The sequence below is a fragment of the Syngnathus typhle genome, linkage group LG11 (genome assembly GCF_033458585.1).
Source record: "Syngnathus typhle isolate RoL2023-S1 ecotype Sweden linkage group LG11, RoL_Styp_1.0, whole genome shotgun sequence".
NCBI lineage: Eukaryota > Metazoa > Chordata > Actinopteri > Syngnathiformes > Syngnathidae > Syngnathus > Syngnathus typhle.
In genome coordinates, this window is record NC_083748.1 from 8,431,117 (window position 1) to 8,572,065 (window position 140,949).

General features: G+C 42.7%; 8 protein-coding genes and 1 long non-coding RNA gene across 16 annotated transcripts in view; 4 read left to right on the forward strand and 5 right to left on the reverse strand.

Moving 5' to 3' along the window:
- The first annotated feature begins 16,092 nt into the window (after nt 1-16,092).
- Nucleotides 16,093-47,780, forward strand: adamts9 (ADAM metallopeptidase with thrombospondin type 1 motif, 9). Its single transcript, XM_061291670.1, has 39 exons — nt 16,093-16,529; nt 16,732-17,099; nt 18,658-18,820; nt 20,280-20,617; nt 21,545-21,628; nt 21,710-21,834; nt 21,915-21,955; nt 22,082-22,187; nt 22,692-22,838; nt 23,262-23,403; nt 23,499-23,603; nt 24,229-24,374; nt 24,781-24,962; nt 25,052-25,188; nt 25,591-25,708; nt 25,833-25,928; nt 26,524-26,690; nt 26,848-26,977; nt 27,402-27,528; nt 27,632-27,842; nt 27,936-28,100; nt 28,580-28,741; nt 29,472-29,591; nt 30,657-30,764; nt 30,843-31,010; nt 31,453-31,701; nt 32,176-32,337; nt 32,578-32,754; nt 36,673-36,843; nt 42,824-43,000; nt 44,059-44,229; nt 44,304-44,498; nt 44,603-44,732; nt 44,856-44,950; nt 45,242-45,336; nt 45,442-45,575; nt 46,053-46,144; nt 46,289-46,393; nt 46,530-47,780. The coding sequence occupies exons 1-39, from the start codon at nt 16,433-16,435 to the stop codon at nt 46,617-46,619; spliced, it is 5,796 nt and encodes a 1,931-aa protein (XP_061147654.1). The 5' UTR covers nt 16,093-16,432; the 3' UTR covers nt 46,620-47,780.
- LOC133162463 (uncharacterized) lies at nt 38,734-41,775 on the reverse strand. The gene is made up of 3 exons (XR_009716228.1): nt 41,597-41,775; nt 39,501-41,171; nt 38,734-39,022 (listed from the first exon to the last, which is right to left on the reverse strand). It is a non-coding gene; the product is annotated as an uncharacterized LOC133162463 (long non-coding RNA).
- An 857-nt stretch (nt 47,781-48,637) lies between the features above and the next one.
- Nucleotides 48,638-92,270, forward strand: prickle2b (prickle homolog 2b). Of its 6 annotated transcripts, XM_061291331.1 has the most exons (9): nt 48,638-48,764; nt 49,194-49,279; nt 84,445-84,628; nt 87,130-87,243; nt 87,431-87,568; nt 87,644-87,847; nt 88,787-88,973; nt 89,370-90,245; nt 90,314-92,270. In XM_061291331.1, exons 1-9 carry the CDS (start codon nt 48,723-48,725, stop codon nt 91,231-91,233), a joined length of 2,751 nt encoding a protein of 916 aa, XP_061147315.1. In that variant the 5' UTR covers nt 48,638-48,722; the 3' UTR covers nt 91,234-92,270. The 6 variants fall into 6 exon arrangements, with proteins under 6 accessions (XP_061147315.1, XP_061147319.1, XP_061147318.1 ...); XM_061291335.1 differs by lacking the exons at nt 48,638-48,764; nt 49,194-49,279 and adding an exon at nt 63,463-63,823; XM_061291334.1 differs by lacking the exons at nt 48,638-48,764; nt 49,194-49,279 and adding an exon at nt 78,528-78,993.
- Nucleotides 92,271-98,120: 5,850 nt separating this feature from the next.
- slc2a9l1 (solute carrier family 2 member 9, like 1) lies at nt 98,121-101,459 on the reverse strand. The gene is made up of 12 exons (XM_061291539.1): nt 101,445-101,459; nt 100,949-101,044; nt 100,699-100,859; nt 100,516-100,640; nt 100,218-100,347; nt 99,775-99,914; nt 99,519-99,706; nt 99,335-99,445; nt 99,050-99,151; nt 98,889-98,964; nt 98,683-98,810; nt 98,121-98,601 (listed from the first exon to the last, which is right to left on the reverse strand). The coding sequence occupies exons 1-12, from the start codon at nt 101,457-101,459 to the stop codon at nt 98,416-98,418; spliced, it is 1,458 nt and encodes a 485-aa protein (XP_061147523.1). The 3' UTR covers nt 98,121-98,415.
- A 1,508-nt stretch (nt 101,460-102,967) lies between these two features.
- psmd6 (proteasome 26S subunit, non-ATPase 6) lies at nt 102,968-105,291 on the forward strand. The gene is made up of 8 exons (XM_061291857.1): nt 102,968-103,262; nt 103,473-103,678; nt 103,863-104,008; nt 104,072-104,291; nt 104,415-104,523; nt 104,635-104,803; nt 104,926-105,003; nt 105,087-105,291. The coding sequence occupies exons 1-8, from the start codon at nt 103,118-103,120 to the stop codon at nt 105,181-105,183; spliced, it is 1,170 nt and encodes a 389-aa protein (XP_061147841.1). The 5' UTR covers nt 102,968-103,117; the 3' UTR covers nt 105,184-105,291.
- A 520-nt stretch (nt 105,292-105,811) lies between these two features.
- Nucleotides 105,812-122,633, reverse strand: LOC133162574 (ataxin-7). The gene is made up of 13 exons (XM_061291854.1): nt 122,478-122,633; nt 121,522-121,616; nt 118,788-119,003; nt 118,540-118,608; nt 115,181-115,285; nt 112,384-112,687; nt 111,688-112,043; nt 111,433-111,515; nt 110,947-111,221; nt 110,597-110,786; nt 110,385-110,506; nt 109,036-110,146; nt 105,812-108,909 (listed from the first exon to the last, which is right to left on the reverse strand). The coding sequence occupies exons 3-13, from the start codon at nt 118,993-118,995 to the stop codon at nt 108,892-108,894; spliced, it is 2,841 nt and encodes a 946-aa protein (XP_061147838.1). The 5' UTR covers nt 118,996-119,003; nt 121,522-121,616; nt 122,478-122,633; the 3' UTR covers nt 105,812-108,891.
- A 62-nt stretch (nt 122,634-122,695) lies between these two features.
- thoc7 (THO complex 7) lies at nt 122,696-124,919 on the forward strand. 2 transcript variants are annotated; one of them, XM_061291862.1, is made up of 8 exons: nt 122,696-122,841; nt 123,549-123,669; nt 123,752-123,879; nt 123,981-124,067; nt 124,180-124,237; nt 124,451-124,517; nt 124,594-124,663; nt 124,774-124,919. In XM_061291862.1, the coding sequence occupies exons 3-8, from the start codon at nt 123,771-123,773 to the stop codon at nt 124,833-124,835; spliced, it is 453 nt and encodes a 150-aa protein (XP_061147846.1). In that variant the 5' UTR covers nt 122,696-122,841; nt 123,549-123,669; nt 123,752-123,770; the 3' UTR covers nt 124,836-124,919. The 2 variants fall into 2 exon arrangements, with proteins under 2 accessions (XP_061147846.1, XP_061147845.1); XM_061291861.1 differs by lacking the exon at nt 122,696-122,841 and adding an exon at nt 123,224-123,331.
- Nucleotides 124,920-124,961: 42 nt separating this feature from the next.
- Nucleotides 124,962-130,155, reverse strand: synpra (synaptoporin a). Its single transcript, XM_061291859.1, has 5 exons — nt 129,900-130,155; nt 126,928-127,052; nt 126,385-126,583; nt 126,098-126,289; nt 124,962-126,036 (listed from the first exon to the last, which is right to left on the reverse strand). The coding sequence occupies exons 2-5, from the start codon at nt 126,981-126,983 to the stop codon at nt 125,785-125,787; spliced, it is 699 nt and encodes a 232-aa protein (XP_061147843.1). The 5' UTR covers nt 126,984-127,052; nt 129,900-130,155; the 3' UTR covers nt 124,962-125,784.
- A 6,144-nt stretch (nt 130,156-136,299) lies between these two features.
- Nucleotides 136,300-140,949, reverse strand: part of zbtb49 (zinc finger and BTB domain containing 49) — a 5,852-nt gene continuing 1,202 nt past the window's right edge. For both annotated transcript variants that reach the window (XM_061291855.1, XM_061291856.1), the window contains 8 exons: nt 140,147-140,949; nt 140,040-140,086; nt 139,892-139,965; nt 139,672-139,754; nt 139,423-139,584; nt 137,182-139,214; nt 136,873-136,928; nt 136,300-136,763 (listed from right to left, as the gene is read on the reverse strand). The exon at nt 140,147-140,949 is cut by the window's right edge and continues 285 nt beyond it. In XM_061291855.1, the coding sequence (XP_061147839.1) occupies nt 138,514-139,214; nt 139,423-139,584; nt 139,672-139,754; nt 139,892-139,965; nt 140,040-140,086; nt 140,147-140,949 (1,870 nt within the window). In that variant the 3' untranslated portion in view covers nt 136,300-136,763; nt 136,873-136,928; nt 137,182-138,513. The remainder of the gene's footprint in view (nt 136,764-136,872; nt 136,929-137,181; nt 139,215-139,422; nt 139,585-139,671; nt 139,755-139,891; nt 139,966-140,039; nt 140,087-140,146) is intronic.

Sequence of the window (140,949 nt, forward strand, 5' to 3'; positions counted from 1 at the left end):
ATTTTCAATTGTGCAAATCATTTCTTTCTATCTCTTTTCACACAAACACACAAAGACCTAAATAATGGATGTAGTACTCGGACGAAAAAACACTCTCCTCCCTTCTCTTTAAATCTCTCCCTCCCTCTTGATCAGAACGTACTCTGCCCCTCTTCATCATCAAATGCAGACACCTATTTTTTATTACTCGTTCGACTCCAGAAATGATTAACAACCAGAATCTGGTGACAATTTATCACCAGGGCATCTGGCAGGAGCCAGAAACTCTAATGAAATACCTGCTAGCAACAAAATTCCGACCCCGAAGAGGCGCCGGCCCGTCGGGTTAAGCTTCCATTTTCCTCTCGGCTCGGCTCCAGGTGCTCTCGCGCCGACCTTGGAGACACTTGTGCTGCCATGGAAACGCCGATGCGGCAGGGTCGTTTTTCAGAGGGGCAGAGCGGAGTTGCAGATGTTTAAACGGGGACAGAGAGAGGAAAGCAAAAAAAAAAAAAAAGAAGGCGTACGTGATGGTAATGTTAAGGCTTCAAATCACGTTCGACGACCACCTTCATGCTGCAGTCACCACCAGAGAGGATTGGGGGCCAGGGGTCAAGTGTCAACAATACTAACAAACCACAATGATATAACAATATATACAGTAATATTTATGTATCAAGATTTAGATTCAACAACAGGTGGAATGCAGTTATTGTGGCTTTTCTCATTCCTGTTCTGGATGGCAGAAGTGTGAGCAGTGCGTGGTACGTGAGTGCGCTCCTTTAATTATTCTGTGTCCTCCTCGTGACCTGCAGAAATGTTCGGCAGTGGCGGGAATGGGAAGCCTTTTCCGCAGATGGATTGTGTCGTTTTGATAATATGTTGGTTGTTCCTCATCCAGATGCAGTAACGGCTGGCACACGAGCCACATGGGACTGGCACGTGTTATGCAGCAGCCAATTGGTCCGAGGCAACATTAAATGATGGAGGGGGCTGTTAGTATCCTGCCTCCTATTGTTTCCATTGGTCTATAAAAATCATGTTGCAAAAGGAAGCACACAGGAGGTGAGTGTTAATGAAAGTCAAGTTGTTTGAAATTGGCTTTGTTTAGTCTTGAAGGAGGTTTGTGCGCAAAGTGACGAGCAGGCAGACGCCTGACAACCGTAGAAGGCTGTTTGGCGCCTTGAGAGATTAAAAGAAATGGAACAAAATTGACTGAGTCTGACATGCGTCAAGTGGTCGGAAACAAAAGAGTAAATAAGTGTTAACATTAGTTAAGTGTTTGTTGTGTTCTGCTACCACGTGGCTCAAGGATCAATAATGCCTTCTCTTGGACAATGTGTGGTAATTATTTCCAAGCACTCAAGTATAAAACAAAAACGGGAGGGGATTGGCAATCCAGCTCAGCAGTCTTGCCTTTAAAGAAATTAGTCTTGTTCCTTTTTCGACATCCACAGATGTATTTTAAGCATTGACCCAGAAGTGCTTGAGAGGTTTATTCACCACCCTTCTGTTGAAATATAGAACTGATCCCTTCCTTGTCCAAAATGCATAACCTTAGCAGGGTCAGCTTCTTATCTTGGCTGCTCTTGGTATCGTCAACTCCTGAGTCGAAACGATGTTTTTCGAAAAGTGACTTGTGCTCTCTTAGAGAAGAAATAGCCTTTTTAAAAGCCGTCTTAGTGCAGCGGGCCAGTGAAATAGTAATAGCCAAAGGAAGGAAGGAATGAATGCTTGCAGAAATGTCCGCTTCCTTTTTTTTTTTTCTGTGGCAACGTTGAATGATTCATTTCCAACCGGTCATGGTGTGTCCTTGGGAAGACCTGATCTCTCAACCGCCTGCAACCATGTTTCACTAGGGGAAAAAAAAACACTGCATGGATAAATGTTAACTGCATTAACTGCTTCCTCTCTTCTGGGAAGACTTTCTAGTGAGCCCATATTTTTGTCTTTATAGTATTTTATGTGTGTATTCAGAATGAAAAATCGATTAATGATGATCGACATTGATTGATTTAATAGGTTTGACATGTTTAACCAAAGTCGAATAGAAAATAGATAAGAAATAAGAGGGAGAACATACACACTAATTAGTTGTGTGTGTCAAATTCTGGGTGAGCATCAGTCGAACGTTAGGTTAGGAAGCAAACAGTCTTCTTTGTCAGCAGCGTTTCTTTTTTTAGATATGCCAGTGTCAAGTTAAATATTGATGCTCTGAAGTTGCTCAAAGGAGGCAAGGAAAGCAGACTGGCTGAGGCTTTTATTTTTTAACAACAAACGAGAACATTGACACTAAATATAGGGCAGTAAGTATCTATCAAAACAATTCCATTTTGTTACAGTGCAGTACAAAAGCTCCAATTTTGACGGAAACAATTCCCAGTTAAAGAATGTGAAATGTTTCCAATGTGTTGCCTCCCTCAGGTTGCAAAATGCAAAAATACACCTTAAGGTGTAAATGTATATAAACTGTCCTTACATAAAAAAATAGTCACCTTGAATAGCTGTGCCTATAATCCAAGTTATCAGTAGTAAACAGCCTCTTGAATGAATCTGCTTTTGATAAGATGCCGCCATTTTCCATCACCTATCTGACAAGAATGTGGCCAAGGATTAAATATAGTGTAAAAATCAATATCACATTCACCTGAAGCCTTTATGCATGATGATACAGTGTATGCCTGGAATGTTTTCAGGGCTACTCATTGATATATATTTTTTTATTTGAAAAGCAAAGATGTATTTGTCATTCTTAAAGAGTAGAAAATGGACACGGAATAAATGTCATCGAAGTGTTTGCTGGACTTAATTAATTAATTCTTGTTTTGTATTATTATATTATTATTTATATATATAATTATGAATGTTCATTCCACCAAAGTCACCGAAACATTTGACTTCCAGAAATATACCGTCTGTACCTCTGACAGCCTTCATAAAGGCAGACTATTTGATGAAATCAGATCTATGCTTGAGTCATCCCTAGCAGCAGCGTCATGTCCCACAGTGCCGTCCAGTGGTGAGTCGTAGCCACGGCCCCCTCCCTTCCTCTCCCAGCCCTCAAATCCGCCGTGTGACAGAATGCAATGGCCTTGAAGCTGTGAGTCATCTTACTCTTTCCTCTGTCACACCTTATGTCACGTCCCAGTGATAAGTCACAGCCAAGAGAGTGAGTGATGCTACTAAATGAGAAGCCAGAGTGTCAAATAAGGCCAAGGAGTCAGGATCAATATGCCAAATGATGGGAATGTGTGCAGTGGTCTGTCTGTGTGTTTTGGGGGGTCGTGCTCAGGGTCATTTCGGAATGATAGCCACTGGTTCCTTTGTTTAACATATTGATTGAGTCCACCTAAGCTGTAGCTGATGTCACATTGTAGGCAGTGCAGGTCAGTGTGCTCAAGCTTTGTTTGAATGTACATAGCTGCTTTGAAACAAAAATCCTCTATCTATATGTATGACAAAGATTAACAGTAAAGTGAGCCCATATTGTCTTTTAGGAAGTTATGCCTAACTCATTCAAATTTTTTCGACGTGAATAAAGTAAGAATATTTCCCTGTTTTAGTAGTTTGAATATTCTGTAGCTGTGTCCGATAATTACTGCCTAGGAAGAACTACTTGTTCGTACAAAAGGACTGGAATATAACTGGAAGTGGGGCGGGACTGAGCGTAAATTGTGCGCAAGCTTCCTCAGTTGGGAACATTAGAACCTATCGTACATGTGCAAGAACAGGAAGAACAACCGGTAGCATTACCTGCTTTAGTTTGTGCCAAGAGTTGATTTGTAACTTTTCTTGAGCAATATAGCTAACCAAGCGCTGTGGTGAGTAGTAGGCGTGTGTGTGTGTTCCTTCCATGAATTCTTCACGACATCCTCTTGAGAGGCACAATGAGGAAGCATGTGAGGGAGAATGCGATCAAACTTTTGACTAAATTGCTAATGAAGGGTGTGAACGCGTGGGTGCGCAAGTTGCCTCAGAGCGGAAAGGTGACCCCCATCCTGAGGAGGACAATGCAGAGCTCGTATGCGGGTGGAGACGATAGGCTGGGTTCGGATATTACCGAAAAAGGGTGGGGTGAAATGTGACACATTTTGCACTTCCACATGACTATTTCGCACCATTGTGTAGGATGGATGGATGGATGGATGGATGGATGGATGGATGGATGGATGGATGGATGGATGGATGGATGATGGATGGATGGATGGATGGATGGATGGATGGATGGATGGATGGATGGATGGATGGATGGATGGATGGATGGATGGATGGATGGATGGATGGATGGATGGATGGATGGATGGATGGATGGATGGATGGATGAATGAATGAATGGATGAGCAACAACCTCTCAAATGTCTCTCCTTTCTTCTCACCAGATTTCCTCTTTAGTATTCTTCCCTGATAGCAAATTAGATTTGCAGTAGCCAGGGCAATCTCCTTTTTTTCCTTTTAGACAATTGCACCAAGTTGCACCAGCAGTCACATTCTTTTGCATCACTGAGTTCTGCGAGAGTCAGTTGCCAACGTTAATTTCCTCAAATTTGTCCAGTTAAATCTGGTTCAATCACGGTGGTTGGGAATCGCCAGCCTACGGGGTCAAACTAGTTTGCATGTCACTGGGACAACAGTTTGGGTCACACAGTACGAACATGAAGCTAACCACACCAGTTCTGTGGGAAAATGGCATTGAGCGTGCTCTGCGACCCCTGTGGCGTGCTCCAGGGAGGGACCCCAGAGGACCCTCTGCAGAAAATACTCCCTCTCATTTTGTTTGAAATTTGTACATGATTTAGGAGCGGATCACTTTGTGGCGTATGTTACGTGCCCTTTTCCAGTTTTTATGCAAGTAAGTCTTGTGGCATGAGAGCATTGTGTCCTGTACACGAGGAGTCATAAAGCTCCCGAGAAACTCGCCAAACTCCCCATATTGAATTGCATGTTGACAAAGTGCGCACAGGAGACTACGTCGGTGCGGCCTTTCCCGCTCGTGCTTCAATCTGCTGACGTGACCGACTTGCGGAGACGCTCAAGTGCGATGACGTCAGCCCAAGTGCACTCCGCGTATTGCTATTGTTATGGTTTTCAAATCAAGTCAAGTCACATGCGTGGAAAAACCAAAGCTCCCGTACTTGGTCGTATAACATGCATTAGCGTTCGTTCTTGTACACACAGTCGTCTCCCCGGCGCTGACCCGCCATCTGACCTTTCTTTAGTAATGTCAGACAGAGGTCGTCAAAGGTTATCACAACGCACAGCTTAAGCCTTGACCGAATGGGCGCCCCCATCAGACTGAGAGTAGTCAAATAAGCCGTCCCAGGCTGACTCAGCACCCCCCCACACACACACGCCTACACGGCTTGGACCAAGTCCCCCCCCCCTTGAGTACGAACAGACCCCTTACCTTCAGACTTAACTGTAATGTGATGTGTGTGCGTTTTGTGTGTGTTTTTGCTCCACAAGGCGTTTTCAGGTCACCTTTGACCTTGATGTCAGTCACTCCAGTGCAAAGGGCTTTTAGATGTAAGCCACAGTTTTGATGTTTGCCAGGAGCCCTCAGATGTTTTGGGAAAACCCCATCCGCCAACAAAAGTAGCTTACAGTATGCCACGCATAGCAGCGTGAAAAATAAAAGCTTGAGATAATTAGCTTTGAGGCGTTGTTATATTTTCTTGAATGACATGAAACGGAAATATGTCATTGGTCCATTGAAATATGCTTTTCATTTTTTTTTTTTAAATGCCTGTAAAACAAAACTAAAAACTAGACTCTAAATGACTATTTCTCCATCGGCGACTAGCTCACCTGAATAGTTTCTCGTCACACAATCTGCTTGAACTCCTTTTCAACCGACAAAGCTTCTTATCTGCCTCTCTGGTCCTCAGCCACGCCACCTGTTTCTTTTCTACCTCCCACCCCAGAAAAGATCTTTAGGAGATTTAATCAACGTAGAAGCTATATCTGATGGTGCGTAACCATCAGCTCATTTTTCTTTTTAAATCCTGATTGATTTGTTTGTTGTATTGCCTGCTTTCCAGTGTCATTTTTCATGAGTGACCTAACAAAATGATTTTGTGTTTAGTGTTAAATTTGCATAAGTGTTTTGCACCCGCTTCATCGCCCCACTCCATTAGAGGAACGTGTTGAGTGATGTGATGCAGACTCAAGGCGATGCTTTGTGAAGGCATTATTGTCCTGGTGCTGTAAGCTAGGGGTGTCAAACTCATTTTTGTTAGCTAAAGATTTCCCTCGTGGGTCTTTAATGACTTAAATAGAAAAGGATGGGGCACTCATATTATCACATAAAATATTCTACTTTGAAAGTGCAATTGTAACCAAAGAAATGTTGCAATATCTCACTGTTATTAAAAGGGGAGACAATTTAAATTTGGGGTATTTTAACAAGAAACATTGAGTTGACACACATGAGTTGCTATTGCGGGCCATATAAAATGATGTAGCGGGCCGGATCTGGCCCCCGGGCCTTGAGTTTGACCCCAGCCAACGTGAAGATGTCTGAGACTCTCTTTGAAATTTGGGCCTGCTGGCGGAGACAAAAAGCTTTGGCCTTCATTGGCTGCCGGCTGAGACACCACAGGCAGTAATTCTCCCCTGTCAGCCCCTGCTCATTACACCACTTACTGGGAAATCTCAGCACACAAATAAGACAATACCTTTGCGGAATGTAAAAGGACAAAAAAAAAATCAATAACAATACGCTGTGGGAATATTGCTTGAGGGCTGAGGGGGGGGGGCTTCCTGCAAGTTTTGAATCCAGCTTCGGAAAGCCAAACAACCTCGTCTGTTTTTTTTTGTTGTGTTTCGACAGCAATTGATCAAACGTGTGACCTAAATAAGCCAAAATTGCATGTTAAGCGGACAGTGGATGTAATAAGTCTTAAGGATTAAGCCACTTTAGAATTACTTTGAAAAGTATTCTAAATTCCTGAGAGCAACGTAGCGGGAAGACAAGGGCTCAACTTTGTTGACTCGTTATTGTCTTATCTGTCTCCATTTGCAGAACTTTGAAGCAGAATAGTGTGGAGTGAGCGATGATCTCCGATCTGTATTCCCTTCGTCATCCTCCAGGTTTTATTCTCCAGCTGCGCTGTAAGTACAGCTCCTGTCTCTCCTCACACTTCAGAGGTTTATCGTGGCCCTCTTATCAGCTCGTTACTCAAGGAACACGTCTTCCTCCTGTTGTGTCTGACAAGTTGTCAGCAGATAGGGAGAATAAAGTTAGGCTTGCATATAAGTGTCAGGTCTGATGATTAAGCTTAAATTCACTTTTTGAGAGAAATGTTACTAAACAGACTAGTCTATTAGTTTCAGAGCTGCCAGAGAAAGCACAGAATTCCTGGTGAGACGGATTCAAACGGATTCACTGGGGTGCATGTTTGTCTTCTTGTGTTTACTAATCCACTGTCAGTGCACATTTGTTTTCATGCCGTTCATTTGTTGACCAAATGGTCTTTTGACGTTTCTGTAATGGCAGAAATACTACTCATCTTTGTTTGGTTAAAACCTTTGGTTTTGGGAAGTTTAAACACAACCTTTTAACTGTGAGGCCAACTTTCTAACTTTTTCTTCATTCTTCACTTTCTGACAATAGTCTGCAAACCATAACCGAGAAATTGTGTTTAAGGGACCCGATAAGTGAGAAACTTTCCTCAAATTTTCCTCCCAAATATGCCCAATACATAGTTATTTCCTTTCAATGTGTAGTTTCTCTCTCATTGTTGTGAAAGGTGCTAGACATTATAATCCTGACAGAATAGTGTCATTCGTTCCCAATGCCGGCCAACACTTCCACAGCATCCTAAAAAATATATATGACACGTTGTCCCAGATGCATCCCATCATAAACATTGCAAATGACACCCATCTATCAGATTTATTCTCTGGAGATACACAAGCAAGGTGAAATTTCTCTTGCCTACTTTTCGCTCAAATTTGTAATGAAGTAATAAATAAGTGGAATATATCTTACAAAAAAAAAGCCACAGCAACCAATCTGGCCCTGTAAGGCAGATTTGAAATGTGTTTGCAAACAAGAACATTTTCATTTCACTCGCAGTTATTTACTATTGAATTTTGCTATCCTCATTTTCTTTTTTACTCCAACTGCATGCTTTCCCTGAGGCCTTTTTTTTTGTCATCACTCAAGACTTGTTTATCCACTCCCGGCTATTGTCTCACAAGCACAAAGGGCACACACAGCAAAATCCACAAAATGGAGTCAAGCTGCATACAAATATTTCAAGACACACAAGAAATATACCATCTCTCAAAATAAATGTATGAAACCTCAGTAAGAACACAGGATCTAAAAGCCTTTTAGGTTTCTTGTACATTGTGTGTCGACAGGATTCCAAGCCGAAGAATGACAGGAAAACATCTTTCAGGAAATGATGGTCTGAAGAGGCTTTCTTTTTTTAAACCACCAGTGCTCTGATGGTTGGTCAGGTTTGTTTGTTTTTTTGTTAGAGGAGAAAAAAAAGTCAACGATTTTGTTTTCTTATTCGGGAAAAAACATTTACTAGATATGCTTATGGGTGTGTTGTGGGTGTACATACCGAACGGGAATGTGCGCAGGAGATCCACAACTCTTCTGGGGGACAAGTTGTGCTGCGTGGAGGACACACTGCTGCTCCCACAAGAACTGTCCAAACTTGATGACACACATGGTTCATGCTTGTGACCTCATTAGCCCCTTTCACCCCTTTCTAAGAAACAAATGTGTTGGTAGAATGTGTCTTTTTTTTTTTTTTTTCCACACAGCTCCCATTTCAATGGCGTCATTAGTTAACTGCTAGTTTAGCTACTGCTTCTACGATGTTTTCGTAGACCTACGCAGGCCGTCCTAGATAAAAAGCGATTAAAATGCTTTTAAAATAAAACCAAAGGATTCATTTGGACTGTAAATGCCGAAGCATCATGGTTAGTTTTTCCTTTCTTTCCTTTGAGGTACCGTATTTTCCGGCCTATAAGGCGCACCGGACTATAAGGCGCACCTTCAATGAATGGCCCATTTTAAAACTTTATCCTTATATAAGGCGCACCGGACTATAAGGCGCACCATTAATGCATCATGTCAGATTTTGAATCCAAATCAAATCATTCTCCATTTTATCTTTTTTATTTCAACTTCAGACGAAACAAATTACTTTATAATCATAAAATAATGATTCATAGTCTTCAGCGGGCCACTTATGATTGATTTCATGACACAATACTTCGGGACAGTTTGAATTTAGGAATTTGGTCCATATATAAGGCGCACCGGACTATAAGGCGCACTGTTGGTTTTTGAGAAAATTTTAGGTTTTTAGGTGCGCCTTATAGGGCGGAAAATACGGTAGTTTGAGTTGAGTGACAGCACTCCTGATGTGTCTGAGATTTCTTTTGAGCAATTGTGCTTGATTTATTTGCTCAAGTGTGCTCATAGGCAGCAAATAACACTGAAAATGAAAGCCCATGTATCTTGTTGTTTATTGTCACAGGGAAAATGATAGCAGTCATTAAAGACAAGAAATGCTATTTGCTTGTGTACATCTTCACAGAGCACATCTGGTCCCCCCCTTCCCTGAGATTAAACATCCTGAATATGACCTGAGCTGGAAGCGATTTGTTCACCAGCAGTGCTGTCACTGCTGCCAAAAGGAACGGGGGTGGGATCATGGCGAGGGAGGTGATGATTCCTGTGGAAGGGTAGGCTGAGTGCATGGAGTTCATCTGGCTTTTAACATTGGCTGGTCCGTAGTAGTAGTCGACACGTTTGACTTTTCCCATCGATGACTGTATCCTTTTGTTATTTGCTGCTCACACATGCATCCATCCATTTCTACCCTGCTTGTACTCGGAGCTCAAATTTACCCCAGCTGACCTTTGGTGTGATGATGATGCTTCTTGGTTTGATGTCATTATTTGAGGACACATTGAATGACTCCACCGCTCAAACATTTGAGGCAATTTATTGTTACAATTAGTTTCTTTACAGCACAAAGTCGTTCAAAAAGCGATTTGTGTTTGTAAAATAAAAATTGAGCTTGTTGTGTAAGGCGTATGATAATCAAAACATGAGATGTGTGGTTACATCTGGCATCGTTTGTATTCTCCTGTTAATCGACGGAATACTATCAAAGTTGGGTCCCTTAAAAAGAAAGCCACAATACATCCATTCTTGAAGGCTATAATGGACACATATCAAAGAATTGCTCAGAATTTTAAATACTTCTGACAATGTTTATGATATGGTGGTCTGGTGGTTTTGCAGGGTCTCCTCTCACCAACATGGTTTTAGATTCTAATCGTAGCTTTTGAAGCCTTTCTGTTTCATTTGCACGTTCTCCTCGTGCTGGTGTGGTTTTCTCTGGGAACTGCGGCTCCTCACATTGTTCCCAAACATATGCTCTGCATGTAGAGCTTAACAAATGTATCAAACCACTACCTAATGTACCAAACTTCACATCTACGACAGCTGCCCTACATTAACCGCAGTTTCTCAAGCAACACCCAATTTTCACGCTATTTAACTGAAACGACACTTTAAGTGCCGTTATTAGTTATCCATTTCAAAAGTACGAGCGCAAATTGAAAGTGGCCTTCATAAAGCCTCGTCAAGATTCACTGTAATGCTGTTTGACTGCCACACAAGCTGACTGACTGATTTAGCTCTCAAAGGAAAAACAATAAAACTTTCTCGACTTGTGCCTCAGGATTTCTTTTGCCCTGCCGATATCTGTGATAATAATAATTGACATTTACGAGAGAACATGGCGTCTGTCCCTTCAAAAAGCTTCCCGAGAGGTTTTTGTCTTTTTTTTCCCCCTTTCTTTTCTTATGGTCACTCGACATAGTGTCACGTTTCCCTCAAATAGCATTGCTCAATAACCTCAATTTGGATCAACATCAGAAAAACTAAACAGACTTTTTTCATTCACTCCCGTCAAACAGATATGTGATGTCTAATCTTGGGTGGTGAGCCAGCTTTTAATGCCCTTAACTCTTACAGGGCACTTAGTTTGCTCTCCGAGCAGATAAAAAAACAGAAACTGAAGTTTTAAAAGCTCCGAACCGATGAGTAGGAAATGATGTAATTAGGTTCATCTGTGTTCTATCAGAAAGCCAAAATGTCTTGCACCCATTGGGGCCATGTGCTGCGTAATGCCTGCGGCGCTGTGATGCAAGTGACCTCAAATTATCCCGACTTACAGAATTTACACATTGTGGATATTATTTTTGAATTGTAACACCGAAACTGTCCCAATATAGCACGACTGACTTAGAAAAAAGAAACACACGATAGCTGTCTCTTCGGACGCCATTTTTCCCGTCATTTTAATAACGTGATAGAGGTCAATGTTGGCTTAGTGCAGTGCTTCTCAATTATTTTCTGTTACGCCCCCCCCTAGCAAGAAGAAAACTATTCGCGCCCCCCCTCCCCACCGTGACTATCCTAACTTGTCTTGTAAGTCGTAAAATGTTGCACTGTCGCAAACGTGACAGAAGTAACAATGAGAGCGCCACTGCCCCCTGCTGTAGTAAACGCGCAATTACACTTTATTCTAGTACTGCCAAAAAAAAAGCCTGTTCCCCAGGGTCACACGCGCCCCCCCAGGAATAGCACCGCGCCCCCCAAGGGGGGCGCGCCCCACTATTTGAGAAGCACTGGCTTAGTGGAAGACACTCGGATTTTTTTTCTTAATGCTGGATCAAGAATGGTGTTTTTACACCGCACGCATCTTATTGTGTGTTTTCTGCGGGTTCCAACAAAATCTCATTTTGAGCGGGACAAAATGACCGGATTTGCTTCACAATTCAAAGTATTCTCTTCAATAAACAACCATGCAATTTGACAGGCTCAAGGAATAAGAGTCGAATAGATTTGAAAGTCATTTAAAACCCAATCACACGAGCTACGCTGGGGATGCTTTTCGTTCTGCAATGCCCTGTGGGAGACTTGAAGACATATTTGTGCAATGCATTTCAAAAGACATGTCATAAGTGATGAAAGTAAATCTAAATGTGATCTTAAATCCACCAGCACGGTGTAGTTTGGTCAACTGATCTTCAAACTTTTTGTGAACCATAATCTAAGTGTTAGGAGATCATTCCTTGTCAGGCCTCCCGAAAAATCTAAAAAAAGACAAAAAGATGAGTTCAAGGTTTTTAATAGATTTGACCTTGGTCCGAACTACCAGGCTGAAGGGAAAAGAAAAGTCCAAATACAATCTTTTCTTTGTTGCGACCCATTGAGTTCATGATTACATTTCATTTGTCTCTCCTACTTTCCCCGGGCCATGTATAGCGAGCGGAGCAGTTGCAGATGGCTTGGTTGATGAAACCACGAGCCCAAAAGGGATCCCTCTCTGCTGTGCATTTAGTGTACAAACTACAAAGGCAGCCTGCGGTCAGCACACCCTTGTGAAAGGGGCTAAAATAGTGTCAGCAGGATGTCCAACAGACTGCGAGCGAGCGAGCAGTGGAGAGAGCATAACAGAGCGGCACGGATGGCCAGGAGAAGGAAACAAGCCGCCGAGTGGTTTGAAGTAGGCTCAATCGATTCAAGACTATTTTTTCCGTTGATAAACATTCCGATATATCAGCAATGTCTGAGCTAGGGAAATTCTGGTGTAAATATCAGAATTTCCCCAAACTAGAGGAATAAATCTGTTTGATTGCAACGTATTATATGTTTAGCAATCTAGTGTGCTGCATTACTGTAATGGAAATTTCACGCTTTCAGACTGAGCAGAAAATGCAATTATTGGCTAAAATTGGTTACAAATTTGTTAATTTTGTCAACTTTTTTTTTTTGTCTGGATGACTTTTTTATTTTTTATTAATAGTTCATTTTTTATTTCGTGAAAAGCTCAATTGAAACGTGACCACCATGGCTGCAATGTCCCAAAAAAAGATGATTATTATAATAATAATCATCATCATTGTCAACAATCATATTGGTAATACAGTTAGTAATATTTATGAATTAACGGTTAGGTGGATGATGGATTTGTTTTCTTTTCATCAATGTAGTATGTTTTGGCTTGAGGAGCCTCTCTTAGTTTGTTACCGCTGTGGCACAAAACTGTCCATTTCTTGTAGTTGTGCCCTCGAGTCTGCCAGCTGATTGAGTTTTTTGTTTGATGCTCGCAGCACGATCAGAATTGTTTTCCCAGGCCTTTTTTTTCCCCCTCCCAAAACACAATTCATTTTTGTTAAAAGAGGCAGCTGTTTAAGTTTACAGCTCTAAAGTGGGGTGGGCTGGGGTTTTCTCATTCAAATAAGCATTTCTGCTTCGTATTATTAAAGTCTGTTTGTAAGAACTTCAATTCACTGTCCGTGAGCTGCCAAAAACTCAATCCAGTTGTTTGTGACGAGCACATCTGCGTTGAGATCGACCAAAGGATTGTTCCTCGCTGATTAAAAGCGAGTCGGATTTGGAGTGGATTGCCGTCTTTGTAGCCTGCTGTAATATTGTTCAACATACCATAGTGACATGAGGGGTGAGACACCCGACAAAACCGGTTACTTTTTTACGGACTAATGTCAAAAACAGAGCCTCCCACAAAAATGTAGCTTTGTGCTGCTTCGGACGAATCACATGCTGCTTCTCACGTTTTAGCACTGCGTTTTGTGTCAAAGTTTGCATTCTTGTAATATTAAAACATTCTTGTACAGATGTTTTTCCAGTGCAATGCTGAAAGGGTGTGATTAACAATGAGGTACCACACATGGTTGTGATGAATTTTCATGTTAGTTAGCCACGGTTGCTTTGAAAGCGTGACTCGGCTCTGTCGCCGCAAAGACCCTTTCTTACTTGTTTATTTTCCCTGTTTTTCCAGAATTCAACAAGAGGAAGGAGGAACCATCTCAAAGTACAATGGCGTATGGTCAACAATGTAAAGTAAGTAGCCTGCCAGGTCCAAACGAGAGAATCTGTCTGGCCTCGGTCATATCAGTGAACCAAACGGGTTGACTTTCACCTCTAATGCACTCTCATCGTTGTAACCTAATCAGCTCGCCATTATCTTGCACTCAACGTCTATGTGTTATGAAGAAAGCCATGCCGTTTTACAAGTGAAGCCAATGACTCACTGAGCCTTTTACTGCTGTAAACAAAGTCGTTCTTGGAAATACCGAAGGGCTGCTGGAACTCCGGGATCAAGCGGCTCGTATGAGCGTCACATCCAAGCCGTGCCACGCTGCATCGTTGACGTTTTCTCTTGAGGCTGATTTGTTGGATGTCATTCACTATCTGCAGAAAGACATAAAGAATGTGGATAGTGTTCCGACATGGACGGGAGCCGCTGACAGCTGTTGTACCACTTGAGCAGTGTCCAGGGCCCTCTACAGTAATTGCTCTTCACGTGTCGAGCTATCCAAGGTCACCTTGAAGGCACGTTCAGAGAAGCGCCGGTTTCTCTACCCGAGCTCCGAAGCGCCGGCGGGCTCATTAAAACAGTGAGGACATGTGTCAGAGTTTGATGGCGGAACATGCCAGTACCCATCTGTATGTGTTTGACTGCGGTTGTACTGTGATGCCTGCAAGGTTTTTGGGGAGCCATATGTGTCTGTATCGCTGGGATTGAAACTAATTGCTGCCACGTTGAGATGAGATTTATTAAGTGAGCGGTCACGTTGCTAATGCTTTAACACACATGAACCTACAGCAGACAAGCACGCATGCTTGAGGCGGATAATAGAACTGTCTGCGACAGGGATGTGATGGTTTTGGCTAAAGTTTGTTGTTATTTAACTTTTTTTTTTAATTCGGTTAGTACTGGGGTGTTGGGTTTTATTTATTTATTTTTAAAAAAAGGTTTGTTATATATTACTCGTTGCACAGAGAGATTGACTTGTCCTAAGGACAAGTTCACTGGGGCAAGAGCGTCAGCTTGGGTGGGGCTGAGAGAGAGTAAAAAGAGATTTGGAGAGCTCCACAATTAAAGTGTATCTCTTTGAAATCCCAGTCCGGGCTTGGCCACTTCATTCAAGCTTTCCGTTCCCTGCGGACCGATTATCTGATCTGGAGGGGAAGTGAAGTTTACACTGCTGATAACTGCCCTGAATGATGTAGCCTGCACACAAGTGAGGGGGATGACTCTGATGACCTCGGTGACCACTGAGAACACACACACAACTGTAATGACTTCCCTATTGAGAAAGATGGAAGGAAGCCAGTGAACTGGAACGACTTTTAAAGTCCAAACATTTTCCTCGACATATCACTTCTAGAAAAACTTGCAATCCACGAGTAGATGAAAAATATTTACTCCTTGATAGAAGTCAAGCATGCAGTCAAAACCGTGGCATCTCAAATTAAACACCCATTTGGTGTCACTTCGGGTAGTATGCCCCAACAGATTTTTTTTTTTAACAACACAAAGGCACAATTGACCATGGAATAAATTTCACTTGTGAATGAAGATACCGCCTAGCCCGATAATAGACACTGCACCTGCATAGGGCTGTGAGTGGGGGGGCTGCATGAATGGTGCGGGAGAACCCACACTTTGATCTCCCAAATAACAAAGCACCTATGAAGGCATCCATACAGGCTGCATTGTCCCACCGAGGGGGTTACGGCTCATAAAGCCATTACCATGATCCCCTCTCAATCCCTTTTGCAGCACCTCCTTAATACCCTAAACCACTACTGTATATTGCTCTGCTGCTTGCCAGTTTGCATTTTCTCACTCTCATCAACTATTAAGTCTCCCTCCGTGCTAAGATTAAGTCACTAGTCGCCCAAGGGCAGGTACTTTTCTATTTGGGCCCCGACTTTACTGTCATGGTCACTGTTTTGCACCGCTGCAAATTCCCACTCTTAAAACCAGATTAACCCCAAACTTTTGAAAGAAGGTTATTAGCCCATAATTTGAATTTCTTATTAGAATTCCATACAGTGGGCCACTGTGATTATGGGGACCCCTGCATGGCTTGTGGTGATCAAAACACTCAGACGCGGTAGTGCAGCACGCTGGTACCTGAGAGCCAAAAAGGGACGGGCGACCACCAGTTGACGGGAGAAGCTTGTGCAAAAGTGTACCTTGGCTGTCTGAGCCCGCCCCTCGCCGGGGGAGAGAGCTGGTGCAGACTTTCAGTACGCGCGCGCGCGCGCTCACACGCTCACTCTGTAGCGGAGCAGACCTTTTTGGAGCAGCCCACCCCTCTGTGCAGTATGCATGTTGGCCTCGGAACTTGCGGAGCTCTCACGTCCCAGCAGCAGTGTATCTCGACGGCCAGAGAACATCCGTACTACGCGAGTCGAGGATAACGCACTGTGTTGGATGTGGCGTGGGGACCACAGACGGAAATGCTGGACTGCCCGGGGGAATAGATTATTTATCATAGTACTTATTATTATTGACATTCTTGGTGTTATTATTAGGACTAAGATTACAGGAGTAAGCTACAAGCTGCCGCTCTCCTCTGAACGTGGACAATCATGCATGTGCTCTTTTGGGGCTTGGGATTCCTGCTATTCCCTGATTTATTATCGGCAGACGCATCCACGGGGACACTGCTCTTGAATCCAAGCACAGGTAAGTATTTCTCAATAGGACTATAGTCTAAGTATACTTTACTTTGGCACAGTTGGGAGTCAATGAATGAATGAATGAATGAATGAATGAATGAATGAATGAATGAATGAATGAATGAATGAATGAATGAATGAATGAATGAAGGCAGCACTTTAGGTATTTTTTAGGGTAACATTCCTCAATGTTTTGTTTACACGTGCAGTAAAAGGGGACATTGGCCCCTATGAGATTGTCACACCGGTGCGAGTGGACGGAACCGGTGACAAGTTGCCGAGCAGCGCGCACTTCAAGAGGAAACGGCGAAGTTTGGACGAGAAGAGCGACAATATTACGGAGCACTGGGCGTCTCCAAATATCCATTACAGGATTTCTGCTTTCGGACAGAACTATCACCTCAACCTTACATTGGACTCGGAATTTATCGCCCCGCTATACACTGTGACAATACTTGGAGTACCTAGAGGAGATAACGTGGAGGAGGAGGACACAGAGTTGAGGCACTGCTTCTATAAAGGACAAGTAAATGCTAAATCAGAGCACGCCGCAATCATCAGTTTATGCTCCGGACTGGTGAGTTAATCATTATTATTATTATTATTATTATTATTATTATTATTATTATTATTATTATTATTATTATTATTATTATTATTATTATTATTATTATTATTATTATTGAGAGCACATGAATCATACACGTGTGTACTTTGAGCGACGTCTTAAAATCTGTCAAGTCTAACTTTCGTAAGCCATCTTTGCAAAGGCATGCGCACCAACATACACGATATAAAATCGTGATTTCTTTTTCTGTGCTGATATAACAGCACAATAAGTGTCAAGTCAGCAAATGGCTGTGCAGATACGTCACGTTTTTAATGTCAGATGCAAATTGCAAAGTGCGCCTTTTTTCCTGCCTATTTGGTTTGTGGTCAATAGTCGCGTTTACGCACGCCACTACGGCGCGAGTACGCGCGGTACTGACGTCACCACTGCTCAACCCCACTCCCAGACTTTCAAAAAAAGATTTAGAGTCAGGATTCCTCTGAAAGTTGTATTTATACATAGTAGCCAAGATGAAGTGACGATTAATGACCAATTCTGTCCCAAATGCCTACTCAACAATTTCAAGCATTTGCTGAGATTGGGTTGCTCCATTTCCTGACAGTTTGTTATTCATTGCCAAAGCTCTGAGGGCACATTATTTGAACATAGAATACCACGAGTGGCCACAACGATTTATTGTATGATACTTGTCATGGTCAATAAAATTATGATCACAAAGGACGTCTTGGAAAGAACACCCTCCCCTTGGGAAAAGCAAACCATGACCGAGCTGCAATGTTTCCAAATCTTAATAAAGCCAAAGCATAGAATTTACATGAGAAAAATGTACAGGCACCAGAGCATTGATTCTTCTGCTTGTCACTGCACGATACTGGCATATATAGATAAACAACGATACAAATACTGCACCAACTCACATTTACTTTATTAATCGATTAATCTGTCGAGGAGTTTGTTGATGTATCGATGAATCGGATGTAAAAAGCACCCCAGAATGTTCCCACATTTCAAAAACATGCAGTGGTGTGAATGTTTGTTGGTCTTTGTGTCCTTTGATTGACTGGTTCATGTGCCCTGCCTTTCACCCAAAGGCAGCAGATGGATGGATGGATGCATAGATGCACGGATGGATCTTGTCACACACAATTGCTTAATACTTGCTGAAGCATCAAGTCATTCGCACGTCAGTGAACACCACATGGAAAGTGCTCGTGTTGGCATGTACCTTATCGAGTGCACCGCAGGCCTCTATATTAAATGTGCCATGTGGAGTACTGTACATCGTGAAGTACTTTACGTTCGCTTGCCAAGAACACACAACAATACACAGTCTCTGATAGCCATCATGGGTTTCACTTTTGGGACCATTATTATGTGCATGCAAATTCCTCTCAAATGCTTTATGAACCCCATTCCACTGATGCTTACTAAAAATATTTTGAATGAAACGACAAAATCTTGATCATGGCAGGATTCAATTAAATACTTTTAAGGTAAACATTTGCTAAATACTATGTATGTATAAACAGCATAAATTAACCTTTGTACCCCACCCCCCCCTCAGTTTGGTACCTTCAGATCTCCAGAAGGGGAATATTTTGTCGAGCCCCTTCACAACTACCAAGGAAAACATTATGAAGAGGAACACACAAAACCTCATATTGTGTACAAGAAGAGTGCACCTGAAAAAGAGAAATCTGGGGACAGCTCAGCTTGTGACACTTCAGGTAAAGCCATTTGGTGTGCATGACGGCACTCGCAGTCGACTCTTGTGGAGTCAAGCATGTGTGTGTGTGCGCACGTGTGTGCGGGTCACGTCAGACCTTTAAGTGGGTTCCCACAGATGTCAGCAGCTGCGTCATTCCCAGAGTCCTCACAATCACTTGTATCAGGAAATGATTATACAATAGTAACTGAGTCTGTTGAGTTTTTGTAGCATAATCATAACATGCAAAACTTATCTGCTTAAAGAATTCCTGGAGAGCCAATATGAATAAGAAATGCGGATTTTCCACTTGGGTGTGGAATTGAAACGTCATTATGGTATCGAAATGACATGTTGTTCAGTTTCAAACAATGTGTGGGGCGATCATTATAGCCGACCCACAGAAGTGTGCAAGCTTGTCCCACACAGGAATTAAGACTCATTTGGAAGTTCTCCCTTGTATCATCTCATCTCAGTTTACTGTTTGAACTTCCTGTTGACTCGTGGGCTTCCTCTCACTTTATGATAAGGAAACTGGGCCGACCCACTACCATGAGGACGCAGTGTCGGTTTCGTGAAATCCACGCCAACTTGAAAGTGTCAAATCATCAAAAAGTTATGGACTCGTTTTAAATGAACACAAAGCCATTGTTGCTTGTAATGAGGAGCCTGTGACCTTTGCATTTGTTGCCATGGTGATTCGGAATCAGCTGTTGGAGTGGTCCAGACACCCAATTGTGTTGCATTAGGACTTGTCTGTGATAATTATTTGAAACCGTGATGTCAATACGTTAGCTATTAGCGTTTAACGATTGCATTCATGTTGTCGTCTTATTTTGTTTCCGCCCTTGAATAATGGCTGTCAGATTTCTGACTTTGGTTTTGCATGTGAGACAATGACAACACAATTAGGAGCAAGATATTCCCACAGCTGCTCCTATTTCAACTACTAGTTGAAATCTTTTCTTTGTTGTCTGCCAGATGTTTGGTGTCTCTCTCAGTAGCATTTGTTTCACAGAGGTAGCGCGTGAAAAATCATTCTTGTCCTGATTCTCAATTGTTGAGAAGTTATGACACCCCACGGAGTGAGCTGGTTTGGATTCAGCAATGCAAGCTGAGTATTCTGCAGTTCCGTTCCGGCGTGATGTTAAACTCATTTTCCAGTAGGATGAGAATGTCAAGTTTCTCACTTTATTGGAGTGGTCTTCTTTTGGTGTGTGCATTTCAGCTTGTGCTACTTTTTTTATGGCCTTCTGCCAGGTTTACCTAACCTGAACTCTTTGCCCTCTTCCGAGAGGGGGGGAAAAAAAGCACTGCAGGCGGCATTCAGCACAATTTGAGCTGAAATGAAGAAAAGTGAAAGAGACAGCAACATATCTGGACCATGACAGAAAGTTTTAGCATCTTTATTCTGAGGGCCTTATTCGTATAACCCGCCATGTCTATCTATTAACACATTTCTCACCCCCTGTTCTTTTTAGAACTCAAACACAGGCATAAGAGGCACAAGCTGAGAAGAAAGCCAACAGATGGGGCGGCCTTGGACAGAGTGTTTGTTCCCAGGACTGGAATATTGAGTGATGTGGAGTTACTAAGTGGGCGCCTGAACGGGGATGCCTTGCACAAATCACACAGCAGCAGCATTGTAGGCGCAAAAACTGCAAATGAAAGCAGCAGCGATGACTCGAAACCTCACAAGCGCTCCAAGCGCTTCCTCTCCTTCCCGCGCTTTGTTGAAGTCATGTTGGTGGCCGACAGCAAAATGGTGGACCATCACGGAGGCAACCTGCAGCACTACATCCTCACCTTAATGTCCATCGTAAGTGCCGCTCGTTCAAGCATGTTTTTGCAAAATATGAACAAGCTGGGGATCTGGGATGAATTTTGACTCCAGACAACGAGAGATTCTTGTCACACGTGCTCTGCAAACAGTACTTGCTAGAAATGTCTGCAGTTCCTTCAATTTAGCTTTTAGCCTGTTGGCAGATCTTTTGTTGGACATAATAAGCGCTCCGCAGACCACGGCTTGTGACCGCAAAAATGTCAGTGAAATGATACTATAGAAGATGATTTGGGAGCTTAAGATCAGGGGATGCTTTGAGAATAATTGTCAATTTCTGTCTATGTGAAGCCCTTTGAGACTGCTTGTGATTTAGGGCTATACAAATAAACTTGACTTGACTTGACTTGACTTGACTTGACATGACCTTCATGCAGGGTTAATCAAATGCATATTACTCTCCTTAAACTCGAGTTTGAATGTGATGGGTTCATTCTGAACATCGCCGATTTCAGTTCAATTCAGTTTTATTAGTTTAGATGATAATAACCTGACGTTTGAACAGGGGTGTGTAGACTTTTCCTCTCCACTGTATTTTGAACATTTCTTGTATCTACTCCCATAGTCTTTGACGTTTTGGGATCTGTGGGAGGGAAAGGGGAAGCTTTGGGCAGGGCTAAAAACAAATTACAAACAGCCAAGGGCAATTCGAAGCGGTACCTGTCAGGCAGCTTTGATAAATGCTGAAAAATATGTTTAGATATATCAGACACAGCATATATCACACATAGCAACTCAAGCGAATCCCATCTTTTGAAGGCGTCTGGAGCCGCCAAACCTCAAAGGGAAGTTGAAATGACTTAGCTATAAAGCACATGGTGGCCATCCCCCAAAAGAAAATAGTCTAATTTGAGCTATCTTGAATAATAAAACTGTTTCCCCCCCCCCCCCCCCCCCCCCCTTCAGGTGTCTTCCATCTACAAGGACCCCAGCATTGGCAATCTAATTAACATAGTGATTGTGAAGTTAGTCATTATAAACAACGAGCAGGTAAATAATCCTAATTAATATCCACAGAGCCAAAGAAGATACTGGGCATTTTCTGCATCAGTTTCTTTTTGTTTTTTTTAGGATGGTCCCCTTGTTTCATTTAACGCACAGACCACTTTGAAGAATTTCTGCATTTGGCAGCATGGCCAAAATGTCTTGGATGATAACCACCACTCACACCATGATACTGCCATTCTTATTACAAGGTGCACACCCAGATCTTTTTACAATAGGCTATTAATAGCGATCTTCCCTTTTATTCATATTTTCTCTTCTTTTTCCATAGACAAGACATCTGCAGAGCGAGGGACAAATGTGACACTTTAGGTAAGTAGCTATTTGAAAAAACAAGGACAAAATCTTTCTTCTTATCACTGGCAAAGTCAAAAGTGATCAAAACTTTCCAAAGCTGACATCCCTGGTGTACCTAATGAAGTGACTTAAACCTTGCAGGACTGGCAGAGTTGGGCACTGTGTGCGATCCGTACAGGAGCTGCAGCATTAGCGAAGACAACGGCCTGAGCACGGCGTTCACCATCGCTCATGAACTTGGCCACGTGTGAGTAGCGCATGTGAGAGGTTTCGTCAGCATTCCTCCACCACAGTATTGGTAGTCTAACACTTTTGAGGAAGTCACATGTGAAGGAGGAGACAGCTTTCTTTTTTTTTTCCTCAAGTGTTATTTTTGATGATTACCTTTGCCCACGTGCATAAACTCTTTTTTTTGGTCCAAAGTCTTGAGTCAGCCAGAGCACGGGCCTGTTAGCCCACGACACCGGAGACTGTTACGGACCCCATCATCTTTAACAAATGCTCTTTCGAAACACTAACAAACGGTGGGATTGTTGAATTCCGTTTTGATCCGCGTCAAGCGGCGACGACTTGCACAGCGACAGCTTAGCAGTGTTATATGGTACCTGTCAGAGGGAGGCTGTATAAAGTGTGTGTGTGTGTGTGTGTGTGTGTGTGCGTGTGTGCGTGGGGTGGGGGGGGGGGGGGGGGGGTCTACATGTATTTTCTTTTTAAAAGCAGAACTGAGTTGACACTGCATTCTGTCTTCCAGGTTCAACATGCCTCACGATGACAGCAATAAATGTAAGGAGGACGGCGTTAAGATCCAGCAACACGTAATGGCTCCCACACTCAACTACAACACAAATCCTTGGATGTGGTCCAAGTGCAGCAGGAAGTACATCACAGAGTTCCTTGAGTATGTCGCACTCTTTTCCTCACGACCGCTCCGAATGGTTTGAGATGGATTATGTTTTTGTTCTGATTTGGAGGAGCTGCTAAAGAACTCAAACAACTTGGGAGCGTAGTGTAGGGAACACTGACACACTTGATAACGCCTTGGCTCCTCAGAACAGTTTGTTTCTTCAAACAAAAACAAAAAAAGATCAGCTCTTTAGGAAATGTAAACAGAATAGTATCTGGCAACTGTCCGAAAATCTCTTACCCAACTCCCAACTATCTTATTCTACTCCCTTTAAAAACTGTGCTAATGAAATGGAATACAGCCAGAGATGTGTTTATAAACATGTGCTGTTCTTTTTTTTGTGTGTGTCTGTTTCTGTCTTTTGTTTTCCTTTTTTTTTTTTTTCTTTGAAGTCATTTTATTTTCATTTCTTAATAGCACAGGCTATGGCGAGTGCTTGCTCGACGAGCCCGTTTCTCGGCCATACGGTCTTTCGCAGCAGCTGCCTGGATGGGTATATAATGTCAACAAACAGTGTGAATTGATATTTGGGCCAGGAACACAGGTGTGCCCTTATATGGTAAGTCGATTGTTAAGAGCGATGTTGTCGAAACGAGGAGAAGATGCCAAGTATCTGACAGAATATTTAGTGGTGTTTATTGTGTGTGTTGTCAGACCCAATGTCGAAGGCTGTGGTGCACCAGCCCGGAGGGCGCCCAGAGGGGCTGCAGGACACAACACATGCCGTGGGCTGACGGCACTGATTGCTCCCCAGGAAAGGTAAATGGGATCAATAAATAATGGCAAATGTTCATTAAATCAGAAAAAAATATGGATTCGCCGAATTCAATTTCTTTAGGGAATTCATCTTATAGTCAGGTGCATAAACAGTCCGCATTAAAGAAGGAGGGTCGATTCGCGTTAGCCTGACTCACTTTAGCCGTGAAGACAATCTGTATGGGGAGTCGTTGCAAAATTCTCACCCAGCTTTAATGATCCACCTCACATCCTTCCATTAGTAATGAGAGGACATGAAGGAGGCATTTGGTCTAAATGTCCTAGACAAACACACGCATAGTTGAACTTATGCTGACCACACTAAATTCTTACACCACATTTGTCCTATCGTGCGTGATTATCCTGCGGTTATGAGCTGAGATGTTCATTGACTTGTTTGATATTTCTTCTAGTCGGACAGATGCAGAGATAAAATATTTCACTGTATAATTTCTTTCAGATTAGCATCAAAGAGCAGCCGAGCAGCTGTTTGGGCGATTCTAAGAAAATTATTTCATGTGTCTTTGCTTTCTCTGTCTTTGGTTTCCTCTAACGTTTTATTGCTGTTCTGTCCTCCCTCTTTATTTTTTCCTTTCCAAAACCTGTTTACCTTCCTCTCCTAATGCAGCACTGCAAACACGGGCTGTGTATAACCAAAGAGCATGACGCCACACCTGTGGAGGGCGCGTGGGGAGTTTGGAGCCCTTTCGGTACCTGCTCTCGGACGTGCGGCGGCGGCATCAAGATCGCCGAGCGCGAATGCAACCGACCCGTGTGAGCACTCGTCTTTGTAGTCACGCATGCCCGCTGGACCTTGTCTCCATCTTAGATGCCAAAGTCAATGTTCCATAGATCAATCCACCCTAAGGGAATTCTTGCCATAGCTAATGTTCAGCCACGCTTTTGCTAATGGCCAATTTTCAATTCCCGGTAAATACACAAATCAAACAGGAGTTGGACAAGGAAGGCGTGCAAAGAATTTTTGGAGGAATGGTCTTTTGAAAACCATGTTTGCTTTTATGCCAACTAGGCTGACATTGATCACTATTCTCAGTAGGTTGGATTATTTAATTTTTTTAATTTTTTACATTTTTCTGTTAAACACAAACGAGCCCTCCATTAGACACTGTTGAGACATTTTTTCGGTTTGTACTTACTCCTCTCGTGATGTCCCCACCAGGCCAAGGAATGGAGGGATGTACTGTGTCGGTCGCCGGATGAAGTTCCGTTCCTGTAACTCTGAGCCGTGCTCCAAGCAGAAGAAGGACTTCAGAGAGGAGCAGTGCGCCGCTTTTGACGGCAGGCATTTCAACATCAACGGTCTACCTCCTAATGTTCGCTGGGTGCCCAAATACAGTGGAAGTCAGTCTTGCCCCCGCCGAGATCTTTCTATTCAATAATGGTGTCCGACTAACTAAATCATATTTGTCTTCCTATTGTCTCGTGGCCAGTCCTGATGAAGGACAGATGTAAGCTGTTCTGCAGGGTAGCAGGTAGCACCGTCTACTATCAGCTCAGGGACCGGGTCACCGACGGCACGCCGTGCGGACCCGATACCAATGACATCTGCGTCCAAGGCTTGTGCAGGGTGAGGTTTCTTGCTTTATGGTTGCACTTCACGACAGCTGAAGAGGCCGAAGCTTCACACAATGTTTGGGTTAGCGGGCCGTTGACTGGATTTACTGGTCTTGCCAAGTGTTGTTTGATTGATCTCGTTTGACTTGGGCTAGACTATACATCCTTGTAGATATTAAAAATGTCTTGCTGAAACCACTTACATGTGGTTTAGCTTATGTGCCATCTCTTATGGTGTGTTACAAAGCAAATGGGAGATTGGAATAGGGGACGTATATCAAGGGGCACAGAAGTACAGTATCCGTAACTGACCTTGCGTAACGAAACGACAGTGACAATATTATACTGCACAGAATAACACATTTTAAAAAAAGTATTCTGTAACACATATCCTTGTCCTCTCATTGCTGAGCAGCAAGCTGGCTGTGACCACGTATTAAACTCCAAAGCCAGACGAGACAAGTGCGGTGTGTGTGGTGGTGACAATTCTTCTTGTAAAACTGTGGCAAACACTTTCAACATTGTACGCTATGGTGAGTGAGTTTTTTTTTCCAAAATGCAGTCCAGCTGTTATATACTATGTGGGTGGGTCCCCACATGTGCTTACAGTAGAATTAGCAATTAGCATGATGTATAATAATTTGCATTCATGCTCAGGCTACAATGAAGTTGTGCGGATACCCAGTGGTGCTACAAACATTGATGTTCGTCAACACAGCTACTCAGGGAAACCGGAGGATGACAATTACCTCGGTAAGAAATAAGTCTTTGCTCATCAAGGCAATAAGGTCAACATATTTATTACAGTGCTGGTAGTTTGCAGAAGTGTCACACGTGCAACTTTGTATAGATTAGATAAGATTGCATATTAACGAGAAGACTTTCTTCTGTACTGTCTGTGATATAATATGTGAATTTCAGCATTTTTTTTTCTTTTTACAAGTCAGCATTGGAATCCATGTTTCGTCTCTGCTTGCTCGAAAAATGACCGAAAGATGCTCCCTGAAAGAAGGGCATTCATATGAATATAATGTGTGAAATGGTCGGGAAATTAAAGGAAGGAAATCAAATCTATAATCGCATTAGGGTTAGTGAGTGCAGCAATCAGACTGCGACAGGACTGGACAAGCATAGATGGTACTTCTCGGGAATATAAGGAAATACTTTTCCGCTACCACACACTTTAGCAGATGCAATAATTCAAGTATTTGCTAGGTCAGCTCAAACTTGTGTATAACTATGACAGAGCGATATTATTTCTGGAGTTGTAGACATGTTAAGCAAAGCCAGTTTGAGCTCCTGTGGGATAAAGCAGCCCATGTGACCACTTCTCTCTGTGTCCCTGCAGCCATATCAAATAGTCGTGGAGAATTCCTGCTTAATGGAGAGTTTGTAGTCAGCATGTTTAAAAGGGAAATTAAAGTCGGAAACGCCGTCATCGAGTACAGTGGCTCTGACCATGTTATTGAGAGGATTAATTGTACCGAGCGCATCGAAGAGGAGATCGTCGTCCAGGTAAACTTCATTCCTTTCTACTAAGATAAGGAACAACTGCTTCCTATATGAAGTGAATTCAAAACCCCTCTGAGGTTAGAGCTGTGACTGTACGTGAGAACCTCAAGGTCGTAAATCCTGCATTCAATCTGTTTTACAATGTCTGTCTTCACGGTAGGTGCTGTCTGTGGGGAACCTTTACAACCCAGATGTCAGATATTCCTTCAACATCCCCATAGAGGATAGACCTCAGCAGTTCTTCTGGGATGCCTATGGTCCGTGGCAGGAGTGCAGCCGTCTGTGCCAAGGTGAGGCTTAAATCGGGTTAGCAGTCTTTGCAAGGGTGTTTGAATGATGTGGCGAGACTACAGATGGGAAGCAACAGAGAGGCACCTAACAAAAAGTGAGGTACGTATAGTGAAACTTGGCAACCTTCGGTGCAAAGATCTGGCTCATCTTCACAGGAAATTACTTTTCTGTTCCGTGTCTGCGCATATGTGAGCGAATATTTAGGTGCGCAGAGGTAAATGTGAATTCCTTCGACTCATGGCTCCAACACTTTGTCAGTCTCTTAATCACCTTTTTGAGTATGACCTGCCTGAACAAGCCACAGTGATTAGTGGTTTTTAATTTGTAGGGAAGGCCTGGAAAAACAGCAACTGGAGCGGCCTGATGGAGGATTGGCTGTTATTCCAATGCAGTTGACTGACTTGTTTGTTGGTGTTTTCTTAGGAGAGAGGAAGAGAAAAGTTCTCTGTAGCAGAGAGTCTGACAGGGTGGTGGTTTCAGACCAGAGGTGTCATGGTATACCAAGACCGATGGTCACGCCTGAGGCCTGCAACACTGAATGTGAACTGAGGTTTGTGTCACCACTTTAACCTACTATTTTCACGTTTTTGCTTAAAGCGAAATCAAATCATTCTTGTATTGATGATGCTCTCTTATTATCTTTGCAATGGTAGGTGGCATGTGGCTCGAAAGAGTGAATGCACTGCTCAGTGTGGTGTCGGATATCGCACTTTGGACATATTCTGTGCTAAAATCAGCCACCCAGACGGAAAGAACCAAAAAGTTGACGATCGCTATTGCAGCGGGCAGCGCAAACCTGACGACAAGGAAGCTTGTCATGGAGATTGTAATCCCGGAGGCTGGGAGTATTCGTCCTGGTCCGAGGTGAAACAGCTGAGCTGGTTATAATTCAAAAGGAATCAGACATTTGTTTTGACACACAATATGTTTCCTCTTGTTGATCTGTCTGGTATGCAGTGCTCAAAGAGTTGTGGTGGAGGCACCCGCCGAAGAGGGGCAGTGTGTCGAAAGGCAGCGGGGGCTGAGGGCGATGACAGCAAGTGCAGTCAACGAGACAAGATGGCCGTCCAACCCTGCAATGAATTCCTCTGTCCACAATGGAACACCGAAGACTGGTCGGAGGTTGGTCCAATCGTGATTCAGATTAGATTTGTGACACTGGACCCTCCTTGTGGTTCTGTCAAGTGTCCCCCCCCCCCCCCCCTGGCCGGTATCTCGCAGTGTCGCCTTGCCTCTTTACAAATGTTTACCCTCAATGCTTTCCTCAACTCTTGAACTATGGTCAGTGACTGGCACAGTTTACACATTGCAGACCAAGGAGCTTGAAAAGGTTTGGCTTGCATTCCAGAAATATTTGACATCTCCCATGTGGGTGCCTCCAAATACAAACAACCACACTGTACTATATGCCTCCCCCTGCACAGTATTTTTACATGCAGTCCACGTATCCTTTGTAGAGGAGAAAATATGCACTTGCTTGACATGTCATAAGTGTCGGATCCTCTATATGGCATCAAGAGGATTTTCCCATGAGCTGAATGACTGGGATGATGTTATTTCAGTATGTCTAGACTCTAATCATGAATGGATCTTGCTTACAGTGCCTTGTAACGTGCGGGAAAGGCTATAAGCACCGCCGGACGTGGTGTCAGTTTGGTGAGGACCGTCTAGATGACCGCTTCTGCGGTTCATCAAAGCCCGACTCGGTCCAGACGTGTCAGCAGCAGGAGTGTGCCTCTTGGCAAGTCGGACCTTGGGGACAGGTAAGACCCGGTCAATATTGTTCTTATCCTAAACACACACACAGATTAACGGAGCTCAGAATTCACGCTGCAATGCACAAGATTGCGTTCTTTGCGGTATCGCGATTCATCTCAAAGGTATGGTTGGGAGGTATGTGTAAAATGGCTGGGTAAGCATGTCGGGAGTGCATATATTCCAGATGCACAGGTCCGTTTTTAAAGCGTTTCATAATTAGTAATAAATCAGTCAGCATAAAAATAACATGGGTGGTAACGATTTAGATTTGCCACTTCCGATCACCAAATTTCTCAGTCAACAATATTTTCCAATATTGTGCGGAGTCTTACTTCTCGAATGCAATGTTTGTCACATATGACAAAGCGGACAAGCGGTGGCACATTTTGGATTTTTGACTTGATTTCCCTTGTAAGGTATATTTGAAGCTGTTTAATGAAGCATGGTCAAATGGTAGCTGAAGTGTCTGCCAAACAAATTTGACCCTATTTCATTGGAGCCACTGAGGCAGAAGCGGGTGCAAGGTAGAATCTCTGAGTTAGCTTTTGTAGAGGCTTCAATGAATATTAAGTCATGTTTTCAGATTTAGTGTTGTGTTGAGATTCTCATCTTGCATTTAACTTTAGATTCTTTCCCAGTGCTGACTCACTAAATTTTGTTATGAACTGATTTTACTGGCTCAGATGTCTTCCGCCTACCACCATCATTCATATCCCGTCTGTCTTTTGAACCCAGTGCACTACCTCATGTGGACTTGGGTACCAGATGCGAGCTGTGAAGTGTGTGGTTGGATCTTACGGTGCTGTCATGGAAGACACCGAATGTAATGCTGCCACCCGGCCCACTGACACCCAGGTAAGGGAGGGGGAATAAATTCTTCACTTTTTTCACCCTTTATTACTTTTCAGGATGGCATCTTGTGTAAAAATGCACAGACGCAAACATACTTTATCATTGCCACCCGGTTTCAATAAAGCTGTCTGATTGAGTGCAGGGAAATAATATACGTCACTGGCCCACATAGTCAAAGAGCTCCCAGACGAAATTCCCCCGTAAGAATGTTATTAAAAACTGTTCTGTGTTATGTAAGAAACAATAAGAGTATTGAATGCATGGTCTACATGCACATTTCCTATATGGTCATAATAAATTGGCAAAGCTGGACATGCAGACTCAGGATGTGCCTGCTTCCCTTTTAGTTGCAGCAGTTCTTCATTCCGGTGCCTGGGTTAGCTGAAGCAGTGACCCCGAATCAGTGGGCCCACCTTGTTGTGATTCTAGCCAGCCAGCCATAAAGTCGGCCATCAAGCTGCCAGTCCCAGCAGCAGCCAAGTAGGACTTAGGAAGAGCAGTGCAGATAGATTGATGGAGGTTTTCGTAAATGCAAGGTTAGAGAGGTTTATATTTTTGCCACTTAGTCGAGATGGTGTTTAGGAAAGCTGAGCATTTATTTGTGTCTGCTGGTCGCACGCCTGGAGCCGCTTTGAGTGTCGCCGTGAGTGTGGAATGTGGAGCCTGCGAGATCTGACTAAGGCTCTCATTCCTAAAGACTGGGGGTCAGAGGGCACAACAGGGCATGGGAGGGAAAAAGGGAAGAGGGCGGAAGGTTAGGGACTAGGGGATGGACAAGGGGTGGGGTTTTGAACCATGCCAGCATGGGCATTGGACCCCTGAATACCACTCCACTATGACCTGTTATGACAGGGATCAGTGCTTTATGCTGAGTGGCTTACTGCCACAATCCATAGTTTGAACTGATAGGGAGACGCAGCTCATGTTGTTTTGCTAAGCTAGTACGGGCTGATGGGAAACATAACCACTCTCAAGCAGCAGCCTACAGAACCACATACGTTATTCATGAGTGTTTTCAGGTCAAAGGATCCATCTTGTTCATATGTCTGCATGCTGGTTCTTTCTCAGGACTGTGAACTAGCCCAGTGTCCAAACAGCCAACCTGTTTCCCCAGGGACCAAAGTCCCGTCCCATCAAGGCCACAAAACCCAGTGGCGCTTTGGTTCGTGGACCCAGGTTGGTGATCGCGAGCCATCGATACGTAATGAATCATGTTTTGTATTTTGACCTTAGCTTTTCTCCTCTTTCGAATAGTGCAGCGCCAGCTGCGGCAAAGGGACCCGTATGCGTTATGTCAGTTGTCGTGACAACCACGGCGGTGTGGCAGATGAGTCGGCGTGTGCTCAACTCCCAAAACCTCCTGCCAGAGAAGTGTGCTCCGTCGTGGCATGTGGACAGTGGAAAGTTTTAGAGTGGACTTTGGTAAGAAAATAATGTGTATGTGTGTTGCTTTGTAAATGCATCTTTGTGTGTGCTAGAAGAGGAGGGGCATGCATTTTTTTTTATTTTATTTTAAATCCAAAGGCTGCACCGTTGCTCACAGATGGTTTTCATCAGCCCACTTATGTCACAATACTGGCCGACTGCAGTTCTGGTTGCCAAAAACAAATATATGCGCACCCAAGCTTGTGTAAACCCACAGCCCAAAGACATTCAATGACTTCCTCAATGTTCATCCTAAAGCTATGTTTACACTCTATTCCCGGTGTCCGTGGCAGCCCCATTTCAGGACCTTGTGGACAAGGATAAGCTCCGCCTCCCCTAAACATGAACAGTATTGGAAAAGGCTGGATTGACTGCAAATGTCCCCTTTGAACTGAAACCAGGGCATCCATTTGAATCTCTAATGTGAAACTCTTTGCAGTGTTCAGTAACCTGCGGTCAGGGGAAGACAACACGACAAGCGGTCTGTGTCAACTTCAGTGACCAAGAAGTCAACGCCAGCGAGTGCGACCCAGACGATCGGCCGAGCACAGAACAAGACTGCGCCATGTCTCAATGCACGTCCCACTCCAGTGATTCCAGACCTCTTCCATCCTCACCAAACAACAGGGCCAGGAACATCATTCCTCAAAGCCAATCCCACCAATGGCGGACTGGGCCCTGGGGCGCGGTGAGTGAGCAGTCTATGAGATCTTAAAATTAGATGCAAAAGTCCAGAGAAGCATTTAAGAGTGTGTAATGAGCCTTAGCGTACTGGTGTCAAACTCAAGGCCCGGGGGCCAGATACGGCCCGCCACTTCATTTTAAGTGGCCCGTGAATAGAAATTCTGCATCAAATTCATGTGTCTTTACTAAAATTGCAAATTGTCTTCACTTTTATAAAGCATCTTTTTTCTAAACTATTTGAACGGTTTTTACCCGTCTGATTTGAAAATGAGTTATTTGTCAGTTTGTTTTGTAGCTTATACTGTACATAATGAGGCGTTCATGCATTTATTTGGGTTGACAATCATAATGCAAACTATGAGTATGTGAAAAAATGAGTTCGACACCCCTGCCGTAGCATCAATGTCGGGCAGTGCCACATCCCTACTGGGTTTATTGCTTGACGGTAGTTCTCCTGGCTCTCTCTCTTTGACAACAGTGCTCCAGCACATGTGCGGGAGGTTTCCAGCGGCGGGTCGTAGTGTGCCAGGATGAGAACGGCTACCCTGCCAACAGCTGTGAGGATCGCAGCCGGCCCAGTGAGCAGCGATCCTGTGAGTCGGGGCCATGTCCGCAGTGGATCTATGGCAACTGGGGAGAGGTAAGGCAGACAGACACAGCTTTACTGGTGTTAAAAGGGCTAGTGGGAAAACCAAACTTTGGGATGCTTATGTTTGGATAATTACTTTGACTGTTTGGGAAGGTTGCATGAGAAAAAGGACATCGGAAAATACCTGAAGCTCAATTTCACATTCTTTGCGATTCCCACGGGGTAGCGGTGGTGTTTTGTTTGGTCTTTTCAACTGCTTTTTAACGGGACCTCTCTTCACGCTGTCCTCAGTGCAACAAACCATGCGGAGGCGGGATAAAGACGAGACTGGTGGTATGTCAACGTCCAAACGGTGAGCGTTTCAATGATCTGAGCTGCGAGATCCACGACAAGCCACCGGATCGGGAGCAGTGCAATACTCAGCCGTGCCCGTCTAGCCCTCACTGGAGCACAGACCCATGGAGCTCGGTACGCTCATAAAACAAAAAAAAACAAAAAATACTCTTTACCTTCTTTTTTTTCACCTCACATTTCGTCAGTAGTGATACCGAGTCACAATCGTACTGAAAGTGGCTTCCGTGGTGCTATTTGTGTTGGAGAAAAGAAATCCTCCTAAGACTTTTAAGTCCCCCTCTCTTCCGCTCCGGCACTGGTGCTTGCAACGTTTCCTCAAGACATTTGGAAAATCCATTTCTGTTGCACTTACATGGCAAAGATATGCTGTCCTGCAGTTTGCCAGAGACACTACATCACGACAAAACGCTTCAGTGACAGCTGTGACCAGAAGAACCTTCTTTTCTCTCGTAACTGTAGTTGGGCTGTGTGTTAGTACTCAAAGTCATCAGGATCACTTTGTATCACTACCAGAGTTAGTTTTGTAAAATATTCTTTTGAATACATAATTTATTGAGATATTTTTGGGCCTGTTTATCATTTGTACATAGCATTATCTTTCAAAGTGATTTATTTTGTCTTAGCTCTTTGTACTCGAACATTGCCAATTGTTCTTCATGTGCAAGTACTGATGAATGTTTTTGTATATCAGGAATATACGGTATGATGCCTTGTTCGTTATTATCCAAAGAATGCCCCGTATTCTCCATGTGCGGCGCTTTATTTGACATTCGGAGGTTCCCGTCTGCGCATTTAAAGAAAACAACTTAACGTGGGACTCCGTTTGTGCTGTGTGCTATATTTACTTTTTACCAAGTGTGCATATTTGAAATGGCTATTGTGTCGAGATTTGTCTTAAGGCCCACGTCGCGGTATCGCGGAGGGCCCTCACAGCTTTCCGTAGTCTAAACAAATCAATCGGTTGGTAAAACTCATGTCAGTGTTTGCTTCATCCAGTACTTGGACTTGCTCTTAATGCAATGTTCAACAATACCTCACTTGGAAACCAACACAAACTCAGCAAGTATGATAGATGACCTACAATGTTGCTCTGGCCAAACAAGGGAGATTTAAAATCCAAGTTTTATGGTCACAAATCATTGTGTTTCCAACGGGTAGGTGTTTTATTTTCATTTTTTTGCCGACTCCTCCTTTCATGAAGTGAGCACTTTGTGTCGATGAATGGAACATGCAAAGGGCGTCATAATGTTGTCGTGTCTTTGAATGTCACTCAAACAATGGCCTATTAAAACGTGTATTTGAAAATACGTGCTACGTGTGACCACAGGGGGAGTTTATATTGTTTTGTATCCAGAGCTCTCAACTCTGAGCCAACCTAGTGTGTCTACCTCAGTCTCTGTTATGATAGCCCCCCCCCCCCCCCTGCCACAGCTTTCTCTCCTCTTGCACTGCAGGGGGTTGTGGCTGGCTAAGACACAGCCTGACTTGCTGAGGCTAACCAGTGCAGCTGATGGCCCTGAACACAAATTCGGGTTGTGTCATTTCCCAACTTTTAATATATTTTTGCCCATCGCGGCCAGTGAGAGGTGATCTGATCTGTGGTTAGGGGCAGCTTTTATTTTATTTTTTTGCATGCAGCCCACCCAGTTGACTGCTTCTGGCCATAAATGTCTCAAGTGACCACACACCTTATTTTAAGGGCCTGTTATCACAGCAGTGGCTACATTTTGTACTGCACATCATCTTCTAATGAGAGCTGTTGCATGTAATGATTCCCACATGTGTGATTGCAGATGAGCGATTTGGTGGAGGTTGAACACAACGTTAGCATGCGTCGCTCAAATTATATTCCCTTTGCCGTACGGAATTTCCCAATCAATCGACTTTGTCTCACGTGCCGCAAATAGAAGCACTTCACTGTCAGCAAATCCACAGGCTCTTGAAATAAGCGTCTGGTTTTGTCTCTTATCCATAAATGGCAGTATTAGTCTTTGTTTTCAACAAGCGTTTTCTGTATATTTATGTAATTACTTGTATTTATTGTTACTTCATTATAATGTGTCAATATTTAATTTTTTATGGATTCATTGGATTTCTGTTCACTTCCATAACATTTCACAATTAAAGTGAAGCAGAGGTCACGTTTGAGGTCACATTCTTCTTCTTTTTGTCTTGTTCTTGTTGCGATGACATTGCCGTCGACGCGAGTGGTCAGAACTCACGCGACATGCAAGTGGAGGTGTGCTGGATTTCATGTATGGCTTTGGACAGAGGCTTTCAAATGAAATGCCGTTCAAATAGCTCCTCCCTAGCAGTCGACTGAATGGCATGTTTTTCCTGAATGAATCTGCACAAATCACTGAGCAATCTCACTGTTATTTTACGCGGTCAGGGCCTCTGCTGACCCCTCTGTGCGATCATGTTTTGACCGTCTATGGCGGGGGGGTTCAAAGCGCTTCCCATCAAGGTAAATCTTTGTCCTGCGTGACAATGCCTCAGTAAACCTCGCGGCTTATTTACTGTGCTTATTGACTTTAATGCCTTTTTGGGATGCCTGTGAGGCTGCCCGTGTCCTTTTCCCCTCGCTGTCAGGCCCACTCCACTCTGCTCTAATGCGGCTTGATGACGGTGTACAAACGTGGGGGCCGCTGACAGTGACTCGAATGGAGCGGGCCGTCAGCAAGACAATGCCATGGTGCATTGGCAGGGTCAAGGGTCACGTTTGATCTGGACAGGGGCCCCTTCCCGGTTCTCCTCATTACCATAGAAAGACTTCTGAGAAATTAGAGGCGGGATTTAGAGGGCGGGGGTCCTTCGATTGGCTCTGATTTTATTCTTAATCTTACATAAAGGATAAACTAAGACTTCTTTTAAATTAGCAAGTTGTGATTTGATTTCTGTTGTTTGCCTGTCGTGAGTTCATACTGTACACATGCACGGCTGTGTGTCCTGCTCCATATACTGTCATTACAGAACCCCAGAGAAGCTAATAAATCCTGCACAAGGGTGTTCATTTACTGTTATCACACATGATGTTTCAATTTGAGCCAGTGGTTGCGAGTCCCAGGGTATTCTGAGGGCACTTCAGCACGCAACAACAGCTAGAAAGACTTTGTGGAAAAAAAAAAGAAAAGCAGATGAAACTCGAGGAATGACCTAGATTGCAAAAACATTCTGCCTCGTCTCAGTGTGAGCCACACCATCTGAACTATTCAGAATCTGCTGTGCTTATATTGGCCATATTAAACTAATAAATACGGGCGGACACTTTTTTAAGTTTGTGGTTTTATGTGAAACAAACTGGGCCCGTAGTTTACCTTAATTATTACCCAAATCACTCAACACACATATATATATATTAAAAAGTCCTTATTTAGTTATTCCTTTCATTGATGAATGAGGTCTGAATGAGGTGAAAGGTCACATGGCGTTCCTGTCCAGTACATTATCTTGCTGCACGGGACAGCACTGCACGCTGGGCCACGCACCCATTCAACTCTGAGCCTGTCACTTTCCATCCATCCCCAAATACTGTACTATGCCCCCTGTGATTATCTGAGCTCAGTCCAGCCCCTCTCCACACCCCCTTCCCAGCCCTCAGTGAAACTGCACGATCTGTGTGAGTGTGTCCTATGCCTGTCACATCAAGTTAGTCTTGCAGTGACTCTGTGAACCTGGAAGTGAAAGAAAGTTCCGCCGGGGTTATCTGATGCATGCTGTTATTGGGTGCGCAAAAATCATGCAAATTCATAAAATAGGGAAAAGAGTGAATTTCACCTGCACATTTGTCACATTTTAAGTCCTTCTATAGATTTCACTCTAAAATCCTCTGATTTGATTTTCATTTAGTTTGTATTTGGGTGGTTTTTTTTGGTTCAGTGAGGTGACAGTTGAATTCTTCTCTTTACAATATGATGTTTCATTCTGTGCAATTGTATGAGTTGTGGTTATGTTTTTCATAATCTCGAATTCATGATAAATTATGGAAAAAATAATTTTTTTATTCAACTCGGTTTTCTTGATTTCTTGCAGTGCTCTGCCTCTTGTGGAAAAGGCTTCAAGTCCCGCAAGGTGCGCTGTTTGAACAGCTCAGGTCGCTCTGTTGAAGATGACAACTGCCAGCATTTGAGCCCCAAACCCCGAAACAAGAGGCGCTGCAGAGGCGGCCGCTGTCCGAAGTGGAAGACCGGCAGTTGGGAGGAGGTAGGCTTCTTTCACACACCCATAAAGCACTCCATTTTCATAATGTAACTATTATTATTTTTGCCTCCTTGTCAATTTAATGTATATCAATTTAGGCAACCATATTGTGTACTCTAATCTGTGCAAAGGTGTGATAGGTTAGGCGCATAGGCCATCATATTTATCTTATTTTTTTTAAAAGGAGGTTTGCGCTTTTGTGGGCGTGAACACAGCCCACTTCATTTGCTGCCAACTAAAGCAGCCTTTCTCATTCACTTTAAATTTAATTAAAATTAATTAGATAAATAAAACAATTAGTGCACCTCTTTATCTCTGTCCTGTACTTTTTGCTCTTTATTGTCTATACTTTGAATAGAAAGCGTACCGTATAATCGAAGAACATAAATGCCTTTCTATTCAAGCCAACTGTTTAGCTTCCTTTTCAACCTCTTGCATCAAGAGGCATCAAAGCACACAAACACATCTGTAGCTCATACATCAGATAGGATGTGCGTTTTTGCAGAACAGCTGCAGAGCAGGAATGAGACCAGAAGGAAATGATATTGGTGATAAGGCATGGTTGTACAGATTTGTACGTAGCAACACTGCCTCAACAGTTTTTTCTCCGGTTGGCATCAAATTTGAGTTACATATACTAGGTCCTTCAGACAAACTTGTCCAAAAGTTTTTGCGTATTTGCTGCAATGTTGGGCGGCACAGTGGGGCACTGGTTAGCATGTCTGTCTTACAATGGCGAGGTTGTGGGTTCGATCCCGGCCTTCCTGTGTGGAGTTTCGTGATTGTGTGGGTTTAATCCAATTTCCTCCCACATTCCAAAACCATGCATGGTAGACCGATCGAACACTCCAAATTGCCCGTGGGTGTGGTTGTGAATGGTTGTTTGTCAAAGCGTGCCTTGCGATTGGTTGGCGTCCAGTTCGGGGTGTCCACCGCCTACTGCCTGAAGTCAACTGGGACGGACGGGCTCCAGCATCCTGCTACAGTAATGTCACATGAGTGGTTATTTTCCTGGTGCAGTGGCACTGCAACATTTTTGGGGTTAGCATATATTGTTGGGAGAAGTCTCTGAAGAAACACTTTGAATGGAATGGGGCGAGTCAACGTGTTTACCACTTAACTGCGCTGATGAACTATTACATTGTGCTAATGGAATGCTATATGTTTGGGAAACATCTCAACCATCCAGTTGGTTCAATGGCCTTGTCATTTAACTTCATGCTTGATGTCAAATTAAGCTCTTATCGTGTGTGTGTGTGTGGGGGGTCTTTAAAATGCTTAATCTCAAAAAAGTATCTCTTTTTATATCTCCGAGCAGCTCAAGCTGTTTAAACTATGCAAGTATTTGCTAAAAAGGTCTTCTTTTGGTCTGTATGAAATGGTTTCCATGGGAGGGGTGAGGAAAACAAATATATCAACGGCCGATGTACAATAGTACGTTCGATTTGTTCGGCAGTATTTGTCAACAGACTCCTCCCAAAATGTTGAAATGTCAAGTTAATTTCTTTGGGTTTTTATGTATACTGAAGAGATTTGGGGTTTGCATTGAAAAAGTGAATGAGAGTCAAAAGTTGAAAATCCTTTTAGTTCATGGTTTTGAAATTTAAATGTGTTGAACAACTCAGGACGAAGCACCTTGTTGTGAAACTATCGACTGTTCGCGTGAGCAAAACTTTCGAGATGGGCATTATGAAAACAACTCATTGACGTCATCAGACGGTTGCATTCTTCACATGAAATGCTTTTCCAGACTTTTACTGCAGCCACTTTTAGTTCTAGTTTGTTTCTGGGGGGTTCTGCCTTCAGTTGCCTCTTCGGGAGGTAAAATGCATGCTCTTTTGGGTTAAGGTCGATTCATTGACTCGGACGTGTTATAAAGACACCTGGGACACCTTTTAAATTGTCAATGAAAAGTTTATTGTGAGATTTGAAACTCTTTCTGAGGATCTTCCTGACATAAAAATAGATTCCTATCTATAGATTGCTCTGTCGCGTCAAGCATGTCTGCCGTGTCTGGGGCGTCTTCCAGCGGTGGCCAAAATGTTTTGCAGCTGGCGCCTTGATCGAATGCCCTTTGGGGGCCCTAGACTCTGTGATCGGATGCCTCGTAGGTTTGAGTTCGCGAGCTGCTCTGATTGGAGGCTCGGTGAATATCCATTCTTGGGCAGCTCCATCTCTTCGACTGCAAAGAAAGTAACCCGAAACATTTCTCAAATGACTTTTCAAGACAACGTTTGATTACAGCCACTTTCTTTCAATGACTGCTATAAATCCTGTTTCTAAAGACCCGTCACTTGTGTTGATGTTCAGTTGTGTGTAGGCACGCCTCCAATCGTTCTCATTGGCTCTGACCTTTAAATCAATTCCGACAGTTATCTCAATTACATTTGACATTTGGTGCATATCAAAATTTCAACTCGTCATAAAGTCTCAAGAACCCACACCAGAAAACTTCCGTTTTGCTATCACACCGATATTTTATACATTTCCAGGGTCCCTCGTAGTCAAGGGAACTCGTTTTTTTTTTTTTAACAGTGTATCACATAACGGGGCAACTGGCCTGGTGATGACGCAAATCTCACGCATTGTTCTGTACATAGAATCTGTCCCGCATAAGAAATTCTGTCAGATTTCTGTCAAATGTCTCTAATAGTGCATACCTTCAGCAGCCATGACACAAGCAGATATGGCCAACAGCGCCAGGAGCAGGAGGACAACGAAGACCCTCATGATTGTTTCTTCTCAGTGTCGAAAAATGTGAGCTTGTTGTATGCCACCGATCTGAACAAGCGAATATATCTTACGGAGTGTGTTTGGGCGGATCTTAAGGTAACAAAAATTCATTATCTAATCAAGGACACACCTTGAAAATAGGAACTTGTTTAACTTAGCTTTACTGTGGTGGTGGTGGTGGAGGTGTGGACATAATTTTCAGTCATTCAAAATGCTCTAGCCAAGTTCATTGTGAGATTTGAAACACTTCCATGGATTTTTACACAAAATCATCTGTTGTTATCCGGGGCCACTTGGAGGCTATTACAGTCTTGCAAACTGTTGATCATGTAGATTGCGTTTTTATGGGATGCCTAATGGGAACGGCTCGTCGGCTCCTGTATCAGACTCTCCCTTTGTTTTCCCCATTGGAGCCTTATCTTGTTGAGTTCCAAAATGTGTTCTCGACAACCATGGCTTTTGAACAACTTTATTGTTATGCTGCTTTATATCTAGTCTATATTTAGTCTTTTAATTAACTGTTTTCACTGGAGTTTATATGTTTCGTGCCTGCGTGGGTTCAATCCAATTTCCTCCAACATCTCAAAAACATGTGGTTGTGAATGGTTGTTTGTCAATGCTTGCCTTGCGATTGGCTGGCGTCCAGTTCAGGGTGTCCACCGCCTACAGCCTGTAGTCAACTAGGATGGACTCCAGCATCCTGCTACAGTAATGTCACATGAGTCATACAAGCCAAATAGGTTATTTTCCTGGTGCAGTGGCACTGCAACATTTTTGGGGTTAGCATCTATTGTTGGGAGAAGTCTCTGAAAAAACACTTTGAATGGAGGAAAACAAATATATCAACGGCCGATGTACAATAGTACGTTCGATTTGTTCGGCAGTATTTGTCAACAGACTCCTCCCAAAATGTTGAAATGTCAAGTTAATTTCTTTGGGTTTTTATGTATACTGAAGAGATTTGGGGTTTGCATTGAAAAAGTGAATGAGAGTCAAAAGTTGAAAATCCTTCTTTTAGTTCATGGTTTTGAAATTTAAATGTGTTGAACAACTCAGGACGAAGCACCTTGTTGTGAAACTTCCGACTGTTCGCGTGAGCAAAACCTTCGAGATGGGCATTATGTAAACAACTCATTGACGTCATCAGACGGTTGCATTCTTCACATGAAATGCTTTTCCAGACTTTTACTGCAGCCACTTTTAGTTCTAGTTTGTTTCTGGGGGGTTCTGCCTTCAGTTGCCTCTTCGGGAGGTAAAATGCATGCTCTTTTGGGTTAAGGTCGATTCATTGACTCGGACGTGTTATAAAGACACCTGGGACAGCTTTTAAATTGTCATGGAAAAGTTTATTGTGAGATTTGAAACTCTTTCTGAGGATCTTCCTGACATAAAAATAGATTCCTATCTATAGATTGCTCTGTCGCGTCAAGCATGTCTTTCAGCGGTGGCCAAAATGTTTTGCAGTTGGCGCCTTGATCGGATGCCTCTTGGGGCGCCTCGACTCTTTGGTCGTCGGATGCCTCGTAGGTTTGAGTTTGCGAGCTGCTCTGATTGGAGGCTCGGTGGATATCCATTCTCGGGCAGCTCCATCTCTTCGACTGCAAAGAAAGTAACCCGAAACATTTCTCAAATGACTTTTCAAGACAACGTTTGATTACAGCCACTTTCTTTCAATGACTGCTATAAATCCTGTTTCTAAAGACCCGTCACTTGTGTTGATGTTGAGTTGTGTGTCTGGCGCGCCTCCAATCGTTCTCATTGGCTCTGACGTTTAAATCAATTCCGACAGTTATCTCAATTACATTTGACATTTGGTGCATATCACAATTTCAACTCATCATAAAGTCACAAGAACCCACACCAGAAAACTTCCGTTTTACTATCACACCGATATTTTATACATTCCCAGGGTCCCTCGTAGTCAAGGGAACTGGCCTGGTGATGACGCAAATCTCACGCATTGTTCTGTACATAGAATCTGTCCCGCATAAGAAATTTTGTCAGATTTCTGTCAAGTGCATACCTTCAGCAGCCATGACACAAGCAGTTATGGCCAACAGCGCCAGGAGCAGGAGGACAATGAAGACCCTCATGATTGTTTCTTCTCAGTGTCGGACAATGTGAGCTTGTTGTATGCCACCGATCTGAACAAGCGAATATATCTTACGGAGTGTGTTTGGGCGGATCTTAAGGTAACAAAAATGCATTATCTAATCAAGGACACACCTTGAAAATAGGAACTTGCTTAACTTAGCTTTACTGTGATGGTGGTGGAGGTGTGGACATAGTTTTCAGTCATTCAAAATGCTCAATCCAATTTGATTGTGAAATTTGAAACACTTCCAGCATCCTGTCACATGAGTCATACAAGAAAACCAGGTTGTTTCTTGGTGCAGTGCCACTGCAACATTTTTTGGGTTACCATCTATAGTTGGGAGAAGTTTTTGAAGAAACACTTTGAATGGAATGGGGCGAGACAACCACTTAACTGCGCTGAAGAACTGTTGCATTGTACCGATGGATGGAATAAATGCGAGAAGAAATGAATGTCAAATACAGTACGTCTATGTTGAGAGTTACACAATGTGGAATTGGGATCCCTAGTATTTTACAGAAATAAATTACACCTCTATAAAACATTTTTATATTTGAGCAGCTTCACTACCCTCATACAAAGCTATTTAGTTGAAAATTGCTACAAATGATCGACACAAAAATACACAAAAGAAATGGTGTGTGCAAGTGGGGTTAAAAAATTAAATGATCTATTTTATTTAACTGCTCGTTACCAATAAAAACGGTCCCACGCTTGACACGCTTGCGTTGAATTAAAAAAAAACAATAGAGTTAAAAAAAAAATTTAACTGTATTTTGCAACTACTGGACCAACTTTTCAACTTTTTAATTTGAACATTATAGTATGTGATATGCACATTTTGGTTTCGACTGCTGAAATGTCACGTGATAAATATGGGTGAAAATTAGAACCCGTTTACTGAAATCAAATATTTCTTCATCAATGCTCATTTTTTTATTGAGAGCCAAGATGATAAATAATTTGGCTAATTTGGCTTTACAACAGAGCTTTGATATATAATTGTAGAGGAAAGATAGAAATGACCATCCACAAGTGATGCAACACAAAAATGAAGGACATATTTGAATTTGTCATTCATCAGCCTCACGTGTTAATCTTACACACAGTCAAGTTACGATCCTGTATTGTTATGAAGCAGTACCTGTTCTTCAGTGCTCAGCATCCTGCGGTGACGGTATCCAGCGGCGGGAGGTGATGTGCCACACTGGTACCCGAAGGAGCCCGCTTGAGTCCGACTGCCCCGAGCGCTCCCGCCCGCCGTCCAGTCAAAGCTGTCACGTTGCTGAATGTCCCTCACGCTACCAGTGGAGAGAAGGAGACTGGCAGGCGGTAGGAAAATGGCTTTCTGGATGAAAATCTGTTTTGTGTCTGCTATTGGAGCTCGGAGAGAAATTTCTGATGAAGTTCTGAGTCAAAGCTGTTTGCTTGTCTGCTCGAGTAGCAAGAGCCGAGGAAAAGGAGGAGGGATACTCCTCGCTTCGTTCACTGATGGGAATCATATGCTTTTGTTTCTCCAGCAAAACATTTTTTTGCACGCTTTGCAAAGTGTCTAATTGGGCGAATCGGGACTATGGGTTGACCGCAACCCGGGCAAGGCAAATATTGACCTCCTTTAGAACTCTCTGAGCAACCTCAACCTGTCCAGCGCTAAAAATAGACATGGCAAGCCATGTTTTGATTTATAAAGATTTATTTATCTGGAATTTGCACATGTGCGTGTGGATGTGTTTTAACTTTCCTTTCGTGCCATCTTCGAGTGACTCACTTGGTCCTACCCTACCTTCCTGAGGAAAATTTGGCCTTTTAACTCTTTACTTCCCAGCGACGAGAAAATTCATCGTAGAAATTAATGACATCCCGTCGACGAATATTCTCGTCAACTTCTTTTTATTTTATGAATGGGCGGATGAGACTCTCGGGCAGCTCTCCCCTTAATTAAAGCTGAAACCATGTCATGGTCACATATTTTGGAAATATATCTATCGTCCCTTTCACCGACGTAGCCATAGGGTGATTGTTGTGACGGGTTAGCTCATTCGCATTGCTCAGAACAGCTGCACAGCTCAATAACATTTCCAGGTATTTCACTTGTTTGACATGAGTCCTGCGTAGGAAGTGATGAAGGCCAGCTGGAATCAGCTGCAGCTGTAAATATGACGCAAGTGGAGCTTACCCGGATCTTTTGTATAATGTCTGAAGAACAACGTCAATTCTTTCGTCTGTGCGAGGTCATGCAAGATCTTCAGTCGGGTCTTGGTCATGTCCACTCTTGTGTACTATTTCCATCAGTCAAAGTTCCAGTGTGTGCTAAGATGCTACATAGAAATCATGGACTGTAACCTCTATTTACTTGTTACCTACTTTCTCCCATCTTGTCTCCACTTCAGTGCAGTAAATCTTGTGGATCGGGCCACAGAAGACGAGACTTACAATGCGTGGACGAGCACAAGCGTGATGTCCATGAAATGTACTGTGTGAACCAAATCAAACCTCCAGATATCGAAAGCTGCAACGCACAAGCCTGTGAGTTTGTCTGGATCACAGGAGAATGGACTGAGGTGAGCCTCAGACAAGCCCGCATCATGTCCAGTGTCTACATGCTCACGCACAAAAATGTATTTTTATTTCCTAGTGTTCAGTCAGCTGTGGCCAGGGCTACCGCCAGCGTCTGATCTCCTGCAGTGAGGTACACATGGAGAAAGATAATTATGAGTATGGTCATCAGTCTCTTTCCAACTGTCCTGGGACGCCCCCTGAGAGGTACAAGCCTTGTCACCTGGAGTCTTGTGCACCTCTGCATGAGTGGAGGGTTGGAACATGGGGACCTGTGAGTAAACCCCAAACTAACATTGACCAGATGAAAGATCAGGGACAGAAATACACATAAGAGCTCATTTCGCCCACTTGCACGCTTCTCCACCTCCTTTGTAGTGCTCAGCAAGCTGTGGAGATGGAGTGATGGAGAGGGCCGTGCAGTGTGTGAAAGCAGATGGCCAGCGAAGTAAAAAATGCTCACTCGATGCCATGCCAGAAGCCAGGAAAGTCTGCAGAAACCTGAGCTGTGAGTCTTTTCTCATCAGAGACTGACAAGCAGATGTCCAACACTTAAATTTTTCATTTCACCTTATTTAGTAGCTTATCTAAAGTTGCATCCTTTTTTTTCTTCTTTTTTCTTCATCCCAAGGCCATTTGCCTACAAGCTGCCAGGATATCCAGCACATGAAAGGTGTTTTAACAGATGGTGACCATTTACTGAATATTCAAGGAAATACTCTCAAGGTAATTTTTTTTTTGTTTGTTTGTTCAGATGTATGAATAAATGAAGAAATAATTCACATAATAGAAAATACACAGAATTATTTTCATACTTGAACATTAGCATCTCTATAATCACATAAAAGTTGATTCGAATTCACTGTTGGCTGCACCATATTTGGCAACACTGTTGGAGGCAATTCCACAAAATACATTTTGCAGTTTATAAAATAAAGAATTGTGTTTATTTTGGCTTCTCGAGATCCTTTCATTTTTTTATCTTTGCCTACTTCTACTCTTCATTTTCCTCCTCAGGTCTACTGTGCAGGAATGCAGACAGAGAATCCACGGGAATATATCACCTTGACAACAGGAGAGGGGGAAAATTTTTCGGAGATCTTTGCCTTCAGGTAAACTGCAAGCGAACCGTGCCACAAAGCAAAAGCAGCCTGGAAATATAAAACACATCTAAGGCGTGTGTGTGTTTGTGTGTGTGTTTTGTTTTGTGTGTCCAGGCTCAATGACCCTTCCCAGTGTCCATCCAACCAGTCCAGAAGAGAAGACTGCGACTGTCGGAGGGACTACGCCGCTTCCGGCTTCACCACCTTCTCCAAGGTCCGCCTGGACCTGATCAAGATGAACATCATCAGTGAGTCACCCGTGCACATTTGCGCAGCTTCGCAGCTCTTAATGAGGGGGCCGCAAACAAAACAACATCCTGAGATAATTATGGGGATGTATACCATCACTCTCACTATATGTGATCCAAACTTTAAAGCATCCTGCCTTACTCTCAAATAAGCGCATCCCCTGCCATTTAATTACAGCCATGCTCACGAAGGGTTAATGGACTCAAGATGTCCTCAATGTTCATTTAAACAATTACACACAATTACAAGACTAGGGTGGCCAAGATCCTGTTCTACTCATATTGCAGACTTTAAAAATAGAAGTGCTGTCCGAAGTAAAGTTTTAGAGTAAATAACCTCTGCTTCATCCTTGTGGTATTAGGATTTTGCTAGTCCAGTGCACATGTGTGAATTCAACCTTACCTTCAGTGTGTGTTTGTTTTTCTGAAAATAGCCTGTCACATCATATTCTTCCCATTCTCAATCATTTACTATAGCTACAGATTGGCAATTTTCATTGACCCCTGAAGGCAACCGGGTTCCATTTGGCACAGCGGGGGACTGCTACAGCGCCTCCCAGTGCCCACAGGTGAGAACGACATAAACTGTTGAAAAGAGCCATCTACATCTGCAATAATGCATGTCTTATCTATGATACTTAAACATTACAGTTTTAAATACACCTATATGATATGATGATTTACTAATGGATGGATGTTTTTGGTACCTTCAGGGGCGCTTCAGCATTGACCTTTCCGGAACAGGTTTTAAAGTGGCTGCAGACACCTTGTGGACCTCCCAAGGCAATTATGCTGTGGCTGATATAAGGAAATCTCAGGTATCGTGTAACAGACCCGTGTCTCAAGGGGCAGATCCTTTTAAACTTTTAATAACTTTGTTTTTTATTCAAAACGTCAGTTATGTATCATACAGTCCAATACATAAAACTGGTGTCATTCCTTGTGTGCCCACAGGATGGCAGCAGAGTGTTAGGAACATGTGGAGGCTACTGTGGCAAATGTACTCCAGCATCATCTTCTCTTCTCCACATTACAGTGGCCTAGTGTCGGGAAACACGTATGCAAGATGTTGAATAATATTTATAATTCTCTGCCATGACTAAAAACCCGTGGCTGCTCTTGTGCGGCATTTCCTGCAAAAATGTTGTCATGCAAAGCTGCTTGTGATATTTTGTCAGTCAGGTGCTTCTCTTGTCAGAACATCCCTCCATTTCGGCGTGACGTGCTCCACATAGCGCAAATCCATCCATCGTGATCGTTTTGTATAGGGGGGGGTTAACCGTCTATCATTTAATTTTGTGTTGTTGCTGTAAAAGTATGTGCGTCTGTAATATATATCTTATTTATTGTAGACCTACTCCTCATTTAATACTTTTTTGTGATTTATTTTGTTGAGGGACCCAATGTCCCTTTGCCAGAATGTGCCTTTTATTTCTTAGATAATTATACATTTGATCTTTGATTTAGAGATTGTGCATGGTTCTGTGATTCATATATGCACATTCCTTCAAACACTGCATTTTAAAACCTCCATGTGAGGTAGCGTGACAAAAAAAAAAAAAACGGGCCTTGAGAGAACACAGGTTATCTTCACTGGTGAAGCTTGAGAGAAGGATTTTACCTCCGACCAATAAAACTCCACAAGATACCCTGCAGATGTTCTCCACAGTTCCGTCCATGGAGAGACCTCACAAGTAGTTTGTGCCGCATGTGAATGCTGTTAACTGTTACCTTCTGTACTTTATTCTACTTTATTGTGCGTGTCCAGCTTGTTCATTTGATGTTCTGCCGTTATCACCTGTCGCATGCTGCCCTTCATGAACCGATCAAGGTGCAATTTTTATATTTCCATACCTCTCAGTTGTATCCTTCAGACCAACAGGCCTTCAGATGACATCAAAAAAGGGATTATTCTAATCATGAAATGTATTTATCTTGTTTCTATGCAATTGCCACATTTTAATCAGGTATATTTGTAAACGTATCACAATGTGAAATATGCTTTATTAGAAATGCCAATATTTATTTTTAACTTGTCTTGTGAATGTATTTGTGTCTATGAATTTCAATGCAGTATCAAGAGATATGTTTATAGGCATTAAAATCTGTCACCTCTGCATCATTTGTAAACTCGTGTTTTGTATTTCAATATGTACTGGATGTCTTCCCAATGCAGTCTTCCCGGATATAAAATAAAAATATGTGCTGTACATACAGTAAGCTGACTTCCTTGTGCATGGCTATGTCTTGTTTTGGTGGACCTTCTCACAAGGATTAGAGCTGAGCTGCTTGAGTCTGTACAAGACATTCCCTACACAGTGTCACGTTGGATACCTTGCGGATTGCTGCTCTTTGAACTCAAAATGGCGCTGACAGACTTTTCTGGACTGCACGGGTGAGACGATGCGAGACACAGGTCTCATGGATGGATGGATGGATGGATGGATGGATGGATGGATGGATGCATGGATGGATGGATGGATGGATGGATGCATGGATGGATGGATGGATGGATGGATGGATGGATGGATGGATGGATGGATGGGTCGGGTCGGGTCGGGTCGGGTCGGGTTGGGATGGGTGGTTTTTTGGGTGGATGCATGGATGGAAGTCCGCTTTATTTTGGATTTAATGACGGGGACTTAATAAGTAGTGTGCCGGGTCAGACACTGTCATCGCTATTCCTCACATTAATCTTCAGAGACTTTATCAAGACTTGCTTGACAAATCTTGAAATGTCCAATTATAGATGGCTAATTTAACTTTTAATTACTTTTAATTTTGTGTACTATCCCATTATTTATGAATCTTTCAGTTTCACTTCTGCAAGAAGTTTGAAAAGTTTGAAGATGTTCAAATGCCTTTGAGATAAGAAAAGCTATTTGGAAATTCTACTTTTTACAACTTTAGTGATGGATTTTATTTCAATGAATTTAGAGAGTTTTTTTTTTTTTTTTCCGCCGGTCCTTGATTGGTCGTGTGCGGACCGGGTGGAGTTGTGACCCGGAACATTCCAAATGAAGGCTGTTCCTTGACAGCAATTCCCCCCCCCCCCCCCCTTGTCACAAGTTGCAAGTGAACAAGAACCCCGACTCTCCCCCTGTCCAAGTTTTGTCTGCTTTGCTGTCCTCCTGGAACCAGCTTGACATGTTTGGTCGCAGCTTGAAGAAAAGAGCGTCTTGCAGACCGGTATGTTGACAACTAGTTTTTCTCTGACACTGCGAGGCACTTTTCATAATTAAAAGATCTCGCTAATGATCTCGCATTTAACTCGTTAGTTTAATTTGATTTTGATTTAATTTATTCGTTTGCGTCCCGTTGCTATAGTAATGGTATCAAGTTACGTTTGGTCTCAATGGCACAATTAAGCCCAAATACAAATTGTTTGTATGATATCTATTTAAAATTACCTTGGGAGTACGTACGTCATTTTTTTCCCCAGTAATGATAAAGTTAGATACTTAAACTGCATTAATCCCATGGGATTTTTTTTTTTTTTTTGCAATCAGTTTTATGTTTAATAAATCGCGGCTTTCTTTTATCGTTTGCATTTAATGCTATTTTGCCTGCGGTATCTGTCGGACTGAAACTTGTTTTAAATTTTGTTTGTTTTCCAAGCTGAAGTCATCTGATGAGCCACAGAGAAGACTTCCTCTCTGTGCTTCCAAAGAGCAGTGTCCTGGCTTCTCTCTGCACAAATGGAGGTAATCTGCATGACTTTACCTTATTAGGACTCATCTTGCAAATAGGTGAAATTTGTGATGCCAATTTATGGTGGCAGGATGAGGAATGATTGCTGCCTTCAGTCCTGACACAAGCAAATGTTCAAATAATAAGTCATGTGACTGCACATTCATCCTAATGTCTTACACCACTCAGAGACAACCATTGTTTTTCTCCTTAATAGCTCCAGGAGGGAACATTAGAAAAGCATGCATTTACTTAGAGATACTCTAAAAGAACATCATCTTGCCTGGGAGCACAGGTGGTTCAGGTTAGTGTGTGAAAGAAAGTGTGACTAATGTGTGCAGTTCTGTTCTAGCAATGCAAAACGCAAAGCATCGCATTCGTTGATCGATATCAGCTGACTCCCATAACCCGCTGAGAATACCCACTTCTTGTTGTGGGAAGAAGATGTCGCAAGCTCTTCGAATGTTATCTGAAACTACCGTTTATGTAAACAACTAAACCCTAGAGTACAATGTGTACTGCTTGGAAATTCCTACTCGGTGTGATAGTTAAACAAGGAACTGGCAATTGTGTCCACAGAAGAAAGTGTACGGCGAGGCTGTGTATTGTGCTGTTGTGTTGTCGCCACGCCACTAAACAAGTAACAGCTAACCCAAAACTTTTGGAAATGGCAGCTGTGGGCTTGTCAAATCCACAATAGAACGGGACGGTCAGTCCTACTCCTTTGCTGTAAAATAAACTGTTGTAGGAGCAACAGCAGGCGCAGGAATGCTTCCTTTAATTGTCTGCCTTTGCTGGCTCACAATAAAATAAACTTCTTTCCCCTCCAGCAAACAGGGATCAACGTTGTCTGTGGACAGAGACTTTTGGAGGCTGCCTGGCTGTTTTACAACTCCAACAAGGTTTTGTCCAGGACAAAAAAAAAAAACAGCATCACAAGGAATTTACTACCTCACTTTCAGGCTAATATAAACTTGTTTTCCTATTTTTTTTTTCCGTTGTTGCAAGGTACTAGCGTAATTATGTGCCGTGGAATGTGGTGCACTTCATGTGACCTAGAAGAGGTTAGATATATGAGAGGCAAAGACAGCAGGCGAACTGTTGTCCATGATGTTAGTCTGTCTCGTCTGCTGATGAATGGGAATGCAATAGAATTAGACTGCTCCCAGTTCATTGCTAACTATTGAATGGTGGAGGTGTACACAGGCACCCTTGTTTGGATTGCTTTTCCCTATTTGCATTTTTTTCCTGTGGAATTTCACTGAGAAACTCACCTATGTGCATTTATGTGCTTATACTGAGCGGCCACAAGAGGGTGCTAGAGGCCTGTAAGTGAAAAACAAGCTTAACAAAAGAGTCTTCACCACATGGAATCTAAATTAAGTTGACACAAAAACAGAACACATTGCGAGTGTTCTGACAAGATTAAGACAGTGGCCGGCAACAAATGACTGTAATTGTCTTTTACAATCTGATCTGATCCAATGTTGTGCTGGAATAGAACCTTTTGTCCCAACAATTCTGTCTGAAGAATCTGAGACTCTTTCCCGGTTGCCTAAAGAATGTTCCTGCTGAATCAAGCAGCTGGCATCTGCAAGGTCTCATTCTGCCCGGCGGGAGTTTCCCTTTATTATAGTTTAGTGTGTCTGTTGAACGTAGCCAGATCTTGCATGGTGGGAATAATGTTATGATAGGCTAAGAATACTTTGCAAACTTTCTAAGCATGAATTCATAATGCAGTGTCTGTGATTAATGACGTATAAACAATGTGTCAAAAGTTGAGGAACAAAAAAGAATCATGTCATTTTGGTGCCTAAAACTACAAGCTGTTGAAAACGTGTCCTAGTGCTGATTTGTGCGAAAACTATACTACATTGTTACCGTTTCTCTCTAATCTCTAGAAATGGCCGTCTGTGAAAATGGAGGCATGATGTCACAACCAAAACAATAGTAGTGGAACATTGACTACACTGCTAATGTAGCCAACAAATTCACTTTTTTGACATGTTACGCATTCCAAACCTTTAAATTAAACTCTATACCTTAAAAGGTATTCAAAAAATGGTTTCAGATCAGTGCCAATCGCACAAGCATCGGTATGAAGCAGAATTTCTTCTACCATCTATCATTGCAATTTAGTAAGCTCACTTGGCTGCTTGAAGCGGGTAAGGAACAGGAGAAGTTTTTTCATCCAACAACACATTGCCTTTGCATTATTAATACTTACCTTAGCTAATGAGACTCCTTACCAGGTTTATTACAACGAGGCTTGTGGTAAATATGCTATGTGATACGACGCACTCGCAATGGGCTCTTCTCCAGGTTTCACTTGACCTGTTGGCAACACTTTGGTCGGTTCAACCATGAGTCAGACTACAAAGGAGAGTTAAGGCAGAGGGAGATTGTTGTTTGCATCCTTCATTTCCCATGCAGCACAGATGATAAAAATGTGCATAAAAAAAATGCAGGTTTACTTCGGATTGTGGATTTGTGAGTGAATGACACTGGAGGAAAAAGGATGGCTGCAGTAGCACAAGGAGGTTTGAGGTTGAGCTTTAACCCAAGGCTGAATGGCTTCCTGATGTCTGTCCCCTTGGTAACCCGGTGCGATCTCCATAACACAGCCCGGGCCCGCTATTCATTGTGTTAACAAGATGGCCCCGGCAAATAAAGCTGTCAGAGCGCCAAAGCATATGAATAGCTTTTAGGTATTTGGGCACAGAAAAACTAGAGTGAGTTCGAGGAGGTGGGGAGGTGGCTGAGGAGACCCAAGAAGCCGCTGGTGGTCGGCGCCACACAATAGATGCTTAGCAGATTTACAACTAAAGCTGTGTGTCTGTTGGCAAGGAGGCGCTAAGCTTTCTTGCGTCATCGTTTCTTTCTGGAACGGGGCAAAAACACCGCTGTGAGGAGCTCGAGTCCGAAAATGTGCATTTTGAAGTGATTTGGGTAGGAGTCCTTTCAACTATGGCTGATGATAAAACCAACGTCAAGCCGTGACTCATACTTTGACCTTTGGGCCTCCAAGTCAGTGATGGAATGAATTGTGCACCTTAGTAAAGGGATGACAGAGAATTTGTACTCTGAAAGCATGATGCATTGCTGCCATGGAAACAAGGTCAGGCTTAGATTTTGTGTCCCAATAGGTTGAGTCAGTCAGCTCCTGAATTCTAATCGTCACAATTCCAGAGCACATATTGAAATTATATTCATATTATGATCAAAAGTAATGTTTAGTTGTGAGCTTTAAAGTAAAGGAAATATTCCACACATAACTTATTCCATGTGTGTGAGTAAGTAGATGTGGACAAAATGGTGTCAGCTTGCTCTCTGGCATGACACAACCGAGGCCAGTGTCACCTTATCTAGCAATTTGTAACAGGAAACCCCTCAAAGTGTTTTGTTTCTGCACAACTGTGTGCTTGTAATTGCAGTCCATTAAGTCCACCATCGTTTTCCAAATTGTTAATCATCAAACTACTAGATTGCAACATTACGTTACTATACAGCAGCACATCTGCCGCTCAGGTTAGGTTGGGCTTGGTTAGCGACGTTACCTTCCAAAAACATGTAGCCAGCTGCTTTAGGCGTGACCTCACCTGAGAGAATAAATAGTACAGAAAATAATTTGAAATAATGATGACTTAATCCTTCACTCATAATGTTGTATCATCAAAAATGTCACACTAACCTGGTGGAGCAGAATAGAAATGGAGCTCAGGTTTCTGCTTTAAGTGACCAGCAGGAGGCAAAGTTGGCTAAGATATTCTAGCCTAAAGTTCAAATGCTGCTAAATCCAAACTGTAGAAAAGGAATTTGGATGTGATGGGGAAACCTATGCCAAAATCTGAAACCTAAGTATGTGTTTGCCATCCATTTTTTTTAATGTCTATTAAAAGAAACGCTTCGATGTGCATTGCGTTTCAGCTGCTTTGGCTATAAAAATGAGTTTCTACTCAGCTAAGCATATTTTCCTTCACACACTTGAGCTTTATTGTATCGGACAGCTGTGTAAAGCTCTCTAATGCCCTCTGGAAGCTCCTGCATTAATTCCAGTCACTTTGTCGCACATCTCTAGCATTTTTATTTCAAGGTCATCTCTAACAGGTGCTCATGCATTTGGATTAGAAGCGGGCGCCATCAAAACTGTTTTGGAGATGGAAGACAGCTGACGTGTTGGCTCTCATATAGTCTGCAAGAAACCTTTTATATACCAGAATCATGATTCATTTGGCTAGTGATGACCAGGAGACATTTGTAATCATCTCCAACGTGCATCTCAATATTCTATCATAATTACTATGCCCTTTGTTGCAGATTTTTTTTTTTTATACCCAGGATAACCACATTTACTCATCATTCCCCCAAGAGAGAGAATCACTTATTTGGTGTGAAGATCAAAGACTGCAATATTTACAAAAGGGCTCGGGGTGTAATTTGTTTCTCATTGCATTCTGCTGAAATTATTCCCAGCGTGCCCTTTCATTTATCAAGGACTTTATTTATTCATCTGCTCAAACCAAACCCCTTCTTCCTCATTATGGCTCCATTTTAACGTCCCAGCCGAGCAGACACTAAATGATATATAATGAGTGCTGTGCCGGCACTCGGAGTGAAATGTAAATTGTTTGCCTGCAGCCGCGTTGATGAAACAGGAGGGAGACTGAGTGGATAACCGAGCGGCGTACGGAAAGTCTTATCTCCTGTCATGTGGGAACGGAGATTTCGCCTTGCCTGCTTTCAAGCTTGCGTATTTTGAAGCCCCCCCATCTGGTTGTCTTCTAAAAGTGTTTCAAGGTCCTTTTCATCTTCTCTGATGACTTTTAAGACCACGCTTAATCCGCATCTGCTGTCGGTAAGGGAAGTGATGGGCCGCTTGGACCCTTAAATGGTGTTCAGCCAATCAAGTTGCTTCTCTTGTCTCTGTGATTGTCAAATGAGACGGAATGGCTTGTGATGTAAATAGGGGGCCATTGTTGATGTGGTTTGTGTAGGAGGTTCACACAGGTGGTGCATGTGCTCTAGTGTGTGTGTGTGTGTGTGTGCATGTGTGTGTGTGCATGAGGTGAGAGCATGGGAACAGGTGTTAGATGCAAAAGATTCATTGTTTAGCTCATTAGAAGCAGGTGCCCACGCAAAACCATATGTTTGTGTGTTTGTGTGTGTTGCCACGCGTGTTTTACCCGTGCCTGGTGAAGATGGCCCCAGCAGACTCGAAAGCTAAAATATTTAACGGCTTGACACCCGAAACGTAAAGCGTGCTTCAGTTCATCTTCAGTCTGTTGCTCAATAAAGACGACAATACAAGTTGCGGTGAAGAGTCAATTGATATGCCGCACGAGCGCATATGACGGACGTTGTGTCTTGAGGCTACTTGAACGTGACACTTTGACCTTCTTGTTCTCTGCATCGTGACCTTTAATTACCGAGCTTGCGGGAAATATTGATCTCCATGAGTCACTGGGTCATAGTGCCTTTGTAATAATTATTACAAGACACAATAACGGACACACAGATGCCAATTGCAAGTTTACTTGTAAGCTGGAGCAGAGAAAGTAACTTCAAGATGAAGAGGAGGCCAAGTTTGTTTTATTACAATAACCTCATGATGTCAACATCTAATCCCCTTGAAATGGCTGAGCTGGAAATTGTTTTCCAGAAAGGACAGAATGATATTGCTTATGACTTCTCAAACCTTTCTGGCAGCTTGCAAGGATCCACAGAAGGCTCTTTGCTGGATTTGGTAAAGCTATTGAAGCGTGAGCACAAGAGAGTTAAGTGACCCCACCTCCACCACACACACACAAACACTTGCTTGTATTGTCAGAGCTTGACATGATTGCACAATATGATTTAATGGAACGTTCTGTCAAATCAGCTCCGTTTAGAGAATTTAGCTCTCAATTCAAGCCATTATCAAATCTTGCTTGATTGATTTCATCTGTCTCGGAGGCCGACCGTGAGCGTTTGCAGTCATTGATCACTCGGGCTTTTATACTGATGACTATGTTTATTTTCACTGTCTGCTCCATGTCACAGTTGCATGTCATCGCTAGCTTTGGTAAATTTCCCACCGGAGTTGAGATTTTAATGGCGTGTGGCAGCAACGCGCTAATGCTCTACAAACAAATAAATGCGGATCGTCGTTTTGTGTACGTCGGCGTTTTACCTTCAGACCCTTCAGTTCATGAATTGTGACTACTTGATCTTATTTGAAATTTCAGAAATCTGAATCAGAACTATGAATAAAGCCTAACTTTTTTCTTTTTTATTAGCAGCATGTGATTGAGTGAAGACGGGGTGCTTAACTCAAAGTTGACTCCTGCACTAATCCTCTGGCTGCCATCTGTTGTTTGACCTCCTCCTAATTGTCACACACCCTGCCTGACTCCATGGCTTGTTTGTGTGTGTGTGTGTGCCCAATCATTTGCAGTGTTTGTTTGTGTGTCCATATCATGATAGTCAGCCCGCGTGGACCAGACAAGCAAAGGTGGGGGCGGTGGTGGGGTCATTAGCAAGGTCCAGTATGGCGCTTGTTTAGGGTTAATAAGGTCATACTCATGTCAGAAGAGCACATGTGGGATTTATTTCAGTCGAGAGGCGAGTTTGGATAGTTTGGGAGTCCACTTGCTCAGTGAGCATTTGTTGTGTTATTGAAACTTGGTAGTAAATCATGAAATCTTACCGAAGGAAAGAAGGAACAAAGAAACCCAATATTTCACTGGCATTGGCTCGCATCGCGCTGTGTGCAGCTGGCTTAACATGCATGTTTTGGGAATGCAGGGGGGGGGGGGGTAAAACTCCCACGTGTGCAACATGTAGACGGGAAAACCTGGGCTGAGATTCTAACCGACATTTGGACTGTGAGCCAGATGTGCCAACCACTAATCGATGGTGCTGCCTTCTTTTAACGATGCTATTCAGTCACTCCAGCATGTTTCTAAACTGTCCTCAATCATCGTTCTGCCGCATGAGGGACTCATTTAACTTCATTTCATTGTGAAATACATACTCTGGGTTGTTTTTAAGCTTTACTTGGATGAATACTTAGTTTTGCCTTCAAATGCGTTGTTGTGAGTGATTAGTGGGTGTTTGGAGATTGACTGTTGTTGAATTCAGTGTGGCTTTTATGAATATATATTTACCTCACAAGTTGAAGACAGATCTTGTATGCAAGATGTATGTAATAGTGCCTTCCACTTGAACTCCACCCAAAGCAGGAAAAGCATCCAAGGCCAGTCCAACTCAACACTCCTCAGTGATTTGTGCCTTATCTGATGTATTCTCCATATGCTTCAAGCACCCCCCCCCCCCCCCCCCCCCCCCCACACACACACACAGCCAGGGATACATTCATTATGTTTTGTTTCTCGCTCAACTCACACCGTCAACTCGCCAAGTCTTTCTTCCATCTCTTGTTTGTCAAGCCTTCCAATAAAAACTGCTCTCTGGCTCCGCTTGATGGAGTGTCGTTTTAAACGCAAGGTCCTGCTTGGCTGTCTTCGTCAACTAGCATTTATCTGCACGATTGGATGTAATGAGTCGCAAAGGATTCATCTGCTGTCAGGCCTGTTTGGAACTCGGAGCGCTTTATGGTTTCCTGGTTACAGTAGGAAAAATGTTTTAAGTGGGGAAACATGTCAACGTCTGCTGAGACGTTTGCGCTCTCCTTGCCAAAGCCACACACTGGGTTCGCTTTATTAGAGCATCATCTTGGATGAAACCACCTGAGAAGTTTGATGCTCCGTCCAACCTGAACAGTGCTTAGCGCTCCGACTTTGATATTGAGGAAATGAGTCCTGACTGGGAGACGCAAGGGAGGAGAGTAAACTTCATCACTTTTGGACTTTGAGAAGATGCAGAGGTAGATGTTTTTAGAGGAGTAAACCCTGGAGGGCTGTTTCCATCCAGTTCCATAAGAACGGAGAAGGCGGGAGGGAAATCCATGTCGAGTGTCAACGTGTGAGAATATTTGCCGCCTTTCCAGGTGGCTGCTGAGCTTTCGGGTATAAAAATGTTGACCCATCGTAGCACCTGAAGGAACGATTGCTTTTTTTTTTGTGCGGCAACACTTTGAAGTATTTTGAATTTCTGCTAATGAGTTTTTAATGCAAAAAGATAAAGATTTTGGAATGAGGGCAACCTCTGCCAGGTAGAAATTAGCAATTCAAGTCGGGTGGATGTTTTTACTTTACAATTTAGGGCAGCGAGGCTCTGGTGGAAGACTTTTGAAGATGCACTTTCTTCTACAATAACAACATGCAAGATGGCAAAAAAAAAAAGGATGTGAATCTAAACTTATTATAGTCGGACTGCAAAAATTTGGATGATCAAAGGCTTGTTTCTTGCAATGTGAATAATTATAACAACTGAGACTGAGTTGGGGTGAACGAGTTAGAAAAGGCGGAGAATAAACAGAGTGAAAGTTTTTCCACCATATTAAAATCAAGTATTTAGAACTGCTTTCAAAATGACTTTAGATCTATTTTTTCTACTTTTTTGTCTAAATTGTCAGCTACCAACCATAACAGTATTCTGAATGAGCATTTCATTGTATGTCCATTTTTCCCATTTCTGTGCCAAAGCTTGGCTATGATGAATTCGGTATAGTTGAAAGCCAATGATCCTTTTTAATGAGATTTTTTTTTTTGGTTATACCTCCACTCCCTATCTTGCTTCATGGCGCCACAAGGGACTCACTAAGGAAGCCAGAAGCCTTGAACCATGAAGAGTAAGCCTGGACACAGAAAAGACACCAGCACAGACAGACAGACAGGCAGGGGAGGATGAAGAGAGCGACAGAGGGGAGGATAAAAGAATGGATGGAAGGAAACAACGGGGGACTGAAATCGGGGGCGGGTGGGGGAGAAACAATGGGGACGATTATAATCACTGTCATAATTTGACAGACGTGCTCTCATACTCCTCTCTATACTTTTCTCTTTTCTGTTTGTCATTCTTTTAATAGTAATAGTTTGCTGACAACCATTTTCTCTACTCTTAGTATCTTTTTAAGGTGTGTGGTCGTTTGCTGTCGTTGCAGTTTTGCAAGACTTCCAGCAAAGTACGTTGAGCTTTTGTTAAAGTGCTTTTTTCTTGACACAAAAGTACTTCTTCTGTCATCCATGCTCCTTAAATCTGTCCCTACCATCGGCATTACTCCGTAAATGTGCATGTCGAAGTGTTCTGAAGCACTTTAAATGGTTTGAAGACCAGAGAAATGACATTCTAAATGCAGTCCGTTTAGCTTCCGTTGTGAGTAATGACTGGCGCTCAGCACCAACAAATCATAATGAGCCTCTCTGACGGGCTTTACGAGACATTTTAGACTGAGAGCAAAAAGCTGGTGGTGTTGGCTCTCAGTGGAAACATGAGTCTATTCACCACAAGTGATTTTTTATTTTCTGAGAGCATGATGAGACATCAGGAGGAGATAAGGCGAGATTGGGGGTGGGGGGGTGGGGGGTCAAGTGTTAGTTTAGACAATGCAGGTAATAATGATTTTTATTTTTGATTGAGTGTTTGCTAATATAAAATTTCATGGAGTGTGACTTTGAGCTGCCTTTCTAAAGGTCCCTGATGACTCCTTTGTTCCTCCCTTCTCCCTCCCATCCTGCCTCGTAGTGGGGCTTCCTCGGAGAGAGGCTGATATATGACATCTGCTTCCCTGGAATTGGATTGTGGACATCCCTTGTGATACACGATAAGACATTTGCTTTGTTTTCTTTGTGCATTTGGTTTTTTTTGAAAGGCTGGGTAGGAAAAAAAAAAAAAAGATCTATATGTGCCACTTAAATGTGAAAAAAAAATACACATTGAGGAATGGATGGAAAGCGTAAAGCCAGAATCAACCTTATTAAAATTCTTATTGGCTTGTTTCTATCCGACTGACAGACCAACTTGACTCTTCTTGCTCTTATAGCCCACTTAGAAGGTCCTGAAGACATTTTCACCCCCGCCCCCTGAATTTGACACCTAAGAAAATGATTTCCACCCTGAAGCAACGGACCCTCTTTAACAGTGTTTTGTATGGTAATGTTTCAAATTAAGTCCAAAGGTCACTCAAACATCACTAATGAGACAAGTTAAGTCTGGAATAATAGAGTTTTTAAAAATTTGTTCACACCATTTCATCCTTTCATTAAGTTGGCTCCCCCATTTTAGTTGTCTATTGATTTTGATGACTTGGTTACAAAGAACTCACAAACTCTTTTGAGTTCATCATAAATAACTGCGGTTTTCATACTGAAGTATCCACCCACAAGTTGGTGTTAGTAGCAATCATATTTTATTGCTGCATCAAATGTTCTCATGCAGTAAGAATTAGTGTGACTTGAATCACTTTTCCATTGATTGGACTCGCACATGACAGTTGACTCATCTTTTAAGCGCACGTGGCAATTGCTGTGGAATATAATCAAAGCAATTGGTTCCAAATAGTCATCTATTTTTGTTCAATTAAAGAAAAAAAAATCTCTAAAATCAACTTTTAGTGTGGCCGCTGATCATATGTGTGCAGATTGCCTGTGTATGTTTTGGTGCCATCTGATTTTTCATTTCCTTTCCACAGCCTGAGTCCTCCCTGCCCCCAGTGTTCATCCCTAAACACCACCTCCATTATTCATGGAGCAGAAAGTGTATCATTCCAGAATCTAGATGAAATATTCATGAGTCCTCGTGTCCCCAATCTTAACTCACCTGCACCCTCAAAGGAACGAATCACTTTGTGTTGTCTGATTGCGTTTGAATCAAAGGATTGCTCGAAATGGATTTTTGCACGTGCGAGTGTGCGTGCGTGCGTGCCTGTCTGTCTGTGTGTGTGACTTTCAGTATTCCTGATTCACAAGTTAGCAACGGTTTAAAAAGGGACACAGCTTGTCAGAGAGGATGGTAATGACATAGACTAGCCCAGGATAAAAGCATGAAAAGAAAAGAAAAACGATGTTCTCCCAATGGCCAGCAAAGATGGAATAAAAAGCAAACAAACCAAAACCAAAAAGGAGGGGCTTGTGGAGAGAGCGTAGGACAAAACCTCATCAAACAGACGGAGGCTCTTCTGGGAACTGTCAATAGATGCAATAGCTTCTGATTGATTGTGCCAGTGTAGCATGCAGAGCAGATTGTTGAAGAACGCGCGTGTATATTTGTGTGTCTCAATCTCAGCTGTTCTAAAATCTGGGGGCCACGCGCCTGTTTGGAAACACTCCACCAATGTTATATTTTACCAAGAGAGGGCCTCCATTATACATTGTCCTGATTTTTTATTTATGTTTTTCTTCTCTTCCACTTTGTTCTTAATTTATGATTTGTTTGGATGCATGACAAACTACAGAGTGAGGAGATGGTTATTGACTGAGACGAGAGACTCGGGCATGTGTTGTGTGAATGCTTTATTTGGAATTCTGCACTTGGAACTGTTCACTCACAAAGGGTTCCATCATTTCCCTGATTCATCCGAGATCTAAGTAAGGAGAAAGGACTCGTTTGAAATTTGTCCTGTTTTGGCTTCAACCGTGTGGCTTTGGTCAGACATAATTTTAGGGAACCAAACCCAGACACAGGTGAGCACACTACACAGATGGCAGACATGCAATCCTTTAAAGTTTGTACAAAAATGAAAAAAAATTGTTTAGGACTGTGTGGTGAGTTAATGAATAACAGTCAGACGAAGGGATGCTTACATCACTCGGACGCTCTGTTTTAGAATGTGGTGAATACGTGTGCATGACTAACACACACACACACACACACACACACACACTGTGACCCCACACATAGATAATCTAAACAAGGCAGGGCCCACTCAGGTCAAGATGTGCATGTATGTGTCAGAACGCAAGATAGCCTTGCTCTGTCTCTTTTGGGGATGTGTTTAATGCCCCCACGTGAAAAGCAGCTGCAGATGACTGTCTGTAAATCCAGACAGTGGGACATAAAGGGAGAACAATTTTAGATTTTACACCAGTTTTCTGGAATGGTCTTGAAATATTTAAATTTTACAGATGTTTTTATTGTCAGTGATATGTTTGCATGCTTGGTCTGACATTTGGACTCAAATATTCTCTCTCTCTCTGGTTGTCTTCTTTTTAAGACTTCTCCGTTTCCTTTTGGTTTTCCCCACATTTCAATTCCTCTCCGTCTGCCTGCTTGAAACACAAAGCGATCCGAAACAGCTGCAAAAATTATGCTAATCACTTCCGATGGCAGAACGTCGGTGAGCTGGATCGAGATGCCGCAATTTTGTCATTCGCAAAGGAATGCTTTGCCTAAAAAAATCTTTTTGAGGAAAGAATCACTGCCAGGCAAAAGAGAAGATTAGCGGTTACAAACCGCTTCATCTCATCCGAGCCCCCTCCACCGCATTTCAACCTGCCTGTCTTTGCTTCTGTTTTTCTTTGTCTATAATATAGAGAAAAAATATAGACTCTATATCATTCTTGGCTGAAGCTTAACTCGTGGTAGTCGGCCTGACCGCTCCTCTCATCACACTTTGCACAGGCAGCGAGAGGGAAAGGCAGCCAGGATTGATAAGCAGAGCCAACTAACCGTCCAAAACTGTGAGATGAGGAGTGAACAACCTGTACAGACAACTCAGGTTGGGAAGCAAAATCCAATCGAAACGATTCACGACTTAAGGACATCCTTTTTCAAATAGCTTTCTTGTGTTTATGCGGGATTTCGGCTATGTCCCCTTAGCTCCTCTCAGCCTGTAAGCTTGATTGATAACGTCTCTTTTCTTACTGCAACACGATGTCGAATACATTCTCTCTGCATGTGGCTGAAGGAACAAGTGGGCAATTTTGGTTCTCCCGTGGATGCACCTAAGGTCCTCTTCACACGTGTCTGCTTTTCAACACTGACAAATGGTCTGATTTATGAGAACATTAAAATAGTCGCTAGAAAAGCGATACCCATTTGTTATATTTTCTGCTCGACCATTGGGTCCGATTGTCCCCGGTACAGCTGGATGATTTTATTTGAAGTCAGACTGTAAATTGAAAGAAGTTATTATTAAAAACTGAGATTGAATTTAAGATACGTGCCTCAGTGGTCAGGCTTGGATTGAGTCTTCCTAAATGGGTTGCAGTCCCTCTTGGCCTCTGCAAATCTTTCAAGACTGCCAAATGCTTGTGAATGTGGTGGTCTCAGGGTGAAAAGCCCACAGAGGATGTGATCGCAATCGGCCCACACCACTCTCGTGAACGGCGCCAGAAAACTCAACCTTGTACCTAACGTGCGGTACTTTATCTCTCGCTCCACTTCTCAGCTCTAAGTGGAGTCGGCTATTTTGGACCGCATTTTTTTTCCTCTTCTCAGATTCAACAGCCGGAGACTCGTCACAAGGTCGAATGTAACTGATTTAAGTTATCTGCTTGAGTTTTTTGGAGCGCTCTAGCAGATGTTTCCATCGACCGCTGACCCTGCGGCTTGGAAGGCTAGAAAAAAAAAAAAAGACTGATTGACTGCTATGCAGGGAATACTGGGCGAGTAGCGTCCTTGATTTTCCGTCAGCTCAGATTTACTTCAACAGTTACATACTTTGACTCGAGCAACAATGGCTTCGAGATAAAATTTGCAGTGCGGAAAACACACAACACTGCATGAGTCACGTCACTGCATGTTTTGCAAAAATAAAATAAAAAACTATAGGCATTCATGTGGTCCTTCTAAATTTGAAAAAAAAATCACATTAGGTAATTATGGTTAAATCTCCCTCTGCAACCGCAACCGCTTTTTCTGTTGTCTTGTCCGCAACGTTGAAGATCTGTTGCTGTTGCACACACACACACGCGCACACTGTGATTATGGATCAAGTCAGAACCGTGTTAGTCATACACTTGCGTTTTGGGAAAACCAAAGTTTACAGCTAACATGTTAGTATTGCCTCAAGATGTAGGTTTTAATAATTTTTGTAGCTGATGTTTGCTTACACCTGACAATTGAAATAAAAATACAAAAATTACATAAATTAAATTGAAATAAAAAATTACAATTATTTACATGACAGATGCCATTTCTGTAACACAGCTAGTCCTGCAAAATAAAGCAAATTTAAGCTTGCCTTTATCACACTTTGTGTTTGCACTAAAACAAGTATTAAGATTTGTGGAAATCTTGCTGACTGTAAATAACGTTTTGGATACTCTGCATGCAAAAAAACTAGCCAAGACTTTTTTTTTAATGAGCTCAATGCATGAAAGGCCTACGGGCTTGACTGCAAAAGTGCTGACTCCACTCGGCCGGCTGTGGGAGGGGTCCACGTTGTGGGCTGTTTGCCCTCTCGGCAACCAACTTGGTGGTCGCATTCATCTGTTACAAAACTCTTGTCACGTCTTTTGGGTCCTGACGTGCTCCTCTCCTCTTCACCTCAACTCATGGCAATGGTTTCTTTTCCCTCTGCTCTCTTATTCTCACTGTTTGGAGACATGGAAACAGACTTTTTCAATTAGGGAAAGCCGTTGAAAGTGTTTGCTTGAGGCTGCCGCAGCGCTCCTGCGCTCTCTGCCCTCTCTTGTCCTCCTCATTCCTCGCACAGTCAGGGGGGGAAGCAAAAAGTGGTGAGTAACTTTTTTTGAACATTTTCATCCTTTTCATTTCACTACTGATTTGTGCTCGCTGGCTGCCGAAGATCATGATTGGTGAGGAGTTGTCGTTGGCTGGGGGCCAAGATTTATCCCCTGGGAGGTATAAAAGGAGCATTTTGGCACCTTCACCTTGGATAGATAATTGCTTTGGTGATTGATTGCTTTTCATTAGGACTATGTCCATATGTCTTCAAAATATGCTGTAGACTCATAAGGAATGTTTTTTTTTTTTTTATTCTGCCAACAAACGGTGTCTCGGATATTTGTTATTTTCTCAGTAAATTACAGAGAAGTGACAACTTGGTAATCGTGTGCATTGGTTAGCGCTCTGCTGCTTTGGTAGGCTGCAAATGGACATTTTTCGGTGTGAGTTGTTTCAGGGATGAAAAACGGAATGAAGGAGAAACAGAATTGTAATTGCATAAAAGTCTTCCAAGTAAGGATAAGAGTGAAAGGAGACTGACAGCACACATTTTTTTATTATTTTGAACCTCATTATATTAGGCGCCATCCAAACTATTCTTTAGGTTGGCATGTTGCAATCATAGCTAGCTACCGCGTGGATCAACCCATGCTTGCATATGTCAACTTTTATCTCAATGTGAAAGCAACTATAGGTGAGCTCCATTGTGGCACAAGTCATGTCAGATGTACTAAGTTTAGGAGCAGTTTACATGTGCGAGATCCAGCGCTGGCTCAGCAGTCTTTGTTGACGACGGCCTGTCTTTAAATTGCTATAGTGCATTCCACACAGACATGTTGCCAGCTTTGTTGATGGCACCCTTGTGTGAGAAGCTGGTAAAAGATTATTGAGGAACGGGCTGGGCCGGGTGGTGGGTTTAGTCCACAGCATGTCCATCTTGTTCCTGTGCCTGCGCCGGTGCCTCCCACCTGGACTGCCTGCAAGCTCACCCACGGCGGCTGCAATGAATGGCCTCTGCACTGACTGATTTACACAGCCTCAATGTGTTACTTGGATCCAAAGAGTGCTTTTACGAGCGCTGGAAAATCAAATCACGTCGAATTACTCGACAAAAGGTTTTGTCGACAGTTGTTGGAAAAACTGCCATGTCATCCGATTAGTACTTCCTCGCAGGCCTCGGGACAAACCTCCCACTCTTGCATCTCCCTCCAGGGAAAAGAGACTAAATTCTGCTGAGCTCCCCCTCAAGTCGAAAGTGTTTGATGTCAGGCCGAGAGGGGGAGAAAAAAGCCGAGGGAGGGATTGATGATGAATGCAAGTGGATCTTTAGTTGCTCCTCAGGCTGTGAGTGTGGCAATTGATTTGGTGAGTGGCCTTCTCATCCACTCAACCACTGTATTAATTCCTGCTGCCAAAGATCCTGCCTGCAGTCGACCGGCAACGCCAAAAAAAGCTGGATCACAGTTGGATATAAACTTTGACCTGCATTGGTTACTATTGATCTTAACCCAAAAGATGTTTCATCACTAAAAAAGGCCAGACTGGTCCATGTCATCTAAACCTCAAAACTTTTTTTTTTTTATTATTATCTTGAATATGTTTTTAAGGAAAATAGTGAACGATATAGCAAATACATTTGTAAGGTGGGACTTGGTGTTGAGGTCCTCACACATCTGCATTCTATGTAACACCAAGATAGAGCTCCAGAGACTACCCGCAGCGAAAAGTGCCTCTTGTAAAAGTAGGTTGCCACTCAGATGTTGCCTATCTTGGCCATGAGTGGCCGCGGGAGACGTCTGCACTCAGGGCCTGTCCGTCAAACATGAGAGCTTACTTCCCCCCCTCTTCACAAGAGAGCGATGGGAGTGATTAGTGAGGAGTGTGAGCAGAGAAGATGGAGAGGCAGGAAGACAGATATGGAGTGGTCTGGGAATAAGAGGATGGAAGCCATTGAATCGGGAGAAAGCAAAAAGGTCAGAGAGGGAAAAATAGACCATGCTGGATTGCAGCAATGGTTGAGAGATTGGCAAAATGCGGAAGAGAAATAATCTGTGAAGGTCATGCTTTTTGCTACGACATTTTGTTTACGACGAATATTTTGTCAGATAAGACAGACAAGAGTCTCCTTCTCCTTCTTTGCCAACCGCAATTTATCCCGCCCATTTCCTTTCCCAGCCGAAGTACAGAGATTAAAAAAACATATTGGAATTTTGTAAAAGTGGCACTTTGCCAAACAACCTTGACTTTTTAAAAAGCTATTTAGAGCGCAGGTGTCTTGACAAAGTGCTACAAGCCTCGCTATCCTCTCGTCTGGTTGAGCGTTTCCCCCAGGGAGGAAATTAGCCGTGGCCTGGGCTGCATATTCAAAAGCATCACCCCTGAACCATTTCAGTTCTCGATAACGCTCACAAAAATATGTTCAGGCTTACATTTAGCTTTTCTCTCCCACGACGGTTTGTCAATGATGAAAGAAAAGCTCCAGATGTTGCTTTCACCTATCTGCTTTCACCATCGTTTGACGTTGCGTTCATTTGACTGAGTGCGGCCGAATGCCCGAGCATTCATTACGCACGAGGAGATGGATTGGAGATTCATGTGAGGTGGAGCGGCCTTAGCTCTCCGGTGAGGGTTAATCAGGAAACGAGTGTGCAGCTGAGCCGTAGCATTAGTGGAAAAGCTCATTTGATTTGCTTCCCCACCTCCCATGTTTTCCATCATGTTTGATCAGACGCCTCTGTGGAAAATGTTTTTTTTTGGGGTGGGGGGCTTTGTTTTATGCAAATCTGACGCATGTGCCACGCGACTATTTTTGGGTCCATTGTAAGTGGCGGAAGTTGCATTTCCCACACAACTCATTAGAGTCCTGATTGTGGGTAATTATGAAGTGAAAAGAAGGGGTGGTATTTTAGTTTTGTGGGTTTCTGTCCTTTTTTGTATGGGTCTCATTTGGTTATTCTTTTTGGGTTTGGTTATTCAAGTAGAGTGAGGGTGGCTTCTCAACCACCAAACTTAGGTTTTATTGTTTTCATCTCTGAAGTTTTATCATTTTATCTAACCCACAAAGACAAATTGTGCATCAACATCATGTGTCAATACTAAGATTACAAATAGTCTTTTCTCCAGTTTTTATTACCATTCATCCTTTATTTTATAAATATTTGAACAGTTTTCACTCATCTCTGATTCCAAAACTAGTTATTCATCAGTTTGTTGTGTAGCCTATTCTGTATATAGAAGACGCTGACAGTCATAATGGCTCTCCGAAGGAAACGATAACTATGATGCGGCCCGCGATAACAATGAGTTTAACACCCCTGTCACCTAAGCACATTGCATAGATGAAAAAAAAGTGTGATTTGGAGTTTAATCTCTACTTGTGTGTGAGACAGGCGAGACAATGTGGTTCGCCACACAAACTAGTCATGTGGCAATAGTTATGTCAGACGATAGATTTTTCGACTGCAGTAAACATGTCGTGCCGTCGCGTGCTTTTCGCCGCTGTCACCAGCTGAGTCGAGTGTCAGCTTGACACTTTGGAACAATACGTCTTCAGTTTGGATAGAAGACAATTGTTCGCTGCAAATGGGGGCTGATGTGTTGCGAGCATGCAGTCAGAAAGCACGTCCATAAGCTCAGTGCTTAACTTTTAGTGGGGTCAACATGATTGAGAAACTCACCAAGACATTTGTGATTTTTGTTTTTTATTTACTGTTTGTTTTTGAGTGACCTGCCAGCCAGCAATCTCCCAAGCAACTTGTGACTCAGTCTTTTAAAGTGCAGACATCTGGCCGGTCGAGTCTTTCGCCAAGGCTGATGAGGCCAAACCGCAACTCTTGTGAAAAATCCAAGCACTATTGTTAGTGATGCACCAACATCTGTGTAAAATCACAAACAATTTGAGGCTTCTTGTGTCTTACATAGACGATCGAGAGCACTGACATTCAACAGCTTGGAAAAAAAAAAAAAGGTTTAAAATGTGGCTTTCCACAATGTAAAACATGCCATGTGGATTTTTTGAAGTCATTTGTCTTGATATTGACAAACTCTCACATTTCAAATGCGATTCCACTTTGTTTGAAAGCAAAAACTTCTGAGAAAATGTCTGAGATTGTGGCCTTGTGCACGCCAATGACCGGATTTGACTACCCATGTGTAGTGTAGCCAAACCATTCCACCGGATGCTGTGTCATTCATGACTAGATTTGTGTGGGGACACATGGCCAGGTAGGAATTAAAGGCCACAACTGTTTAAGTAACTGTCACCTACTGCAAGGCGTGCCGGCTGTTGGAGGTTATGTCTAAAAACGTCACCTCCTAATTAGGTCCCAAATTGGCCTTATAATTGGCGTGGATGTGTCAAATCTGCCCTTGTCTATAATTTCACTCAATTCAACTTTGCCCGTGACAATAATATTCTACTGTCATTATCATGCAGCATAAGATTATTTGTAGCCTTATATTTGAGGAAAATTTGGGAGATGATAGCTCAGATTTTTTTTTCTCCCCATTGACATCGGCAAGCATCACGCAAGAAGTTTGTTTTCATCACACGACTCTGTGAGATCTCATTTAAGTCCCAGCTATGATTTAGTAATCATAGCTTTGTCATGCCTTCTATTCATACATAAATACACAATTGTGAGCTAGTTTGTACAGAACTGAAGGATTGTTCATACTGTGAATAAATGAAGCACAAAAAGTTCTTCTCGTGTGCACAGCCATTGCTGAATGGCTTCAAGTCTTCTGGGAAGAGGTTAGGCTATGCATAGCTCAAGGAAAACTAAGCTTTGTAAATATGTAAACAGCTGAAAAGTCTCCGACAAACACCGAAGCGAATCGCTGACAGTCCTGCTTGTGTGTGTTTGCACAGGAGCCAAATGTTTTTTTTTTTTTCAAGTACATGTCTTATTTTGAAGTATGTTGCATTTCACCCGCTGTGCACTTAATGTTCACGTGTAACGATTCTTGGCACCTGCTGATGGAGCTGAATGCGTAAAAGCAAACGTAGCCAACTTTGCATTTTATTTCAGACAAACGACTTTAGGCTAAAGGCTAATACTACTACCGCTTGATAGAAAGACTGAAACAATTCCCGAGTGATATAAAAGTTATTTTGTCTTGGTTGTGCTCACATGACCCGGCAACAGCATTTGGGTTGAAGCATCTCAGTTTTGGGCCTACAAACACGGTTGCACTGTGCGTTGGTTTCAGTGGAGGTATTGTGTAGTGTGTACTTTGGCTTCACACGTCTTGCAGGGGTTGGTTTAGTTCCAAACAAGTTGTCTTTCCGGCACTGCAGCCTACGTACTGCTCTCTGACATCTCTATTTTTACAAACACTGCTTTTCCCTGCCATGTATCAGCCTCTTCTAGAGTTTTAGAAAAAAAAAATTCATCATTTACACTCTGATAGTAGTTCGGATGATTTCTGTAGAGCCAAGATAGCTGTCAAATCTACCAGCCATGATGGAAATCTGTCAGATAATTATTTTTAGTCATTCACGTGAGTTTCAGCAAGGTCACACAATGCAGCGCTTTCTTTTTTTCTGTTTGTTTTTTTCAGCTAATTAGAATTCCCCGTCTCATAAATCAGCGATATCGGTCTGGAAGGCTTCCTAATTATGAGTAGTGCTGTTGCTGTTGTTTTGGAGGACAGACTTGACTCTGTGTGCGTGTGTGTCTCTGTGTGTGCGTGTAAGCGTGTGTAACCCCAGCAGAGCATGTAACATTAATGAGTGGGCCTAAGACAGGGCTTATCACCAGCTCTGCAGTCCTGCTCAGACCATAATTGGCTCATAAATGCTTAGCGCAGACCTTGTTGAGACGGGGCAAATAGAGCCGTCTCTCAAACACACACACACACACACAGGTCATCATGTTGAAGTTGCTCTGTACTGTGTGTTTTCATTGGTGGGAAGAAAAACTAACAAATGAAAGGACATAAAAAATTAAATAATGCTGCAGATGCTGAAGGTTTGCTGGAATTTAGCATGTAAATAAACATTTACCGGCCACATTAGGTTTACCTCCACATAATGATTAAATACTTAAAAATAAATCACTTTATAATTAATGCCCATGTTGCTGAAACTGCAGCACATTAATAGACATTGTTAAATCATTATTTCTTCTGACCGTGTCTGTCGAAGGCCTCAATTTTTTATAAACTTGGGATCAAGTTCTGCATTTATATGTACATGTAAATACTTGTGACTCCCTGTGTGGAAAGTCCCAAATTTTCACACTACCACTGAATGTTCCCACAGTATTTAGATTAGATTCTGTAATTCCAGTCGCTGGCCATGGCGCTTATCTTTTTCCGCCCACTGTCCGGCCTTTTAAATCAAATGGGAAATATTATGTCTTCATACGTTCCCTCCATTCTGCTTGTCCTTCCACCTTTCTCACTTTTATCTGTTATTTTTGTAGCGGAACCTCCAACATATCCACTAACACCAATGCTGGTGACATTTAGGTGTAAAAGTGGTCACTAGTGCCAACCCCCAAAGCGCCGCCACCTCCAAGTCAGAAAGGCTCCTCTGTTTGCACTGGGTCAATGTTAGCTAGAGAGAAAGTTTGGCTTTCTCCTCTCGAGCACTTTCTTTGCCCAGCCCCCTTCTGGCCCTCCATCCATCATTCCATCCAGGCTGGTGCCTGTTGGTATCTCTATCGTAAAACTTTGTGTGGGTGCGTGGCGTGTGATGGGGGTGGGGTGGCGGCGGCGGCACGTCCTTTGAAGCTGGACAATGACCTCCAAATTGTTGCTGACTTTCTCTATCTTTATGCACTCACACACAATATCCCATTCACACAGACTTGACTTCCTGGATGCCGTCTGTGTGTTTACTGCGCGGTTGTCTCTGTGTGCTCAAGTGCATCCTGGGAGATTGTTTGGGCCTCTCCTTAAAATAGTGCTCCATCTGATGTCATGGCAGTAAACCGCAGCCCTGCGCAACGCTACATGCGGCGGACGACCCCCACCCACAAGCATGCATATGTCATGATAGGAAACAGATTCAGGCAATTCATTAATTGAATGTAATACAGTTCAGAATCCCTGGAGGCACGTTAACACACACACACACACTCATACATAGTTCGTCCTTCTCCAGACACAAAACTTTTACTAGCCTGTGTTACCTAAAGGGCTGCTGCAACTCATTAGGTCGGTGGAAATTTTGAGGAAAAAACAAAAAGTCAAGTTGAAAATATTATTTTATAATATGACATACTGGCACAAAACTTTCAAATGACCAACCCATTATTATTTTTTCTTTTTGTTGAATGGGAGGGGGCGGGGATGACTACATACGCCCTGCTGGTCATTTCACAAAATCTCTGAGGTTTAGCGGAAGTGTAGACCAAGGTGGAGCTGCGTGTGAGTCCAGGCAGACATGTGGCGGTCGAATCCCACAGATCTAACAAGTGGCTGTTTGGCCAGTAGCCTCACCACCACTGCCCGCATGGTTAGCGCTCTGCACAGAAAGCCATTTGGCATCGTTATGAGTCACGAGCAGACTGCTACTGCCCTTTGGGAGGGCTTCTTTTAGTGCTATTTCATAAATTCCCGTTATACTTTGTGTTTGCCTTTTAGGATTTATAACCCTAGTCATGGCTCAGTGTTTGATGCTGCCAGCTTTGGAGTCATGCTACTCATTATATGTGCTACTGAATGGTGTTATAAGGACAAAACAATATGTAATGAGAGTGAACATTTTTATTCAATTTACTTTACATTGTTATCAAGTTAAGCAGGATTCCGCTAGATGGTGATCAGTCCTCAGTCGACACAGGATCTCTAAAGTTTACTCACCCTGACGATCAAGAGAGTGACGAATTTCACCCCTCTGCTCTAAAAAAGTCAATTACCGCTGAGGATTTAAGCAGCATAATGCATGCTACTCATGAGAGCTGCAATGACCTTGTTGGATTACTTGTTAATGTATAAACCATTAGGTTCTCACTTTATTTATTTATTTTTTTTTTTTTTATTTAAAAAAATAAATAAATATTATTTATTTATTTATTTATTTATTTATTTATTTATTTATTTATTTATTTATTTATTTATTTATTTATTTATTCCGATCTATCTGCAGCACATAAATTGAATCACATGTCAGTTTGGTCTTTGTCTGCTCCTCTTCAAATTTATGACACTGACGCAACAACAGACCAGAAAATGGATAGTCTGTATCAACTCCCATCAACAGATTACAGACTTGAGTTTGACTCCTTCGACAAAAAAAAAATGTAATACATTGCACATGGCTGCTAAAATGCATCCCAGATGTGGAAGGATTCAAATGTTGCGGCCTGTACTGTCTACACCCTGAAATGTGTGTGCAGTGTCATCAGAAAATGTTTTTAAATACTGTATATCAATTTATTCATATATCCCCAGGGAAATTTTAGACATTAACTTAATTTTGTCATTTGTTTGCTTGGGGCTTGGTTTTCTGAGCCTTGCCGATTGGCATTGATCAAATATTGTTTAAGTTGAGTCTCTCTCTATCAGGATCAATTGATTTTCATGTGAAATCAATAGAGCCTCTTGATGTTAAATCTCACTGAACTCAGGGTCGCATACTTGGTCTTTGGGGGATTCAGATTGGCAGGTAGGGGCAAAGTATCACATCTGCTAAATGCAAAGTAAGACAAATCAATAAAGAATCAATGTGTACGTATGTAAAAGATGTAGCTTTGATGCCTTCATATAAATGTGCTGTTGTTGCAAGCTAGTTTTCAGTTAACATGACTATTGGGCAAAAATGTTCATTTATTATTAAACATATTATCCACATAGTATAAAAATGTATTGTAAGACAATCTTAAAATGCATATATGCATAAAATAAATTTGAAAGATTATTCAAATGTGGTTTGGAAGACTTCACTTGATGTTTCACCCTTTTTTTTTTTTTTCTTCCTCATTGTTTGCATATCATGTTTTGTCTCAAAAGGCCTGATTTTCACACACCCTTTTTATCTTTCCTTACCTTGCCAGTTCTTTGTGACTTTTATGAACAGTTTATAGGGCGTCTCCCCCCTCTCGCTCTCCCTGGTGGGTTGAATAGAGGCAATAGCAGTCTGACCGTCACTCTCCCATCAACCTTACGTCTCGTGATGAAAACACACGAGCACATAGGCCGTCCTGTGGAGAGTTTACTTTGCTCACCAGAACAAGCACCACACATACTAGGGCTGCGGTGCATATGATGAGATTAGACATGGCGGGTATCAGGAGTGCATTTTTACAGATTAGTGCGTCACTCTGTGTTACGTTACCCGTAGCTGACGGGTTTTCCGAGAACAGAAGTCTTTGAAAAAGACACTGGCATCGTTTTAACTTTGCACGACTGTGTCCATCTGAGCTCTTGGCATATGTGCACACTTGCATCATTGTTTGTTTGCACTGTTTCTGGGTGTTTCTATCCGACTCAAAAGTCTGTAGTTAAGTGCAGCCGCTAGCCGCAAAACATACACAGAGTTCAGCTAGAAAGGCGAAGCTTCGCTAAAATAATAATCGGTGCTGAGTCTTAAAAGTCAGTGACAGAAAAAATGCCTTGTCATTTAAAAATACTGGACATTTTTGAGCTGGCATGTGTCGTCAACATGGTATCTTTCCATCAACTCAAACTAGGTTAATGCTGTTTCTTTCTTTTTCATACTGGATTCAGCCTTGTGGCTGTTGAAAGTTTAAATCGCCCCGGTGAATGAAAAACATCGAACTTGAGCCATGAAAGCCTTTTGAGCATTTATTGAATATCCTTCAACTCCACCTGAAAGCACCACTGTGGTCACATGATCCATTTCTCACTAACAAGCTCGCTATAAATAAGGAAAAAAAAATTCCCCACATACCCGCTCTGTGCATGAACAGTAGATTAGGATTCGCATACGAGTGTGTTTATCTCCTCAGTATGTGTCCTCACCTCAGCGTTGGTTTGGTTTTGTAATCATTGACACGGATTCAGTCGCATGCATTCTTGCACATGTCTCCGTTTGGATTTGCCGATTCCAGTTCAACCTTATTGTTTGGATGAATAAGGGTGTGATGTCATGTGAGGGTCAGCAGAAGGACGTTATTGTGTCTGGAGAGCCACGGCGGGTGTGAGGAGGCTGTTTTTGAGTTGTGCAGCCTTGACTGGCCCACACAGAGGACCGTTTGTGGTTCGGAGAACCGGAGGAGCGCCGGGAGCCCGCAGGGCAAATGAATTCGCTGTGCAAAAGAAACTGGAGGCCCAGACACTGGGTTTTGTGTAGACTCTTGCTCGCTTGCTCTCTCTCTCTCTCTGCTCTGCTATACACACACTCTCTCTTTCTCTGTTTTGGACACACTTTTCCTTTCACACACACCGCACACGGAGGTTCACAGTTCAAATAAACAGCAGTCCAAGCAAGCCAGCCAGCCGGGTCTGTAAACAGCAATGGGCTTAGGTGATTTACTTTCTCCCGTCTTGCTCTCTTTCAGTGCCTCCTAATGGGCCATGCCTTAAAAAGGCAACTTTTGAGAAGCGACTGTAACGTTGTTGGAGATGGATTGCACTTCCATAAGAAGGCTCACATTCAAAGAGTCAGTTACTGTTAGACAAAATGTTGGAGTCCATTTTGTTCAACATGGAATCATTTTGACACTTAGCACCCACCTGACACTTCATTTTTCCGTTTATCACTGTCTGACAAGTACTGGATGAGTCATCCATCCTGAAGCAATTCAATCGAATCAGTTATGGTGCTAATCTCTGTCTGCTAATGCTGTTTATCCAAACAGCGTGACTGGAAACAAGCAATTTTCTCGCTAGAGCCAGTCCAGCCCTCACCGCCAGGGGTCTTCACAGGGTCTGTGCAGGTTAGGGATCGGAAGGCAAAGCTTTAACCTGACTGTTGCATGATGGCATGGAGTGATGTGACTGACTGCCGGTCGAAAGTAAGCTCTATTAGTTTATTTAATCACTGAATTTATTTACAGTCAAAACAAGAAACTAAACTCCTTCATGTATTAAAAAGAATGGTTCCCATTTGTTAAATTTAATAAAAACTAAAAAAATAAACAGGAACCGAGCCCAACTGACTTTGGCACCCACGAAGACAAACAACAGAGACTGAGAACACCAGAACCGAACACACAATGCCTGTACTGAAGTAAGGCGAATAAACCGCGACACGGTCAGTTACTTTGGGCCCCGGCTTTTGTTACCATGACAACCGAGGTTGGGGCTAGGGCATTGGTAAATGACGTGGTGAACAACTACTCATTCTCAAACAGTCTAAAGAGAAAAGGGGGTGTTCGAGTGAATGTGGACAATTTGCACTTTCCAAATATATAAAATTGTCACGTGACTACTAATTAATTTTCTTGAGATTTTGCTCAAGACAATGTTTCCAGATGTTTTTGAATCCTTACGGAGGTTTCTGTACGGTACCCATCATAGCCTCGAGCGGGGATTGCGTTATTGCCTTAAACAATACCAATCTACGCCATGTGGTTTCATGACATTCAATTTGGAACGTAATCACACAATAAGGAAAGAAGAAAAATATTTCACTGAATCCAAGCATGTTGGGAAGTTCTGCTGATATCTTTTTACTTGTTCAGTCGTCAAATCAAAAGCTAATGACAAATCTTTAAATCTATCGGGCTATTGACATGTCTTCGTCAATATGTACTAGTATGTGTAAATTCACTTGGACTTCAAAATGTTACCCCTTCAACAGTTATTTTTCTTTTCTTTTTTTTATATGGTTCTTATATTTTATATAAAAGCAAGAAAAGAACTTGTGACTCAGAGATTTGCCACCCACACCACATCATGATCACAACGGGAAGGTAAGAAATGTCAAGGAAGGCTGACTGAGTGGAATGAGTCAGATAAAAAGGTGGACAAGTGTGGGAGTTGTAATTCATTTATGATGCTGATGGAGAAAAGTCTCTTCTCATGTTTTTTAATTTATTTTATTTTAGATAACTTTTTCCACTTATTGTTCCAACCATTTTCCTTTTCTAAACAGAATGTGACCTCCTGTTGTTTTTTGGGGGGTTCCAAGGGAACTGTAGAACTCTGAAAAATTCAGTGACAAGGCAGAAGCAGTGGTTGGGCACAGCACGTTTGAAATTGAGCTTTGACGCCCAGGAGGGAGCTGTCTGCATTGGAGGTAGATGTTTCGATGGATGTACCGAGATGGAAGCTCCGTGGCTGTTTTTTTTCCTTCATGTGAGTGAGCCTTGAGGGCTCGAAATGGATCAAGTCCCCTTGAGTCAACATGCCACAAGGTCACCTCCTTGCACTGGCTCCTAATGCTGGAAACTAACCGTCCAGATTACTTCTTTCTTTCTCTCACATGTCCTTTTCCTCAAATTTTCCCACCGTGACTTAATGACTTGTGCAGGCCTCGGCACCGTCGCAAGACTCCGGTTTGTATTTTAGCCAACTCCATTAACTTCTTCCAATTGCTCTCCTCATTTCCTCGTTACTTCCCTCTCTTTTGATGAATATAATTTCATCCCTCTAGCCGTGCGGAATTAATCCAGTTAATGCTCAACATGGGTTGAATAATGGTCACTTATCTGCTTCGAACATGGTTCGAAAGAAGCTTAAATTGAGAGGGCGGTCGGCTGCTTCAATAAATCTGCTTTCTGTGTAGAGAAGTTGGACCATAGTACTAATAAGTTATGGCAACGGGAGAGTTAAGCTGTTTTTTTTTTCTAAAACCACGCCATCCAACCCCCAGAAAGGTCATTTTCCCAGCGTTACGGTTCTGTGTTTGGTGGAGAAATGGAATCACTTCAGCTGAGAATCATTTAACTATTAGGACTTCTATTCTTCCTCCGCCCTTAATTATTTTGGACAGTTCAGGTCGCTTTCGAATGTGACCCAGTTTGCTTGGTGGCACAACATTATGTTGCCATAAACGTCTTGGCTGCTTCTACTACCCTGAAGCAGATAGAACAAAATTGCAACCAGACCTGGATGAGATTTGGAGAAATGTAAATACTAAAATACTTTCCATGAGAAATCTTTCTTGGCATTGCAAGAAAAGCTGAGGACAGGACGTTCCTCCCTCTCAACATGTCTTGGCTATCAGCTGTTGGGGTTAGCCCCAGCTGCCTTGTATGTTGATTCTCGGGTGATAGCCATCAGCATTTGCCACATGAAAGCAAAGACTTGTGTTTCAAAAATATATTCAAGTCAGGGAGCCAATGTTGAAATGGTGGTGTCGTCTCAAATCAAGATAAAGTTACTGATTTATCAGAAGCGATTTTCAGATTGTATATATATATGGCTGCTTTTTTTTTACTTGAGTAATGTCAGTTGGATAAGACACAGCTTTCTTACATTCTTATGTTCAAGCATATTTATGATGTTGAACATCTTGCACTTTGATAGAGCCGATTATGATTTTGCTTGCTTCAGAAGGGAGTAACCCCGTTTGGCACGCTGTCTAAAATGACCAAGCAGAGGAGGCTCTTCAAACATGCCAGGAGTTCTTTTGCAGCCAATACTATCTGTAGTCCCTCAAGACTGTTCTAGTCTTTCTTTTTGTAAAATTTTAAATGTTTATTTGGGAAAATGGAATTACTCATTGGCAAAATGACTGACCGCAAGCTCTGTGGTTGCTTCACGCAAACGACACTGGTGCTTTGAGCTCCTTGGGCCTATGGAAAGGCTTGGAGGTTTGCCTAAACTGTAATTGAAGTTGTAGTATTTTTAAAGGGGCCACAATTATGAGGTGAGGGTAAGAGGATAGTTGAGTGTTGCCAGCCGTATAGAAGAGAGGATTCCAGAGCCGAAATCTTGGGTGGATTTCGCTGCTTAATTCATATTTTGCAAATCTAGTGAGGATACACCGAACATGCTAATGTAAATACATTTCTAAACCATCCAGCCCTAATTTTGGCTTGACATTTGTATTTTCATTGGTGGGTAAGCCTTTTGTCCTTTTTCCAGCTAAAATCTGTTTCTTATGTTAAACAGCTGTTTTGTTTACAGAAACTCGCCTCCTCATTCCCCCATGCAGGTCAAGCACCCTGTGGTTACCCTTACAACTCAAACTCTTTCCTTTTGCCTTGGGCCTCTTGATGCAGGAAAATAGTTGGATTCGCATGCAAATTTTTTCAGAGCTTACGCCGCTAATTTCACCAGTGTTTGGGACATGGACTTGCTGACATCACACCGGGATACTAGCCAGGAGGGAAAGTAAAATGTGCGTGTGCGCGAGCGTGTATAATGGGCGGATGTGTGTCAAGTTAACTATAGAACGTCCAGACTATTGCAGGAAATGTGCTACTATTGCCTAAAACGTCATAAAGAAAAAAATCCTCCTTCCATAGAGCTATTTCCTATTGCATTCGTCCTCAATAGGGTCGCAGGTGACCTGAAGCCTATCCCAATTGATTTGGGGTGAGAGCTGGTCACCAGCCATTTGCAGGGCACAAATAAAAAAGACAATCATTCACATTAATAATTATGGCCAATTTAGGGAATTCACTTAACAAGCATGTTTTTGGAATGTGGGAGAAAACCAAGACATGCATGAGGAGAAATTGCAATTCTTCATAAGAAAGACTGGATCCGAAATTGGAACCCTGATGCTCAAAATTAAAATGTAATTCTAAAAGTAGTATCAAAGAAAATTTAAAAGGCAACATTTTTTCTGTAAAAAAAATATCAATGAAAATGTTCACAATATAAGTTATAGTTGACATTTTTATTGTGAAGGTGCAAACAGGAAGTAACCGCGCCGTTTTATTTAGCTTGAGTTTGGTTGCCGATTAAAGGGCTGTTAAGCAGAGACGCTCCAGTGGCTGCGGTGCGCTTCCACGAACGGAGGCTTTGCGTGAATCGTCTCTCGGACCACGGACGCTGTTAAACCATACGCAGGATATTTTAGTTGCTTTTTTTTCCCCAGAAGTGGAAATTGCAAATGGGAATCTTTGCTCTTCTCTGGATTTGCTGCTCGCTGCAAATTAGGACTTTTTGACGCGCTCTAAATTGGCTCCTCCACTGGCTTCGTTGGCAGGAATCTCGAATGTGTTTGCAGAAGACGGCCGACTAAACTTTTTTTTTTTTTTGCACAGTGGATAGATGTAGTGGCACCACGCAGCGGGTGATAGTGGGGTTGTTGTGGCAAAGCCAGTTGGTGCGATGTGGCTGACGTGTTTGAAAGCATTCAGTGCCGAGGTCAGGACTCTGGGTTCACCCAGACGCACTTAGTAAGAAGGTAAGCACTTTTTCGTGTTTGAATTTGGGTGTGCGGAGGGAGAATTTGAAAGACGCTCCGAATTGAACACATCAGGATTCATGTTTTTATTCCTTGACAGTTTTGGAGACTTGTATTGATTTTGCATGCGTCAAGGATTTTCTTAATTCTAAAACATCCAAGCTCCAGCTTTCCCAGAGTAGACGTGTTTTCACTGGTTTATAATAACCCCCTTCTCACCCCACCCCACCCCATCCAATTTCATCCCCTCCCCCTGGAGCGCGCTGGTCAAGCCACCGTGCGCTTGCAGCCGCATCGTCTTTTGTTGTGCAGCCTCTGTGCCATATGGACTGGAGATGCTTGCTGGGTAAACAAGAACACTAACGGATTAAAATTCAATGTGCTTATTGTCTCCATCCATTTTATCTTATTTGGCTATTTTCGTTATATATGTAAATGACGTATCATGCCAATAACTATAAAATGAATTGTTAGGATTTAAATAGGTGCACGTGAAAGTATTGGCTGGAGTCGCACGATGTGGCTCGCTGCAGCCCCCAAATTCCTGCAACTGACAGGCAGAGGGAGGCTGCATTTCAACCGTAGTCATTGCATTTTCCCCCCCAACTGCGGACTGGAGTGGATATTCCGTGATATTTCCCTCCCAAGTGTTTCATTACTATATTGGACCCCACAGTCGGTGGCTTCTGTTTGATGCATCTGTTTCTGGCAGGCAGTTAGCAGGGAGTCTGAAGCCTGTTGTGGTGTGAGGTTTCCTTGGAAGCTGCTTCTGTGACTCCCTCTGTTCCCACCTCAAGTGTTCTCACTTTATCGAGCGAGTTGGCACTCAATGAATAAGTCATGGAGTTTGGGCTCAATGGTAATCTGTAGCCGTGACTAAAAAAAAAAAAAAAAGAATCGGAGTGAAAAGACATTACGATGCTGAGAGAATGAATTTTGCAGGATAAAAATATTATTTCTGTTATTACAATGCAGCCATACACATGCATGTTGTACGTAACTGCTGTGTTTTCATTATACAGTTGAATTTCCATTTTAACATGGAATTTGCAGTCTGCTAAAAGGGGCTCTAACAACCGGTCTCCCGGTCTCTAATTTGAAAATCTTAAACAATTTAGTTAATTTAGGAGCCTGCATTATGGAGTCCTTCAATTCTAATGCAACTGCAGTTTTTAGGACTAGTTTGAACGTGCGCTTTGGCGGACGGATGGCTGAATGAATTTTACAGTTGTAAAATGATTAACCCGTGATTCTAAATACATAAGGAACAACCACAGAACTGTATGTCCAAAGGGGGCACGTGAAATCTGGACATAAAATAGAGGCGAGTGCGTGATGAAATGGATGGTCCAGCTTAAAGCAGCGTCTTCATCTTTTACTTCGTGTCATGGAGCATAAATTTAGTTTTATAATGTTACAACGAATTAAAACCCCTTGATTGGCTTGGCTTTAAGAACTATGTATCTCTTGAGGTTGTTGCTCTGTCCTAAATGTCACGTTGTTAGCAATGGTGACTTTATTAGACGTTCTCGGTGACTGCAGCTGCCTTGACTGCAACCCGAGTCCGACCGAATGGCATGGTTCAACTCCAGTTCAGCACACGATGCCTCTTTCCTGAACCGGTTTACAACAATGTGTCTAAATGATGTGACACTCTTTTAGCTCAGTCTTGATTGTTAGTCTAATGAGCTCTACATCTGAAATACTAATTGAGGCTGGTTGTTTTGATTTGAAGTCGGAGGATCCTAAACTATCTTGTTTAGACTGTTGTCCCGGAGCTAGACTACTAATAAGAGGACGGAACTTTGTCCCTCAGTCGTGAGTTATGACGGGTAGATGGTAGAGTAATCACTGGCTTCGGGAACACGCTGCATCTGGCTCGCACTAATTGGCAGCTAATGGAAAACGTCGTCGTTGTCTAGACTGACTTTTGTCAGGAACACCTCCAGTCATGTTTAACCGTGACAAAATCAAGTGACGTCTCTTCGGACAGAAATGTTTACATAAAGATGTTAGGGGGAAGATTTGCTTTTCTTTTCACAAGTTTTATAGCAAAAACAAAAGCGGAGTGAAGTGAAAAGCCGTGGCTGCGGTGTGAATGTAGGTCATGTTCTCTCTCTTCTTCTCTTGTCATTGAGCACAAATCTGCCAGTTGAATCTGCAATTTTCATCTGATATGGAAAAAACAGCTTATGGGAGTTACTCGAGATTCGTTGTGAAAGAAGACACGATTCAAACTGGAGCCGGCACTTTTGAAAACTTGAGTTAAATAGGTCAAATCTTATTTTCCAAGGAAGAGCACTATAATGTGCATTTTGGGGGGGGGATATGCTCCTGGTTTTGTATTTTCCTATTTTTCTGCATCCTTGCACACTCACCAGATGAACCTGATGGAGTCACACAGAAAGATCACAACTTATCATTTTTAGGTTTTACTACGTTCCTACGTGGGCGCAACACAGACAGTATAAGATTGTTTTGGAGAGGACAGACCTTCGTCCGCATCTGGCAGAAAAAGGCCGCACAGCTGCGTGTTAATCTTTTTGACATCCATTAAATAGTTCAACAGAGAATAAGCCGTTTTCCGGTAGTTATTAGCAATTGAACCAAAATCAACATGGGCGCAGAGATTACTGACTCAACCCTTCCCACATCTTAAAAGTCCTCGTGAGACGTTTTTTTTTTTTAAACGGAACACCAAGCCACAGTCGTTGCTGTCTTTGCCATTCCTGAACTTCCGTTTTCATCGACTTGGGTTGTCTCTTTCTAGTGTCACTTGAGTGTTTTGGGAAAAGGTGCAGGTTGTTTGGAGAGCAGGCGGTCTCTTCAATGACTCCCTCTCATGAATGGTCATGTGTCAAGTGACCCCGTGTCACCTCTATGTCATGCTTGGTGTAAACAATCAGAGGATGAAGGCTTCCAAATGGCAAGTTTAAGGTCTGAGAATTGTGAGTCAAAGTGTAACACTGATTTGAAGTGCGATGAAATCTCTGTGAATGTCATCTACACTCCATAAATCCCAGGGTTGTATGCTTTAACATCTTCCCAGGGGGCAAATATTTTCCTTCATATTTAAAAGTGGAAACTTTTCACACTTTCCTGATTTTCACTTTATTCATTTATGCGACATCAGGGATGTGCTTGACTTATCCAAATCTTTGCTAATTGAAATCATGCAGATTACAAGAGGAAGTTCTGGTATCAAGTTTCCATGGAGGGGAAATCCCAGCATGTGCGTGAAGACTGTTGTAAATCACAAGGACAGACAGGGGAGGGCGGGGCTTTCGATGTGCCTCGGGAGGTTGACAGGATCTCTGCCAGAACTCATGTGGTGAAGAGATGTTTGCCAGGTGAAACATTGGAGGATGCTTATCAAACATCTGCACACGGAGGCGGGGTTAGCGGTAGGCGATTCGTGTATGGAGAAAGGTAACGTTATTTGTGCTAAGTGGGTTGATCTTGAGTCATCTATTTGTAATTATATTTTTTTAAATATATATTCAGAAGTTCTGGAAGAAACTTGGGGGGGGGGGGGCAGGAGGACACTGGTGTATGTGCTCCCAAGAAGGAATGCGGCGTGAAATGTTTGACTTCAGGTTCTTCAAGGCTATATTTGTATATAGGCCCAAAGCTGAGCCCAAGGCAGAAATAGAAACAGCTGACCACTTGCCATGCTGTCAGGCGGGCTGACTTGTTCTTTTGTCCTCACATTTGCTGCTTTATTTTGCCATTTGAAGCGCTCTTTTAGATCAGAGTTCTTTTTTCTGTTACGTGAAGCTGTGTTAAATTAGAAATGATGACAAAGAAGGAAAGTTGGGGTTGCTTTGAATTGTGCCGCTGTGATAACTTGGCAACGTTTTGTTTTGTCTTTTTATCACAGCCTGAAGTATTGACGGAAAGCGCAGCTGGCAATTTGGTGGTTTGTTGTTTTTTTTTGGTTTGCCCTTCCTTCTCCATGCTGTTGAGAAACTCCAACTTTTGACCTGTTTGTATGCTTCACGTGCCGTATGACAATTTGAGACATGTTACGGTGACGCTTTTATTCAAACTGACACCGAGGATAAAATAAAACCTCAAGATACAAATAAGTGAGGCTCAGGCAGCTGGGCGCAATGTGCCATCGACGCTTCAGGCACATCTTTGACCACCCGAGAGTCAGTTTGTTTCATACAGTGTGCCGAGTGTCTGTGAGCGCTTCCAGTCAGACAAGTAGGCGTCCGTCTGGGACGCTAATGAGATTGTCTCCCTGTTTTTGCTGCCTTAGGGGGGCCTCAAGGACAAAGGCAAGCTGTACAGTATACAACTCACCCCCCATTTTGCGTTAACAGTCAGTCAAGGTGGCTCATATGTTTTCTTTTTTTTTTGCAATCTCCCGATGAGCGATAGTTAAAAAGTCATCACTAATCGTAATGCAGTTCTTGGAAATAAGAAGTAATGCAGTTCTTGGAAATAAGAAGTTTGACAATGTCACTTGGGAGTCATGTCGTGACTTTTTTTGTTCCATTTTCGAGTTGCCAAAATACTTGCTCCATGAGTTTTCAACCAGCAATTTGCTTCACTTCTATTCTTTTGTGGTTTGTTTCCACAGCAAAGTGTCATGGGGTGCTCATAACTGCATTAGCTCTGTAAGTGGTGAGATAACGCAGCGGCTTGACAAGGGAAACTTGCCAATGAATGGAAGGAAAATAAACACAGCACATAGTTTTGCTACATGCTGACATTATTTGTTAACAGCACGGATAGTTCTCCTCTATTGACAGAGTCAGTATTTTATTTTATTTTTTTACATCATACTGACCCCCTTTTTTTAAGCTGCGAAATGCTAATCATGTACTTGCGTTCACAATTGTGCTTTCTATCGTGGCTGGCTTCATTCTGCTATTATTCCTTGTTCTTGTGCTCCTCAGAGAGTTGTTAAGCATTGTATGCATTGCCTCAACATTTTTACTGTGAGTGTACTGTGGGAGGCTTGACCTTTGACCTGAGAGGACTTTACACTCCTTGTGAGTAAAGACCCCATCTGGTTTTAAGAAAAAGTCAAAGGCTATTTACAGAATTATCAATGGGGCTTAGCTGCGCTTACGACCAAGTAGGTGGGATGATTAGATTTTCCTCACACTTCTATAAAAAGGCTGTCAAAATAGGGCTCTATTTTTTCCCCCTTTGGTAATTTACAACTTGTTTCATGGCCCTAATATCACCTCTTATGTATCTGCTTGTTTCTGATGAACCCATCCTTACACTGATTTATTAAAGAGTATGTTTCCAAATTCATGGTGTTCCCTCTGAATTGCTGAGCTCGAATGAAAAATGTTTCCACGCCACAAAGCTGAGCTGGATAAATTAGATCATCGAGACAGTTTTATTTTTTGCCTCCAATTTTATTTCCGCTTTTATATTGTGTCCAGTGCCATCATTTAAAGGAGCTGCTTTTTTTTTTTTTCACGTTAGGAAGATCTGTGTGCATTGTAAGTGTCGCCGGGAGGAGCATGCAGTGACCACCATGCCTGTGGAAATGGAGAAGACGGTCACCAAGCTGATGTACGACTTCCAGAGGAACTCGACTTCAGACGATGACTCTGGATGCGCCCTGGAGGAGTACGCTTGGGTGCCACCAGGACTCAAACCTGAACAGGTACAGTGCGCCACAACACACATTTAAAATCTTCAACCATCTAGCAACTTCATTAGCTACATATACAAGAACTATTCCCTTCCATGATAGTTCGTCAGTTTTGGCTTGCTGAGCCTGCGGGCTAAAGGATAACAAGGATTCCAAAGCTCCCGCAGTCCCTCGATCCATTCTGCATGCAAACATGTTTGCATAAAGTTTCATGAGGCCTTGCAGCGACGGCAGCTGAGCTCGTGTGATACACAAACACGTTAAACAGCCCAATTACTTCATTGAGGAGGGTTTCTGGGTTTATTGGCTGGGAGGAGTGTTTATGGAAGCCATTTTGTTTTTGTTGATGAGCTAAGGGTGACGAACTGGTCAATACAAAGCCATCGCTTTTCCCCCCAAGAGGCTATTTTTCATTTCCCTCCTGGGTCACATGGCCAACCTTGAAGTCACTTAGGCTCACGTCTCAGGGATTGTGACTTTGCCAGCAGTCAGGCCAAAGTGGAACCTGAACTGGTGAATGATTAACACATTGTATTGCTACTTGGTGGTAATGATACAAATTTTATAAGAATGGAGGAGAAATTGGCCCAAGGAGTGAGAAGCTAAAATTAACATCACGTATCTTATATTTCTAATAGCTAAGATAAATAATATGAATGGATGAATCCAAACCTCAACTGCAATGCAAAGCAGCATTAATCTGGGAAAGCTTATTAGGGTCCCCTGTCATGTCAGTGTTCCTCTCAAAGTCCGAGCTTGTCGAATAAACCAATCGTGTTCCTCAGCAGACACTTGGAAACATCATGTGATAAGATCTTAATGTCATCACAAAGACCCTATAAAGTAGTTTTCCCCTCACAAAAAACACATTTGCTTTTGATCCGTCCATTGTTTAATGCGACGGTGACAGAGATGAAGCGAGCCATTCAAGAGATAAAGCTTCCAGAAGATTGCTACTTTACAAGCAGTCAACTGAAAATCAGATCTGGTGGAAATTGGCAAAGAAACATTGGAGAGACTCTTATGTGAGTCACAGTCTGCGGCTTGATCGACTAACATCAATTTGGATTTGCCATGGATCCCTTTCTTTTACAACAATCTCGAAAGAGAGATACATCATGATTTTTGGCTGTAATTTTCGTACAAAGCACTTGGCTGTGCATAGCTTTTTTTTTTTTTGGTGATCATCACCAAACACATACATGGTGTCTCCACCTCCATCACTTGTTAAGCGATTGTCAGCACTGGTGCCACATGCAGTCTTCTCTTTTTGTTTGACCCTCTGAAGGCCTCACTCCTGCCGTTTTAACGTTCAAAACACTGTGTTCGGTACAGATCGAAATTGTGCTCTCTCTGTCTTTAGTTTCATCTGTTTTTGATTACAGTTATTATCACAAGCTGCTCCGCCCGCCTCTCGCCGCAATCGGGTGTGTATTCTGTGAGCAGTATCTGTGTTCAGATCTTATCCTCAGGCCAGTGGGCCTTTAACCTCCCAAATACTACCCTGTTGTTGTTGCTGTTGGAAGCATGTGTCATGCGTGCTCCTCTGGTAGTATGAGCATTTTCTCCGCTTGTGAGCAACACCATTTGAAGCCAACAAAAGCAAAGCCACAAAAGGAATGTGGTTACCTTTCTTGCCAAGGATGTAGCTAATAGACTCTGGAGTCAGTAGATCCATTCATGTGACAGATGGGTTGTAAAGATTGTCCTGACCCAGTCAATGGTATTGATCGCCTTTCCATTCCAATGATTTGCTTTAGAGCCGTCACAAAAATATATTACTGCAATCAGATCCTCTTATGCTACATGTAATGTTTATTTACTTCTTTCATATCTCTTTAAATTGAGTTCCTGACCTCCATTATACCTCGACCCCCAGTTACAGTGCAATAATGAGAGTACCATAAATAACAGGCGGATGACAGTCAGTGCAATGCAAAGAATGTCCTGGTAATTTGGAATGGACAGATTAACATTAATCTTGCTTCCTCTACACCTACTTCTCTACTGTACGTGCATATATGTTAATCACTTCTTATCCACGTGTGCGGGGGCGCACACATGTGACATGTCAATCATACATTCCTTTGTCCGTGACCAGAGATAGAAAGGCAAGATTGTGTTCAGTCTATGCCGATGCCCCATGAATCAAACTGAGTCACTCCTGGTCTTAAATCAATTTTTTTTTCTCTAGGCGAAATATTTTAAAGATCAGCTAATAACTACATGCAGTCAACCGTATAATAGCAAAAAAAAAAAGTAAAATGGGTAAGAGCTGACCAGTTTTGCCAAATTAAATATTTGTTAGGGTTCGTAAGATCCACTAAATTTATAACCCACACGGTCATCACGTGGTTTATTAATATTTCTGCATACACAGACAAAAGAAAAACAGATATGTGTAAAAATGATGGCTAAAGGAAAAACCGCACAGCAGTCTTTAGGAGTAATTTGACCATAACAAAAAATGGTTGTCAGCAGCATCCCAATCAATCCTCTCGTTTCTTTGTCAGGTCCATCAGTACTACAGCTCCCTCCCTGAGGACAAGGTGCCCTATGTTAACAGCCCGGGAGAGAAATACCGCATCAAACAGCTCCTCCATCAGCTGCCGCCCCACGACAATGAGGTGAGAGTCCAAACTGAGCCCCTCCCCCAGTACCTTCAGCCATCTCACCCTCCCTCCCTCCTTCAGGGCAAAGGAGACAAGACAGAAATTCCATTAGCCGAAAACCAATTATGAAATCTTTCCTTGCTATAAATGCCTAAAAGGTAAAAGAGAAGTGACACCGACCATTTTATTGTCCCATGTTCAGGTGCGCTATTGCAACAGTTTGGACGACGAGGAGAAACGAGAGCTTAAGCTCTTCAGCAACCAACGAAAACGGGAAAACCTCGGGCGTGGCAACGTCCGGCCTTTCCCCGTGACCATGACGGGAGCCATCTGCGAACAGGTAGAATGTGTGTCTAATATCAACATTTAAGTCCCGCGTGAAAACGACAACATCTCCTCTCCCATCTGTTGTCAGTGCGGCAACCAGATCAACGGAGGCGACATCGCAGTGTTTGCATCTCGCGCCGGCCACGCCTTGTGTTGGCACCCGGCTTGCTTCGTGTGCAGCATGTGCAACGAGCTCCTGGTGGACCTCATCTACTTTTATCAGGACGGGAAGATCTACTGCGGCCGGCACCACGCCGAGAGGCTGAAGCCGCGCTGCACAGCTTGTGATGAGGTAGCGAGCGCTAAACTGCTGTCATATGATTTTACTCACACGCACACATTCTGAAACCATCAACTCTACAATTAACACAAAGTTCCCTCACTTAATGGGGGGCACTGACACTGTTCTGACTTCAAATGCACATCTGGCTTAAAGTCGAAGCTGCTTAATAGAAATAATTGAAATAAACATCACATGGTTTGTCCATGACGAATCCCGATCAAATACGATTACTCATCTGTTCAAAACTAACCCTAAAACTTTGTTGTCAAGTGTTTAATTTTGCTTTTTGAAATTCTCTTTGGTGTTTTGTGATGGTTGCCAAATAACCCAAGGCAAATTTAGCAACAGTTTCTGGAACTCATAATTCCACAAATACATTATCCATGTGGGCCCGAATCTTTGCACAATGTCTTTCTTGTGTCACACACTCAACAGTCCTTTTGAATGATTGATAAATGTTCTCCCCTTTCGCCACACCACAGAAGAGTGAAAAAGTCTGCTGTCTAATTGTCTAGACATGGATTATTCGCAGCTAATTCAGATTACTCACTTGAAGAAATGAAAAGTAAACTTGAAAGATTATTTTGTCACTCGCTTACACGCATATTTTGTTTCGTGCTTTTCCTTTTTTAACGCTGGATAAGAAAAACAAACCATGACTCGCAACATTAAGGGACTGGCCTGGGAAAACATAATTAAAAAAAAAAGAACAATCATCCTGGCACCTCATGTGAACTTCCCCGTGGCTGACCCCAACATGTTTGGAACAGATGGGCATGTGTCCCGCAAGATTGATCCCCAACGATTCCCAGACAAGCCTCTCACATATTCACTATCTAACTCTACTAATCTGTTGAAATGAAAAGCATGTGTTGTTGTGAAAACCAGACTTTATCAATGATAGTCAGGCTTCATCTTTGTAGACTTATCGGACTTGTTCCTTCTCAGATCATCTTGGCGGACGAGTGCACCGAGGCCGAAGGCCGTCACTGGCACATGAAGCACTTCTGCTGTTTCGAGTGTGAGACGGCGCTCGGGGGCCAGCGCTACATCATGAAGGATGGAAGGCCGTACTGTTGCTCCTGCTTTGAATCCCTCTACGCCGAGTACTGTGATTCCTGCGGAGAGCATATTGGTACGCAGCGGAATGTGGAGGGAAAAATGCGCGAGGATTTTTCTCGTTCAGGCCTACAGTACAACTCCGAGTTATACATTCATGCGATGGGAGACCAAAATTTAAATGATTCAAAAATGCTCTCATCTGACAGTGTAATCCCTGAAACGATTACGAAACTGACGCTTGAAAAACCAGATGGCAGCTATTACCCAATAAAAAAAAATAAAATGTGGCAAAAAAGTTTTTCATTTATTCATGACTGGCAAAATTCCACAGAGATTGCCTCAGAGTACAATTTAATTGGAGTCTTGCTGTTTTTCTCAAAAGACAATTTGTGCCTCTGTTCTCGAATTAACGTTGACCTTGAAAATGCAAGCTTTTTTATCAACTCTGTGCCATGTGTTCTACCCGCAGGCATTGACCAAGGCCAGATGACGTACGACGGGCAGCACTGGCACGCTTCCGAGGGTTGCTTTTGTTGTGCCCGCTGCAAGCGCTCCCTGCTGGGTCGACCCTTCCTGCCCAAGCAAGGGCAAATCTTCTGCTCCCGTTCTTGCAGTCTGGGCGAGGAGCCCAACGGCTCGGACTCCTCGGATTCTGCCTTTCAGAGCGCTCGCTCCACCAGAGAGTCCAGACGCAGCTCCAAGGCAGCAAAAAGTGGCGGCGGAGGGCAAACGGAGGCGATATCGGGGGAGGTGGACCCGTTGTCATTACAAATGGACCTACTGAGTCTCTCGAGTCAAACCCCCAGTTTGACACGTGAGCCACCTGCCTGGCAGAACCAGAAGCAAGTCGTGGATGGCTACAAATTGGATTCCCAAGCTGAATCGACGGCTAACCCCACCCCTCTGCAGCTCCTCAGCCAGTGCAATGTCAGAACGTCCTGTAACCCACCATGCCCTGGGCAGAATAATCAACAGCAGGACCACAGGGTCAAAGAGACCGGTGGCCCAAAGAGACCGCCTATCTCGGCTCTGAAAGGTCACTCTCTAAACGAGATGTGGTTCCAACAGCCAGCTCCAGATGATTTCCATGGCCCAAAGCTAAGGACCCAGATGAGTTTCCCTGAGGTATCTCAGCAGTCCCAGCACAACGGCGGCTTCTCCGCAGACAAGCGCTCCATCAGTCTGCACGGCTTCCAGAGGGACCGAGATGTTGGTCCTCCGCCAGCCAGCCAAGTGGCCAGAAGCAGGAACCCCATCAACGCACTTAACTTTACAGAGCAACTGACACCTCTCGAGCAGACCCCGAGGGGGTCCATGGAGTGCTTGGGCATATCCAACACGACAGGTGGGTGATTACACTTTTCTCCTGCTCCAGTGAAATGACCTTAACTCTTCCTTTCTCGTACCGCGCAGGCCAATCTGCCGAAGGAGGAGGGAAGCGGCAAGAACACCTGTCGCGTTTCTCCATGCCTGATCTGAGCAAAGACCCTGGAATGAACATCTCTGAGAAAACCCTTAACTCCTCGGTTCAATTTCAGAGCTCTGACTCCCTTCACGGTGTCAACGGTGGTCAGCCCTACATGGAAATCAATCCCTCCAGGTCTTCTCAGTACCAGTTGCAATATTGTGATCCCTCTGGTTCAGGGGTGGGCAGGAGCTCCGCTCATTTACCTCCTGGATTCACCTACCAGGAGGAAGACAGAACGAGTCTGGTGAGCAGCGCCAACGCTGCCCGCCTGCCACCCATAAGTGAGCGCAGGGTAAGCGGTGTGAGAGGAGCAAGCGTCAGGATTGAAGTGCCGGAGGAAACTCCTCAGAGACGGAGGCACCACCACCACCACCGCTCCAGAAGATCCCAACGTTCTCGCTCAGAAAACGCTCTCAACTTGGTTGCCGAGCGCAGGGTGAGACCTCAGGAAAGACCGCAGCTTCACGTTCGAGAGGATTACGACCGCTTTCCTCCCCCGAGGAGCGCCAGGGAGCACTTTGGAGTCACGGGAGGAGGGAGATACCAACCTCAACTGTTTCGGCAGTGCCCCAGGACCACGTCAGACTTATCACTCCAGAACCCAGGAGCCGGGCGACGCACGGGCTTGAATCAGTACTCCTGGGACGACTATGACGACGACTGGTGCTCCACTTGCTCGTCGTCATCGGACTCAGAGGACGAAGGTTACTTCCTGGGGGAGCCCATCCCCCGACCCCTCCAGATGCGCTACCTCAGCAATCAGGAGCTGGTCCACAAGTACAGCAGCGGGATGGGAGGGACCAACCGCGGTGCGCAGCTGAGTACGCACAAACGGCGGAAAAGCAAGAACTGCATTATTTCCTAACGTTTTGCTTGGTGCCGCAGCTTGAGTCGACTCATTTTCTTCATCTGGAGAACAGATGGACAAAGTTCATTTATAGTCTGCTTGAGCAATAGGCAGTAGCAAACTGAGTGAAACACAGCATTGTTTGTCGTTGTATTAATCAGATTAATCATTTTGCGATAAAATAGTAAAGTCTGCATTACACAGGATTTTATAGGTCAAATTTAGAAACAGATAAAATATCTCAAAAACCTGAAAAAAAATTATCAGCGTCAAAAGTATATCAAGGGACACCTCTGATTAAAATTGTCTGTTGAGCAGTGACCAATTTCTTTCTCTCATGCAGTTTTATCAACTCAATATTTTAATTTTTTAAAGCTGATGTGCAATTTTTTAAATGCATATAGTCTGTTTGGTACAATTTAGCTTTTCATGGTGTGATATTTTTTTTTCCCCCAAATAGGCCGCGCTGTTGTATTTGGCTGATAGTATGTACATAGCTAAATGAACTAATAATTTCACTTAAGTTAAGGAAGTTGTAAATGTAAATATGGTTGTAAATGAGGCCTCATATTTTTATACGTATTATATATATGTAGATATACAGTAGATAACAAGACGAACGGCGCACGCATGAGACATGGCTGAGCTGATCCTGAATTTGGAATAGAGGATTATTTCAGCCATTAGTTTGATTGACAGCTTGTGTTTTTCCTCTCGAGTGTGTCAAACAAGTGCGTGACTGTTCAGCATAGCAGTTTGGTGCATACATGAATAATAATCCGCAGTGGACTTTGAAGTAGAGTTGGATTGGTAATATATGCAAGATGGCATTTGAAACCAAATCTTTGGTTGTATTGCATCAGCGCTTAAGAATGGGAACTTGAGCACACTGGGATTTTGTATTTCAATAATTTGCATAGTTGTCAAACTCACTTAAAGAACTTCTCCTTCTACAGTTGCTACTAAACAAGCCATGCCATTTTATTCTCGTGCTAACAAACCATCTGTGTTGTAAAATCCTGTTCTGAAATCAAATAAAAAATATTGTCTGATCATTTGAGTGTGCTGCAAAGTTTTTACAATAATGACTTATATAATGAGTTACTTTTTAATCTGTCTACAGTTACTTTTTAAGATCACAATATGTTAAATATATTGGAATTGAAGACTAACACAGATGTTAATTTTTTTTTCCCCCTAACTCTCAGCAGGGTGTGACCTTCGTTAAATCAAGACGCTGTCAAATGCTCATCCTCACAGCCTGATCTTTTTATAAATGCACGTTTACGTAGGAAACAGGGGTGTTTGTCAGGGCATGGCTACCACATGATTGACAATTGACAACCACAGATAGAAGTGCTCTACCGCAGTTCCACCCTGTCATTCCATTGTGGTCTCATGTGGTCCCAATGGGCCCAGATGATAAAGCCTAATCTGCCAAACCAAACAGGAGGCTTCAAAACATCCACAGGCCATATGGTGACGTCAAACTTGTGAAATGCTTTTAATGTATTGGATAATGTTAAACACCCGTCCACCCATTTGCTGTACTGTTTATCCTGTTGAGGTTTGTGGCTGAACTGCAGCGTAGAAAGCACACCCTGGATTGGTCGCTGGCCAATCGTGGGGCACATCTAAACAATCAAGCTGACAACTAGGCCTGTTTTACTGCCGCTTCTCCTTTCTCATTCACAACCAGTTTTATTTGAACTTTGTTTCACCAGCATAACACTCCGTTTAAATACTGTTAAGTGTCTGGATGCATAAAAGCGTAACAAGACGTGTCATACCGTAAATTGGATTGCATCTGACCTCCATATGGTAAATGAGGATTATTGCTGCTAGCCCTCCTAAACCACATTAGCGCTCACACCTACTGTATGTTATGTACAAAGTGTTTCAGCACTTAGTGCATGATTAGAGGCGACGGAGCGTTTTAATGCTGTTGGCACGACTGGCATGTTAGTGAGTTTGCGTCACATGACCTCGACTTTCGTGGGCTGATGAAATAGTCAGCTGTGCTGCATCCAAAAACAGCAGTCCAAGCATGTGACTTACATTTCAGACAGACTGCTTAATCTATTTGATGTGATGTGAATACATTAGCACTTTAAAGTAAAGCCTTATCCTGTAATTGTGTGGACGAATAAAGACCAAAAAAAAGAAAGATACAAAGCATTTTTGACAGAATGAAAACTGACAAACCAGCTAAAAAGACTTAGGTTTTGAGTTTTGTTGTCATTGAGAGACCCTCATCTCGCCTCTTTGATTGGTTGTTTGTCTCTATGAGTGCTATGATTGTAGTATTTTTGAAGCCTTACAATATAATATGGTAATTTAAGACTTCCTATACATGGTCATTTTTTAATTAAAAAAATATACATATTTGCTAAGTATGGACAGTTAGTTATTTAATAATAAAAACCCTTACTATACATGGACATTTTTAATAATAACAAAAATGATTTACTATACAGTTATTTAATAATGATGATAAAAATAAAAAAATAAAAAAAGCCTTACTATACATGGTTTCATCAGCCAAGCCTGCAGCCCAAAGGGCATCTTGCCTCAAGAGAGGATTGCATGATGGGCGCCAACCTCAAAGTTGCTTGGCTGGAGGGCTCGATCTTGTTCATGACATGGATGGCCCCTCTCCCACTCTGTGAGACATTCACTCACTCACTACCTGGCCATGAGGTGTCCCATCTGTATATCTGTATACTCTCTCTCACTCTCTCTCTCTCTCTCTCTCTCTCTCTCTCTCTCTCTCTCTCTCTCTCTCTCTCTCTCTCTCTCTCTTTCTCTCTCTCTGTCTCTCTCTGTCTCTCTCTCTCTGTCTCTCTCTGTCTCTCTCTCTCTCTCTCTCTCTCTCTCTGTATTGGTTGTATTGATTGTATTGTAATGTATTGTATGTATTGTATGTATTGTATGTATGTATGTATTGTATGTATGTATTGTATGTATGTATTGTATGTATGTATTGTATGTATGTATTGTATGTATGTATTGTATGTACGTATTGTATGTACGTATTGTATGTACGTATGTATTGTATGTATTGTATGTATTGTATGTATTGTATGTATTGTATGTATTGTTCAGTGAATGAACGTGAGCCAGAATGTAGATAAACTATTTGCCAAGGAAAGAAAGAACCACACACTGAAACACCACTTCTTTTGTGTTTGTTTTCTCCAAACTAACTAACTTTATTGCATGAAAGGATGCGCCGTTATGCAACAGCGGGGAGATTATGCTTCTTTGGGTAATCTTCATTTTATAACACTTACAGTAGTTTTTAAATAACGTGTATGCATATACACGCCTAAATATTGTTATCCAATATATATACTGCAATTTCACATTAGATTGCTGGTTTGAAATGTACTTTTATTATTATTATTATTATTATTATTTTAATAAACATTTATGTTAAAACTTGTCTGGTGTTTTATTCCTTCTTTTAATTTTTTGGGGCATGAAAACATACAAATCTGAAATTTGGTTAACTGCTGGTGTTGGTGTCCCCCAAAATAAAGAGTAAGTAGTCAAATACACATTCTTGAGACGTACAAAAAAATGCATGAAGTTATTAGCTACACTTGAGTGTCCGTGTGACGTAAACAGATCAACCAGCCAATCAGGAGGTGGGGGTGAGGGCGGGTGTGGCACTTTTCACTTTCACTTAAGCTTTGGACATGATTTTTCCCTAATGAACTGGCCTGTTATTAGGTACACCTAAAAATGGCGGTGTACCTAATAGAGTGTCAGAGTGATGTCACAGAACAAGCAGCCAATCAGAAAGTGGGGGTGAGGGCGGGTGTGGCACTTTTCACTTTCAGTTAAGCTTTGACCATGATTTTTCCCTAATGAACTGGCCTGTTATTAGGTACACCTAAAAATGGCGGTGTACCTATTAGAGTGTCCGAGTGATGTCACAGAACAACCAGCCAATCAGAAAGTGGGGGTGAGGGCGGGTGTGGCACTTTTCACTTTCAGTTAAGCTTTGACCATGATTTTTCCCTAATGAACTGGCCTGTTATTAGGTACACCTAAAAATGGCGGTGTACCTAATAGAGTGTCCGAGTGATGTCACAGAACAACCAGCCAATCAGAAAGTGGGGGTGAGGGCGGGTGTGGCACTTTTCACTTTCAGTTAAGCTTTGACCATGATTTTTCCCTAATGAACTGGCCTGTTATTAGGTACACCTAAAAATGGCGGTGTACCTAATAGAGTGTCCGAGTGATGTCACAGAACAACCAGCCAATCAGAAAGTGGGGGTGAGGGCGGGTGTGGCACTTTTCACTTTCAGTTAAGCTTTGACCATGATTTTTCCCTAATGAACTGGCCTGTTATTAGGTACAACTAAAAATGGCGGTGTACCTAATAGAGTGTCCGAGTGATGTCACAGAACAACCAGCCAATCAGAAAGTGGGGGTGAGGGCGGGTGTGGCACTTTTCACTTTCAGTTAAGCTTTGACCATGATTTTTCCCTAATGAACTGGCCTGTTATTAGGTACACCTAAAAATGGCGGTGTACCTATTAGAGTGTCCGAGTGATGTCACAGGACAACCAGCCAATCAGAAAGTGGGGGTGAGGGCGGGTGTGGCACTTTTCACTTTCAGTTAAGCTTTGACCATGATTTTTCCCTAATGAACTGACCTGTTATTAGGTACACCTAAAAATGGCGGTGTACCTAATAGAGTGTCCGAGTGATGTCACAGAACAACCAGCCAATCAGAAAGTGGGGGTGAGGGCGGGTGTGGCACTTTTCACTTTCAGTTAAGCTTTGACCATGATTTTTCCCTAATGAACTGGCCTGTTATTAGGTACACCTAAAAATGTCGGTGTACCTAATAGAGTGTCTGAGTGATGTCACAGAACAACCAGCCAATCAGAAAGTGGGGGTGAGGGCGGGTGTGGCACTTTTCACTTTCAGTTAAGCTTTGACCATGATTTTTCCCTAATGAACTGGCCTGTTATTAGGTACACCTAAAAATGGCGGTGTACCTAATAGAGTGTCCGAGTGATGTCACAGAACAACCAGCCAATCAGAAAGTGGGGGTGAGGGCGGGTGTGGCACTTTTCACTTAATTAACGAGGGAATCACACGGACACTCCATTAGGTACACCGCCATTTTAGACCAGAGCTTGACACCTGTGACCTTTGACCATGATATTTCCCTAATAAAGTGGCCTGTTATTAGGTACACTTGAAAATGGAGGTGTACCTAATGGAGTGTCCGTGTGATTCCCTCGTTAAGTGCACCTGCGTGAAAAGTTTTAGCTCCTGGAGAACGTGAAAGGAGCTAAAACTTTTCACGCAGGTGCGCTTAACGAGGGAATCTTGGAAAACATGTTGGAATGCGGCCCCGAGGACTGGAGCTTGACACCTGTGACCTTTGACCATGATATTTCCCTAATAAAGTGGCCATCCATGTATGTATGTATGTATGTATGTATGTATGTATGTATGTATGTATGTATGTATGTATGTATGTATGTATGTATGTATGTATGTATGTATGTATGTATGTATGTATGTATGTATGTATGTATGTATGTATGTATGTATGTATGTATGTATGTATGTATGTATGTATGTATGTATGTATGTATGTATGTATGTATGTATGTATGTATGTATGTATGTATGTATGTATGTATGTATGTATGTATGTATGTATGTATGTATGTATGTATGTATGTATGTATGTATGTATGTATGTATGTATGTATGTATGTATGTATGTATGTATGTATGTATGTATGTATGTATGTATGTATGTATGTATGTATGTATGTATGTATGTATGTATGTATGTATGTATGTATGTATGTATGTATGTATGTATGTATGTATGTATGTATGTATGTATGTATGTATGTATGTATGTATGTATGTATGTATGTATGTATGTATGTATGTATGTATGTATGTATGTATGTATGTATGTATGTATGTATGTATGTATGTATGTATGTATGTATGTATGTATGTATGTATGTATGTATGTATGTATGTATGTATGTATGTATGTATGTATGTATGTATGTATGTATGTATGTATGTATGTATGTATGTATGTATGTATGTATGTATGTATGTATGTATGTATGTATGTATGTATGTATGTATGTATGTATGTATGTATGTATGTATGTATGTATGTATGTATGTATGTATGTATGTATGTATGTATGTATGTATGTATGTATGTATGTATGTATGTATGTATGTATGTATGTATGTATGTATGTATGTATGTATGTATGTATGTATGTATGTATGTATGTATGTATGTATGTATGTATGTATGTATGTATGTATGTATGTATGTATGTATGTATGTATGTATGTATGTATGTATGTATGTATGTATGTAATGTATGTATGTATGTATGTATGTATGTATGTATGTATGTATGTATGTATGTATGTATGTATGTATGTATGTATGTATGTATGTATGTATGTATGTATGTATGTATGTATGATGTATGTATGTATGTATGTATGTATGTATGTATGTATGTATGTATGTATGTATGTATGTATGTATGATGTATGTATGTATGTATGTATGTATGTATGTATGTATGTATGTATGTATGTATGTATGTATGTATGTATGTATGTATGTATGTATGTATGTATGTATGTATGTATGTATGTATGTATGTGTGTGTGTATGTATCTATCTATCTATCTATCTATCATTTGGTCACTTGAGTGATGATTTATTAGTCATAATTCACGAGGACAGTAACTCAACTCAAAAACAGTCAGACCTCACTGAATGGAAATAATTCCAAATCAGCCCTGCAATTAAGTTAAATAAAATTTTATTATAAGATATGTCACAGACAATATTAAAATACAAAACCACAAACATTACACTTCTAATGCAAGAAAAAACGATCACATCTTACAACAAGGATTGTCAGACACATTTAGTTTAACTGTACAATTCTGTTTATTAGCGATTATATTCCACTGTAGGTTTTTGAAACATAAACAGCACCCTCTAGCGGCGCACATCCTCTCTGCGCTATCAGGATGTTTAGTGTTGCATTCATTTATTTGTTCATACTTTTTTCAAGTATCACTTTTAGGGACTGTATCTATGCAACACTTTCGGTCATCAGGCTTTGATTTGATATGTATTTATTTCTTGCCTAATGCAGTGTGACCCTATAACTTGGTCTCCATTTGGCTCTCTTTTTGAAAAGACTTCCCACAGACGGTGATGGCTTTAAACTGGTCTGAGATCTCCAGCAGCGTCTTCCCTTTGGTCTCAGGCAGGAAGAAGAAGATGAAAATGCAACCCAGCAGGGACATGCAGGCAAAAATCACAAAGCAGTACGTGTCCAGTGCATTCTGAAAGAAAAAATAACAAAGTGTTGTGTTGACTGGACCGTCCTTACAAATCACGCCACCACGTCTGATTGGTGTACTTACAATAAGTATGGGAAAGGCCAGGCCCATCACGGCATATACAGACCAGCGCTGAATCCCGAAGATGACAAACGAAGACACCCGATTGGACTGAATGAAGATTTCACTGTTGAGGGTTCCTGCTGCTGCCCCTTACGTGAAGTAGAAAAAAAATGCATTCACTATAGGCAAAGAAAAATCAGAAGCTTGATTTTTATTCATGCTGATACCTGGCCCTCCAGAGAAGAAGATGATGAAGAGGATGATCAATACAGCAGTCAGGTAGGGGGCCCAGGCATTAGAACCCTGCGAGAAGATTTTTGATGTATAAGCATTTGAATATATCCTAGTCAGACATGTCACATGGTTGCAACCACGGCAGAATTTTTACTTTCAAGTTGAGCACGACAGTAACCGAGAGCCAGCATGCACACATGATGCCATAACCCCCCCAGAAGAGTGGCCTCCTTCCTGCATGCTCAATTATCAAACCCTGGAGGAAAGAAAGAAAGGCACACATGAATGTAAATTGTGTTTTAAAACAAAAAAACTGTCATCTGCTAAAGGAGATGGTGAAACTATATTTACTAATTTGGGGCTAATCCATGTTTTAATCAGACATGGCTATTGATGGTCAAGGATTAAGTAGAAGAACAACAGAATTGCAGATACTCACGCATGATATGGAGGTGATCATTTCCGTTATGCCAAGTCCGATAGTAATGTAACGGATTTGATCCGTTGGGATCCCTGCTCTTCGAAAGATATCAAAAGCAAAAGTGCTGACCTAGGAATGAAGGAGATGATGTGGGAATAGGAGAGAAGTTCATATTTTTTGTTCGGGTTAACAACATCCTTACCACGGACATGCCCGATAACTGGTTGCAGCAGTAGATGGTGGACATGGTGATAAGCTGCCATCGGACTGTTTGGTCCTGAAGGAGCAGGAGAGGACTTTTAGTTGGGGCCGCTTCCATCGTTGCCTGCTCAGTCAACATCTCCTCCATTTCTTGTTTGAAGTCACCTTGGCCCCAGAGGCTCTGAAGAGCTGCAAGGGATAAATTACAATTTGTAAATTCGATTTAGAATGATAGGAAAACGATGCATTTCGCTTACCTTTTTGGCAACCTTTGTCATCTCGTTTCTCGATGAACAGATATCTGGGCGCTTCGGGAAGATAAGGCATCACCATCACATGGACCACTGAAAGACAAGCAGGCACGCAAAGGACCACGTTCCACAGCTCTTGGATCTCACTACGACAAAGAGAACCAAGTGCTGTGGTGAATCAAACAGCCCAACTTCTTATTATCAAACGCCTTTAATTTGCTTATGGAAATGTATCAAGCGCTAAGGTTGACACGCTAGCCGTTTAGCTTTGTACGGTCCTTATGTCATTCATTTAAAATACTACTTGAAAATGTACCCAAAAAAATTGGGGTCCATGACCGTGTTAGACAGAAAGTATCAAACCAAGTAAAATCGAGATGTAGGTGTAACTAGAATAATACACCGAATGTCATTTAAAAGGCGGCTGCAAAAATAAAAGAAATTTATACCTGAGGCCCATAAACTGAGCAGATAGTTTGCCAAAGGAAGCAAAGGTCGCTGAGGTCATGGTGACAGCGCCTCTTAACTTTCTGGGTGACATCTCGCCGAGGTACATCAGATGGGTGCTCATTCCCAAAGCTGCAAGCCAAGAAGGAGGATGTTCTTAATTATTAGCAAAAAAAAAGTGCTACATGTTCTTGTAGGGATTTAATAGGAACCCATTCAAAAAGACAGAATAACTTGTCCAGATTGTAAGAGGCAGCTTGAGAATTTTTTTTTTTTTTTGGAGACGTCAAATTGTCTTACCTGCTGAGTAGCCAAACAGTATTCTGGCCACAATGATCATTTCATAAGACTTGGCCCATTTACTTGTCAGCATGATGGTGGCTGCAGCAATGGCAATAAAGCTGTTGCAGATCACCGCCTTTTTTCTGCCAAAGAGCACACGTGTCCTCGAGTGTTGAAAAGCTGCTGCATGAAAGCACTCACCTTCCCAGCAGACCCGAGAAGGACTTGACACTGATGGCACCAAGGAGGCCCCCCACGGCGAACATGGACACGATGAGGGACCAGATGATGGTGATGGTGCTCCCTGGTGGCGGCACCGCATATCTCTCATACCAAGTGCTGTTGATGAAGTGCTTGATGAACTGCGTGGAGAGTGAATTCATTCCGATTGCAGTGATGCGTGCAACTTTAGAGAATGATACCAGGATGTTGCATGCATGACATGTCTCACCGGTGAGGGAGAACTGATGGAGGTCATATGGTATCCTGCCTGGAAGCTTCCTCCAATTCCCAAAATTAAGATGAGAAAAAGAGCGTTTCCACGCGTCTAAAAGAATAAAGTATAGAGATAATCTTTTGATCAGAAACACAAATGTCTTTGGTTTACGACAAAAAAGAGGAATTGACTTTGAAATACTTTTGGAGTCGACTGTAGTAATATAGTGAAAATATAAAATGTCACCTTGTTCTGATAGAAAACAACATAAATGAATTCAAATCAACATGTTTAATTTACCATCAACCGTTGTAATGGCAAAAATAAAAACGCTCGATAATGACACCTGGAATGACCAAGCAAAAAGCATTGAGATGAGTCAATGCTTTAAACAACAGCTTTTGAGTTACACATTTAGTTTCTATACAGCAACATGAAAACGTTGTCATTTTTGATCTAATATGAATGATACTAGATGCAAATCCACAAAAGAGATTCTACGAAAGCCTACCAGCTGCTGAAGCATGGTTTCCATAGCGTCACTTGCGTGCACCTTCACAGATCCAGTCCATGCAGTCTGACGAATTGTCGTTAAATAGCTCAGGCGGCTTTATCATTAACTTCTCGCACTTTTTAACCGCAAAAGGCACAAATACAGACGAACACATGTCTTGACGCAACTTTCTACAAGAGTTTGTAAGTATCTTAAATCGTTGACCATTTGTAATAATGAGGAGTAAAGAACTTGGTTTTCAGTGTCTTGACCTGTGACCTGTCAATTTGTGTTTTGCCCTGGGATATTTGCATATTACACCATCAAACCCATCATTCATTTTTTTATAGTGCAGCTATTTGAAATTATCTTTTGGTATTTTCCTCGATTCTGACAGTTGGAAGCGGTTTGCATCTAATCAAAGCGGCTTCCGTCATTCCCTTTAAAATCAAGGCGGTCAAGAGGCATACAGTTGCAAGAGTAAACGTTTTGATTGAAATACCTTTAGTTTTCAGCAAACACAACCTCTTAATGTTGCAAATTCAACAACTACTCCGTTTTGTATAATGTGTTGAAGCACTGCTGTGCGTTATTTCAAAGAGTACATGTCAACAAACAGTATTTTTTTATTTTGGGGGTGAAAACTGCTGTTATTGGGGAGTTGCAAATTATATATACATCTAATATGCATAGATTTTTTCTAAAAATCATACAAACACAGCATTTGCATCATAATTTGGAACATGATGTACATCTTACCCCTAGGAGTTCAATTCAGGCCATCCTCAGACGTTTTTGTTAAGTATTCATCTTTGGTGTTTTGTCCATTGTCACTTTCAATTTCAATCAAACATTTTATCACTTGTTTTTTTCTTTGTTCTGTCATCTGACATTAGAAAATTTGGCTAGTTGACAGGCTGGCTCACTCATTTAACTAGTGGACTGTAGAGCAGGCTGTGCAGCAAATAAATTATCAACCTATATCTACATATTTACAATATCTTTTTGTCTCCTCGACCATAAGCATTTGTGTGAAAAGTGACTCATTACTGTCCAGGACTACCTCTACTTTGAACACGTCATTTTTGTGCAATCGAGGCTCGTACAGCTGGCAAAGAATCAAACATAAGCACAGCTCCAAAAATGGAAGTTAAAAATTGCACTCGCAGAAGTGAACTATGAGCGACTCACTCAGTTATCTGCTGTCTGTGTATTTTGGCATTGCAAAAAAATCATGTTATCCATGTGCTGCTTGTCCAACCAAAACACTTTCTTTTTTTTTTGCAGTGGCCACCTTATCCTGCTCATGGCCATTGGTGGGGTGTTTTTTTTTTCTATTGTGGGTTTAGAATGAAGTCGTCCATGAAATGTATCTTTATGCTTCAAAATTCAACCAAGTAAATAGGTGAATTTTACACGATTAATAATTTATTAAAACAATATCCTGCGAGGCCAGTGAATCCACTCTGGGTTGTAATTCATAAATATGTCCACCAGACGGCAGTACAGTATAACTATGGTAGTTATTATGCCCTCTTTTCTCTTCTCGTCGAGCCACGCTCAGGCGGAAACAACGTTGTGCTGTTTGCCGTAGTCATCGTTGATTATTAGCACATACATATCCGGACAATTTTGCTATCCGTCCGACAGCTTTTACTTCATCTTCCTCACGTCGACATTTGAGACAAAACATGCCGCTAGAGAATCTTGAGGAAGAGGGTCTGCCCAAGAACCCTGATCTGAGGATAGCACAGCTCAAGTTCTTGCTCACGATGGACGGTCACCGACAAGATGCTAAAGTGAAGACGGAGCTCATGGACGCAATCAAAGCTAACAGTAAGTTGGCATATCACTGCTTCATGAAACGCGAAAACGCTTCAAGTAACGTGAATGGCGGTGCTTGTTGATCCACCGAACGTGCTAACGAGCTGCTGGCTAATTCAAGCTAACAAACCTCCATCGACATGCTCAACATGGATACATAAAGTAAATATCCCTGACTTCTGGTGCGCAGTGCATTTTATCTTTCGCCTGTCTGTGCCCTAGACATGGCCCCCTACTACGAAACCTTATGCAAGGAGCTCAAGTGGCAACAAGACAGTGACCTACTGAGCAAGATGAAGAAGGCAAACGAAGAAGAGCTGAAGCGGCTCGACGACGTGCTGGAGGATGCAGAGAAGAGCCTAGGCGAGAGTGAAATCAGAGATGCAATGATGGCCAAAGCTGAATATCTGATCAGGATAGGCGATAAGGTAAAGCAGTCGTCGGAGCATCAGTTCGCCACCAACGTCAGGAATGAGAAGAATCAGTTGAGGTTCAACGCGAGAACTGTTTCGCATTCAAAACATAATAAATTGCATAACAGTAAATGATAATGTTTGGGATTTTTCTATAAATGGATCACGTCAAATCTGTTTTTGCTATGTGCGTCCACAGGAGGGGGCCCTAACAGCGTTCAGGAAGACCTACGACAAGACAGTGGCTCTGGGTCACAGACTAGACATAGTCTTCTACCTGTTGAGGATTGGCCTCTTCTACATGGACAGTGACCTCATCACACGCAACTCTGAGAAAGCTAAAAGGTAATAAAAAGTGCATAGTGTTATTTTTGCAGTGTATGAAACTATGCGCTGTCTGTCCTGCAGCCTGATTGAAGAGGGGGGAGACTGGGACAGGAGGAATCGACTGAAGGTCTACCAGGGTCTGTACTGCGTGGCCATCAGAGATTTCAAGCAAGCCGCCGAGCTCTTTCTTGACACAGTCTCCACCTTCACGTCGTATGAGCTCATGGACTACAAAACGTTTGTCACCTATACGGTCTACGTGTGCATGATCGCCCTCGAGCGCCCTGATCTTCGTGAAAAGGTACAAGAATTGGTAGTGAATTTCAATAAAGATAGATATCTAACAAGTTGCAGAGGGAGCTGTTTAGCAACTGCTGGCTACTACGCTTCTGGTGTCATGACTATAATGTGTTTTGTTTTTCAGGTAATAAAAGGAGCGGAAATCCTGGAAGTGCTGCACAGTCTGCCAGCTGTTCGCCAGTATCTGTTCTCTCTCTATGAGTGCCGCTACTCTGTCTTCTTTCAATCTCTCGGTGAGGACCCTGCCCCATTGCATTCAATGCTCTATCACTGGTGGGTCAGGTCCACCATGGCTCTGCATTTTGCCAAAGCTCACCTTTGTCATCTTTTTTTTTTTTACACAGCGACAGTGGAGCAGGAGATGAAGAAGGACTGGCTCTTTGCCCCACACTACCGCTACTACGTGAGGGAGATGCGGATCCAGGCCTACAGCCAGCTCCTGGAGTCCTACCGCTCACTCACGCTGGGCTACATGGCAGAAGCTTTTGGCGTCAGCACAGAGTTCATCGACCAGTGAGTGTTTCCCCCACTGAGGGCGGAATTGTGATGGGGGTTTTTCCCCCCAGTGTACCTGGATTGTTTTATGTGCACATGTTCTTTCTGGAGCTCCATTAACCACTCTTCCTTCATCTCAGGGAGTTGTCCCGATTCATTGCTGCTGGACGTCTCCACTGCAAAATTGATAAAGTGAATGAGATTGTGGAAACAAACAGGTAAGGTCACTGTTCTTCTGACCGCAGTATTGCCTGCCCTTAATTCAAAAGAAAATTTAAAATGTTTTCCCCCCCCCTACCAGACCTGATAGTAAGAACTGGCAGTACCAGGAGACCATCAAGAAGGGTGACCTGCTGCTCAACAGAGTCCAGAAATTGTCACGAGTTATCAACATGTAAACATGGTGGCCATATTTTGTCAGGTGGAGCCTTTATCATTGCTTTTCTTACACCTGTAGTTTGTTTGACAAATTCATTTGTGTACATAATAAAACATTTGACTGTTGACCCAGTTGTTTTGGAATGATCAGGAACAAGGCAGAGACCTTCATTTATATAAATAGTATAAATTATTTTATTTACAGAACTTGTTACAAAACAAATATACTATACAATCTTCTTTCCTTAAATATTACTCCTAACTTGTGTTTTGTTCATGAATTACATAGCAGCCAATACATAAAGTCTAGCTGTAAATGATTTGAAATCTACAGGCTTTTTGTCATATGAAGGGCAGTCTCACCCCCCCCAGACATTAGCTGTACTCTTGCATTCACATTCCAAGTCTATGGTTCTATTAAAAAAAAAAACCAAGAATAAATTCCTCATATTTCCACCTGCTTAAAACTTTAGTTGAGATGTCAGTGGAGTTTAAAAGGTAAACAAAGGACCAGATTGAATGTTGTCATGTACATTGCCAAGTAAGCCAGAGGCTTCTGCCACACGTGCACACACACTGATGACAGGAAATGTTGGTGTCAGTCTCACTGAACACACACGCACACTACGACTGTTTGATACTGGGCAGCTGGCAAGCTCAGTTATTTTTTTTTTTTGTGTTTTCTTTTTACCACATTTAGGGTTCATAGGCAGATTAAAACACTGAACATTCAAGTAAGGTAAATAAAAGAACCCGACGACACTGTCCTAAAACAGTCAGGGTGAAACAAATTCAGGCACTTTCTTAATTTGATATTTCTTTGAAAAGCTGTGATTCAAATTACTTGTTTGGCAATGACGATGCAAGCGATTTCAATGATTAGTTCCTTCGACCTTCTAAAACAACAACCAAGAAATGGGTTTAAGGTCAAGTGTATGACTGGCGGGTCCATTGTGACAAAGCCCGGTCGCAGGCTGATTGGGCCACACGGGTACATTACTTGTGTTGATTCAGAGGCAACAAAATATGTGTTGTAAAAAGCACATGTGATTTGAGACCTTAAAAAGTGAATAAAGGTATTCGCTGTCAAACAGACACATGCTACAGTGGAAAAACACTTCACCTTTGTCCCTTAAGAGACCCTCAGTCCATGATTCATGAGAGGCTTCGATTCATACTGAATATATCCATGTATTGCATTATATAGATAGACTTGGCAGTGAAACACTTTTAAATAATCAAATTCTGGCTTCTCCTCTGGCTTCCTAAATAAATAACGACTCTTCAAAATGGTACCCAAGAATTCCTGCATGTACAAAAAAAGCCTGTGCAAAAATACACATTTCATTTATGTACAATTGCTTAACAAAATATTTTTTTTTTCAAATAGGGGTAGCTCTTTGACTTCATAAGCTAGGGGGGAGCTAAAGAAGAGGAAAAAAAAAAAAAAGAAAAATCTACTTTCCACTCTTGACTGACATCAGTGGAGGTTTCCAGATAGTAACTGGGTGCTGCCAAATGTCAAAATATGTCTTGTGAAGCCATCTGCATGAATCTCACACCATCTTGAAACTTACTCAAAAGCAGCAAACATCCCACTCAAGACTGTGGACTATTGCCTGATTCAAGACTTCATTTGAACTCAAGGAATCCAAGGTCACCCCGACACCGGCCGAGGCATCACTACTCAATATCCAAAGGTTGAGGGACAAAACACCCACAGAAGACAGTTGACGTGCATAAAGTTTTCTCTAGTTAAGACGTACCATACCTGATTCCCCCATGCGGGGAAGAAAAACAAACCCACAAAATTCACATCGCTCCACAGGCTGTTGTGGATCTCCCACAGTAATTCAGAGAAAAGATTGTGGCGATAATATGAGTCGCACAGATTCTTGACATCCACGCAAGCAATGCACCTTCCACCACTTCAGCGGCCCGACTTTCAAGTTGGCCGTAGACACAAGAGTAGCAGCTTTAGGTGAGCTTAGTTCTCAAATAAGCATTGCCTGCGCGGTGTGAAGTTGTTTTAGTGCTGTTCACAGTTGGGGAAGCAGGTCGACTGTGGCTATCATTCTGCACATTGACAAGATTCAGAAATTCGGTTCAGATTTGTTTCATCGTAAAAAGAAAAGGAAAATCAAGCGAGAGGGCGCATCGGGTTTCAGATCTGAAAGCGCGAGCCCTCCTCGACCTCATCTACGGAGACTCTTTGTAGTACAGTGTAAAAGCTCATAAGAAAACATCGGAATAGGATAACACTTGCATAATTCTGCGGGGGCATTCAAATAAAAACATTTACAGGGTCGTCCCTACCGGCCCTTCTCAAGCTACCGCGCGGGAGCCCCCAAAACGAGTGAGCCGAGTCCGACTGACGAAGCGTAAAACAAGATGATTGTTTGTCTGTTGGGGTGGAGCCAGCGTGTTTGCCGCCCCTCCTGCTCTCCTTTCCAAGGCTTCTGAGATCAGGCGCAGGGGGTGAAATTGAGTCGTAAATTCCAGTAGTCCAGCAGAATCGGACGTGAGAACAATTCTCGACACTCGCTCGTCTTTTTCACGCATACAGAAAGCCGTCAGAGCATTTATTCGATACGAGTTGCGCTGAATCGCCAGGGTACGAGTAAGCTCTAAACACTGGTCAACAGACTAAGTGTCCCTTATTGTGTAAATGTTTTCATTACTCTTTGAGTTTGACCTACATAAGGTTGCGCAATAAGGACGTGTGTAGTAATTTTGAGCTGAAATTACCTTTAACCTTTATTATATTATTAAAACCTGATGTACTAGAGATTCAGTACAAAAAAAATTTGCAAAGGTTTGCTTGAATCTTTGATTAAAAATGTGTTGAGCGTGGTCAGACAATCCCCCTCGTAAAACTGCAAGTGACCCGCGGTGCAAAACTGCATTGACATCTGCACACCAAAAGTTTTGCCACACTAAAAAAAAAAAAAAGTTTTTCTACTGGTGTGAAAACAAAGATGGCATCTGCGTACTGCTGGTTAGCTTTTCGATGGGAAATAATAAAATATAATATAGTCACTGATATTCTTCGTTGCAAGCAGATGCCAATCGCTGCACTAATTTTGCCTCACTAATAACATTGCGTTCATAAATGTCATAATACAGTAGTGGAAAAATACATCACATTTTAAAACATGATGGCACGCGAGTAGAACGACAACTCAGCGCATGACGATATTGAATAAATGCTCAATTGGCTTGCCACCCACACACACACACACACACACACACACACATGCACACGAGGGCCCACGCACTAGGAAGAGGTGGGCTTGTTGCCTCCCCACTTGCTCAGTGTCATGGCGGTTTACGGCCGCAGAGCTCACAACAGCCCTTAACCGGAACCCGAGTGCACCCTGGAGACTCATGGCTCGCTTTGCTCCCACGCCGGGACCTTCTGGAAGACCACCCGTAATACGAGGACAACGCCACGCTGGCGGAGCTCCGTGGCGGGCTCTGCGCGTGACGTTTCCCCACCGAGCACCACTTGTCCCCACCACCCCTCTAACAGACATGGCTTTGGGAGAACGAGTACGGACTTTTGACCTCACTGGGCAGTCCAGATCATCTCCAACCTGAGGATTGTGGGAAACTGAGAGTAATGTGGGTTTTCATTTTCGAAGGCCTCAAACAGTCCAGAGCGGATTGCTGCGGACTATTCCCCGTCATCGTGCCGTATCCACACACTCTGCGGGCTGACACCAGTGTCAGGGACGAGCCTTTGGCTGTGTGGGGAAGGGGACAAAGAAAAGTTGTCAGTGCATCTTTTGGCCCATCTGAAATGTCAATCTACTGTATTTATGACCCTTATCACCGGCACCAGGTTGTCCCTTGGCGACGTCACAACTCACCTGATGTAAGTGGGAGTTGTTGGGTAGTCCCGGCGTCCCTGGAATGTTCCGCCCGTGCTTGCCGTGGATGTTGTTAATGGCAGGTGACTTGGACACCTTGGGCCGACCCGGTGCGGGACCCCCACCTCCCCCAGTACCACTATTGACACCGCTGGAGGCAGGCGAGCTTTTGCGCTTCTTGCCTTCCAGGCGCCCGTCTGAGGAATGGTGGCTGAAGCTGCTATGGTGGTCCGCCGAGGACTGGTGGTGGACGAAAGGCCCCAGAGAGAGGGTGGAGTCGCTGCTGTTCATCACCACACTCATACGCTTGATGGACTCGGCGGGGCTACCCGAAGCCGGGCCTCGCGCCGGCGAGCCCGAGGAGCCGCCAACAGACCCTGCGGAAAGCTCGGCCTTGAGGCTGAGAGAGTTTGTGCGCACGCTGGGGCCACAGTTGAGGCCCACACTGTGGACGCCGCTGTGGGAGGAAGATAACGATGAGGAGGAGGAACCTAGTGAGCTGTGGTGGTAGGTGCTCCCTGAGCTGCCAACATTTGCACAGTTCTTCTTGAAAGTGGACGAGGGAGAATAGTTAGCATTAGCAGGTTCTGAGGAGCTATGGGACGACGAGAAGATAGAGCTGTTCTTCCTCTTCTTTCCCGAGCTGAAGCTGGTGCTGCTACTGTTACTGCCCACGCCAACTGAAGTGGGGATGATGGGTGTGGAGGAACCAGTGGAGATCTCCTTGGGCCGGATGGACAATGACTTGGTCGTGCTGCTGCTGCTGGAGGGACGGGACTTAAGCGCCCGGCCTGAGGCGAGTGAAGGGGCTAAAGGGGAGGTGGATGAGGACAAGTGGGCTGAAGGCATCTGCGGCGACGAAGACACTTGTCGGGCCTGTGTGGTGCCGTAGGCCGGGTGCTCGGGCCCTCCCTGTGGAGAGCTGCGGGCGTTTAAGGTGGTCCCATAGGAGAGCACAGGCTTGCCCTCAAACGATTGGCTATACGGGGTCTGGGGCGTGGTCGTAGGCGGGCCCAGGAAGCCTGAAGATGGGGTGCTACTGGGGGAATTTGTGCTTGTCCTATGGTTGGGTGCAAAGGAAGAGCTGTTCTCCAAGGCCATAGGGATTTTCCTAAAACAAAACAAAAATGCAAATGAGGAGAGGCAAGATTTTAGCAACGCCAACACCTTGATTTGAATTGTTATGCATGAAGTCTGACGGTTGTAGTACACGTTGCCTGCAACCGATGATGCTCACGTTTGTTTTAATGCGACAACAAGCCGGGTCGAAAGACTGACCACGATACAACACGGAACAGCTCATCGGCCGCAACACTAGGGACACCATACTTGATGTCTGCTTAACTTACTTCCACATTTGAGAGTTGACGTGCTTATCCATCATTGCAGAGAGGACACATCGCATTTTGTCCCATCGCCTGTCAAAGGAGTAACAACCTCTCCCAAACAGTCGACTTCCAAAATTACAGTACTGAAAAGAGAGCGGGAATTAAAGATTGCTCAGTTGACAATTAGGCATTAAAGAGTGAAAGTGTTACAGGAGAACAAAAAAAACACTCACAGCTACCGGTCGAGGGTGATAACCTGAATAGTGACAGTGCATTTTTTCAGCGCTCTCCTCACGCTCCTCATTCTCTCCCTCATCACTGGAGGCTCGAGAGAGCCCGTCAGGAGCACTTTGGGGATGATGTGGTGAGTCGTGGACTATTGCGGGGTCCGCTGGGGTACCAGGCCCGTGCGTGTTGTTCAATCTGTTGGTTGAAGAGCACCAAGTGATTCTCAACTTGTAACAAAAAGATCTGTTGAGTTCCAAGTTAACCAAGTCTTATTCATGCCATTTAAAAAAACAAACAAGAAAAACCCAGCAGATGACAAAAAAAACAAAGCGGCGCTGGTGTGGGCATCACTTACCGTGGAAGACTAGGGCTGTGAAATTTGAGTTTGTTGGCTGGCAGAATCTTAGTGGCGTCTGGGGCAGGGCCGTTGCCATGAGCCACCGGATGGACATCATAAGAAGTGGCAAGATGGAGGGAGGGGTGTGGGTCCCTGAGAGGGGGAGGTGGTTGGGAATGGGTTTGGTGGAGTTCTCTCTCTCGCTCCTTTGTTCTGTACTTGTGCTCTGCCAGTAATGTGTCAAAGCGCTTCCTCCGCCCTGGCACTGCCCTCCGCTGGCTCAAGGAATGTGTCTGATGTGGCAAAGACAAAGGTCAGAAGTCTTGATTCGGAAAAGAACCTGTTTGGGTTCCAGTCTTAACATGCTTTGCAGGAGGCTGACATTTCCCCCCGCACCGCCCCCCTGCTATCGGTAAAAAGATATATTTGTGCCACATGGATATGAACAAACTGATACGACGGACAGACTAAGCAAACGGCACACGATAGACAAAGCATAGTTACCTTGCATGTTAGGGATCTTGTGCAGGTTTTCCGAGCTGTCACATCCACAACACCACAGTGAATATCTGGATTGAACTCACGCTCTGAAGGAAATGAAGAGTGAAAACATTAAATGATATAGACAGTGTAAGGGGGAAAAAGTGTTGGTAGGTTAAAAGTTTTGGGTAGGAGAAAAAAAAAAAAAAAGGACATTTCAAAAATCAGTCCAGCTTATTTGAAATATTGTAGCAATGTGAATGCCTTCACCCAGCTGACCTGTCACTTTCTTGTTAAGGTGGCGTCTGCTACTGGCACTGCTGCTGTTGCTGTTGTCCTGCTTCTTGTCCGAAAGGACTGACAGGTGACCTTTGCCGTTGGGGATCTGACCCGGGGCTAGTAAGGGAGGCTTTGGTATGGAGGGACAGTTAAGGCCTGGTTTAAGGGCTGAGGATGAGGAGGTGGTGATGGTGGTGGTGGAGGTGGTGGTGTTGTTGTTGTTGGAGCTCACAGTGGTGCTAGAGGAGGATGCAGAGGAGGATGAGGTGGTGGCGGGAGCAGAGGGGACCTGCACCAGCTTAGCTGACGAGTCCACATTCAGATGCATCTTCTCCACCTTGACAGCCGGGGTGAGGCTGGAAGAGAAGGTGACAGAAATGAAGAGGGCAGCAAGGAGGAAGCTGAGCGTTAGAAACATAGAGCCGGTGAGAAACGCATGATAAGAGACAAATGTGCACATATGGGTGGAGCTGGAAGGACAAAACAAAAATCTCATGATTCCTTATTTGGGCGCATCAGGGTTATGCCAGACATATCCAAGACAACACGGTGATTACAAGCTGTAATCAAGGTTGAGACGAAAGAAATTATTATTATTACTGGTTGCGTAGGACGGCATCCTTGCATAAATGTGAAATAAAACAAACTTTTTTTCCCCCATGTAGTATCCAACCTTGGCAGTGCAGCCCAACTTACATCTTGTCCGGCTGCAGCATCCTGAATGGGTGAAAGGGAGGCCTTCGCTGGATGCCCGACACCTTGTCTTTGGCTGGTTTGAGTAGTTTGGGATTGGAGGAAGAGGAGGAGGATGTCGCGGAGGAAGAGAAGTTCGATCCAGCGGTGGCGGTTCGGCTAACAATCCCTCCGCTCGTCACTCCGGTGAGAGACCCTGAGCCAAGTCCAGTTCCGAGAGCACCGCTACTAGTACTACTCCTGTTCCTTCCGGACAAAAGGAAGGGCGAGGTGGATGCTGACTTGATGGGAGAATTATGTCTTCTCTCTGGATAAACACAACAAAGCAGTCTGGTGAAATCCATTTGAATCATACGATCACTAGTGTCTGAATACTCCAGCTTCCTTCCACACAAAAAAATAAAATAAAATTACAGAATACTAAATTGTCACTTGGTGTGAATGTGGGATTGAATGTTTGCTTGTTTGTAAAGGTCACCTGGGCTAGCCAGAATTCCCATTGACCCCATCTCCCCCAAAATGTATCGATGGATATCAACGCTAATGTGCACAAGATGATTGATCATCAGGGCCATTCAGAAGACAATGGAGAGCAAAGCTTTGAAGTACTCCCGGGAAAGACATTCATGAAACATTCTTTCACCACCTCCGCATCATTTTGGTATAAATAACATCAAGAACTAACGAGCACTAACTGGTGCAGGGGCAGCAGATTTGTCTTTACACATGACAGTGACATAAAGCTTTGATTGAACACTCGTCTTTCCCGCAGCCGAGGAGAAAGGCTAGCCGTAATAGGACATAAAAAGCCTGCTCTGACAATACTCAGCAGCATTTGTGATCCACGCAAACTCAGCCTTAAAATAGAAACAACCGATAGGTCAAGAGCTTCATTGTCATGCCTGAGCGTCTCAAAACAACATGATGAAAAGCACTGTGGAAGACAGCAGAAATAGTGAAGATGAAGTCATACTGTAAAGAGGAAAGAAAATATATAAACTTGTTTAAAATTCGATTGAACAACATCCAGCACAGAGCTATTCCTTGCAAACAGCCCACAAAATCTGTGAGCGACCATTCAATTTAGCACTGGCTAATTGGTATCGTACTAAAAGCACAACATCTTAGAAAATCATGCAGACCAACAGCGCAAACATTCGATTCAAACTTTTGACTTGGACGACGGTCAAAAGTTTATTTCTCAGCAGGTGAGCTGGAAACGAGCTTGTTGCTGCGGAAACACTCCGCCGCAAACAAACACACATTTAAAACTGCTGGTTAGGGCGAGCTGCTGGTGACTGTAACTGAAATTTGACCTTTGACCTCCATTTTCAAAGATTGAAAATGTGTGTGTCTTGGGCACAACACGTAATGATTGATGAGAATCTTTCATGAGCTCTTACAAACACCTTTGCTCTGCTCTCTGTGAATTTTCATTTGGAGAACTTTATGCGTCTGACTTTTGGGGAGCAATTGAGAAAAGGCCATTTTTTATCCTTATGAGTTGTCTCCCCAAACAAATGAAAACCATTGACTATTTTAGTTTAAAAAAAATCCAGTAGACACACAAAACAAAGTGACGCCATGAAAAGTGTACGCAGTCATCATTTTGTAATCCACATCCAGATGCAGAACAAGCGAGGCCACCTACTTTGCAAGAACAGAATAATGGCTTTCTTCCGCTCCTTCCCCCTATCACTTCCCTGCCCCCAACCCATTTTCTATCGCCGGTCACAGTCACAGCGCACAAACTTCCCAGGAAAGCCCACACACGCTCCACAAACAAACCACAAATACTGATTGAAAAACACAATACCAGTTACGTCACGCCCCCCACCCCACAACGGGAGGAGTCTTCATATCCTTTTTCACGTCTAAAGAGTTGGCCCCAATGTTAAGGGAGAAACCTTCAAACATGCGTGCAAGGCACCAGTGTGTTAAAAAAAAAAAAAAAAAAAAAAAAAAAAAAAAATTGTCGGGTGGGGGGATTATCTTGGAATAGAGTTTGAAGAACATGCAAAGCTTTCTTGCGATGCCATGGAAACATGAGCTTGCAGAAAGTGCATCCCAACTGACTTACTGCTCTGCAGAGACCAGTAAATACTATTTTACATATTGCTCCCACTCTAAATCAATTAATTCATGTGCTATCTCAGTTATTATATTGCTCATGTGAATCCCCCATTACTGCAATCCCGTGATTACTGCATTTAATTTGACAATGACTATAATGTAATTAAGTTGCACAAAGTAATTATGATGTGTACTGTTATTGCTCCCTCTTGTGGCAAAGTGTGGCTCAAGTAGCACAAAACATACCACTTACAGATGAACAAACTGAGCTGCTTTTTGTGTGTTTTAAAAAAAAAAAAAAAAAAGGTAGCACGTCACTTGGAGAACGGAAAACTGTATCAAATATTAACAGGGGATTTGGATACATGCATACAGACACGCACGCACGCACACACGCACACGACGGAGCGTTAAGTAAATAAATCAAAGTTGGTGGTGGCTGCTCTCGGGTTTCTGTGTTAAGGAGGCAAAGTGGTTTGGGCGCTGGTGTCAGGAGGAAAAGCAATACCGCCTACGGGTGCCAATGTAAGAAATGTTCTCATCAGGCAACGCTGTAGTGGCAGTGGCATGCAAAAGTTGAATTCTTTGCAGATTTATTGACTTCCGTTTGGCATTCTTTTGAATAAAACATCACCAGGGCGCATTGAAAACACCCAAGTGCCTACCTTCAAAACGCCTCGGAATAGAGCGGAAGTGTTGGTCTTGACAGAATATTTGTGAGACTTACCGTAATGTGCTTGGAAGGCTTGAGGCTTGACTACTTGACTACAGTGGCTGCACATCACCAGGTAGAAGTCATCGTGCGCTGGATACTGGCCAAATATCGGCATATCTATGCACAGGGGAAATTTGGATTGCTCGGGGATGAGTCGTAAAGAAACAAGTACACAACACAAAGAGGAAGGATTGATTGGCAGTGCATTATGATCACACACACACACGCGCCTATGTGTAAATACGACAACCACGTTCGGACTGGATAAATAAATCAAAGATAATCGGAGCAAACTGACGGGTAAGCCTGGCAAATAAAAATAGCGATGACTATCTAGCACTTGGCTGTGTTCGTCCTGAAGTACATGGTGATAAGAAAAGGCCAAGGTAGTGATTCAAAGGTTACCTGCAGTCAAATAACTTTTCCATCGAGTCAACCTTTGTCCTACGTATGACAAAAAATGTTGTCATCCTTTCACTTTACAATTGTATCTCCAAATTGGAGCTTTGTCTTCAATTCAAAAGCATCTTGCTGTAAATTCTTGCAGAATCTTGGCAACCTTATGAGGCATTGGATAACAAACAATAGCGTTCTGTCATTTTCTAAAAGGTTGCGTTTGATGGTATCCTCTACTATACTGTAGTGTTTTTTTTTTAAGACAAGCAAAATTAGTAAAAAGTTACTACATAGCTGGTTCCAACTCCCCAAACACAGAGGGGGGGGGGGGGGGGGAATCCTAATTTGAGGAGGTTAATTAAGAGACTGCTTGGGGTGTGATGGTGAGATAAACGAAGGAGAGAAGGCAAGAGTGGAGCCTCTCTCCAAGATGTAGCACTCAAAGGCTGTCAAGGGTCCTCAAAACATCGTTGACAGAGCCTGGAAGGGATGAGGATCGTCGCTCAATGGCCACATAACAAGGTCTACCTGGTGGGCCGCCTCTCAGGGTGCCGAGTGGCCTTCATTTGTGGCTGAATTGACGGACCGAGTCTACTTTGTGCATGTGGATTGCGTGAAAACACTTTGCGGTAGCTCAATGTCTCCTTCACCAAGAGACTTATGTTGTGGCCTGAAGTGGCCTCAGAGGAGAGAAAAAAAAAAAAAAAAGCTAGTGAGTTCACAGTTCTGACAAAGGCGTATAAATGACATTTTGAAGGGTTGAATAAAAAAATCATCCTGCTAATGTGTGCTATTAAGAGCCCGGCTTCTCAGAATAGAAGATAAACGTCATGTTTCACTGGTCACGGGCCTGCAAATCCACCTGGCCACAACAGCTTATTAATTCATTTATTTTTTTTCCCAATGACAACGAACGAAAGATCCTACGAAAACTACTTGTTCAATAAAGATATGGCCGACTGTGTTTTGTTACCACAACAAGAACATCTGACCTGGAATTTCGTAAACCATATTTGGTGGATGATGATTCACACTCAATTGTGACATCTACTCATCCATTCAATATATTTTTCTCAGCAGATGATGGGAAGCTCAAATAGTTGTTAACTTGGGAGTGTTACGCAAATGTTTGGCTCAACTTTAAAAGCACCCCCCCCTATTCAGATCTGCTTGCAATCCTAATTGAATAGTCGTACGCACTGACCGTTCTGTTTTTATTTTAAAAAAAAAAAAAAAAAACATTCACTCTGCACATGTCTCCTTAAATCCTTAAATCACACAAGAAAAAGTAAAATGAGTATAAAGGGCATTCTATTCTATTCTATTAAAAAAAAAAAAAAAAAAAGGATGCAGGGAGAAAGGAAGCCATCAAGAAAAGCAGACGGACGAGAGAAGCAAAGCCAAGAAACTAGCATGGTAGATAGAGACTGAAAAAGAGCAGAAGCAGGCCTCAGCGAGACAAAGAGAGTGAGCCCAGGACCTGCGCTCATGGAAGAACAGCGCTTGTGAGCAGCAAAACACAGGCAGGGAATGAGAGTCCAGTTCATTTCAGCATCCTCATCCACGGCAGTGATGAATGATCTAGGTGGCTGCCTCCCAGCGGCACACACTGAATGAAGCTCAACCTCCGACTGACGCCGTATATGTGGCATATATACAAAGTCATTATTTGCTGTGCATTTAGAAGAAGAAAAAAAAACGGCGGTGTGTGAATAAGATGTTGGCTAGCATGGCAGTGGTTACACCACAGTAGGAATCTGGCATGAGTCATGGCAGGGAGTGGGAGAGCCACTTGTTATAACGCCCCCCCGCGCACACACACACACAAATATAATTCGATCGAGACACACGGCAAGAACTGATCGGTCCAATGACAATCTCGAAAGGGAAGTGCCACGTGATGGCGATGTAGTTTCAGTTCGCAGCTGCATGACATGAGATGCAATGCTAGTTAGTGTACAATACGGTGTTAAACACAGTAGCACAGTATATAGAAGCGTTTGTTTGTTAGCCGCATGGTTATGCGCTACTTGAATTGTGCAACGGTCTTATGCTCTGCACACAGGCCACATTGTTGACCTGTGAAAGGACAACACCAGATAAGTGCCAGGACAAGGAGTAATTAACCCTCGAGTCCACAGTGAGACGAAACAAACTTAGACTTGACACATGCTGATGGCATCATCAGCAATCTCCAAAATGAGATGTTGTGAGTTCGACTGTATCGTTCTGCATTCGTGCAATGTTTAGATTTTCTTGCTCGCGCTGTATTTTAATAATTGTTGTTGATGTTGATGGATAAAATCAAGTGTTTCAAAATTTGTGAATTGGAGTAATTATTCATTTGCATGTTGACATGCACTTCTTATGAAAACTATTCATTTGGGAACTAGTGAGCTTAATCTGAAATGCTGAGGTTTTGGTTAATTTTTAGATTTTGAATTTGGGACCTGGCATTTTGGGCACGACTGGGTTGTTGTTGTTTTCTTCAAAAGGTGTAAGAAAACAAGAAAAATATTGACCAGTCTAGCTGATGTTTATCAATCTTTTTTGTTTGAAACAGCGAATTTGTCAGAGGAGATGAGGCTTCTGTAAGTACGATTTGAAATCACCAACATTTGACTTCCTTGCTATATTCCATTAAACGGGCTTGCTAATCAATTCCGTTCATTTTTGTCTTAACTTCAGGCGAAAGATGACGCGAGGTGACCCGTAGTTAAAAGAATAATGTCGCAAATAATGGGACACTCCTGCATGTTTACATGTGCAAGACAACTAGAGTGTTATCATTTATATTACAGAACATTTTATGGCATTACTCAATGACAGACAGTTTAAGTTATTCAAGAAAATAAAAGTCCAGTCATTTGATCTGCTTGAATAAGCTTGAGTGTGTATGTGCAAACCCCCAGAACCAAAATACTGTACTGTACACATTTTGGCCCTGGATAGGGGAGAAAAAAAACAACACTCACCTTCTCTGCACAAACGCATGGCTTCGCGATTTTTCCCCAAGTCTTTGAAACTTTCCTCCAATTCAGCACCTGAGAATGGGGCGACCCGACACAGAGGCAAATAAATAGTTGCACGTTGCTCCCACTATGGTTTCTTCGTATTCCGCCGACAACTGCATGCGAACGGCCACAAATAAGCACACCAGCGCCGGAGACGGCGGCGCTCCACCTCGCTTCGGCGGACGCATTCGGGACGCGAGCGGACTCACCGTCGTTTCCGTGGAGTTTGGCGGCGTCGACCCAGTTGCTCCAAGGCTGTCCCACCATTATTTCTGGACTGGGTAAGGATCTCCGCTCCGCAACAGTCGCCATTGCTGTGGAGCCTTCTCCGCGCTGGCTCGGCTGCTGCTGCTTCAGCTGCTGCCTGGCTGCTCGGCGCTGCTCCCCCCTGACGTCATCCTCGGCCCTTTCCGACATTCTTTCCGCTACAATGTAACGACACGAGAGTCAGCTCGGCGCAGGAGAGGACTTTCCTTAGGATCGCTAGCGCGTCGTCTCGCCTCGCACATCACTCAAAATGAACAAATCAAAAACACGAGCACTCAAAAATAAACGTATTTTAAAAATTAAAAAAATTTAAAAAACACTAAGGAAGCTGACGGCCTCAACTCTGCTCCCAGGCTGTTTAAACATCAGTATTTTTTGTTGTCGCAATTTTTTTTGGGCACTAAAGCATAAATTGACAATTACATTTATCATTGATTCACAATGACAACGCAACAAATTATTGCAAGCCCCATATATGCACCCCTAATGATGGACAGAGAATAGTGTGACCTGAGCTTAATACTGAGGTCACCAACCTTCTTTAATTATCTTATTAATAATAATTAATTGTATTCATATGTGAAAACACTGGTCACATTAATTGAATGTCCCACTATTTATCACAAAGATTTTCCCAGGTAAGAAACACGTATCTTTATGCAAATCGTTATTTCTATACATATCTGCAAGTGTTTACATTTCCAAATGAACAGTTCTACCACATTCCTTGGAAATGACAATGTCCCATCACCGATGAGCTATTTTTAGAGCAGGACCAGGGGGGCTCATGCTGGCAAACCCTGACGTAATCTAACGTGATGTTTCATAAGTGCAACGATCTACCAGCAACGCCATGATACCGACGTCATATCATTGCATTTCTATGCATGATCTCACCTTTGACCTACCATACCAGAAAAAAAAGTTCCTCATTTTGAACGCATCATTTGCATGATTAAAGTGTCTTCCCACAAGCCTGTTCTGCTATTTGAAGCATTCAAATCCCTTGCGTGTTGGTGTGGTTGTTTTGTGTGGTTTTGAATAGATATTTGTCAATATGGCTATAGATCTCCAAGCATCAATGCATTTTAATGCTTAGAGCTCTGAAAGAAAAAATTGTTATCTCTAACAAAAATGTACATTGTAAGATTGCATGATAGCTTTTCCACAATAAAAGGTCCCTGTAATGTAAAACATATGTGGTGTAATTATCATTTGCAAAGGCAAAACACCCACTCTGGTCAAAGTGTGACAATATAACACGTTTATCATTTAGATGGTAATGCTTGTGTGGCAGACAAAGAAAGAAACAAGGTGGTGGTGACTCATTCATACTGATGTATTCATTTTCCTTTGTATGTGAACATTCACGAAACTAAACCATTAGAAAAAGTCGGAAAGAGTTTGTTGTGGTACCGACCAAAAGCATTTCGTAGGAATGCAAGACTGTCAGTTTACTTTCACTTTCAAAATGAAACGTTCCAAGCGTGCCAGCTCTTTTTACCTTCACTGACAAAAATGGGGAAACATGCAAAGGAATTTTCATGAATGTAGATTGTCCTGATTTGATTTTCTATCATTGAGATGAGGGTTACACCTTTTTCCACATATTTTAACAATTGTACTACAATGCTACAGTTTTGACAAATGAAATGATATTCGAAGAAAATTTCAAAGAGACTGTTGTGGAGAAATGCAGCAGAATGTCAAGCACATGCCTTGAGACGGATAAGTCACACATGGATGCAAAAAAAGAAGCGTTATGCACATCAACAGATGCACGGAGGTTAACTCGTAAATAGAAGTATGGCAAGTATTACAACTTGTTGCTCAACGTAATATACTGACTACTCACTGAGACAAAAACCACATCGAGCCATTCTCTGAGAATGCTAATGCTAACTCTATTTTACGAGTTCAGGATTACTCTGCTTCTAGATTTAACTCTTCCTTTTTAACCATGTATCAAAATACATCTTTACCAAACGGTAAAGCCAAAAATTCCAGTTTAGTGATACCTGTTGAATAAACACAGTTTCATGTCCATTTTTTCATTCATGTCCCTACTACTAAAAGGCTATGTACATCTAAGCACACACAAGAAATGAAAACAAAGCATTCAAATGATCATGTGATAAGTTTTCATTTCTGTAAAACGCATCTGTGGAATTTGCATTTTCCTCTAATAAGTCCCTGACAAGGGCTCTGAAAAAATAAACAATAACCAAGTTACTTATGTGAGTATTGTTTTTAGATGTATTGCAGGATAAGTGCAAAGGGATACTGTCATGTATAAATCCGCAAAAATGAAAGTACCCCAAAGTGTGGAATTTTTCTCCCTCATTTGGTATGATAGAATGGTACACAAACACTTTGAGACTCCTGCACGCATAATGGATTGCAATGCTGTGATTACAAAATCATAATAAAATCCAATGTGTGCGTTTGAATGACAAATGGTATGTAATATAAATGTGATATGTAATGTTTATAACATGTTGTAAATTAGATTAGAATTTATTTTACGTATAAGGATGTACCAATTTTAAATATTGCAGATCTAAATATTGGCTTTATAAAATGTGTTATTGAATCAGCTATTCCTACCATTTTATCAACAGTAATTAATGTGAATGGCACACAAGTCATTAAGACGATGAAGAAGTGAGACATTACCTTGGCAAGGACAAAAGAAACTTATTTGTAACTCAATCAGCTGATCCACATCAGTTTGGATTCTTACTGGCTGCCGCACACACTGAAGAAGAAATCTGGAATCACACGTTGAGGGGAGATGAGTTAGCACCATGTTCTTTGATTTATGTTGAGAGGCTTAACCCTTAACTAGGCTATTAAAACGTGTAATTCAACAAATGTGTTTTTATTGAGCTTTTGAACAGAAAGCAGTACCGGTAATCCTCTCTATAAAAGCTTTCCAACATTTTAGTCATCTCTTGAGACAGACAAAACACTTGTGATCTGCTTTACGTTTGAATTTACACTTTACTATTATTTTTGTAAACACCGCTTTAGAGCCATAATTTTAAGATCGAGATATTTTTGCCTTTTTCAATTTATTTCACGTTCTAATATTAACTGAGATTAAATGTGAATAAGAACGTAATCCTGCGTTCGTGCATTCTTTCATCCCTGACTTGCAGTCAAGCCTGACTTGAACTACATTGCGATTTGAACTCTCAACCGCAATGTGTAACTAACTACAATGCAAAGCATAAAAGTGAGAAGAAGAAAAACCAGAATCGCCGATCATCGCCGATTAACTTCAGTTGGCAGTCCAACACCGAACAAGTTTTGAGTCGCCTCGCTCCCACCTCCAAAACAACAACGATCATTACTTGAAAAGTGAGTGAGTGAGATTGACGTGCGCCTCAGCTACGAGCACAAGTGGAAAACGTATTGTGAACATCTGACAGAAGCCGTGTAGCAAAATCAGCCTGCATCCACTTCATCTCTATCAAATACGATCAGGGAGCATTTGGTGGCTACGTCGCCCTGCTAGCTAAAGCCTGAAGCCAGCCATAACTAGCATTAGCGAAGAAGCTGCCAACAGCCTGACAGCACAGCACAAGTCATTAGCAATCGTTACGGAGTCGCGGCAAGTTTGCCCTTACCGATCCTATGGATGCCGTATGTGTAAACAAAAGCCAGGCCGATTGAAATCAACTGGATGCAAGGGGCGAAGGGGGCAGGACACGGCGAGAAAGAGCGAGTGCGGTGCTCAGCCTCTGTGGAGGTCTTCACCAGGTGCTTCCATGTCTGTTTACCAGACTGCATTCTGGGAATGTGACGTCACTGAGCCTTAGACGAGCGCTCCACTGTAAATATAGCTCACGCACAGTATGGCTCGCGTTTCATTGTTTCAAGCGGGTTTGGGGAAAGAAAGTATAGATTTAGGACACAATTAGAGCTCTAGTCTATGCAAACATCAAAAACAAAGAGGGCACTTAATAATTTCCAGAGGTAGGAAGTGACGAGGTAAAGTACTTTGTTTCTGTACTTGAGTAGTTTTCTCGGGTCAGTGTTCTTTACTTAAGTTTACTTATTTTTCGGACTATTTTTTTTAAACTTTTACTCCTTACTTCACTGAGATGACTAATATGTTCTGGTCCAATAAAGCGGAATAAAAATAGTGGCAGCAACGGCATATTATAAAGGACTCAGAGTAAGACATTCCCCATCTATTGCCTTATCTAAGTGATTTTGTGAAAATGTTATCAACTACAATTATGCGTTCTCTTGTCAGCCTTTAAATCAATCACGAGCAAGTCATTGGATATTTTCAAAAATAATGGGAAAAAAAACTTGCATTCCAATAGGACAAAATTGTTTTTTTACGGATGGCTGTGTTCTGAATCCTGTCCAGAAGAGGGCGGTAAAGCCTCTCTATTTGGTCTCTACTGACTCTGCTACTGCGGTAGAAGAAGAATACGAACCGATGAAGACATGATGGGGTCTGTTACAGATGGTAGCTACAAGTTTCATCGCTATTTTACATCATTTATGTTACAAGACAGTCGATTTAAGTCCAAACTCTAAAACGAGTCGATATGTTTCTCCTCAACAATGCTGACCTTGTTGCACATATTCCAGAAGCAACATTTACAGCCCCTTCTCATGTAGCAATTTTAGCCGCTAGCGGCTAGCTACGTGACCCATAACAGCTTCTTCTGGTTCCTTTTCAGATGAAGTAATTCGAAAGCGTCTTCTTATCGACGGCGATGGAGCAGGGGATGATCGGAGAATCAATTTGTTGTTGAAAACCTTCACCAAGTGGTGCAATTCACCTGGAAGCCCAGAAGAAAGGTCAGTGAACTTGACCAATTGATAGACCGACGCTGAGGCTTTCAGAAATGTGTTCTAAAATGTGTTCTATAAAAAATAAAAGCTTCGCACAGTACCAGAGGATGCTTGGGACTCTTGCCCAATGCGAATTCTCCCTGGGGAAGACTCTGATGGTCTATGATATGAATCTTAAGGAAATGGAGAATTATGGCAAAATCTACTCTAATATAGGTACATTTTTGTTGCATTATTTTCTCAATTGCATGCTGGAAGTTTATTTCAACTTCTATACTTGGGGTGTATTTACACACCTCGTTATCTGCACTCGACAGAACAAAATATAACGTCAGCACATGAGAAGATTGTGGAATGCAAAAAGGAAATCCTGAGAGCAAAGAGAGTAAGAAAGAACCGCCAAGGTAAGAATATTTCCATCATTTTTCTCAAAATGAATGGGCCAAGTTTTTGAGCATTATAAGAAAAGTGCTTGGTACTTTTTAACATTCTTGGTTGTATATATTTCTCCTGCAGAATACGATGCGCTTGCAAAGGTTATTCAGAATCACCCAAATCGTCACGAAACACTCAAGTGAGTTCATCAATACTACTATATTAAGTGGAATCTTTACAGTTAAACCCAGCCTGTTCTGTGAATTTGTTTTGGTTCATCTTGAATTTGAAACAGTTTTTCCCGCCTATACAAAACATGGCAAAAATCTTGCATACATTTTAAATGCCATAGACTAGTTAAAGCAAGACCAAATGGCTGCTCTAACAATGTAGTTATGTTGACTGCTTGCAGGCAATTGGAGGCACTTGACAAAGAACTCCAACAGTTGTCTAACATCAAGGAGAATGTGGATGCAAAGGTAATATGAAACTACATGCATTTGTTTTGAATAAACCAGATGTGATTTTTTGATTACCCGTATGGTCTGATTTCAGTTGGAACTACGGAAGAAGCAGTTCCACGTGCTACTCAGTACCATTCAGGAGCTACAGCAGACACTTGAAAGTGAGTAAACAAGGACATTTTGAAAGCTAACTGCATTTGCAAATTTAGAACTCGTTCTGTCACCCTTTGCAAGAAATGACTTTCCTAATCATTTGAATCTCACCTCCTAGATGATGAGAAACTAGACATTGACGAAAACAATCAGCCAAGTCCCTCAGAGGCTATCGAATGAGGACACCGTTCGTTCATTTTGAATAAAGTGAACCGATTTTATATGCTGAATTTTCTGCATTTTTGAATAAATGTGAAAACTACAGTCTGAAGTTATTCATGTTGAAAATAGAACGCAACACAACTGTTTTACACATTTTTGCATCGGGAGCTGTTTTATTACCACATGCATGCATAGAAATCAACAATAAGGGTTGCAATTGTTGTATTCCTTGCAACAGGCATTATCTCAGTCTCTTTGAGTATCATCTCTTTAAATAAACACAAACTTCATTGATTGTCAGTTTATAATAAAAACGTAGCTACCTTTGTATATAAAAACCCAACACTTTTTTGGGTCCGGTTTTGACACGTCTGCATGCTTTAATAGCGCTAAACCTTACTTCATGTGTGGGTTTTTTTTTTTCTGTTACAACTCTGACACAAGCATGGACAACATTCAGTAAATTGTTGCAAGAGCACCCACTTGTGAACTTAAGGGGAACAAAATGATCAAAACAAAATTACCTACATTGTCTAAACATGAGTTATAAAGTTACCATATAGATACTACATGAAATAAAACACACTTTCTCTTAGTTAAAAAACTAACCATACTGTAAAATAAATTCCAAATATGCCATGCTGGCTAATCTAATTAAGTTTTTTTTTTTACAAAGATCATGGTATCATGCACACAGTCAACACTATTTCCAAATTTCAGAATATACAAACAGACAATGTCCACACTTCAAAAATATATATATGACCAAGCAAATACATAGATATAATCCAAACAAGAAGAAAGATAATACCCACCCTCTCAATAAAACAAAAAGAACTAGAAGCAGTTAAAAAAAGAAACCTGACAAAACCTTTATTCATAGGGTGCAAACTCTTCCCGGTCATTTTTCCCCACCCATTGCCATGTTCAAAATGCAGATGTACCACTCAAGGTATAAAAAGGCAAACTACATTTGATGGGCGTAAGAGGAGGGACCACCGACCTGACTGTACTCAGACGGCTGGTCGAGGTCTCCCTGGGTGTTGTAGCTCCCTGACTGATCAAAGCTGCCCTGGTTGTAGGGCTGCTCATTAACACTACCAGTCTGCTTCTCAGAAACCCCGCCCACAAACCTGCCAGCACCCTTGTGCCAACCAGTCTCCTTGAAGACAAACCAGATGTTTCCAGCCCAGAGAACAAAGTTGAGGAATCCAAACACCTGGAGAGAAAGAATGAGATTGTATTTATTTGGTGTACTTTCTGGCCATCTTATTACCTACCACTGAGGTGTTGAGTCCAGACCAGCGTGGTTCTTGCACAGAGCCACATTTATTTGTCTGGTCCTTGCAGGCAGAGATGAGGAGCTGGACCTCAGCTGGCTCTGTAGCTAGCTTGACATCAGACAGAGCTTTGGCCCAAGCTGATGAGCTGACAAGCCACATGAAGGAGAAGACAACGGTCACAACAAAATCCTACAAGGAACGCAAGAGACAAAAACATAAGTTTGCACACCCAGAAAAACAGACCTAAGCCAAGGACACAAATGTAGACAGCTAACGATACTCACAATTAGTGGTCCTCGGTTGTTTTCGCGGTACTTGTTCTGGAAGAAGATGTAGACGACAGTGGCGAAAAGGGAGTAGAGAAAAGCAAAGACCGCAATCGTAACAAAGAACTCAGCAGACGATGAATAGTCTCCAATGAGAAAGAGTTGCTCCCTCCTCATGCCCTCACACATGGGCGCTTCAAATGACACTTGGTGCAACCTAATGCAAAATGGACACAATAAAAACACATTTGCTCTATAGCAGTGGTTTGCAAACTTTTTATACCAAGAATCACCCGAAATATTACTTAAGCCATCCAAGGATCATTCAAAAACAGACGTAGGCAGCGATTCTCTCACCTACCGCTAGAGGTAGCTGTAACACACTTTAAGAATCACTGCTGTAGAAAGCAATGTACATATGGATTTTTAAACTTCAAGTGAAGTAAAAAGGTAAAGTAAGTACAACAAGAGCAATTAACCCACTCCAACTATTGCTTAGAGCAATTGAATAAGCATGTTAGGAGCTCAAAGGTGTTTAAGATGAAAATAAACATGTCTCACCTGAAAGGATAAGCAAAGTCAATGGCAATGCTGAGGTTGCTGCTGGCCTTCTCCATGCAGTCCACACTAACTCGCAGCTGCCCAGAGTAGCCTCCACATGTTGCAAAGGCAAATATAGCAAAAAGCTAAAAGAAAGAGGGGGGGGGGGTTATGACTTTTTTGCTAAATGCAATATTTCACAAAGCACACCTCAGGAACCTAAATTCTCACATTTCCCATTATTGTTTTGATGAGAAAGTTGCCCCTGCCAACATGGCCGCCATGCTTTGGACTTATTCTAATCAACTGTAAAATCAGTTTATCAACAAAAATAAATAATTATAATAATCTCTTTGATAATATGGACTCTTCCACAAATCTCAAGAACAATAAAATCTGCTGTATACTCCGGCATTCCCATGCCGATCTCAAATTGCCAGTTGGGAAAAGACAAGTGGTGATAGGAGGTGTATAATAAATGCTCTTAAGTGTTAGGAATAACCCCAGATAATGATCTCTTTCCTGCTGTACACCACCCACCTCCACCCTCCTGCAGCTGTCTCATCTTGCCGTGATTTATCGGAGGGGTTTAGCCCCTCTCATTTCAGGCAGGGTCCTTTGAACGGTGGAGTGTGGCATTGTAGCAGGAGGGTGGCTGCTAAGCCTCGCACCCAGCGTGTTTATCTGCCTCTCCCAGCTGGGCTCCTCAGGGAGCAAGCCATAAAGAGAGAGAAAAGAGAAGTGGAACGGCGAGAATGCGGCGAGATGTTTGGGCATCAAAATAAATAAATAAAAAAAATCTCCCTTTTTGCTCCCGTTCCTGACCTGAATGGCTCGATATGCAGACTCACAGCAAGGTTTTAAAAACAAATTTTATCAGATAAGAAATTAAAATTCTATGCAGACAAAAACAAAACATCCGTCCAAATTATTCATAGATTAATTTCCCAACTGTACAGCAGCCTTTGCAAAACAATTTTTTTTTTTTAATATCACCTCATTATGGTAAGATAGATACTTTATTGATCCCCGGGGGAAAATTCAGGTCCCAGCAGTTAAATACAGAAATACACAGATAGACAATACTAACATCAATAAAAGGAGATAGCCTAATATGAAAAAATAAGTAAATAGATCAAATAAATAAATACATTTTTTGACAATAAATTGAATATTTGTTGACCATGTTAGTATTATCTGGTAGATTGATTCTATGTGATAGTTTGAGTCATCTTGACATGTTCTAAATTATCCATGCAAAAATAATAATAATAACTATCCACTTAATCTGAATAAAAGTCCCAAAAGCTACCCGCTTTATGAACAGCAGCACACGGGTGAAATGTCCACACGTTTTCATGAGTGAGCTTGTCTTATCTTTTCACAGCAGCAGCATCACCAAATAAACTCATTTAGTGGCAGCTAATCCCTTCATGCACGGGGAGTGCGTTTTGTCCTGCATAGCTCCGATTCATCTACCCCACTAACTCATTCCTCTCACTCTCTCTTTCACTCTGCAGGCTCCACTGCCCACAAGCATAACAATCTCCATTAAAATTTTGTTACACTGTTTTTCTTTGATGGCCCTCTAATGTCCATTGCTTCTCATGGCTATTTTGTCTAGGGTCCATCACCTAGACAATGATAGTGCCCGCCCGACACATTCCTGCTAAGTCTGCTCAGTACTCCTTAAGATTTGCGTATTCAGGTAAAAGAAAAGTCAGAATATTTTATCAATATGATACAGTGCCCATGCAAGCGTGTGAGATGTTGCAACTATGATGATGCTTCAATGCATAAACAAATGTATATCATTAGCATCATGTGTTCATTCAGCTGTGCAATTTTGCTGCTTTTCTCATTCCATCGCTCTCGAGCACGCGCACACACAGACACACACATGCAGTGAAGTGTTTGGGCACATCTCAAGGGACAGCTTCTGCATGAGTTAGTCTATGGCTGAGGGAAGCGGACCTTACAGCTGTTTGGAACAGAATATGCCAACCAATGATTGTGTGCCAAACACACACACACACACAGACCATCATCAGTCTTTGGAGGCATGGCCGCTAATGACTTCCGATCTTATATGAAGATGTTTCAAACTCAGTGGAGTTCTGCAACAATAAGTATGGCTGACGTGAACATAGCTTCAGTGTCCACATGGCTGATCATCTGTACAGTTAAAGATTGGACAGTATTAGTCAAACCACATGCTGGTCAGTCAACCAGGAGAGAAAAGGTCTTATTGCCTGAAGTCACACAATCGACTCAAATCGCAAACTTGTGATCCTTTCTAACGTGCAATGACATTTTGGTTTTATAGCCTACTAAATGTTCTAAGAAAAATAAAAGTCCACACAGGCCAAGATGATATTTGAAGCCTAAACCTCAGAACTGCGAGCTCTAAGCACGGAAGGCTAAATTAATACAATATTGCAGAAGTTAAAATTGAATTAAACAAGGTTGTGTACTATATACTTTACATCCAAAAGGTAACCAAAGAACATATTTGTGAATTTTCCCATTTGCAACAAACCACGCAAACACACGCACAGATTTACAAGGTTCATTTCAAAGCACATTAAAAAACGAGAGTGAAATATTTTTTTCCATTTTTCACTTAATGTTGCATGATTTATGGGTGAATGGTGTTATGTGGCGCATCGAAAATACGCACGAATGGAACACAAAAGTCACATGGCCCTCCTTGTGTAAACGCCAAAGCCATAATATAGATTCTTAGTTGGGATTTTTTTTAACTTAATCTACAAGTCACCGCAGCATGGTTGTGATGTTGCTAATCACATCACCCCATAATAATGTGACGATGATCAATTGAAGGTAAATTCAATGTTTGACTGCAAAATGCGAATAGCGGCGCGGCGTAAATGTCACCGCGCGTTGCATTTGATCCACATTATGTAACTCAACAGTGTTTAATTAAGTTAGCACATACGTATATGGGATGAAAACAAAATGTTCCAACTCACCCATTCCAAAACACGGATAAATCCCAGAGGTAGTTTAAGCACCTGGAAGGTTCCCGCAGATGCAAGCTGCAAAGACACAAAAGTAGACCATAATCATATTTTTAGTTTGATGCATTTTAATTCAGAAGGCAATTACACTGTTAAATAAAAGCGCATTTACTGACCTGATTTGCAGTGTCCATTCCAGCAGCGCGTCCTCGTGCTACTCGCTTGATTGGATGTAAACAAACGGCAAACGGAGAACCAATACAGAAGATGCGAGGTGGTATCAGTTGTGGTAGATTGGAATCGAGCACTCGGTGCTCGACTGTGTGGTCTGTCTGTATTGAGAGTCGGGGAGATGTTGACTGAGCGGGCAGTAAAAGATCGACTTATACTGCATCCTTGCCTCCGTGTATTATTGGTGAAACAACCAGTAAGCAACCCACGGTTAGTGACAACACTACAACAGTGTATCAGAGCATAAAGCCACAACATGGTGTCAGAAGACGGTGTTACGGAGTAAGTCAAGGACAGTATTCAACACGTGTTGACCGAAGATAAGCGGCAAGCTAACGGGAGCTAACACAGCCGACATGGAGCAGTTCAGGCCACCGTCTCCGCTGATAATCACGGGGAACCTCGCTGAAAACTGGCGCAGGTGGGAGCAGCGTTTCCAGCTCTATATGGTTGCTTCTGGCGCGGTGGATAAAAATGAGGGGGTTAAAATTGCCATCCTGCTCCACACTGTCGGCGAAGAGGCGCTGGAAGTGTATAATACACTTGCCATTACCCCAGAAGGGGAGGAAGCAACGATGGAGGAAGTTTTGGAAGCATTCAGAGGCTACTGCAGTCCACAAAAGAACGTTGTTTTTGAACGCCATCAGTTTTGGTCACACACAATGTCATCAGGAATATCGGTGGACAGATTCATCACAGAACTACGTCAGAAGAGCAAGAACTGTGAGTTTGGAAGACATGAAGATGACATGATAAGGGATAAATTGGTGTTCAGCATTAGTGATACCCATCTGAAAGAGAGACTGTTACGTGATAATGCACTTACTTTACGCAGAGCAATGGAAACATGTAGATCAGCAGAACTCGCCAAGTCACAAATACAAGCGATGCAAGCGTCACCTGTTGTCCATGATGCCTCAGTGGATGCGTTAAATAGAGCAAGAGTGCAAACACGCAGCTGGGACAAGAACAAACCAAGCTACAAGAAGCAGGTAATGACTGTGTGCCGTAAATGCGGAAACAAGCACGAGCCTCGTCAATGCCCAGCTTACGGCGCTGTGTGTCATAAATGTGGAAAAAATAACCACTTTTCAAAGGTGTGTAGGGGTGGCTATGAGAAAAATAGCCATTGTAAGACAAAGACTGTAAACAATTTAGAAAAAGAAATGGACTGTTTATACATAGGCATGATTGGAAATGGAACCAAGAAAACAGCACACCAAACAAAGGACACTGTATGGCGCGAAACAGCCACGATCAGAGGTGTTGCAATTGACTTCAAGCTGGACACTGGTGCTGACGCTAATGTGCTGCCCAGGCAGCTATACCAGCAGCTACCAGGTCCCGTTCAGCTGCGTCCAACAAAGACTATGTTGATAGCTTTTGGAGGGGCACGCCTGACAGCAGATGGTGTTGCATCTTTAGCATGCAGAACGTCTAAACGCAAGGCTGTGCTGGACTTCCACGTGAGTAGCCAAGCAGACAAGCCAATTCTAGGAGGGGAGGCTTGTGAAGAGCTGCAACTGGTGAAGAGGATGGGGTCGCTCGCGGCAAAAGCTCCACAACAACAACAACCGCCAGCCACCAAAGAGGAGCTACTACTAAGATATGCTGATGTATTCACAGGATTGGGGGAATTTCCTGGAGTTCATCACATACACGTCGACCCCAGCGTCACTCCTGTGATTCACGCATGCAGGAATGTACCCCTCTCCATCATGGATGCGCTGAAAGTGACAATCAAAGACTTACAAAACAGAAAAGTGATAACACCGGTGAATGAACCAACAGAATGGGTGAACAGTCTTGTTGCCACTAAGAAAAAGAACGGGTCGCTGAGGGTGTGTTTGGATCCTTGCAACCTGAATGAGGCAGTCAAGCGCCAGCATTACTCCATTCCTACTCCTGAAGATGTGCGCAGCAGACTGGCTGGAAAATCCATCTTCTCCATCTTGGATGAGAAGGATGGGTACTGGCAGATCAAGCTAGATGAGCCATCATCTAAGCTCTGCACCTTCAACACGCCGTGGGGACGCTTTCGCTTCCTCAGGCTACCATTTGGGATTAAGTCGGCCAGTGAAGTCTTTCAACAAAAGAATTGTGAGACCTTCGGCGACATTCCAGGTGTGTACGTCATAGCAGACGACATGATTATAGCAGCATCGTCAGAGCAAGAACATGATGAAATCCTGCAGAAAGTAATGGAGAGAGCAAAGTCTGCCAATGTGAAATTTAACAAAGACAAAATCCAGTTCAAAGTGAACACAGTAAAATATATGGGACACATCATCACGGCAGCAGGACAGAGGGCTGATGACGCCAAGATCAAAGCGATTGTCGACATGCCGACCCCGGACGACAAACAAAGTCTCCAACGCCTGCTGGGAATGACAAAATTCCTGGCGCAGTACATACCAAATGAAGCCTCACTCACGGCACCCCTCAGACAGCTGCTAAAGAAGGACGTAGCATGGCAGTGGTGCCCACACCACAGCGCAGCACTACAGACGCTGAAGTCTACCCTCACACAAGCGCCTGTTCTGAGGTACTACGATCACAAGCAGCCGCTGACTCTGCAAGCAGATTCCTCAAAGGATGGGCTGGGAGCCTGTCTGCTGCAGGATGGCCACCCGGTGTGCTATGCATCAAGAGCGCTCACGGACACTGAAAAAAGATATGCGCAAATCGAGAAAGAGTTACTTGCCATAGTGTTTGCTGCTAAAAGGTTTCACCAGTATGTTTACGGAAGAACAGTAACAGTGCAGTCTGATCACAAACCTTTGGAGGTCATTGTGCGCAAACCACTGAGCAAAGCGCCAGCACGGCTGCAAGGGATGCTTCTACAACTACAGAGGTATGATTTGAATGTGACATATACACCAGGCAAACACATGTACATCGCGGACACGCTCTCACGCGCCACAGCGTGCAATGACAGTGGCAATCTCAATGAGAACCCTTGTGATGAGAGAGTTGTGTATGCCTTGGAAGCCACAGACGCGTTGAGTAACGAAACACTTAGCCAGCTGAAATCAGCAACGGCAGCAGATGGCGTGTTACAAGCTGTATGTGAGAGACACTTGAAGGGTTGGCCCATGAAAAAGAAAAGTCTGGACAGTAAACTACACAGTTACTGGCCAATGAGGGACAATATCAGCATCGTGAATGACATTGTGATGGGCGGAGACAAAATCATAATACCCGAGTGCTTCAAGAGAGTGATTTTGGAGAAGCTGCACCTTGCACACCAAGGCGTGCAGCGTACTAAAGCTAAAGCGAGAAAAGTCCTTTACTGGCCTGGCATGACACGAGACATAGAGACAATGGTGGAAAAATGTGTGCAGTGCCAGCAGCTACAGCCCAGACACCAGGCTGAGCCACTCATTCCACACCAGGTTCCTGAACTGCCATGGATGAAAGTTGGAGCTGACATCTTCGAGCTGCATGGTCAGTCATACCTGCTGTTGGTGGATTACCTGACAAAATATCCAGAAGTGCTCAACCTGACTGATAAAACAGCTCGCACGGTGATTCAGAAGATGAAGTCTGTCTTTGCCAGACATGGGATACCTAAGGAGGTAGTGAGTGATCATGTCCCATTCGCCAGCTATGAGATGCAGTCATTTGCAGCTTCATGGGAGTTCAAGCTCACACACTCCAGCCCAGGTTTTCCCTCTTCAAATGGAATGGCGGAGCGGGCCATAAAGACGGTAAAACACGCGCTGAAGAAAGCAGTGCAGACTGGCACTGACCCACATCTAGTGTTGCTGTCGCTGAGAAACACACCGGTGACAGGACTAAACCTGACACCTGCACAAATGTTGATGGGTAGAGTCCTGCGCAGCACACTTCCATGTTCCAGTGCTGTGCTGAAACAGTCATCCCCACAGCATATTCTCGAAAGAATACAGGACTTGCAGTCCCGGCAAAAGCAACACTACGACCAGCGTGCAAAGCAACTGCCAGTGCTGACCCCAGGAGACACGGTGCACATGCAGACGCGACGCGGCTGGGAGCCAGCGGTTGTCATCAGGCAGCGAGATGAACCACGCTCCTACACTGTACAGACACCGGCAGGGAGGACACGCAGGAGGAACAGGCGACATCTGAGAAAGATACACCCAAGCCTGTTCAAAGACTCTCACCCTGATGAACATTTGGACTCTGAGTTTCAACATACTCAGGCTACTGCAACAGTGGACTCACCACCACTGGAACCGGTACCACGCAACCCTTGTCCTGTGCCTGTGGACAGCATGCCCACATGCTATACCAGGAGTGGCAGAGCAGTTAGGCGCCCTGCCAGGTACACTGAATGACAAAGTGATGTTGTTACTCCATGTTAAGAAAGAAAGAGATGGAGAAATTAAAGTGTGGATGTTTTGTGTTTATCGTGAAGTGTTATAAAATGTTATAGGTTCGGAAGGAAAAAAAAAAAAAGATTGTTGAAAGCCATTAGGGTTGTTGAAACATGATTTGTTTGTAATTGATATATGCATGTCGAAATTGTGATCAATGTTGATACCAAAGAGTTAAGGTAACCGATACTAGATAAGCTACTTCTCAGTTGGAAAAGAGGGATGTGGTAGATTGGAATCGAGCACTCGGTGCTCGACTGTGTGGTCTGTCTGTATTGAGAGTCGGGGAGATGTTGACTGAGCGGGCAGTAAAAGATCGACTTATACTGCATCCTTGCCTCCGTGTATTATTGGTGAAACAACCAGTAAGCAACCCACGGTTAGTGACAACACTACAACAGTGTATCAGAGCATAAAGCCACAACATCAGTCGGGGGGCTTTCGGCTCGGATCCCGACTCTATCCGAAAGTAACCGATCGAGTCTCCCTCTCGCTCTTATGTGCTCTTGTGCCAGTGTCATTTGTGAATAACCGATCTCGCTTAAATGACAGAAATGTATACAAATATATGTAGTAAAATGCCACATTATTGCATATCTTTTGGATTTCGTATTATATTTTCAACATGTTGTAGATGGATAGAGACATCTGCCCGACAACTGAGATTGAATTTTAGGCATGCATTCTTAAAGAGGTTGACTGAAGACTGCAAATTGTCTAGGCAGAGCTCCAACAAACAGATTTTTGCTATTAAATGTGCGGGTGTGAGTAAAACTTGGCCAATAAAGCTGATTCTGAAAACAGAATGGAAGTGTCTGATACAATTCCATTAAGTGCAAAGCATTCATTTGATCACATCACCATGATTCCAGTTTCATTTCTGTTCATCCCGCCATTCTCCATCTTTTGCACACACACACACATATATATATATACACAAACACTGCCTAAGGGGCTGTCTAAGCATCAGAGAGTCATTACATTCGATTGGCTCGTACATTCACCATTAAATGAATGCGCACGGGGACAGATGAAAAAGTCTATGACATCCTTTTAGTTAGATCTGTGTCCTCCGTCAAACTGGAGCTGAATGTGTTCACATAGGAATAGATCGAATGAGAGCAGAGCAGCGGTATAGGAACAATCATTCTCGTTTGCCTAAGCCCATTTCATATTGAGACTCGCTGAGGAATTATAGTAGAGACTGGGTCAGCCACTTATCCATCTCATCCAACAACGGAACACTCCACAACCCTGCAGCAATTACTGCTCGGCTGCAACTGCTGCCAAAGCTTGTCTATACTGATGTTGATTTAGAGCAAAGCCAATTAAGAGCAAAAAAAACCAAAAAAACTTGCCATAACGTACATTTACAAGGAGTAAGAACATAAACATATTAGATCATGTCACACTCAATTATTGATGAAGTCTATTCTCATATGCCATTGATAGCAATGAACCATGATTACAGTAGATACCAAAACAAAAGATGTGCCTTTGAAATGTTTCTGGGTAAAATGCCACTAGCACCCGTCTCATCCCGCACCAGTTAGACGGCGTACATAATCGAGATTAACTGTAGCCTGATGGGAAAGGAGAGAGAGAGAGAGAGAGAGATTGAGAAAGAGAGAGCAACAGACAATAGGAGGAAGAGACGACCAGTTAAAGTGACTGTAACTGAAGCATTGGATGTGTTCATGGTGTGTATTTTATCACTTAAAATGAAAAAGATAAACCTTTCATGATCTACTTTGGTGACTCCAGTTCAAGGGGACTTTTTCCGCATTTCATAACCCTACACAGAAAGTTCTTGACTTCGTGAGTAGTCTATTTGATAAGTATTTTAATTCAATGTGCTATTTTGCGAGACAACAAGGAAGCCATATTTAAGGTCATATACAAGATTTGAAAAACAATGATTTAAGTGAGCAGGGTGTGGCTCACTTGCTGATGCTACTTAGTCTCTGCAACTTTGGGTCGTTTGCCACTTCTTGACTGAGTTGTTGACGGTCCTGAAACTTTCCACTTTGCAATGACATCTTTTACAGTTGATTCTGGAATACTCAGGAGCGAAGAAATTTCATCAACTGATTTGTTGCAAAGGTGGCATCCTATTACAGAACCACGCTGAAATTCAGACAGCTCTTTAGTTTCACTCATTTTGTCCACACAGATGTAAGCAAGGTGATATATTTGAAAAGGTGATCCACTTGAGCCTAATACAACATTGGGATTCAGTAATGGGTGTGGAAGAATACTTTGTCGTTAGGTGTGTAGGCCTCGGTCACTGGAAGAAGAAGAAAAAAGTGGGGGTATTGTTATTTATCAGGGCACGGCAATGCTACATTTGTGCAAAAGTATATCAATTTCTTACAATATTTTAATGTTAATATTACCATGACTATATGACGAGGTGGGCATGTGGAAGCAAACAGCTCTTCTGATGCTTGATCTGATGAGGAAAAAATACATTAATCAAACTGTCATTGTCCAAGACAAAATCTTTTATACTTTAATAATTATTGCCAAGAGCTGCAAATCGTATTTTTGTGATGTTGCGACAGGTGAAAACACATAGCCCCAAAAGCAGTCATAAAACGAATAGTAAATTATGCATTTTAAGTTTATTAACATAACACGTCACGTCATAGCGTTTTAAAAATGTCACGACAACTCGTACATGAAGAAGAAAAATAATTACTTACCGTCGAAGTACGAGGTACATTGATGTTTGAGTTGTGCTTCCTGTTTCCCGTAGCTTTGAGCATGCGCGTTGGCATGTTCTGCGCTCATTCCTTCCGACGAATAAACCGTTCTTTCTTCTCCCTCGGTTTACTTTCATCAACCATCAAAAATATTGTGGGATTTAAATACAAGAATAACATGAAAATAGGTGCAGGTTAAACGCTAAAACTGTCCATGTGTACGTTGCATAAAGTGGGCGTGACTTTAGGTAAGTCTTTTCAACACATCCGAGCATCATTCAAGTCAGACTCAGAACGCTTGAAGCTGCAACTAGGGAGACACAACTGTGATGTCGTGCCAGACAATATTTCAACATTTTGTTTTGCTTTTATTAGGTTTATTACACTAGTTAGTCTCCAAAAGCTTCACTTCACTCAGCACTCACCAACTGCCTATTGCAGAAATGTCAGTGTATATTATATCATCAGTTTTCTCTTTTATTATTATATTAATTTATAGCACTTTGGAATGTTATGACAATTTGCCTAGTAGTTTTGTTCCTCTAATGCACAGGTGTCAAACTCAAGGCCCGGGGGCCAGATACGGCCCGCCACATCATTTTATGTGGCCCGCGAAAACAAATTGTGCATCTATTTCGTGTATCCTTACTTGAATTGCAAATTGTCTTCACTTTTAATAATATTTTTTCTGAAATATTTGACCAGTTTTTACACGTCTGATTTGAAAATGAGTTATTTGTCAGTTTGTTTTGTAGCTTTTACTGTATATAATATGAGGTGCTCATACATTTATTTGGGTTGACAGTCACAATGGCCCTCCGAAAGAAGCTATGACTACAATGCGGCCCGCGAAAAAAAATGAGCTTGACACCCCTTGCTCTAATGAGTCCTAAAATAAGGCAACTTAAATTGGATGGATATGCCCTAACAACACTAATTAATTCACCAATTATATTTGATAGAAACATCCATGTTTTTATAAAACTGGTCCTCATTAGAACTCCAGTAACTCATCACAGTTGATTTTGATTGAGCCATGGTACACCTCGACTAGTAACCAGTCAATCACATGGCGCATATAGATGACAAACATCCATTTTGCCTTAGCAGAAACTGCTGACATAAAAGATAGTGAGTAATTATGAAATAAATAATAATAGCAGGTGAGTAAATCAACTGTGAGCAAATACGTACATTGTATGCATAGTTGCTGTTGGCCAAGAAAATAATAAAAAGGTGCCATTTAAAAACTTAATCTGTAACACCATTTCAGCATACCACCTGAGTATCTTCGGACGCACTTTTCAAGATGAGTGTCATTTGTTCCGAGCGTTATTGATCAATTTCGTTTTCATTCTGCAAAGTTTTCATTGCTAGACCCCAGAGAGTTACACTTGAGATGAAGTTACCTTCACTGGCCCGGTATAAGCCACTACTGGACCGAGTAGCACAGCAATTGTCTTGAACAGACAGGTAAGGCTTGCCTAACCCACCTCTCCCTATGTCACTACCCATAGTCTCCGCATAAGGCCCGTATTCCACCTCTTGGGAGCCGTGCGGTTTGAGCACCTTCATGTGATCCGGGCCAGGTAGCGCCGTGCTCCTGTCCTGGTGGGAGGAAGCGAGGAGGTGATGTGGCACAAGGGAGCGCAGTTCTGGAAGGGAGGTTGGAGTAGAAGCTGGACTGAGATGGACACTCAGAGGTGTTGTCTCAACGTGGGGTGTTGGGGCAGGTGGTGAAGGCTTCTCAAGTCCTGCGTGAGGCATCATAGCAGGAAAAGGCTGCTCACTTGTGCCATCATCCTGGCAGACAGTTTTGGTAAGCGAGACAGCCGCATCTGCGCTACCAGTCTGGTCAGAGTTGTGTGGGACGGCGCCATCAGCTGGTGCGCCTTTGCAGCGCATGTTGCTGTGTATCCTCAACATGGCTGAGCGAGTGAAGCTTTTCCCACAGGTGTTGCAGAGGTAGGGTTTTTCTCCAGTGTGAGAGCGGATGTGACGCTGCAAATCCCCTGAGCCAATGAAGCATTTCCCTGCACAGGTGGAGAACATACAAACATACTAGTACAGTGCATGGCTCTTAAACCCTAAACTTTTTTTCCCCATTTGCTGACAACTGAAAATCGCAATCGCAGTTGCCGGGTCTCGGCCGAGCTCAACTTCAGAAAAATGGCGAGCTGATGCTGTGCCTGGTTGGATGTGATGCTTTCAAAAAAAAAAAAAAAAAAGATGAAGACTTACCACAGGTGTCACAACTGTGTGGTTTCTCGCCACCGTGGCAGGCTTTGTGCTTCAAAAGTTTCCTGTGCGTGTTGAAGGATTTTCCACACTGGTCACACGTAAAGGTCTTGTCTGTGACGTGTGTCCTCTTGTGTTCTTTGAGATTGCTTAAGTTGTTGAATCCTTTCCAATGTGAACAGTAAAGTTCAATGAAGACAAATGCATTATTTAGGTCATCAATAACAAAAAGAAACTGGAGACATAACTTACCTCGACCACATATATCACACAGATGTGGCTTTTCTCCTGTGTGCACCACTTTGTGACGTTGGACATCCCCGGATGAAGTGAAGCTAGAGGGGGAGAGATACAAGATTTATTCACGATGGATGTCTTTTCTGATGCAAACACTTTTTTCAAAATCTGTATTTGAGGCCAGCAATGGCAGAGTTAACGCAACAGAAAAATAGGTTTGGGTGAGGCTGTTTACCTTTTGCCACATAACTCACAGATGTAGGGTTTCTCTCCAGAATGGCGTCGCAAGTGTGTTTGTAAATTTCCAGCCTGGGAACAAACAACACTTACGCCACTGCAGCAAAACAATCCAAAAAAATCCAAATGCCATTATTTGATCATACCTGTGAGAAGTTCTTTCCACAAACGTTGCACTCAAATGGCTTCTCGCCTGAAACATACAAGAATTGAATTATCATGACATCAAAGCTGGCTAACGACATTGACTAACCTGTATGCGAGCGTTTATGCATCTCCAGGTTGCTCGGGTGTTTGAAGACTTTCCCACACATGTTGCAGGAATATTTGTGGCCCGTTTGCTGCGGTGGTTCTGGCGCAATCTGCAAACCTTGCTCCTCTTGGTTCGTGGGTGGTGGTCTGGGGATTTCTGCATCTGATGGCGTCTTGGGTGCGTCTTCCCTGACATTCACAAGATTTTCAACAGGGGCTTCTTGAGCCACAATCTGGGCCACAGAATCTTCTTTGGGGCAGTTAAGGATGGGCTCGCTGACCGATTCCGCAAACATTTCCTCTAATGCCTTTTGAGAACCTAGGTAGTTGTATTTCTTTAGGTAAACTGTCTTCTTCGGACGCACGGGCGCACTGAGCATGGCGTCTGCGTGCTCAGAGCTTGGGGTGTTTAAACTATCCGAAGGTGTCAACGCAGCCACGTGATTCTTGTCGGCTGCCAAAGATGTGCAAGGTGGGGTGGGCTGAATTGCGTTTCCTGAGCACAAATGCGACTGATTGCCTCCCTGGGTGAGTCCGAGCTGACACTGGGACTCTTCCACGACAATCGAAGGTCCCGGACCCTGATTTGAGGCCTGAATGGCGCTTTGCTTGAAGTATTGCTTACTGTAGAAATCACGGAGCTTGTAACCGTGGACTAAGTGTTTTTCTACAGGTGTCTGGATGCTGCTACTTGAGTCACCTGAGCTGCCAGTGGGCATAGAAATAGGCATTCGTTTGGTTTGCTCCATGAAGCCAGGTCTGGGTACTTCAGCGGGACAGTGGAGGTCAACATCACTAGGCAGG

Excerpts from the sequence above, each read along its gene's own strand:
- adamts9 (XM_061291670.1), top strand. The coding sequence starts at position 16,433 with ATGCATGTGCTCTTTTGGGGCTTGGGATTCCTGCTATTCCCTGATTTA. Across the intron at positions 23,604-24,228 it reads CTGATTGCTCCCCAGGAAAG|CACTGCAAACACGGGCTGTG; the intron begins GTAAATGGGATC and ends CTCCTAATGCAG. Across the intron at positions 32,755-36,672 it reads GCACAGACCCATGGAGCTCG|TGCTCTGCCTCTTGTGGAAA; the intron begins GTACGCTCATAA and ends GATTTCTTGCAG.
- synpra (XM_061291859.1), bottom strand. The coding sequence starts at position 126,983 with ATGGAGAAGGCCAGCAGCAACCTCAGCATTGCCATTGACTTTGCTTAT. Across the intron at positions 126,584-126,927 it reads GACTTTGCTTATCCTTTCAG|GTTGCACCAAGTGTCATTTG; the intron begins GTGAGACATGTT and ends ATTTTGCATTAG. Across the intron at positions 126,037-126,097 it reads CTGGACTCAACACCTCAGTG|GTGTTTGGATTCCTCAACTT; the intron begins GTAGGTAATAAG and ends CTTTCTCTCCAG.
- thoc7 (XM_061291861.1), top strand. The coding sequence starts at position 123,310 with ATGATGGGGTCTGTTACAGATG. Across the intron at positions 123,670-123,751 it reads CCTGGAAGCCCAGAAGAAAG|CTTCGCACAGTACCAGAGGA; the intron begins GTCAGTGAACTT and ends AAAAAATAAAAG. Across the intron at positions 124,238-124,450 it reads AATCGTCACGAAACACTCAA|GCAATTGGAGGCACTTGACA; the intron begins GTGAGTTCATCA and ends GACTGCTTGCAG.
- slc2a9l1 (XM_061291539.1), bottom strand. Across the intron at positions 100,641-100,698 it reads TTCTCGGGTCTGCTGGGAAG|AAAAAAGGCGGTGATCTGCA; the intron begins GTGAGTGCTTTC and ends GCTCTTTGGCAG. Across the intron at positions 99,446-99,518 it reads AGTTATCGGGCATGTCCGTG|GTCAGCACTTTTGCTTTTGA; the intron begins GTAAGGATGTTG and ends CTTCATTCCTAG.
- psmd6 (XM_061291857.1), top strand. The coding sequence starts at position 103,118 with ATGCCGCTAGAGAATCTTGAGGAAGAGGGTCTGCCCAAGAACCCTGAT. Across the intron at positions 104,292-104,414 it reads GCCCTGATCTTCGTGAAAAG|GTAATAAAAGGAGCGGAAAT; the intron begins GTACAAGAATTG and ends TTTGTTTTTCAG. Across the intron at positions 104,524-104,634 it reads TGTCTTCTTTCAATCTCTCG|CGACAGTGGAGCAGGAGATG; the intron begins GTGAGGACCCTG and ends TTTTTTACACAG.
- LOC133162574 (XM_061291854.1), bottom strand. The coding sequence starts at position 118,995 with ATGTCGGAAAGGGCCGAGGATGACGTCAGGGGGGAGCAGCGCCGAGCA. Across the intron at positions 112,688-115,180 it reads AGCCTTCCAAGCACATTACG|AGAGAAGACATAATTCTCCC; the intron begins GTAAGTCTCACA and ends GTGTTTATCCAG. Across the intron at positions 111,222-111,432 it reads CAAGATCCCTAACATGCAAG|ACACATTCCTTGAGCCAGCG; the intron begins GTAACTATGCTT and ends TTGCCACATCAG.
- prickle2b (XM_061291330.1), top strand. The coding sequence starts at position 82,205 with ATGGAGGGGAAATCCCAGCATGTGCGTGAAGACTGTTGTAAATCACAA. Across the intron at positions 87,848-88,786 it reads GCTGCACAGCTTGTGATGAG|ATCATCTTGGCGGACGAGTG; the intron begins GTAGCGAGCGCT and ends GTTCCTTCTCAG. Across the intron at positions 88,974-89,369 it reads TTCCTGCGGAGAGCATATTG|GCATTGACCAAGGCCAGATG; the intron begins GTACGCAGCGGA and ends TTCTACCCGCAG.